This window comes from Primulina tabacum, chromosome 4, assembly GCF_025594145.1.
Source record: "Primulina tabacum isolate GXHZ01 chromosome 4, ASM2559414v2, whole genome shotgun sequence".
NCBI classification, from domain to species: domain Eukaryota; kingdom Viridiplantae; phylum Streptophyta; class Magnoliopsida; order Lamiales; family Gesneriaceae; genus Primulina; species Primulina tabacum.
This window is the reverse complement of record NC_134553.1, coordinates 45,111,420-45,255,598: the sequence shown is the minus strand read 5'-3', so window position 1 is coordinate 45,255,598 and position 144,179 is coordinate 45,111,420. Positions and strand designations below refer to the sequence as shown.

At 34.6% G+C, this 144,179-nt stretch overlaps 8 protein-coding genes and 1 pseudogene across 11 annotated transcripts; 7 read left to right on the top strand and 2 right to left on the bottom strand.

Annotated features, from left to right (window-relative positions):
• The first annotated feature begins 7,696 nt into the window (after positions 1 to 7,696).
• Positions 7,697 to 10,916, top strand: LOC142543417 (sugar transport protein 13-like). The gene is made up of 5 exons (XM_075650663.1): positions 7,697 to 7,926; positions 8,260 to 8,582; positions 9,258 to 9,382; positions 9,685 to 9,973; positions 10,081 to 10,916. The coding sequence occupies exons 1-5, from the start codon at positions 7,794 to 7,796 to the stop codon at positions 10,786 to 10,788; spliced, it is 1,578 nt and encodes a 525-aa protein (XP_075506778.1). The 5' UTR covers positions 7,697 to 7,793; the 3' UTR covers positions 10,789 to 10,916.
• Positions 10,917 to 11,251: 335 nt separating this feature from the next.
• On the top strand, positions 11,252 to 24,148 carry LOC142542045 (sugar transport protein 8-like; annotated as a pseudogene).
• Positions 24,149 to 39,229: 15,081 nt separating this feature from the next.
• On the top strand, positions 39,230 to 40,530 carry LOC142543416 (putative membrane-associated kinase regulator 1). The gene has a single exon (XM_075650661.1). The coding sequence runs from the start codon at positions 39,321 to 39,323 to the stop codon at positions 40,359 to 40,361; it is 1,041 nt and encodes a 346-aa protein (XP_075506776.1). The 5' UTR covers positions 39,230 to 39,320; the 3' UTR covers positions 40,362 to 40,530.
• Positions 40,531 to 53,211: 12,681 nt separating this feature from the next.
• LOC142543415 (uncharacterized) lies at positions 53,212 to 56,649 on the top strand. 3 transcript variants are annotated; one of them, XR_012819737.1, is made up of 3 exons: positions 53,287 to 53,426; positions 55,649 to 55,767; positions 55,966 to 56,649. XR_012819737.1 is itself a non-coding variant. In XM_075650660.1 (2 exons), exon 1 carries the CDS (start codon positions 53,651 to 53,653, stop codon positions 54,680 to 54,682), a length of 1,032 nt encoding a protein of 343 aa, XP_075506775.1. In that variant the 5' UTR covers positions 53,212 to 53,650; the 3' UTR covers positions 54,683 to 54,833; positions 55,649 to 55,685. The 3 variants fall into 3 exon arrangements, 1 of the variants encoding a protein (XP_075506775.1); XR_012819736.1 differs by having other exon boundaries at positions 53,322 to 53,462; XM_075650660.1 differs by lacking the exon at positions 55,966 to 56,649 and having other exon boundaries at positions 53,212 to 54,833; positions 55,649 to 55,685.
• Positions 56,650 to 60,678: 4,029 nt separating this feature from the next.
• Positions 60,679 to 63,128, top strand: LOC142543413 (heavy metal-associated isoprenylated plant protein 32-like). The gene is made up of 3 exons (XM_075650659.1): positions 60,679 to 61,003; positions 61,270 to 61,345; positions 61,485 to 63,128. Exons 1-3 carry the CDS (start codon positions 60,974 to 60,976, stop codon positions 62,789 to 62,791), a joined length of 1,413 nt encoding a protein of 470 aa, XP_075506774.1. The 5' UTR covers positions 60,679 to 60,973; the 3' UTR covers positions 62,792 to 63,128.
• Positions 63,129 to 91,747: 28,619 nt separating this feature from the next.
• Positions 91,748 to 93,280, bottom strand: LOC142541691 (coumaroyl-CoA:anthocyanidin 3-O-glucoside-6''-O-coumaroyltransferase 2-like). Its single transcript, XM_075648162.1, has one exon. The coding sequence runs from the start codon at positions 93,191 to 93,193 to the stop codon at positions 91,787 to 91,789; it is 1,407 nt and encodes a 468-aa protein (XP_075504277.1). The 5' UTR covers positions 93,194 to 93,280; the 3' UTR covers positions 91,748 to 91,786.
• A 3,344-nt stretch (positions 93,281 to 96,624) lies between these two features.
• On the top strand, positions 96,625 to 97,419 carry LOC142542044 (uncharacterized). The gene has a single exon (XM_075648493.1). It carries the CDS (start codon positions 96,625 to 96,627, stop codon positions 97,417 to 97,419), a length of 795 nt encoding a protein of 264 aa, XP_075504608.1.
• A 30,693-nt stretch (positions 97,420 to 128,112) lies between these two features.
• On the top strand, positions 128,113 to 131,626 carry LOC142543412 (stem-specific protein TSJT1). The gene is made up of 5 exons (XM_075650658.1): positions 128,113 to 128,416; positions 129,816 to 130,056; positions 130,143 to 130,263; positions 130,561 to 130,670; positions 131,324 to 131,626. The coding sequence occupies exons 1-5, from the start codon at positions 128,214 to 128,216 to the stop codon at positions 131,357 to 131,359; spliced, it is 711 nt and encodes a 236-aa protein (XP_075506773.1). The 5' UTR covers positions 128,113 to 128,213; the 3' UTR covers positions 131,360 to 131,626.
• Positions 131,627 to 131,732: 106 nt separating this feature from the next.
• LOC142543411 (ATP-dependent (S)-NAD(P)H-hydrate dehydratase) lies at positions 131,733 to 136,624 on the bottom strand. 2 transcript variants are annotated; one of them, XM_075650657.1, is made up of 10 exons: positions 136,185 to 136,624; positions 135,296 to 135,372; positions 135,025 to 135,134; positions 134,799 to 134,913; positions 134,420 to 134,482; positions 134,162 to 134,325; positions 133,786 to 133,847; positions 132,501 to 132,567; positions 132,073 to 132,252; positions 131,733 to 131,977 (listed from the first exon to the last, which is right to left on the bottom strand). In XM_075650657.1, exons 1-10 carry the CDS (start codon positions 136,201 to 136,203, stop codon positions 131,950 to 131,952), a joined length of 885 nt encoding a protein of 294 aa, XP_075506772.1. In that variant the 5' UTR covers positions 136,204 to 136,624; the 3' UTR covers positions 131,733 to 131,949. The 2 variants fall into 2 exon arrangements, with proteins under 2 accessions (XP_075506772.1, XP_075506771.1); XM_075650656.1 differs by having other exon boundaries at positions 136,207 to 136,623.
• Between the last annotated feature and the right edge of the window lie 7,555 nt (positions 136,625 to 144,179).

Sequence of the window (144,179 nt, the reverse complement as noted above, 5' to 3'; positions counted from 1 at the left end):
AAATAAGACCACAAAAGGAGATCGCACTTGCAAATTCCCATGAGACAAAATTTATTTTAGGATAATATAAAATAAAATGTCGACTTCTAAGTGGTTGGATTCCAATACCTTTTATACACGATAACTCTCTCAAATTACACTATTTAAATTTTTTTAAAATATTATTATTTTGTATGTGCCTCTTACCGCCACGTCGGATTGGTGCTGCTGGGTTTAACCCACCATTGTTTTTTTGTCGCTACTGAGCTTTTATGATTTGAATGTTCGTCCCACGTGTCCACCTGTTACCAAGACGCCAATTTTTCTTACGCGGCTTCTCTCCTAACCGTGTATGATTCCGTATATATGTATATATATAATTTTGATATATTTTTATATTTGTATTCATCGATTAAATGGTATTTATTTATTTATTTAATGTGATAAAATTTAAATGGTACATCTGACAATTGAATTTCAACCCATAAGTGAATATTGCTGATGAACAACATATCACACTCGTCGTATTTACCTCAGTGTCACGTATGAAGTGACATTCATTTATTAGATTCATAATTTGAGTATGCATAATCAAATACAATATATGCGTGACACCTCATTGATGGACACAAAATTAATACGATGTGTAGATATCATATAAGAATTATATATATATATATATGTATGTATGTATCAAGTGAAATAATGAATGTGTATATTATGTTTGATGAGGAAGAAGATTGTATTATTTATTTGTTTTTTAAAAAAATATACTTAAATCTAGATGCGGTGTACAATTTAATTTTAAAAATAAATAAGTTGATTTTTGGGACAAAATAATATTAAAATATGGTCATCATTAAAGTAACTAGTTAAAATTTACATATATATATATATATATGTAGACACACGAAAGTCCATGAAGTGCGACAAGCGTGTAATATGATACAGACTTTTATACCAAGCATTAGAATATGATTTGGGAAAAAACTAGTGTGAGACGGTCTCATCGATCGTTTTTTGTGAGACAGATATTTTATTTAGGTCATTCATGAAAAAATATTACTTTTTATGCGAAGAATATTACTTTTTATATTGAATATAGATAGGGTTTGACCTGTCTCACAGATAAAAATTCGTGTGACCGTTTCACAAGAGATCTACTATATGATTTATTGATTATTATTATTATTTGAATTATTTATATGTTAGTTTGTATAAATTAAAATTTCCATTTTTACTTTTTCTTGGTCTATACATCCATTTTTATGGCAAAATATAAATAGAGTAGGACCCATCCCAACTTTCATATTGGGAAAACCCATATTTAATAATCTATGATACAATAAAAAAATGAAACTTTCATTTAATTTCCAAACCCCTTTGACAAGACTTGTGCTATAGGGTTATATAATGTTTGATTGAATTTTGTGCACGCTGTATTATATTGTTATTTTTTATAATATTTTATTGGAATATATATTATATTGACCTTACTTTAATATAAAATTATACTAGATTTACTTTATTTTGGGTAGTGGACCAGACAATCCGGTTAAAATATAATAAATATTATAATAGGAGATGGGGAAATATACCAGATCTACGATTTGTGTGTGTGTGTATATATATATATATATATATATATATATATAATGTTTTAAAAAATGTTGATAAGGTAATATTTCATATATTATAAAAATATTATATTATGAGACTATATATATATTAAAAATTTAATCCCAAAAAATATATCATAAATGAGATCTGAAGCTTACGAGCCAGGTGGATACCAATTTTGTTGGTATATGGGCTGCGAACGTTTGGGCTTGTTATGATCATGTGAGTTTTATTATCGCAGTTATTCATGTATCTGGTTATTTAACTTTTCACAAAACTCATGTGAAACGATTACGTGATTCAATTTAATGACATGTATATTTCATTCGAGTCATCCATGAAAAAATATTACAGTTTATGTGGATTTGCTCGAGTTTGGAGGCATTAGAAATATTATCCGTAAACCCAAATTTATCGGTTCATCTTGTTAGCAGACAAGCAAACAAGATCACTCATATCTTATCTAAGTATTTTTCTTTTTTATGTTAATCTTTTTGTTTTATTGGAAACACAAATATGCATTGTTTGATTGGAAACACAAATATGCATTGGTGATCTTCTGTGTCAGTAATCTGCTGATTCTAATTCTGAATGAACAGATGTTTTAAGTTTCAAAAATGAGTAGAGTTTACTCATCTCATGAATATAGATCCATGAGATCATATCACAAAAGTCATACTCTTTATTTTTATATAAAATATATTATGTTAGAATAGTTGTGAGGCCCGGGGCCGAAGAGGGCGGGGGGTGATCGCCGGTGCCATGAGGTTGCATGGACAATGAGCGGCTCCTGACAGGCTTCTAGGTGGAGGGAACATGAATGAACCGATCCCACACCGGAATGAGAGGGATTCCGAGACTGTTCAATGTAATGGACTGTACAGTCGTCAAATATGGGGCGTTACAGTTGGTATCAGAGCCGACCTCTCTTAGTACGGTGTGGTTCGGGGACGAACCAAACGGAAGCTGGTGGGCATGTAAGGCCGGGGGCCGAAGAGGGCGGGGGTGATCGCCGGTGCCATGAGGTTGCACGGACAATGAGCGGCTCCTGGCAGGCTTCTAGGTGGAGGGAAACATGAATGAACCGATCTCACACCGGAATAAGAGGAATTCAGAGACTGTTCAATGTAATGGACTGTACAGTCATCAAATCTAGGGCGTTACAATAGTTTTTTTTTATCAAAATTTTTCTTATGTTATATTTTCTCATAATACAATATAAATATTATATGTTTTTAAAATCTTAAATATTAAAAACTAATATGATGTACTTTTGATTAGATGGAATAAGTGTTTTAGAGAAATAAAAAAATCAAAATATTTTTCTTTTCCATTTTTTTGGTTGATTCCCTAAATCCTCTTTTCTTTTGTGCTACTTCACTTTTTTAGGTTACACCTCTTCATTGTAGACTAAGAAAAAGGAGCCCAACCCTGTCCACTCCATAACCCTATGGTTTTACACTTTATTTACACCTTATAAAATGCTCTTTTTGTTTATTTTTATAAGATCCAAACTAAAATTGTCGTGTAGAATTTATATAATAAAGTTTGAAAGTTTTTTTTTTTTTTTTTTTTTTTTTTGTATCAGTTAATCAGAATATAAGGCTACGCACTTAGCCATATGTGTAGATAATAAGTGCTTAATCAGTAGGCATTTATTAATGATTTCCTATCATCTTTTGTCACTAGCATTGAAGGAGACATGTCATTATTAGTGATAATTTTATAAACGGGAAAATAAATTTTGTTTATTAACTTATTTAATTTAGAGTTTTGATTCGTTAAGTTTTCTTTCGTTAAGTTTGGTTAAGGTATAGTAATTTTTAATCTTCCGCTATTTTGGTCAAATTGATTATGATATTGAATAATGCTGACATGACATTTCAAAATGCTGGAGTGTCGTAAAAATTTGTCGACTAGTCAGATGTCACGTAAGTAGTTGTCGACCGAAATAGTTGAAAATCAAAAGCTAATGTACCAAAATCGAAATTTGAAAACTCGAGTAGGTCTCTTGTGAGACGGTCTCACTAATCTTTACCTGTGAGACAGGTCAACCCTAACGATATTCACAATAAAAAGTAATACTCTTAGTATAAAAAGTAATATTTTTTCATGGATGACCCAAATAAGAGATCTGTCTCTCAAAATACGACCCGTGAGACCGTCTCACACAAGTTTTTGCCTGAAAACTCAATGAACAAAAATCCAAAAATAGATAAATTGATAGACCATAAAAATCATTTCCCTTTTGGGAAACTTGTATAAGTCGAGTTTACAAAATAATACTTGCTGTTTTCGATATGTTTGGAAATCGCGACCAAGCAGAAAATCCTAGTATTATGAAACTTTGAACCTTATACAACATTTGGGCCATTGGATTAGGAATACGGGCCAAATTTGAACGGACTAATTGTTAAGTCTTCTTAGTTCTTGGATTGCCTTGGACTAAACACGGTCAAATTTGGTAACTCCGTTTAAATATACGGCTCCTTTTATTTTTTCAAATTCATTTACAATATTTAATAAAATAGAAATTAAAAAATTTATTTTAAATAAAAGAGTCCATGATTTCTAAGTGTCGAATGATTTATTATTTGTCTCGGTATCTTCTCAAAAATTAGGTGAAATTAGATAGGACGTCTTGGTATAAGATACATTTAGCGGGTCAATCTTCATAAATTTGACCGAGAACGTGAAATATTCGAGAAAAAACGATGAAGATAAAAAGATGTAGGGTTGTTTCTCCGTTTGGCTCGTCAAGCATGTGATCGCATCACTTTATCGTCTCACTTTAGTACACCAACAAATGGAGGTTTATTATAAATGAAAAATCATTTAATATAATGTGTATCTTCTTTTTTCTTTTTCTTTTTTTTTTAAATATTGTTTTGAGACCAAATATAATTATTCATCTATTTAAACACTATATATATATATATATATATAACTTCTCTCATAAAAAAAGATTAACAAATTCATCCAAGATAGATGGAATAGTTCTTCACATGATTTATATGATAATCAAAGTAAATTATCTTTAAAAAAAAGGAAAAAATTAAAATTCACGTTTGAATTTTATAAGTATGCGTGTGGACCAAAAAGCAAATATTACTTGAAAAGTATCAACAAATTTTTTTACTTTTTAATCGTCCTTCTTGGAAATGAAGTGTTTATAGATTCAAAATTTATATTATTAAACTTATAAAATTCAATTAACGTACGTTTCATACAACTTATATGTCCCTCCGTCGGGTCAGTAGGTTGAGTTAATAATTTATTGACTAATCATGATAGATCACTCCACCTCGTCTTCCAAATATAATTAAAAATTGACGAGTTGACCCATCTCATCCAGACAAATAGGCGAGTTTGGTTAATAATATTCCAACCCGTCCAAATGATTGGTTGTTATGGGTTCATGACCGGTCTATCTGCTGACCCGTTTTGACAATATTATATCTTTATCAATTTAGTAGGTCTCTTGTAAGACGGTATCACGAATCTTTATCTGTGAAATGTGTCAATCCTACCGATATTCACAATAAAAAGTAATACTCTTAGCATAAAAAGTAATATTTTTTTATGGATGACCCAAATAAAAGATCTGTCTCACAAAATACGATCCGTGAGACCGTCTCACACAAGTTTTGTCTTATCAGTTATATCTGATATTGGATTAACGTGCTTTTGGTGCCATGAGTGTGGAGTTAGTGGAGCTATTAATACGTCGGATTCAATCCAACGATTTAAACACTAAATTTCAAATATTTAATAATTCCATAGTATAATCAATATAAACCATCACAAACTAATCCATAGCTTATTCATGCAAAGTTTGATGAACTATTCAGTCTAATACTATGAGTCATACATATATATATATATATAGACACACACACATACTAGTGCACCAACGCACGTGTTGCGTGTTTGTATAATATTTTTTATAATTCATTTGGTTTATATTTAAATGAGAACCAAAATATAATTATAAGAACTAGTGATGAATTACACTAATTTTATTCAAATTACTGTTTATCCTTTTTAATTAAGTTAAATGATAAATTTTATAAAAAAAAGTTGTGATTTTGAAAGATTATAGAATCATAGATTAAAATTAATTACCAATAGTAATCAGAATAGAGCAATTAATTAGTTAATTACCACTCTAATGCATAATCCCTTCTGACTTTTTTGATAAAAAAATTTCATTTCTGTTGGAGGGGACATTATTAGGAGATCATACAACTTTATTGTGCACGTTTTTTCTTGCAAATTAATGCTTGCATTTTATTCCTTTGATTCAAAAGGTGTTGGGTGGTGAACCAATTATATTCAAGGGTTACTATCACGATAGATCAATTTATTCTTAAAAAAAAAAAATAGAATTAAGGAATATTTAGACAATAATAAAACATCTAAGTATATCTACACATGGGTGAATTATCTGTTTTCTCCGAATTATTGTGGCCGTGCAAAATTTGACGTGAAGAACAAAAAATAGAACTTCTAAACTTGGTGAGTATGGATCCTGATTCGAACGTTAGTTATATTTCATCGGTTTGATACGACCAAAATGATTGAATTAACTTGAAAATGAAAAGAAAATGCTTCAATTTATAAGAACGAATGGCCAAGTCATTAAGAATTATAACATTTTTTTTTTACTTATTCTTACTGGGTTTGCCCTAATGGATTATTTACTTAATTCTTACTGGGTTTTCCAAGCCAAAAATTTATTTATAGGGCCAACACAATTTCCGATCACAAATTTTTATTAATCTTCACTTGAAATTTGATTTTTTTTTTTAAATGGAACATAAAGCTATATTGTTACAATAATTGACGTTTGATGCATCGATAATTAATAATAATTAAATCACTGTAAAAATTGATATTTTGAAATATAAAAAAATGTTGGCTTAATAGTAATGAAATTGTTAGGGAAGAAAACTCAACCATTTCATAAATAAATAAAGAGGTAGGGATTCTTTTAGTTACGTTTGGAGTGATAAATTTTATTTGGGAGGACATACTTGATTCTGATAATGATTTGAGACATGTATTTCAAACAAGAGCAGGTATCTCTGTGAGACGGTTCTACGAATCTTTATCAATGAGACGGGTCAACCCTTACTGATATTCACAATAAAAAGTAATACTTCTAGCATAAAAAGTAATATTTTTTCATGGATGACCCAAATAAGATATCCGTCTCACAAAATACGACCCGTGAAACCGTCTAACACAAGTTTTTGCCTTCAAATAATATTCATTTTTAATATATTTGAATATAACATCATTATTATTGAATTTTCATAATTTGATAGGAAATTGATTTTGAAATTCACTTTAATTTTATTCATCAAAACAAATCAGATAATTTTAAATTAATGAATCAAATCTATAAATCCAAATACAACCTTAATTTCAATCGGAAGTATTCTTTAACTTATTTTGATATATAATCTAGAAAAAAAAATATATGAACAAAATTATATAATTCATATTTACATACATGGCTCACATATCTCTATTTAAGTGGATCAATTCTGAGGGGTCTTATCCAACTTGCACAAATTAGTGACTAGGTTAAATGAATGTCGTTTTACAGCATATGCAGCTGAATGTGTCATTGTATGTATTAATTTAAATTAATGTCTGAAGATATTTATTTCAAAATAAAAAGTTATATATATATATATATATTTATTTATATTTGAAAATTATTTTTGAATTTTCAACCACACTGGTCGTAAAGGTTATAGTAAGCAATATCAAATTTGTCAACATTTATTTCTTTACTAAAAAATAAAAACATGTGTGAGGTAAAAATTTAAGAGACGTGAGTTGACTATTCATGTTGCCGTCAACATGGAAGAAGAAACGAAACTGTATAAAATATTGTAAGTCAAAAAAAAATTTCTATATTAATATATTATTGTAAGAAATTTAATTTTTTTTATAATATTGTAACATGGACGTGTAAGAATTTTAATGGACTACATAGGTTCCGATGCCCCCACGAGTTAGAATTTCATGACTTTTACTTGTCTATATAATGCCTTTCAACTTTTGGCATATGCATTTAACTCATCTAAAGCTACTCCTTCCACTTTTCTCTCCTTCCAAATTCCTTGGTGGTTTGGAGAAAACAATAGTTTCTAGGTCGATACATCAAACATCGCATAGAGATGGCAGGAGGAGGGTTTGCGGCCTCGTCCGGAGGGACTGAATTCGAGGCGAAGATAACCCCTATTGTCATTATCTCTTGTATCTTGGCGGCAACTGGAGGCCTCATGTTCGGATATGATGTTGGTATTTCAGGTCAGTAACTATTGATTTTTTTAAACTTTTTTATTTTTAGAGATTTATATTAAAATTCGTGTCTGATAATTGATAATTAGTATTGTTATTGTTTTTTTTATTAAACAAAGTAATTTCACATAACCCCAAGGAAGGGAAATATCATTATATTATTGCATGAATTCACATGGATACGCTAAGAGAAAAGGATATGCCACTCACTCGTTTATTGGCGTGCGGCCCACATTTTTTTTTTGTGGTGACCCGACGCCAATCCTTGTCTATATGGCGTGGAATTCAAAAGCACCAACTTTTTGCCATACTACCTATGAATTTTATTCATCAAAATTACAGGTGGAGTGACGTCAATGCCCGATTTCTTAAAGAAATTCTTCCCAACAGTCTACGAGAGGACGACTGCTCCGAGACTAAAGAGTAATTACTGCAAATATGATAATCAAGGGTTACAATTATTCACATCGTCCCTATATTTGGCTGGCCTTACTGCGACTTTCTTTGCTTCATACACAACAAGAAGGCTCGGGCGTAGGCTAACCATGCTGATTGCCGGGTTCTTCTTTGTTGCTGGAGTTGTTCTCAACGCTGCCGCCCAAGACCTGGCCATGCTTATCATCGGCAGGATTTTACTCGGTTGCGGGGTTGGTTTCGCGAATCAGGTAATTCATATAATCCATGATAACACATTCATTTCAAATGCATTCACCCAAGTTCGACTCAAACTCGATCATTGTCTAGACACTTATTAAAGCATTTTAAATTTTCATTTTCGAACAAAGAAGTCTCACTATAATATAAATCTATACATCATAATTCACAATGGTTTAACATCATATCATGTAATATAATTTAATATCATTTTATTCAAACATAGCAATAATGTGTGGAAATATAACTGTATCATTAATATCTGACACGTATACTATGGATTGGTGTTCAAATTCAACTTTCTTTAAGTTCGAGCATTGACTTAAAAAAGAAATAAATCTGTTGTCTAAATATTTAATGTCAGTTTCCACCTTTTGCGTTTAGTAGTAATAGTAATATATTATTGTTCTTGCAATGAGTCATACTGAATAAGATTGAAGTTCAAATATAAGATATTTAATATTAGGTTTAATTTGACTATATGAACAAAATGTTAAAAAAAAATTCGATGGTTTGCATTGGCGTCGTTATATTCTTTAATCCTAGATTCTTTTTTCTTTGTTTTTTTGTGGGTATCTATACCTTTCTTGGTCGGTTCAAATTCATGCGCATTGAAATATTACATTGCTGATTAATTAATTTGAAGGAAAAAGACAAATTAATATACGTGAATATATAATTTTCAGGCAGTTCCATTGTTTCTATCAGAGATTGCGCCAACAAGAATACGTGGAGGACTCAACATTTTATTCCAACTCAATGTCACCATTGGAATACTCTTTGCCAACCTTGTTAATTACGGAACTTCCAAGTAAGATTTTCTTTTATTATTTACTTTGTACATGTTCTATAACATGCAACTCACCAATATTTGGTGCCAATTGTTGGTGTTCCAACAAGAAAACGATTAAAATTACAAAAAAAATCGAAGCTATTGTAATAAAACTGGAACGCGACTAAATAAATTACCAAAATCATAACGAGACCAACTTATAAGAGACCATCTTAGAACAAAAGCTCGTAAAAATTTAGTGATCAGCAAAATTTTCAAGATAAATTTAAGTTAGTTGCTGACTTTGCATTTTGTTTTTCCTCTAATGGTGAATCATACAGGATTGATGGATGGGGATGGAGGCTGTCTTTGGGGTTAGCAGGGATCCCTGCAGGGCTGCTGACTTTAGGTGCCTTGCTCGTCACCGACACCCCAAACAGTCTGATCGAACGTGGTCATTTAGACGAAGGAAAAGTCGTGCTCAAACGAATTCGAGGTACAGAAAATGTGGAGCCCGAGTTCTTGGAACTCGTGGAGGCGAGTAGGATCGCCAAGCAAGTGAAACACCCTTTCAAAAATCTGCTAACGAGAAGGAATAGGCCTCAATTGATCATTGCTGTCGCCCTACAGGTAATCTTGTTAACTTGCTGTAAAAGGATTTCTGCATTTTAAATACATTTAACGATATGGATTATATATAATTTGATCTGAAAATTTTGGATGTCACATTGCTGCAGATTTTTCAACAATTTACGGGGATCAACGCGATCATGTTCTATGCGCCTGTCCTCTTTGACACCTTGGGGTTCGGAGGCGACGCTTCTTTGTATTCGGCTGTGATCACCGGTGCAGTCAATGTCGTATCTACTGTGGTATCGATTTACTCGGTCGATAAGTTGGGAAGGAGAATGCTCCTGCTGGAAGCCGGGTTCCAAATGTTTCTGTCACAAGTGGTCATAGCCATAATACTAGGCATCAAGGTGAGTGACCACTCAGATGATCTTCACCATGGTTACGCGATCTTCGTCGTGATCATGGTGTGTACGTTTGTATCGGCCTTCGCGTGGTCATGGGGACCTCTCGGATGGCTTATCCCCAGCGAGACGTTCCCCCTCGAGACTCGTTCAGCAGGGCAGAGTGTTACGGTGTGTGTCAACCTGCTTTTCACATTTGTGATTGCACAAGCCTTCTTATCAATGCTTTGCCACTTCAAGTACGGAATATTTTTGTTCTTTTCGAGTTGGGTTCTCGTTATGTCGGTTTTCGTGTTCTTCTTGGTGCCGGAGACGAAGAACGTGCCGATCGAGGAGATGACGGAGAGGGTATGGAAGAAACATTGGTTGTGGAAGAGGTTCATGGATGATGATAACGTGGATGAGGAATTTGGGAAGGATGGCATGAAAAACGGGATTGCCAAAGGATATAATCCTAATTCTCAATTATGAAATAGTGTTAGATGTTTTATTTATAAATAAAAGAGAAATCTCGATAGACATATTATTACATAGATATATTATTATTGTTATTATGTAATACAACGAGGTTTCATTTCACAAGTCAAATTCAACTGATCTATCTCGAAGTCACGAATAATGTTACAACAATTTCATTTAAACATTTATGTACAACACGTAAAGCACGTCAATGAGAAGAATTAGAAAGTTATAACTCTGCACTATAATCGATCCATCTAATTGATATAGACTCGTAAGACCGTCTCACAATATACCTTTATTTGAGTCAATACATTTGGAGGTTTTTGTGATTTTGTGCATAATACAACCAAGACTATTGGATCTAAAATAAAACTTCACACGTATCGGAAATATATTTTTAGGTTATTGACTGACAATTTCGGTTGAAAATAAATCTAGCAAGCAAATTAGGTCAAGTAAAAGTAATTGAATGATGAGTCCAGATATCTTACCCACAGAGATCGATAGTTAAATACTAGAATATGAATTATTTTTCCTAATTTAGGCTAATAAAATTCAAGTGAGATGAAATAAATTAATTGAAATTAAATTAAGCAATTTAAATAAATTAACTAAAACAAAAATAATCCAGACTATTAATTTAGATAAAAATTCAAATTATTAAAAAACGAATAAAGCGTACAACGGTACCAAGACAAACTTATAATTCACTTGTCAAATTTAAATCCAATAAATTAATTACTTAATTCACGCGGAAATTTCCAAAATTATCTATTAAACGATTTCTCGAATTAATAATCTAACCGTCCAATTATTCATAACTGAATTTAATTTGATTCAACCGCATTAAGTTGCTAAGAAATTTCAGTTTTTAAACCTAAAGTCGCACGCTGAAATCGAATACATGTATAAAAATTCAATAATTGTTATCCGATTCAATAAATTGTATAATTATTTTCTGATCACATGATGTTAATTTGAATTATAATCAGGCGGAGTAACTGGGATGGATGATTTCTTGATAATTTTTTTCCCCATAATCTACGAGAGAAAGATCCATGCAGCTGAGAACAATTACTGCAAATATGACTACCAGATGCTGCAACTCTTCACATCCTCCCTCTATTTAGCTGCACTTGTGGCCAGTTTCTTCGCATCGAAGGCCTGCAGTGCGCTGGGCCGTCGTCCCACGATCTTGATGGCATCCACATTTTTCATTGCAGGTGCCATTTTCAGTGCAGCCTCGCAGGCCAAGTGGATGCTCATTCTTGGAAGAATTCTTTTTGGCATCAGAGTAGGCTTTGGAAATGAGGCGTGTTACTATTTTCTTGATTTTTGTGTTGATTAAAACGATCATCTCTGTCAAGTTAACGTTTGGTTCTCGAAAAAATCTTGCAGACGGTTCCGTTATTTCTTACAGAGGTTGCACCCGCACAGCACAGAGGAGCGGTGAACATCTTGTTCCAGCTCTTTAATTTGTAACAGTCGGAATCCTCGTGGCAAACCTTGTAAACTACTTAACATCAACATTGCATCCCAATGGCTGGAGGGTTTCGTTAGGCGCCGCAGCAGTACCGCAATCGTCCTATTCTTCGGCTCCACAGTCATCACAGATACCCCTTCTATTATATATAAGAGAAACAATTGGAGAGAAACGAAACTTCTTGTTTCTATTATTCCATGAATCAATAATATGGCAGAAAGTTCATCTTTACAGTATTTATATGAAAGAAGAAATAAGAATGACAAAAGATAGAATGGTAAGCGTGGTTCCCATGTAGAAACGTGTTTTCCTTTCGTATATTGTTTAATATGCCCCCTCAAGATGGAGCATGTATGTTGATGATTCCCATCTTGGACAGTAGCAGCTTGAATTGAGTTGGCAGCAACGGTTTAGTGAGCAAATCAGCAGTTTGCAATGCGGAAGCTACATGCAGGAGTTTAATGACTTTGGCATGAAGTTTTTCTCGAACCAAATGGCAATCGATCTCAATGTGCTTGGTTCTTTCGTGAAATACCGGATTGGAAGCAATGTGGATTGCGGATTGGCTGTCACAGAAGAGAGTAGCTGGTTCAACTTGTGCAACTCCCAAGTCCTTGAGGAGTGAAATAATCCACACTATCTCACATGTAACACTAGCCATAGCTCGATATTCTGCTTCTGAGGATGATCGAGAAACCGTATGTTGTTTCTTGGATTTCCAAGACACTAAAGAATCCCCAAGGAATACACAAAACCCGGTAACAGACCTACGAGTATCAGGGCATGCTGCCCAATCGGAATCAGAGAAGGAATTGATTCGAAGATCATTCGAGGAGGCATAGAATAACCCCTGACCAACAATTCCTTTGACGTATTTAAGGACATTGTACACAGCAGCAAGATGTGCTACTCTTGGTTTAGCAACATATTGGCTCAATCTGTTAACTACATAGGATAAATCTGGGCGAGTAATTGTGAGGTATATAAGTCTACCAACCATTCTCCGATACTGGGAAGGATCTTCTAGCAAGACACTATCCTCTTGACTCAACTTAGAACCAAAATCCATAGGAGTAGTCCGAGGCTTACACCCAAGCATACCTGAATCAGTGAGGAGTTGAAGAGCGTAATGACGCTGACAAATGGAGATGCCTCGAGAAGACCGCGCAACCTCAATCCCAAGAAAGTATTTAAGGTTGCCAAAATTTTTCAGTTTGAACTGACCATTTAACAAGACTTTCAAATTTGCAGCCTCTTCTTCATTGTTGGTGGCAATGACAATGTCATCAACGTATACAAGTAAGGCAAGAAATACACTACCCCGAGCTCGAATAAACAATGAACTATCAGCAAGTGACTGAGTAAAACCAATTTGGATAAGAGTGGATGAGAATTTCTCGAACCACTGACGCAAGGCTTGCTTAAGACCATACAATGACTTGTGCAACCTACACACTGGCTGTGATGGCAAAGGCTCCCCCTGTCATTGATAACCGGGAGGCAACGACATATACACTTCCTCATGTAAAGTACCATGCAGAAAAGCGTTGTTGACATCAAGTTGCATTAAAGTCCAACCACGAGCAGCTGCCACGGCTAGTAAAGTTTTAACTATCACAAGTTTAGCAACGGGAGAACATGTTTCAAAATAATCAATACCCTCCTGTTGTGTAAACCCTTTGGCAACAAGGCGAGCTTTATAACGTTCAAGCGAGCCATCAGCTTGAAACTTGGCCTTGTATACCCATTTACAGCCAACGACACTCTTGTGAGGTGGAAGAGAAACAATGGATCATGTGCCATTGCGTTCAAGTGCTCTTAATTCTTCATCCATAGCTTGTCTCCATTCCGGCTGAACAACAGCTTGAGCAAATGTTCGTGGTTCAATGATGGAGGAAATGTTATGAATAAAGGCCCGATATTGTGGTGACAACTTGGTGGGAGCAAGAACCGAAGATAATGGGTGAGCAGTGGAGGAAGAGGGAGCAGTAGAGATGGAGGAGTAACACTGGTAATCACGAAGATAAGATGGTGTATTGATAGTGCAGCGTGAACGGATGGACTCACGGTGAGGAGTAATGATTGGAAGGTTTCGTTGAGTTGGTAAAATATTGTCAGAGAATAACTCAATATCAACTGGAGTGGAGGAAATGTATTTGAAAAGAAATGAGTATTCATGGAACATAACATCCCGAGAAATGTAAATTTCATTGGTGGTGAGGTTAAGCAATTTGTAACCTTTATAACAAGGGGGATAGCCAATAAAGACTGACCGAATAGCACGAGCATCAAACTTGGTGCGGGTATGTGGGAGATTGGAACCAAAACAGAGGCATCCGAATACTTTTAAATGAGAATAGGCCGGGACCTTGTTGTGAAGGAGTTCAAAAGGAGTTTTATGAGATAGAAGAACAGAGGGGGTGCGGTTGATAAGATATACAGCAGTGAATATACAATCACTCCAATATACCAAAGGAAGGTTGGATTGAAACATTAACGACCGGGCCACATTGAGGATATGTTGATGCTTTCGCTCAACAACATAATTTTGTTGCGGTCAGTCAACACATGAATGATAAGCAACAATCCCTTTGGACTTAAAGAAATCAGTAAAACTTAATTCAGGTGCATTGTCTATACGAACAGACTTGATTTGTTTCCCAAATTGAGTGAGGATTAGAGTGCAAAAATTGGGAAATATATGTAAGACATCAGATTTGGCTTTAAGCATAAACACCCAAGTAAATCGAGAATGATCATCCACTATTGTAAGAAAAAACTTATACCCTTCAACACTAACTGGGTGAAATGGACCCCAAATGTCAATATGAACGAGATCAAATATAGATGCACACAAAGACTGATTAGATGGAAATGGTAATCTCTTTTGCTTGGAAAAATGACATATAGAGCATGGGTGTAAGCTGTCATTTACAGGAGTAAACTGTAGTTCATGTCCTATTGCAGATAATCGGGAAAATGAAGGATGGCCTAATCTACAATGCCACAATTCAGTCCTATTGAAAGAAACATTACAGATAGTGGATGAGTTGTATGGTTCAAGGATATAGAGATCTCCGACTCTTCTACCCATCCCAATCGTCTGCTTCGTGCTTAAAGCCTGAATGTAACACAAAGAAGAAGAGAATGAAACAGAGCACTTCAAACTGGTGGTGATGGAGCTAACGGAGAGTAGATTAAAATGAAATTGTGGAACATAAAGGACGTTGTGCAACACCAAATGCATTGATAAACAAACGGTTCCAATGTGTGAGACAGGTATTGTAAGGCCATTAGGCAGTGTGACTGTGGAGTGAAAGTTTGAATAAGATTGGAAAGAGGACAGTGAGCAACAAATATGATGGGTTGCTCCTGTGTCTAATACCCAGCTACTCTGTGATAGCAATTCAAAATTAAGGGATAAAGAATATATACCATTGAAGCACGAAACTGAAGGCTCATTGTGTTGTGGAGTCGTGGTGGATCCAGGAGTAGGATGAAGCTGAGAACTTAGAATTGCAATAAGTTGCTTGCATTGCTCTTGATTCAATGAAGCTTCCCAAGGACCGGAAGCAACACTAGTAAGTCCCTAGGTCTGATTTGCATATGCTTTGTTCGGATATTGCTTGCTCTTGTACTTAGGATGACTAGGTGGATAACCATGCAACTTATAACACTTATCCACAGTATGGCCAACCCCATCACAGTGAGTGCATACAAGCTTATCATATCGAGTTCCTCTGGCATTCGAAAAAGATTTAATAGCAGCAACATTATTTGATACTGGTGTATTCGAATCAAGCTTAATAGCAGCTACATTAGGTGAGCTAGGCACCTAGTGCATTCGAATCAAATTGGAAAGGAATACATTCTTGTTGAATGGAACATTGTCTCTCCTCCTGCACAACCAATGAGAATGTCTTTGAAATGATAGGGATAGGATCCATCATTAGGATTTGTGCACGAATTTGGGCGTAAGACTCATTCAAACCCATGAGAAATTGCATAACACATTCCTGATTCTGAAAGTTCACCCAATCTTTCATTGAGCCACAGTTGCACACTGAAACTGGTTGAAAGTCCTTCAACTCGTCCCAGAGTGTCCTTAGGCGAGTGTAATAGGTAGTGACATCCATCGATCCTTGATGCAATCCAATCAATAGTTTCTTAATCTGAAATATTCGCGGTGCATTGCTCTGGTGGAACCTATCTCGTAGATCGATCCATATTTCAGAGGCAGTGGGTATGTACATCAAGCTATCAGCTATTTCTTTAACAACGGAATTAAGAATCCACGAAATCACCATGGAATTACAGCGTAACCAAGCGCCGTACAAAAGATCGTCCAGAGGTGGACGTTGAATGGAATTATCCACGAAACTAAGCTTGTTTTTAGCTGTAAGCGCCATGGACATAGCTCGATTCCATGTATTATAGTTTCCCCCAGAAAGTGGATGTGATACAAGGATCAAGCCAGGATGATCGCCATTCTGTAAAAAAAATAGACTTCCGGAATCTTCAACAACAATGCGATTTCCCGATCCAATCGCTCCACGATTTGCAGCCTGATTTGCTTGATTTCCCTTCACCATGAGGATGCGTGCTTGTGCCCTTAATATTGCTCTGATACCATATTAGATATAAGAGAAATAATTGAAGAGAAACGAAACTTCTTGTTTCTATTATTCCATGAATCAATAATATGGCAGAGAGTTCATCTTTACAGTATTTATATGAAAGAAGAAATAAGAATGACAAAAGATAGAATGGTAAGCGTGGTTCCCATGTAGAAGCGTGTTTTCCTTTTGTATATTGTTTAATACCTTCAAGCCTCACCGAAGGAGGAAAAGGATCGCAGGGAAAAGCATTTCTGAAAAGGATCAAAGGTGCCGAAGATATCGAAGCAGAGTTTCAACATATTGTTGCGGCCTGTGAACAAGCAAGTCAAGTGAGACATCCATTCAAGAAGCTGTTTACAAGAACTGGAACGCCGCCTCTTGTTTTCAGTATTTTCATTCAAGTTTTCCAGCAGTGTACTGGGATCAATGCCATCATGTTTTATGCTCCTGTCTTGTTCCAGACATTGGGATTCAAGACCGATGCTTCCTTGACGTCGCCTGTGATTACAGGTTCCGTTAACGTTGGATCTACTTTTGTGGCGATTTCCGCTGTTGGCAGGATTGGAAGAAGGAAGTTGCTCCTTGAGGCTTGTGTTCAAACGTTGATCTCCCATGTATGGAAATTATTTCCTATAACATTATTCTAGCAATTACAAAACATTCAAAATTTGGTGTTTAAAAATTTCATATATATGACTCGGATAGGTTGCACATGAATAACATGTGAACAGAAACTTTTGAAATATAAAAGTAGTCCTCTCAACATACTTTTCATCAAAGGTACATACAACCAAAGACCGTTTCTCGTAATGTAATATCGAGTTCGTGAATGGACGGATCTAGCCACATACATCGATCCAGATAGTGACTGTTAGAGATTAATGCAAAGTTGGGAAATTGTTTCGAGCATGATTAATTTCCTGTACTTAAGGAAATGTTGTGTCACTGCTGGGTCTAATCACAGACTTCTTCTACGATACTAGAAAAAATAAATAGATTTTATAACCATCAAATTTATAAATTCACCCAAGATCAGGTTAGGGAACATACTTGGTTTCAATATTGAAAAGAGGAATTAAGACATCGAATATTAGTTGTCGGATTTCAGATAACAGAGTTATATTTATAATGCATAAACAAGTCTTGGAAAAGGTGTTTCTTGAACAGACACTTCATCCGAAAAATGCACTGTTTCATTCTAACTATAATGGCAAAATCAATTATTTAATTATTAAAATTAAAATAATAATTCTAAATTAATGTTAACCAGCCCTGTTTCAGTGCCACATTTCTCCTTATAAGCATGGTTCGCCGAATCGGGAACGGAACGGCCGGAACGGGCGTTCCGGAACCGGAACGTCAGCAACCTTGACGAGGTTCCGGGATGTGTAGGTTGATGACTTATATCGGCGTTTCATATACCGAAAACGGGGATATAACGGTGAAAAACGGTGGAAAACGGGGATATAACGGTGGAACGGAACCGGAACGCAATTCGCGACGGTTTTGTTTTGAACTGTCGCTACTAGCGACGGTTTTATGTATGTGACGACGGTTTTTATTCAGCCGTCGCCGATGTACGGGTTTAATAAAACCGTCGCTATATTAGCGACGGTTTGAATAATACCGTCGCCGAATTTAAAATCGGCGACGGTTGAATAAAAACCGTATCTAAATTTAGCGACGATTTTTCATAAAATCGTCGCAAATTCGAATCAGCGACGGATTTAATAATGCACGTATCTTTGCTTTCTAGTACAAATAATGTAATTGTAGGTCCTATTGCACGTCGTATCTTTGCTTTTAGTACAAATAATGCAATTTTGAGCACATGCATTGTTTGGATAAAACCGTCGCCAAATTAAATTTCTTATTTACATCAAATAATCTATTTAAATGATATTTATTTTAATTTTATATTTCTAAATATTTTTCAAAATTTTTAATTTTTATATATTTATAATATTTTTTTTAAATACCCGTTCCGCGACCAGTTCCACGAAATTTCATTGTAATTGGAACGGTAACATCCATTCCGATCTCCGCGACCGCGACAGCGAACCATGCTTATAAGCCTTACACTTCTTTCTTTTCTTCTCGTTGTGGGATGATACCCTTGTAAGGACCCGGGTCATCGATGACCCGGGATATTAAATGGATTCCCCAAATCAGGGTCAATCTGCTGGATGGATTCTTCTGAAGCCGGGCAGGCGCAAGCTTGGGCTCTACTCCCCGGGCAATCAGACGCCCGGGCTCTCATGTAAGCCCCCGGGAGGCATTCTACTCGGTCCGCCTCGATATGAGTGAAGTATTTAATGCATCCGATAAACAGTGTGTATAGCCGACATATCTCTGACACTAATGCAAGTGGTCAATAAATCAAGTGGTCTGGACGTGACTAGTGCAAGATTTTGACATGTCAGAATATATGGTGTGCTCAGCCGTCCTACTATAATTAGTAGGTAGCACGGAGAACGAGGTCATCATTATTTCTCCTACTATAAATACCAGGTTCTCTCTTTACATTCATTCATGAATTCATTCATTCACACCAATATCACAACCATTACTTGGTTAAAAACCGTTTTCTTGCTTGAGTTCTCTGCTGACTTAAGCATCGGAGTGGCCACGCCGGACACCCCTCCGGCGCCCATTCACGAGTTCATCTCCCTGTCTGCAGGTCACAGTGGAAGCAATAGCTCACAGATCCATCTACCTTGCTCATTTTCCTGAACAACATTATTGATTCGATCCGGTGGAGCACCCGACCCTGCTCATCCATTTCATCAAGATAGCATCATTGGCGCCGTCTGTGGGAACTTGAGCTCAAGACGTAGATATGGTTTCCATTCAAAAGTAAGTCCGACCTTGCTCGGCACCTCAGTAAGCCCAACTCTGCTTGGCAAACATAAAAGTCCGACCAGCTCGGCACTCAGATCTTATATGTGGATTTCATATGGGCTCAAAGCTCAGCAGCTATCCCGGATTGGCATGAAGAGCATTTACTATGCACTCAGTAGCATACATCTATATTAGTCACCTAATTTAGCTCAACCAGAGAAGTTTCACTCTACGAAAATGAATTCGGATTCAATATTTCCAAGTTAGTGATTTGATTTTTAATAAAACTAAAACAGCAGGTAAAAAAAAATCTCTTAAGCCCGGGAGGTACGAGGCCCCGACACATTATCTTAAGTCCGGGAGATACGAGGCCCCGGCACATTATCTTAGGTCCGGGAGTTATGAGGCCCCGGCACATTATCTCAAGTCGGGGAGATACGAGGCCCCGGCATCTTATGCAAAGCCTTGGAGGTATGAGACCCCGGCGTCTTATTCTTGAAAGTCCGGGAGAGACGAGGTCCCGGCATCTGATTTAAAGTCCGGGAGAGACGAGGCTCCGGCACGTTATCTTAAGTCCGGGAGACATGAGGCCCTGGTTATTATCTAAAGTCCAGGGCTCCGTACCCTGGCTCGGGGCTCTGCATCTCGACCACTCCAAGACCCGGGCTCCGTACCCTGGTTATTCTATAAGCCCAGGGCACTACACCCTTGCTCGGGGCTCCGCACCTCGACCATTCCCAAGTCCCGGGACATGCTCCCCGGCCCAAGGCTCCGCACCTTGGTTATCTATAAGCCCAGGGCATTACACCCTGGCTCGGGGCTCCGAACCTCGATCATTCCCAAGTCCCGGGACATGCTCCCCGGCCCAAGGCTCCGCACCTTGGTTATCTATAAGCCCAGGGCACTACACCCTGGCTCGGGGCTCCGTACCTCGACCATTCCCAAGTCCCGGGACATGCTCCCCGGCCCAAGGCTCCGCACCTTGGTTATTGATAAGCCCAGGGCACTATACCCTGGCTCGGGGCTTCGCACCTCGATCAACAAAAAGCCCAGGGCGCTACACCCTGGCTCGGGGCTCCGTACCTCGACCATTCCCAAGTCTCGGGACATGCTCCCCGGCCCAAGGCTCCGCACCTTGGTTATTGATAAACCCAGGGCACTACACCCTGGCTCGGGGCTCCGCACCTCGATCAACAAAAAGCCCAGGGCACTATACCCTGGCTCGGGGCTCCGTACCTCGACCATTCCCAAGTAGGGACCCGTACCCTGTCTCAGGGCTTTGTACCCTAGTTATTCAGTAAGCCTGAGAGGTATGAGGTCCCGGAACATTCTCTTAAGCCCGGGAGACACGAGGACCCGGCACATTATTCAAAGTCCGGGAGATATGAGGCTCCGGCATCTTATGCAAAAATCGGGAGGCACGAGGCCCCGGCATCTTATCTCAAGTCCATAAGACATGAGACTCCGATATTTCATCCCATTTCTGGGAGACATGAAACCCCCGATGCTTTTATAGAACAAGATTGATGATCTCTTTGGGAATCCAGGCATGACTAATCGGGACAGCGAGTATGACTCTAGCCCGACTATTTAAGGGATGGGTGATGATATCCCATAAGAGCCCGGGTCATGGATGACCCAGAATATCAAATGGATTCCCAAATCCGAGTGAGTCTGCAGATGGATTCTTCTGGAGCGGGGCAGGTGCAAGCCCATGCTCTATTCTCCGGGCAGTCTTAGTCCCAGGCTCTTGTATAAATCTCCCGGGAGGCATTCTACCCGGGCACCTCGATAACAGTGCCGTATTCTAGTGATTCAGAAGATAAGATCTTGTCTCGAGAAGCGCACCTGACAGAATCCTATTGATGCGACTTGATGGAAAAGTAGGTGGCGTGACAGGAAGTGACAAGTAGGCACTGAAAACAAGGTACCTACTACCTTTTCTCCAATAAATAGCAGGTATGTAATTCATTTGAAGGACTTTGGCTTCCTCTTCTTCTCTTGTGCTAGAGAATGATTCATTCACCAACACATGTTAACACACATATTTACACCGGTAGCCTTTACATTTATCTAAGTTACACTGGTTATCATCTTCATCTGCTGCTTAAGCATCGGAGTGGCCACGCCGGACACCCCTCCGGCGCCCATTCACGAGTTTCTTTAATTGTGTGCTCGGGGCTCCGTACCTCGATCATTTATGAAGGCCAGGGCTCCGCACCCTGGTTATCTATTAAGTCCAAGGATCCGTACCCTGGCTCGGGGCTCCGTACCTCGACCATTTATGAAGGCCAGGGCTCCGCACCCTGGTTATCTATTAAGTCCAGGGATCCGTACCCTGGCTCGGGGCTCCGTACCTCGACCATTTATGAAGGCCAGGGCTCCGCACCCTGGTTATCTATTAAGTCCAGGGATCCGTACCCTGGCTCGGGGCTCCGTACCTCGACCATTCATGAAGGCCAGGTCTTCGCACCCTGGTTATCTATTAAGCCCAGGGACTCGTACCCTGGCCCAGGGACCCGTACCCTGGCCCAGGGACCCGTACCCTGGCCCAGGGACCCGCACCCCAGTCATCTATTAAGCCTAGGGACCCGTACCCTGGCCCAGGGACCCGCACCCTGGTTATCTATTAAGCCCAGGGACCCGTACCCTGGCCCAAGGACCCGCACCCTGATTATCTATTAAGCCCAGGGATCCGTACCCTGGCCCGGGGACCCGTACCCTGGCCTAGGGACCCGCACCCTGATTATCTATTAAGCCCAGGGATCCGTACCCTGGCCCGGGGACCCGTACCCCGGTCATCTATTAAGTCTAGGGATCCGTACCCTGGTCCGAGGACCTGTACCCCGGTCATCTACTAAGTACATGGATTTTTACACGGCTCAGAGCTCGACATCCTGACTACTTATTGAAAGTTTCTGGCGTATTATCTCAAGTCCGGGAGACATAAGGCCCCGACACCATATATTTAAAGCCCGGGATACTGAAGCGCCCGGCACCACATCTCATCTCTGGGATATTTGAAGCCCCCGATGCTTTTATAAAACAATATTGATTATCTCTCTTTGGGAATCCATGCATGACTGATCGGGACAGCGAGTATGACTCTAGCCCGACTATTTAGGGGATGTGTGATGATACCCTTGTAAGGACCCAGGTCATCGATGACCCGGGATATTAAATGGATTCCCCAAATCAGGGTCAATCTGCTGGATGGATTCTTCTGAAGCCGGGCAGGCGCAAGCTTGGGCTCTAATCCCCGGGCAATCAGACGCCCGGGCTCTCATGTAAGCCCCCGGGAGGCATTCTACTCGGTCCGCCTCGATATGAGTGAAGTATTTAATGCCACCGATAAACAGTGTGTATAGCCGACATATCTCTGACACTAATGCAAGTGGTCAATAAATCAAGTGGGCTGGACGTGACTAGTGCAAGATTTGACATGTCAGATTATAGGGTTTGCTCAGCCGTTCTACTATAATTAGTAGGTAGCACGGAGAACGAGGTCATCATTATTTCTCCTACTATAAATATCAGGTTCTCTCTTTACATTCATTCATGAATTCATTCATTCACACCAATATCACAACCATTACTTGGTTACATTGGTTTTTTTGCTTGAGTTCTCTGCTGGCTTAAGCATCGAAGTGGCCACGCTGTACACCCCTCCGGCGCCCATTCACGAGTTCATCTCCCTGTCTGCAGGTCACAGTGGAAGCAATAGCTCACAGATCCATCTACCTTGCTCATTTTCGTGAACAACATTATTGATTCGATCCGGTGGAGCACCCGACCCTGCTCATCCATTTCATCAAGATAGCATCATGGGACAATTAATATATCATTAACTATATCTAACAGCGACCAAGTTTATAGTCGTTCTTGAAGTGTTGTACGGTTTCAAATTTTCAAAATGCAGCTCACTAACATGGTTTCACTCTTAAATGATATGGCTGCAGGTGGCGATCGGAACCATCCTACATGTCCAGTTAAAGGAAGCAGGCTCACTAGACAAGATCATAGCAGCCCTAGTATTGATCTAAGTATGTTCATTTGTGATGTCGTTTGCATGGTCATGGGGCCCAATGGGGTTGGCTCATCCAAGTGAAAAATCTTCCCTATGGAAACAAGAACGGCAGGATTCGCATTTGCAGTGAGCTCAAATATTATCCGTACTTTCTTAATAGCACAGGCTTTTCTCTCTTTGATATGCCATTTGAGGGCTTTCATCTTCTTTTTCTTCTCTTCATGCATTCTGATAATGGGGCTCTTTGTTTTGTTCCTCTTGCCGGAGACGAAAGGCGTGCCGATCGATTTGATCGAAGAAAGGGTGTTGAAGAAGCATCCGGTGTGGAAGAGGTTCTTCAAGGATGATGGAAAAGTTTATGAAAATTTCTGCAGGTTGAAGAATAATCCCACATTATGAAGTGAAATAGATCTTGAGGGTTTGATAGTTCTTGTGCTTATACAAGTTTTTTTGTGGTTTTGTTATAGTGGAATTTGAGCTTATATATTGCGCCAATGAAGTAATATGCCAGTCTTTGTTAATTTTATTTATCAAAATATTGAATATATATACCAGTAAACAGTAATCCATCCCAACACGGATTCGCAAACTGAATTAAACTTTTTTTGAAAATCAAAATTAGATAGAAATATTGTTCTCGTATGATTTTTCAACTGAATTAATTATTTTGTGGACTTTTTTTAATCACTAATTATAATCAAAATGAAATATATTATCTTTTTTTTAAAAAAAATTTATATATAAAAATGTATAAATATAGAAAAAGATATATAAATATTTTAGCAAATTTTAAATTATTGAAAATTGGAGATATGAAACATGATAGTTATATTTGATTAAAAAAGATTAAAAAAGATATATCTAGTTTTGTCTGTTGATTTAAGTGTATTATCTCCCACTCAGTTATGTAGGCACGGTTTTTTCACATTAATTAAGACACTGATGGGAAATATCAATTGTATATATAATTAAGAGGAAGAAGGTATTAAATAATGTAAGTTCCGTTTCCACAGGGTGAATGTGACGAGGGTGAGTGTTGTGTGTATCAGAATGTAGGTGTTGTGCGTAGGTGTTGTAACACCCACGACAACATGCAGCGAAAATTATAGTTTAACACATTAACACACAACTGGAATGACAATAATACGAGATACGAGAGATAAATTATGCACAAGTATAAAATACTTGTGCGGTGCCTCAGGGCAAAATAATTCACTAGAAAAACTTGTAAGTTTACAAAAACCAATACTAGTGAAAGAATAAAACAACTCATTTATTAAGGCGAGTAACAAATTTCATCCTAAACCTCTAACAAACCGTATAACCAAAATACATAGGATGCATCAACTGAGAAGTGAAAAAGTCTTCAAAAATCAGCGCACTAATCAAAACAGTGATTAGGTGTTGTCTTCAGATGTAGTCAGCACTTCACAATAACACTTTATCAACGACGCGAGATTGCTTCAATCAGAAAATATTTTCTTCGTACAAATGCATCTCTGTGTCTCCGAAAGTTTTATGCTCTATATCGTCCCTCTCTCTTTGTTTCTTCTCCTTTGAGTCCTATTTAACATAGAAAAACTAATTTCATTAGGAAACAAACTCTTTTTAAAACAAGAATAATATCTTAAAGATATTGTGATATCATATCTTAAAGATATTAAGAGTCATATCAAATATAGTCTTATATCACATATTGAATTTATACGAGATCATATCATCAATTTCGAGATTATCCTCATGTCTAGAAAGGCAAAATATTAAAGATAAAAAAGGAAAATATATCAAGGAATAAAATTCCTTTCAATCTCCCACTTTTTGCCTTTCTGGACAAAACAATCCAAAAATGGTTGTACATCTCAGCTCCCCCTGAGTTAGCAAATCAGTGACTCAGCCAACTTTAGTTGACTCCCCTTGAATTCTACCGTTAAGCCTTCCCCTGATGAAAAATACAGTTCACTCAGGTGTTGTATGTTAGATGTTGCAACATTCAGATCATAACACCGAAATAGTTCATTAATCAGGAGGGACAAAGATCAGAGAGAATAAAAGGACAACTAAAATACTAAAACCATCAAGAGAGAAAAAAACTCAAAATCTCATTATCCTTCATTACTGCCATCATCATCAACCATTTTTGCTCCACTGGTTCCAGCTATATCTGTATCTACTCTCCCTTTTTGTCCAGAATGGACACTTTCACCCAGCAGAAGCTCATAGTCAGCCACTTGATTTTCATAATGTTCAATGGTTTTCTTGGGATTTTCAATCTGTTGTCGACCATAGGCAATCTGAGCTTGAATGTAGGAGATAGACAGTGTGACATAACCAGTAGGAGGAACATCTGTAGGTGGCTGTTCAGCTGTCTCAGGCACATGTTCAGATGTTGTATCATCAGTGTTGCCAACATCCGGAGCAACATTTGAATGCAGCCAAGGCAGATCGATCTTTCTGTTGCCTTTGAAATAAGCAGGAGAAATCTTCAGAGGATCTTTGACAGGGCAATGATCTTCATCAATATCCTTAATGAAACCTTGAGATTCCAAGATTCCATAAATCAGTGAAGGGTAGGGCAGCTTTGTTTTCTTGAAGTCTCCTTCAGCATATTGCAATGCTGTCCTGAACACCAGATTTCCAAAGTTAAAAGCCCTTTCAGTACCAATAGCAAACAACACCAGGGCCTGAGATCTAGTCACATTAGTAGAATTGGTTGACGGTGTCCAATTCCAGATTGATGTCTTGTGCAGCACGGAGAAAAAAGAAGTGAGATTAGCAGCACTCAACTTCTTGGGATAATCAGGGAATACTTTGATCAGGCCTCCAGTGAGCACAGAGGTTACAACATTTATGTCCAGATCCTCTTCAACTTCCTCAATATCCTGAGTGTTGTAGAATGCATTGATCACAGAAGGTGAGAACTTGTAGATACGATCACGAACAAACACTCTCCCATACTTCACCGATTCCTCATCTCCAACACTGCCCAGGAGATTGCAGTAGAATTCTAACACTACACGGCGACAGTAGGGCATAACAGTAGTGACTGTGGATAGAAACCTTCAGTTCTTGAGAAACTCAATCAAATTGTATTTCCCATATGCATTAACATCAATATTTTTCTCCTCAATCAGCTCTCTCTGAACAAACAGCGGCCATAATGCCAAGGCATCCTCAGAATAAAATTTGGGAGAAAAAGACTTACTTAAATCATAGTCAGCCGAGTCAATGTGGCGCTCGGTGTTGTCAACATCCACCTCAACACCGGCAGCAGTAGCAGCAACATCACCAGAAGACTCACTAGCTTCAGAGCCAATATCCTCAGATTCAGCATCACCCTGTTCCTCAGATTCAAAGTCAGATACAGACGATGAAGAGGAAGAAGCTCCAGGTCGGTTTTGCTCAAACTCCTTCATCATTTCTGAATCAGGTTCATCATCCTTAGAAATTTGTTTCTTGGCAGCCTTTTCTTCCTTAAGGTGAGCGAGAAACTCGGCCAGAGATTGTTCATCTTCTAAAGGCTCATCAGGAACTCTTTCTTCTGCAACATTTTGAGTATCTGTGATGGGGTTTTGTTTTTGAATACCAGAAGTAGAACCAGGTTTCTTTGCAGCAACAGTTGGTTTGGGGCGAGCCACCAACTCAAAATCATCATCATTGGAGTCGTCCTCAGATGAGAAATCAGGGTCCAGAAGATTTGAGGAGGTAGATGCCCGTGGTTTCTTGGTTGGATCAAAGTCAGGATCGAACCTTGCTTGTCTCTTTGACCTTCGGCGCATAGGAGCAGTGGGAAAAGCTTTATTCAAGACTTCAAAGTCCGGTGGATTCTCGACATTGATCTCGTTCCCAGGTTCACCAGGAGCGATCATTTCCAGCGGAGTTGGTTCTTCTGACACGCCCACAATTTCCATCCCCTCAACATTGGTTTCGGCTGTGGGTGTTGTGTCAGGTGATTTTCCACCCATGCTCGCAGCCATTTCACTCCTAATGTCGTGAGGATCGAAGCCAGCCATCTGCAAAATCAAGAACAAAAGAAGTAGATCGGTTCGAAGGACACAGAAAATCGCGAAGAACAGAGATATTTTAAGCAAAAACAATGAATAGTGATGGCAGGAGAAATTTTAGAATGTGAGGGAAAATACTAAACAGTAAAGTTATTCTTCGTCCATTCCTAATTATTTAAGCACAACTCTCCAACGGTAACATTCTGTTGAGCCGCAACTTCAGCACCTTTTCAACTCAATTTTTACTCTCACCCAACGGTAACTTTCTGAAACAGTGCCATCATTATTTCAAGAAATCAGGCAGGATAAAACACCACGTCGAATTAACCCCACAAACAGTTAGAAATCAAGAAATTTCAAAATTAAGTCGGTTAGGGTTTTCTTCGTATTTCATGAATTAAAAACTGATAGCCCACTGGTCATGATGAATTCACATAACAGCAGTATGAATGACTTAAATTTATGCCTAAAGTATGATCAAAAATGAAATGTACACGCATGTGGTCAACCTGTGATCAATCTGTACTTAGGTGTTGGCAACACCTCTTGGCAACACTCACAAGTTGGACTCAAACTTTCTTGAACATTTTAAATTCAGACATGGTAGCTCCCACTCTAGAAGAACGGTCTTCATAGGACTCCTCTAGGTAGCTTTTTCCATCTGTATTTTGAATTAGAAGTGGTAGCTCTCACACTAGAAGAACGGTCTTCATTGGACTCCTCTAGGTAGCTTTTTCCATTTTCTTCTAAACAACAATTTTTTTTTTCTTTTCTATTTTTCACCTTATTGGTCAAGATTTTTCCAAGTCATTTTTCACATTGGACAAGATCATGTGATACACGAACATCCTCAACTACTTAATGACTTAGATTGAGCATAATCCACACTTTAGAAAATTTTGTGAGAATGTTTGATTCTCAACTGAGAGCACACCATTCAGTATCCTTCACTTGTACAGGCTTCACACAAAACAGGATGAATGCAATATGTCTAGCATCCTAAAAATAAAATGCACATGCATGCTAAGTGTTGTCCACATGTGTTGTAACACCCAGGACAACATCCGTGAGTGATCATTGTGCACACAAGCTAAGAGACTTCCTAAAATTAGAAAATCTCTCAAAATCCAATGGTTTTGTAAAAATATCAGCCAGTTGGTTCTCAGTTCCAACAAATTCCATTCGAATTGTACCCTTCTCAACCAAATCTCGAATAAAATGATGTCTAATGTCTATGTGTTTTGTTCGAGAGTGTTGTACTGGATTTTTTGAAATATCAATTGCACTTGAATTGTCACAGTATACAATTAAGGTGTCACTGTTGAATCCATAATCTTTAATCATTTGATTCATCCACAAAAGTTGTGAGCAGCAACTAGCAGCTGCAACATATTCAGATTCAGCAGTGGACAGAGATACACAATTTTGCTTTTTACTATACCATGACACCAAATTGTTACCTAGATAAAAACATCATCCAGTGGTACTCTTCCTATCATCTAGATTTCCAGCCCAGTCAGCATCACTAAACCCCACTAGATTTGTGTTTGTTTCTTTGGTGTATCACAAACCTAAGTTAACTGTCCCGGCTATATATCTCAAAATTCTTTTGACAGCTTTTAAATGAGTGACTTTAGGATCAGCCTGGTACCTGGCGCACAAACATACACTAAACATGATGTCGGGACGACTTGCACTTAAGTAAAGAAGACTGCCTATGATTCTGCGATACTGGGTGTTGTCAACACCTGCAGCAACATCGTCTTTGGACAATTTTTCAGTCGACCCCATTGGTGTTTTCATGTGTTTATTGTTCTCGGTAGAAAATTTCTTCACCAAATTCTTGGCATACTTGGATTGACACAGAAAGATACCATCATGCATTTGTTTAATTTGCAATCCAAGAAAGAAACTTAATTCTCCTACCATGCTCATTTCAAATGTGGTAGACATGCATTTAACAAATTCATCAACATGCTTTTGAGAAGAAGCACCAAAAATGATGTCATCCACATAAATTTGACACACAAGAATATCATGCTTCGATTTTTGAATAAAAAGGATTTTATCAACCTCACCTCGTTTGAAGCCTAAGTCAAGCAGATATTCAGTAAGCCTACCATACCATGCTCGTGGAGCTTGTTTAAGTCCATAAAGTGCCTTCTTCAACTTGTAGACATGGTTCGGGTGGTTTGGATCTTCGAACCCTTTAGGTTGGCTTACATAAGCTTCTTCATTCAAAATGCCGTTCAAAAAGGCACTTTTCACATCCATTTGATATAGTTTTATGTCCATGTGACAAGCGATAGCAAGTAAAAGTCGGACTGACTCAATCCGGGCAACAGGGGCAAATGTCTCATCAAAATCAATTCCTTCAATTTGAGTATACCCTTGAGCAACTAACCTAGCTTTATTTCTCACAACAATCCCAGATTCATCAGTTTTGTTTTTAAAAATCCATTTGGTTCCAATAACATTCACATTATCAGGTCTGGGAACCAAATCCCACACATCATTCCTAACAAATTGTTCAAGTTCCTCATGCATCGCATCAACCCAAAATTCATCTTTTAAGGCTTCATTTATATTTTTGGGTTCAATGAGCGAAACAAAACAAGAATGGCTTACTTGAGAGTATACGGAAGTCATGCATACTAGACCCATCATTTTCCGATAATCTACCTTCTCCTTTCTTCTAGTTTGCATTCCTCCAAATGCTTCTCCATTGATCTGAGATGATGGATGATTTTTCTGAATCTTACTGGGAATATCAATCCCTTCATTGGTTACAACATCATCATTTTCAGTATATTCTCCTGGTTCATCATTTGATTCTGCCAGTGCAGGTGTTGTCTCAGGTGTTACAACACCGGGTGCAACATCTGTGTTAGGCAGTGTCTCACTTATGTTCAGTAGCCCATCAATATCGTCCTCGATTGTTTTTCCCGTTAGATCTGCAAGATCGTCAAAAACAACGTTAATATATTCCATAGTCGTTCTTGTTCTGAGATTATACACGCGATATGCACGACTATTGGATGAATAACCAAGAAATAAACACTTGTCACTTTTAGAGTCAAACTTTGCAAGATGGTCTCGGTCATTCAAAACATAACATACACACCCAAAAACATGAAAGTACTTCAGGTTTGGCCTCTTTCCCATGATGATTTCATAGGATGTCATAGTAGAACCACTCCTTAAGTACACACGGTTTGAAATATGACATGCTGTGTTTAAGGCCTCGGCCCAAAATTGTTTTGAAATATTCTTTGAACTCAACATGAACCTAGCCATTTCTTGCTGTGTCCTATTCTTCCTTTCGGCTATTCCATTTTGTTGAGGAGTCTTAGGGGCCGAAAATTCATGAGTTATCCCTCTCTTTTCACAGAATGATATAAAGTGTGAGTTTTCAAATTCTTTACCATGATCGGTCCTTATCTTACCAACCCTTAAATCATGTAGATTAGTAATCTTAGCATGTAATTTCTTAAAAACAGCAAATGTGTCGGATTTTTCTCTAAGAAAACTTACCCATATAAAGCGAGAGAAATCATCCACACAAACACATGAATACTTCTTACCCTCCAAGGCTTTCCACTTCCATTGGATCCATAAGATCCATGTGCAAGAGTTCAAGACACCGTGTTGTTCCAAAGTGTTGCAACACTTGATGGGGAACACGTGTTTGCTTACCCTTTTGACATGCACCACAAACATAAGGAATTCCAGAGGATAAATTCGGCATACCTCTCACAGCATCGTACTTACCAAGGTTCTTTAATGTCTTGAAGTTTGCATGACCCAATTTTTGATGCCACAAGTTTAGTTCACTTACTTTTGAATGATTGCATACAGGGTCCTCTCCAAGTTGATAACAATTGTCAGACGACCTTGTACCTGTCAAAATACATGTATCAGTATTATCAAAAACTTCACAATTGTCTTTATCAAACTTAACATGTAAACCATCATCACAAAGTTGACTTATGCTTATTAAGTTTGAGTTAAGTCCTTCGACATAAAGCACATTGTGTAGACTAGGCAGTCCATCAACATTCAAGGTCCCTTTGCCAGCTATTCTTCCTTTAGCACCTCCACCATATGTCACATGACCATTCCTTAGTTCAACATAGTCAGTCAAATAGTCTTTAGAACCTGTCATGTGGCGTGAACAGCTACTCTCAAAGTACCATATTCCTGCAATGTTAGTTTTTAACGAAGTATAAATAACAGAACATTGAATATTAGCCTTTGGCACCCAAACCCTTTTTACCGATGGTTTCCTATTGGCAGTGTTACGCCGGATGTTGTACAACACCTGTGGCAACACCTGTTCAGATTCCCATCTTTTGTAGTCATCTCTCAGTTTAAAACAGTAGGGTTTGATATGACCAGGTCTAAAGCAATAGTGGCAGATAAAGTGGCGTTTTCTGGACTTGGACTTCTTTGTAGATATTTGCCTCTTTGATGAAACACCTTTTTCAGTGTATGTAGCATTCGAGATTTCAGCACTTCCTTTGACAAAGACAGTTGGTTTTCTTTCAGTGTTGGAAGACTCTCCTATTTCAAATTGGTGATTCGTATAACCAAGTCCAGCTTTGTCATTCTTTCCAATCATCAAGAGTGAATCAAGTTTGGATGAACTTGAATTAAGCTTCGCAAGAATTTGAGTTGCTTCTCCAAGCTCTTCCTTGACTTTGCATAATTCCAGATCTTTCTTAAGATTACTTCAAGTCGTGATACTTGTGACTTCAGCTCAGTGTTCTCTTTGGAGAGAATTGCATTCACTTTATTTTTTTTGATCCAGTCTTCATACAATTCTTCATACATTGTCTGCACACTTTCCAGAGTGACTTCATCATCATCTACTTCTTGGTTTTTAGACTGACTTGATTCACCAAGGGTTGTAGAATTAAGACACACTGAATTTGAAGAGATGTTGCGACCAGGTATTGCAACACCTGTGGCAACACCCAAAGGATTGATTTGCATTGAACGCTTCTCCTTGATCACAGCAGACAACGATGTGTGTTTTTCAGATTCATTTGATCCTTGATCATCATCAGACTCTTCATCACTCAAAGTGACAACCATGCCTTTGTTTCTCCGAAGTCGATTGGCACACTCATTGGCATAGTGTCCAAATCCAGAACACTCTCTGCATTGTACTGAGTCCAAATTTCTGATATTTGATTGGATTTGCAATTCAGTTTTTGGTCGAAATTGTCCTTTCATAGGAGTAAACTTTTGAGCTTTTGCAGAAGTGGTGATATTGGGCAACACAGATTTTTGTCCAATTTTCTTCTTCTATCTCATTTTCTTCAAGTAATCCCCGAATTTTTTAGTAATTAGAGAGATAGAATCTTTACCTAAATCAGATTCATTCACTTCTTTAGATATTTGAAGGATTTCATCATAAGAGTCAGTTGAAACTTCAAGGGCTATTGTCTTCCCTTTATCCTTCTTTTGTAAATCAAGATTCATCTCAAAAGTTCTGAGTGAACTCATTAATTCATCCAGGTTGATTGTTGAAGTGTCTTTAGATTCTTCAATTGCACAAACTTTGACATTAATTTAAAACATGGATAATATCTTAAAGATATTGTGATATCATATCTTAAAGATATTAAGAGTCATATCAAATATAGTCTTATATCACATATTGAATTTATACGAGATCATATCATCAATTTCGAGATTATCCTCATGTCTAGAAAGGCAAAATATTAAAGATAAAAAAGAAAAATATATCAAGGAAATAAAATTCCTTTTCAAATAATTATCAAAATTTATGCATGATAATTAACGCAAGGACAATGGTTACCATCCCTTTTGGGTCATGCTTGGGCAAGTTTCTTTTATCTAGGTGCTTATCGTGAAGGTCTTGGATTCGAGATTTGGAAGGCACAAGCTCCACTGACGGGGGTGAAGTTCTGTGAGTAAGCCATCAGGTGTTACCATGAGGGTTGCGATGACTTGGCCCAAACATAAATGCTAAAACAGAAATAAAAGTGAATTAATGTTATATTTAATAATGTTCCAATTTTCAATATTATTAATTAATTAATTTTTTAAAAATAATAATATTTCTTATATATTTATTTGTATGTATTGATTTTGAAATAGTATTAAACAAAATATATTAATATAATTAGAATAATAATTTACAATAAAATATAATAGCACAAATATTTATCATTTCATTAAAGATAAATTTATTCGAGAAACTTAAATTTACAATAACATACATGATTACTACGAACTACGCAAACATTTACAATTCTTTTTTTAATTAATTAAATTAAATAAATATTATAATTAAAATTAAAAATAATTATTTGGAAAAAAATAAACTATTTAAAAATTCGCTACAAAGTATTTTTGAAGGAAAAATTACTAACAACAATATTATTTTATAATAATGTATTACAATATCTAAAAAATATTAGAAATCAATATTCTAATTAAATTGTTTGTCAACATATTTACAAAATAGTATTCAAGGTTAAAATTTTTTTTTTACCTAAATTAGTTTGACTAAGTCTATTTTGAGACAATCTCACAGATCTATATTTATGAGACGAGTCGACTTTGTCTTTATCTTGAGTGAAAAATAATTATTTTGACAAAAAATATATTTTTCATTAGTCATATTGCGTAGAAGATCTGTATCACAAATTTGTATGTTTATATCAATATTTTAAAAAATCATTTGAGAAAATATTATGTATTTTATAATATAGAAAGAAATATGAAATATATTGTAAAAAAAGTAGAGTGAAATAACACTCCCTTAAATGTTTTCATTAATCTTATCATTTCATTTAATTTCGATTACAGTTTTAGATTTATTTTACTTTTATATATTCAGTTCTCCATATTCTATAAAATATTAAATAAACTATACAAATTTTATATAATAATTAAATATATTCATTATATAAATAATTTTAATTAATTAATTAAACGCTCATATATACTAATCTTAATATCATGTGCATCAAACGAGTTGGATACTAGTTAATCATGTGCATCAATAATTTTAATTAATTAATTAAACGCTCATATATACCAATTTTATTAGTGGGCTGGTCTCGGCTCACGGGGATTGGTGTTCAGACAAGAGGGGCATGTCTGAGATTGTTGAACATTATTTCACAAATCTTTTTAGTTTTAACAATCCTACTGAGAATGAAAAGAATACTATTCTGAGTTGCGTACCCGAAACAATTGATGAGCAAGTTAACGATGTTCTCTGTGCCCCTTTCTCAGCTGCTGAAGTAAGGAAGGCTGTGTTTGACATGCATCCAGACAAAACCTCAGGTCCAGATGGTACGTCAGTTTTTTTCTATCAGAAACTCTGGGATGTGATAGGAGATGAGGTAACAGTAGCCATATTGAAAATACTTAATCAAGGAGAGACTGTTGATGACTGGAACGACACAATTGTTACACTAGTGCCGAAAATCCAGCAGCCTATGACTATGAAGGATTTCCGTCCGATCAGTCTCTGCAACGTCTGCTACAAAATAGTCGCTCCCAGTTTGACTTACAGGTTGAGTCCTATCTTAAATAGAACAGTGAATGAGTTCCAAAGTGCTTTCATCCCGGGTCGACTTATTTATGATAATATTATCTTGGGGTTCGAAGCTTTACATTGGATCCGAAGCCGAAAGCAAGGCCAGAAGGGATATGGAGCATTACAACTCGATATGAGTAAAGCCTATGATAGAGTGGAGCTTTCTTGAAGGTATGATGATCAGACTGGGCTTTTCACCAATCTGGGTGGAAAAGATCATGAGGTGCGTTCGTACTGTCAGATACTCCTTCTCTATAAACGGTGATATAATTGGTAATGTCATTCCAAGCAGATGCTTAAGACATGGAGATCTTCTTTCTCCCTATTTATTTGTTTTATGTGCACATGGACTCTCTTGTGCCCTTTTATCTCTGGAAGAGCATCGCTTATTAACTGGAGTTTGTATTGCATCGTCTTGCCTCGCTATTACTCACCTCTTCTTTGCAGATGATATCCTACTTTTCTTCAGAGAAACAATGGCAGATTGAGAGGCTATAAGAAATTGTCTATTATCCTATGAAAGGGCCTCGGGCAGCTTATTAACTTTGAGAGAAGTCCTCACTGTCTTTTAGCCCGAACACAGACGCTCAACTAGCAGAGAACATTAAAGCACGCCTGGCTATTTCAATGGTGCAAGGTCATGATATCTATCTGGGACTCCCGGTGTTCTCCACTAAAAACAAGAAGCTACAATTTAGATATTTAGTGGAAAGAGCTGTACAGAGGATACAAGGTTGGGGCAACAAAGTATTCTCAGCAGGTGGGAAAGAGACTCTGATAAAATCGGTGGTACAGGCTATCCCTACATATGCTATGTCTTGCTTTCGTATCCCTAAATCGGTTTGTGCAGAGATTGAGCGTGAATGCTCAAATTTCTGGTGGGGTGTTGATGCGGGGAAGAATCGGATGCATTGGAAATCTTGGAAAGCTCTTTGTCTGCCTAAATGCATGGGAGGTTTGGGTTTCCGCCATCTGGAAACCTTTAATAAGGCTCTTTTGGCTAAGCAGATATGGCGTATCATTGTGGATCCAGACTCCCTGGTAGCTCGTGTTCTTAAAGCACACTATTTCAAGCACCAAGACATCATGGCTGCTGGCCTTGGTAATAACCCTTCGTACCTCTGGCGCTCCATACTGTGGAGCAGACCCTTACTAGAGAAGGGACTTTGTTGGCATGTGGGAGATGGAGCCAGGATTGCATTGAATAGAGATAGATGGATACTGAGCTCTTGGGGTTGTGCTATTCCTACAGAGATGCAGAATAATAATATGTTGGTACAAGATCTTATTGAAAATCGAAAATGGAATGAATCGACGGTTCGCCAGCATTTCTCGAACTACCTGGTTGCAAAGATCCTAGTCATTCCTATCTCTTCGACACATCATGAGGACTACAGGTATTGGATCTTTGATCCGAAGGGAAAATACTCGGTTCAAGATGGGTACAAGGTAGCTATGGGCTTTTATGACTCTCCGGTATCTACCTCAAGTTCTTGAAAAGTTGGTGGCAATATCTTTTGGCTCTCTCAATCCCTCCGAAAGTCAGGATATTTTGTTGGAGAGCTGTGCTTGACATAATACATACAGAACAAAACTTATTAACCCACCATGTCCCAGTCTCTGATATGTGCCCGTTGTGCCAATCCGTGTGTGATTCGACAAGCCATGCCTTAATCGCGTGTCCTGTAATCAAATCCTGCATGGAAAAGGACTTACTTTTGGTCGTTCCTGAAACAAGTTAGGCATTTGAATTTGTTTGATGTTTTTCTGTGGATGAAAGAGAAGATTAGTAAAATAGAATTTGAATTGTTTGCAATGCGAGCTTGGGCAACCTGGTCGGAACGACTGAGATTGATTCACAAGAAAAAAGAATGTTCTTGCGGTATTAGTACTGACTGGAGTGAGACTCTATTACATGATTTCCAACATTCGAGACTAGCTCTCTCTCCTCTGTTGGGAACTCGCTAGTGTACTTCACCTGGGAAATGGGTTGCTCTACCAAAAGACAAACTCAAATTGGATGTTGATGCAGCTTATAATGAAGAATCAAATTGTTATGCAATTGGAGGGGTGGTCAGAAACCATGAGGGGCAACCAGTTCTTGCGTTTGGAAAGAAAATTAACAAACCTCAATCTATCACATATGCTGAACTTATGGCTATTGAAAGCGGTTTAAAGATCTCGCAAATGAACAACCTATCGCTTCATCAAGTCACCTCAGATTTTCTACTAGCCGTGCAAGCAGTCACAAGGTTGGAAGAGAATCTCAGTTACGTAAGGTCAATTGCTACAGATATCAGAATTCTCCTGGACTCCTTAAGTAACACTTCGCTGAGCCATATTCGACGATCGGCGAATGCAGTTGCACACTCGATCGCTTCTTTTGCAGTTTCTTTCTCCTTTCATTCTGTGTGGGAGACTGGAGATTTTCCTATTTGGTTGATTTGTCTTGTAACAAATGAAATTTTAGATATTCAATAAAGTACAAGCATTGACCTTCAAAAAAACAAAGAAAATCATAAAACATTGTCCTCAGATCTGAGGACGAATAATTTGCATTATGTTTATTTAGAGAAAATACAATTTTGGTCATTTTATTTTGCAATTTGGTCATTTCTTATTGCATATCTTTCAATTTTTTTTACAATTTCAGTGATTAAGAATATTAATATGACATTACACACGTCAGAGCTACGTCAACACTCCAATTAAAATAATAAAACTGCAAAAAAAAAAAAACATACTAAGACTGAAATTTAAACCAAAATCGTAAAAGACAAAAAAAATTCCTATTTATTTACTCATAAATTATTTAACTGTGATCAATGGTCCAACATTTGTTTTATATATGTTGAGTATTGTGTAATAAGAAAACGTAACCAAAATTACTAAAGTAATTTAGAAATGAGTTGGATTGTTAGCTGTATAAGTTGGTAACTGTGCAATGTGCATTACTATTTATATTTAACAGTGTTTTGGAACATGAGCAGCATTAATATAATGCTCCATGAATAGCAAACTATAATTGAGTATAAGACAAATTATACATATAAAAACTTGAATTTTCGTCAATTGACTTGTATTTTTTCTTATTTTTATTCATTTTCATCTGACATCCAACTATCTACGTCAATATTTTTTAGTGTCAAAACATCATTTTCCGATGCTACATGAGCATTATATCGAAGAAAGGTTAAAAATGATTTTTTAAAAAAGCAATTTCGTATACTAGATGGTGAATGGAACGATAGCATAAAAAAAATAAAATTATACAAGTTATATTAGAAAAATGTTATTGTCCCTCATACTTAATGTTTAGTAATTGTAAACTATTTTCATAAACGTAATTTGTGTGTAAAAAAAAACATATTATTATGAGTAGGTCTCTTGTAAGACGTTCTCACGAATCTTTATCTGTGAGACGGGTCAATCCTACCGATATTCACAATAAAATATAGTACTTTTAGCATAAAAAATAATATTTTTTCATGAATGACACAAATAAGATATCTGTTCCACGAAATACGACCTATAAGATCGTTTCACACGAATTTTTATATATTATAAGTCACACCTCCAGATTTCACGTGACAGCTAACCGGAGCTAATCTCCATCACGTGACCATAGGTCCATATGACTATCAAGCAGGGGCAGCGCCTTGCATAGCTCCTTTCCAATTAATTACCAACTGCTCCAAATGTTTAATGTCAAAAATTCAATTGAAAACAATTTAAAATAAATAAATTATATTAACGGTAAATTTGAAATTTAATCCTAAATTAAATTAAATAAAAATCAAATCAAGGTTTTGGTTATTTATTTATATATTTAATTGTTCAACTAGTTTTGCAAGCTAATAATTGTACTTTTTTTGCTACCACATTTATATCTCATTCACTATGCAAACTCGTTCCAAGCTATATATATTCTTTCATCTTTTTCCCTAAACAAAAGATAACGTGACCGGCCACCACCACCACCACCACCATGGGGCGGCGCTCGCAAAACCACCGGCATTCCGCCACCAGATCTCACACCCTCCCCTCTTCCCCTACCCACTCCTTTTCTTCTTCCTCCTCCTCCTCGTTCGAGTTCACTATCTCTCTCTCCCCGCATAAGTCCACCGCGGCCCTCTGTCCCGCCGACGAGCTCTTCTGCAAAGGACAGCTCCTCCCGTTACAACTCTCCCCCCGCCTCTCCATGGTCCGGACCCTACTTCTCTCCTCCCCCTCCACCTCCTCCTCTTCCGACACCACAACCACCGCCTCCCGTGACTCCACAGCCTCCCATTCCTCCGACTCCTCCTCCACCGACCTCCTCCACAACCACGATTGCGAATCCTCCCGGCCTAGCTCCGTCGCTGACGACGAATTCAAACGACTCTCCCCCATCACCGCGAATCATAATCCATTCAACTTCCACTCAAGAAAACCATCAAAATACTTCTCCCTTCCGAAATTCTCCTCCGTTTTCCGTAAGGAACACAAGAACCCGGCTCCACCGTTATCCGGCGCCACCGCCGTGAAGAGAGTGAGTTCAAGCGCCAAAGATGTCATACGCAAGTACTTTAAAAAGGTGAAGCCTTTATACGAAAAGCTTTCCCAAAAACAACAGCAGCAGCAACAGAAAATGTCTCCTCCGCCGCCATGCCGTCCACCAGCTCGTCCCCCTCCTCCTCCGTCATCAAAAATCCCGAATCCCACTAGTGCAACCCTGTGCATGATGAAAGATAAAGATCAAGAATCAACAACGCGTCTAAATTATCCGCCGCAGAACACTTCTTTTTCAGGAAATTTGATCTATCCCAGAAGAAGAAGTTCCATTTCCAGCTGCCCATCATCGATTGGATCATCACCTAACCACGCTAGAAACGGGATCGGGTTCTCAAAAATGGTTCGTGCAGGATCCGGCATGTGTCATTCAGATGCTTCATCAATGGAGGAACTGCAGAGTGCAATTCAGAGCGCAATTGCACATTGCAAAAACTCCATGCTTCAGAATAAGAACACCATCAGTAATGAGATTTGAGACCGATAGAATGAATAATTTGATATGCAGATCAAATTAACTGAGACTATTAGTTAATTAATTAACATTTTTGTTCATTATTTAACTAAATTTACAGATCAGTCATGAATTATTTGTTATGCATGTGATCTATATTTATATATATGTTCAATATTTCGGATTTTACTCATTGGATTTTACCTTTGTTTGATTTTCGATCAGGAATTTTTTGCAAATTTTTTCAATGGAGTTTTGATCACCATGACTCCATAAATTTACTATAATAATTAATATAATATTCAAGTTTGTTTTTATCATTTCTGCAGTTTATTTTTTTGTTGTGTTTTGTTTTGTTTTACCAGCTCAAACATACAAGAATATGGCATGTGCATTCAAACTGTATTAATGAACTCTCAGCTTTTTCTGGTTGGATAACATTTATTAGGTCAAGAAAAAGAAGCTTCTCGCTCTCTCAAGAAAATAAAAATTAAAAAAATCCATGCTTCTTGCCAATTTAAAATTAATATTAATATAGTATAGTTTAATTGATATTTGTGAATATGTGTAAATTAAATTAATTTTCAAATAATTTTTGAAGAAGTATAAGTTCAACTATCTTGAAGGCAGTATATATAAATTATGTGTGTATAATATAGCATAATATATGAAAGTATCAAGATATATAATGGCAAAAAAATATCGAAATAAGCAATTAAAAAAATTAAAAGAATAAATAAAAGATTCCGGCATGATTTTTTTGAAGTCAATAAGCATTATAAGCATAAAGAATATTAGAAAATCAAAACATATAGCACTTGAAATACTTATTTCCTCATACATAAATTCATGAACTTACAACTTATAGCCATAACCGGCAATTGAGCGAAATCTTCCTTGCACAATGGTATTTCTTGAATTCTCCAACAATATTGTATAGAATGATGAGTTTTTAATGGTAATAAGAATACTACTAAATTCAGACGATTTGTGATCAAAATCTGAATCATACCAACTTGAAGAAAGGGCGATTGGGAGGAAAATCATCTCGAGAAAAAAATGAAATAAGAATTTCGGATGAAAATCGAAGAAAAAATGGAGTACTAAGATTGTTTCTAAAACTTGTTTTGATTAACATATTTTGTTATGAATATGAATAAGAAGAGTCGTATTTTGTGATACATATATTTTATTTGGGTCATCCATGAAAAAATATTATTTTTTATGCTAAGAGTATTATTTTTTATTGTGAATATCGGTAAAGATGACCCGTCTTACAGATAAAGATTCGTGAGACGGTCTCACAAGAGACATACTCTATATATATATATATATATATATATATATATATATATATATATATATCAAATGAAACATTTTAAAATATTTTAAAGTTGTGATAATTACACGCAACAATTATTTCAAAGAAAATAATGAGAGTGACTATTAATGGGGCTTAAATTCCGTGGTAGATATGTAATTGATAGATCTTGCCATAGCTAGTACTTTGCTCAGAAAAAAGTTTTTTCAGGGTGATTGGCTGGTCTTCCACCAAGACTTGAACCAGATAATAAAAGCCCTACGTTTCCAATTTAAAAGAATTTGTGTATGATATCTCAATGAAGCAAAAGGGGGGTCAAGTTAGTATTATATTGGGATGAAATAAGTTAATAAGTTATTGTTCTTGAAAAAATGAAAATAAATAAAAGATATGTGATCGTAATTTTTTTAAGTTATTGAACTAGTAGAATTTGTATAAAAACTTTTGTATGACGGTCTCATGAGTTAGTTTTATGGAACGAATCTCTTCTTATTCTGACTAAGCTTGGATTTGATTGTATTTAAAGTGGTTGCGTTTCGTCGAGACTAGGTAAGATTGTGGGATGGTTTAGGGTTTTAGTCATTGTTTGGTTGATTTTTCTATCAAACTCATTTATCAACCAAACCCATGACCATATGGTATTAAAAAGGGGAAATAAATCCAACTACCCCATATGGTCTTTGTTCCTGATGAGACTTGAGATGTACAAGAAGGGCTGGTTTAAAGAAACGCCTAAACTAAGTGCAAATTCAAGAAAGAATAGCAAGTATTTTGTGGGTCGTGAGAAGTTATTTTGGATCAAAGTCGTAAATTGACCGATAAGATGATAGAATTTTAAAAATATAAGTTACAAAAAAAAATTAATTTTTTCGGTATATATACATGATACGTATGGCATGGGATCAGTTCACTTGTGAATGTAAGAACATCTCTAAACCTGCATTAAAATAGAGCGCAAAAATAGCGCAGCCCCTCCTCATATGCGCCAAATTTGGCGCAAAGCCATATATATTTTTTTCAAAATATTATAAAAATTTGTTAAAGTTATGTTTTAAAAAATGTAGTTTAAATAATAGTATAATATTTATTTTATTATTTTAATAATTTGATATTTAAATATAAGATTTAAAAATATTAAATAAATTTATATATAGATTTTAAAATCAATAAATATTTATATATATTAACTAAAAATATTTCATTAATGGTTTGATTTAATGATTTATAAATCACATAATAGCCAAATCTATACTATTTTATAATAGTTGAGAGACTGATAAAAACTATTTTGACGAGGACACTAGCTTTTCTTCCTAATCTATCTTTTTATTTATGATTTATATTAACCATCCCCTTCCATTTGTGTGCTTGGAATATCTGTTCGGTTATTTCTTCCCAATCTACTCTCTTGTTTACGATTAATATTAATCATCTCCTTCCATTTGTGTGCTTGAAATATTTTTGCGTTTGATTCGTTGCCTTTCATGATTCAAGTACACAAAATTTTGATGTTATGATGTGATGTTTTAATATCATGAATGTTTAATATATTAACCTCGTATATTTATTGTAACGACCATCGGCTATCCTGATTTTCGGCTCCCTCGGGGGCCTTTTTCCCGTCTTGGGTTCCCACTAGGGCCTTTTCCCTCACGCGCTTTTCCACATGCACATTATTCATAGGACTCTTCACACCAGGATGGTGGAGTGGTACCTCTCCAAATCTCGAACTCATGACCTCCTGACATTAGTACGTAGTTCAAAGAGACTTGATACCAGTTGAGCTACACACATAACAAGTAGAATCAATGGACGGAGAGGACGGTTTACTACTCCACATGTGTAGGGAAGGGGACAGATCACATGGCACCCGTCAATTGATGATGATCACTGATTCACTATGGCCGTTGTGAAAAAAAAAGTACGCAAACAAATCTCCAATATACATACAGATATATATATACATACATATCACATCAATTTCTTAGTGATCTGGAATGACATATTGGTAAGTAAAGTTCTGGAAAAAAAACTCGTTTAAGTTGATCTTTAAAAAAATTAATTTTAGAATTTTTGAAAAATTTATACATCTAATTTTCTACAATCTAATTTTTTTTTACGCCTAAACTCTAACTAGTCACGCCTAACCTTGTTTGGAAACACATTACTACACATGAGAAATAGAAAATTTTAGAGAAAGAATGTAACCTAAAACAACACCACGCATGATTCAGAAAGATTGATGTAACTTATGTTGTTAATAATTAGGTTGCATAATTTCAAACTCAAGTCACATAAATAATAATTACAATTAATTAGTACAAAAGTGTGACGCCAACTCCCAACTATTTTTAGAGTAGGTTTTTTGTGAGACGGTTTCACGAATTTTTATCAGTGAGACGGATCAATCCTACCGATATTCACAATAAAAAGTAACAGTCTTAGAATAAAAAAATAATATTTTTAATGGATGACCCAAATAAAATATCTGTCTCACAAAATACGATCCGTGAGACCGTCTTACACAAGTTTTTGTCCTGTCTTTTAGACAATAGGCCACCACAAAAACCCTTTAAATTAATGATCCTATAATTTCTATAATTTATTTATCCCCATCAATTACACTGATGATTACATAATTTTATCTCAGATTAGGTCCGGTGAGGGACTTTTCAAATCTTCCAAGTTTTTAGTGGCACCATACATCATACTTACGATTTTATTAATCCAAACTTCTAGCTCCTTGCTGAAGTTGTTTGATTCAGAGGGTGTTATTTACCATCCATAATTTTTTAACTGGATTCTATTTTTATTTTTTGCGGTAAAAATGGACAGTTCAACAGTAAGTTAATTAGTAAGACTGATTTATTATAATACTAAATTAGGCATAATTATTTTTTAATTTTAAAATTATAATAACTATAATTAATTAAAATCCCGGATAAAATATAAGAAATTATATCAAAATATTGTTCAAATTTCCTCTCATGTATTATTTTGAGTGTTGTTGCATCGAGCAATCAACAATAGGATATAACGAATCCCAAATTTAAAGCCATGAATTAACTCAAGCCCAAAAGACGAGAATTGGCCAAACCAATTCCCATCCAACTTCAAGTTGGTTTAGTTAATAATTCACAGGAATTGGAGTTCTGGCTTAACAGATCAATGTCATAAACTATTTAGAAGATAAAGTTGCTACTTGTTTTAGATCTTGGTCAATTAATGACTTTTTTTCAATTTGTCGAATTCTTGACAAAATAGAATTGGCATGTATGTCTAATTTCTTTTCAGATTGTGATTTTCTTTACAAATATAGAAGGCCGTGTTTTTTAAATGTTATTTTTCCTCATTCCTTTTGCAATCACCTCATCATGAACTTTTATCTTGATTTTCTTTAAGTCCAGATTTAGCAATAATTTTGTTTGTCACAAATACGACGTTATATGTAAAAGCAAGCTGTGTTTCGTGACTACTAGTTTCAAATAAATAATCTTTCACCGAGACAGCTAACCACTTTCCTATTCAACAATTTAGATGCCAATGGATCAAAGAAAATGTGCTAGAAATGGTTAATTTGTTCCGCTCCTTCTCACACTCTAAGAAAATATTTCGGATGCATTTCCCCACCTTAATTCACACATCGGTACAACTCAAAACATATCATCTCGAACAGTAACAACATCAGTACGTCAATACTAGATTCTCTACATGAAGGACTGGACTGGAAGATTGATAAGCCCAAATCTTATAAAGATTTGAAGGATTTAATTTTATAATATTTGTGCTTATTTTATTACTAATTATCTACTTATCTGAATTAATTTTATAATGATTGTATATTTGAATAAAAGAGAAAAAAACCTAATTTGGGAGATAAGATGATTTTACAATATTTCAAAGGAAATAAAATACCAAAAGAAAGGGAATAAAATATTCTTATATTTTATTCCTTGAGAATATTGAAATTTTGGAAGGAAAATCTGTGCAGATATTGATAAAGATGAAGGCTCACATTTGAAAAACAAAATCTCTACAATCTCATCTATAATTTTTGAACTTGACATGGGCTGCAAAGAATTGGAGGATTAGGCTCATTAAGAAAGATAAAAAAGAGGCATAAAGAATGATAAAAGGAGAACATGAGAAGTGAATAGAAGGCTACAATGAATACATCAAAAGACTACGCAAAAAACATCTACACGGAGGAAGATAGAGGCAGAAGCATGAGGAAGATCTCAACACGCCAAATAACTGAGAATTCTTTTCATTCCTTCTTGATTATGTTTTCTTCTGTGAATTTAAACATGAGTTTTAACTTTTGTTTTGAATTTATGGAGTATATTTTTATAGACTAAGGTAACGATAGGGCCGAGACAAATCATTTTTGATGTTTTGAGTTTGATTCATTTTTATTATTTATTTTTATTCATTGATTGATGTTGTTTATCATGTGTTCTTTTAATCTTGTCAATTAAATTGAATATTCGTTGGTTAATCTAAAATCAGAAGGTGATAGATTAATATTTGCTTCACTACCTCACTCAACACATGGTTAAACTGACTAGAAATAGTATTCGGTTCAGTGCGACTTTAGGTTGAAAAACCGAAATTTTACAGTGATTTAATGTGGTTGAATCTAATTAAATTCATTTAGGAATAATTTGTAGTATTATATTGGGATGAAATAAGTTAATAAGTTATTGTTCTTGAAAAAATGAAAATAAATAAAAGATATGTGATTGTAATTTTTTTTAAGTTATTGAACTAGTAGAATTTGTATAAAAACTTTTGTATGATGGTCTCATGAGTCAATTTTATGGAACGAATATCTTCTTATTTTGACTAAGCTTGGATTTGATTGTATTTAAAGTGGTTGCGTTTCGTCGAGACTAGGTAAGATTGTGGGATGGTTTAGGGTTTTAGTCATTGTTTGGATGATTTTTCTATCAAACTCATTTATCAACCAAGCCCATGACCATATGGTATTAAAAAGGGGAATTAAATCCAACTACCCCCATGGTTTTAGCTATCCCAAAAAAAAAAAAATAGTCCCACCAATCTTTCTTCTCCATCGTAATTTTAAAACATTACAAGAGTTATTTAGGTATAAAATGGAATAATATATTAAATTTATCTATCATTGTTTTGATAAACTCATTTGTAAATTATTCAATATTCTCATCTAAATTAAATGTTTTAATTTATTTTAGGACTATGCATATGCCTTGGGCAAATTGTACGTATTGTGTATTATTTAATTCATCTATAATAATGGATAATAAGTTGATTGATATATGTAATAGAAAAGTGACAACTCACTCTTATTTGAAAAATTATTTGTTCCTGATGAGACTTGAGATGTACAAGAAGGGTTGGTTTAAAGAAACGCCTAAACTAAGTGCAAATTCAAGAAATAATAGCAAGTATTTTGTGGGTTGTGAGAAGTTATTTTGGATGAAAATAGCAACTTCATCGATAATATGATAAAAATTTGAAAAATACAAGTTACAAAATAAAAAAATATAATTTTTTCTATATATATACATGTATATGTATGACATGAGAGGTTTGTTTCAACCTACCCGTGCAGGCATGCAGGCACTGCCTGCACGGGCAATGAACGGCCCGGATCACTCCACATGAGTGATCCGGGCCCACCTCCCTGTAAAAAAAAAAAAAAAAAACTGGCTCGAAAAAATCCGAGCCGTTGGATCGACCCCTGCAGGCAGTGCCCGCAGGGGTAGGGTCGACCGAACCGACATGAGATTAGTTCACTTGTGAATGTAAGAGCTTCTCTAACCGTGCATCAAAATAAAACGCGGAAATAGCGCAGCCCCTCCTCATATGCGCCAAATTTGGTGCGCAGCCATATATATTTTAATATTATAAAAATTTGTTAAAGTTATGTTTTTATAACTGTTGTTTAAATAATAGTATACGATTTATTTTATTATTTTAATAATTTGATATTTAAATATAAGCTTTAAAAATATTAAATAAATTTATATATAGATTTTTAAATCAATAAATATTTATTTATATAAACTAAAAATATTTTATTAATGGTTTTATTTAAGGAGTTATAAATAATATAATAGCCAAATCTATACTATTTTATAATAGTTGAGAGACTGATAAAAACTATTTTGAGGAGGACACCAGCTTTTCTTCCTAATCTATCATTTTATTTATGATTTATATTAACCATCCCCTTCCATTTGTGTGCTTGAAATATTTGTGCGGTTATTTCTTCCCAATCTACTCTCTTGTTTACGATTAATATTAATCATCTCCTTCCATTTGTGTGCTTGAAATATTTTTGCGTTTGATTCGTTGCCTTTCATGATTCAAGTACACAAAATTTTGATGTTATGATGTTTTAATATCATGAATGTTTAATATATTAACCTCGTATATTTATTGTAATGACCATGGGCTATCTCGATCTTGGGTTCCCTCGAGGGGCTTTTTCCGTCTTGGGTTATCACTGGGCATTTTCCCTCACGGGCTTTCCACATGCGTCATTACTCATAGGATTTTCCACACCAGGATGGTGGAGTGATATCTCCCCAGGTTTCGAATCTATGATCTCATGGTATTAGTACATAGTTAAAAAAACTTGGTATAAGTTTGAGCTACACACGTAACAAATAGAATTAATGGACGGAGAGGACGGTTTACTGCTCCACATGTGTAGGGAAGGGGACAGATCACATGGCACCCGTCAATTGATGATGATCATTATGGCCGTTGTGAAACAAAAGTACGCAAAACAAATCTCCAATATGCACACAGATATATATATATATATATATACATACATACATACATACATACATACATACATATCACATCAATTTCTTCGTGATCTGGAATGACATATTGGTAAGAAAAGTTCAGGAAAAAAAACTCGTTTAAGTTGATCTTTAAAAAAAATTAATTTTAGAATTTTTGAAAAATTTATACATTTAATTTTCTAGAAATTTTTTTTTTTCGTCTAAACTCTAACTAGTCACGCTTAACCTTGTTTGGAAACACATGACTACACATGAGAAGTTGAAAATTTTCGATAAAGAATCTAACCTAAAACAACACCACACATGATTCAGAAATATTGATGTAACTTCTGTTGTTTGATGATACCTCAGGAAGAGTCCGGATCATCCATGACCCGGGACATTAAATGAGTAGCTCGAATCATGGTGAGTTTGCAGCAGGAGCTTATAAGTAGCCGAGCAGGTGAATGCTCGAGACATCTTCACACCGGGCTTTCAGACAAGCTCTCGGGTGATTTCTACCCGAGTCATCTCGAAAGTATCACCTCACTCGAGTGCACCAGTATGAGATACCTTATGCTTGTCAATCATTACTGTTAGAATCACAGTGATTTGGCGTGTCAAAAAAGTTGTCAGAAGTAAGGTACGAGCCTTACCTTAATTAGTAAGTGAGAACTGAAAACAAAGTAATCATTGATTTCCTTCCTATAAATAACAGGTTTGATATCTATTCAAAGGATCTTTCGCATAGTCACAGATTCATGTATACTCATACACCAACACGCACAGCCGTTTTCATCATCTTCACCTGGTGACTTAAGCATCAGAGTGGTCACGTCAGATACCTCTCCGGCGCCCATTCACGAGTTCATCTTCTTGTTTGCAGGACACGATACAACCATAATATATAGATATATCTTCGTCTCAATATATATTTCCTTGCTCATTTTTCATTAACAACAATCTTATCGGATCCGGTTCACTCAATTCACTCGAATCACATCATTGTTAATAATTAGGTTGCGAAATTTCAAACTAAGTCGCATATATAATAACTACAATTAATTAGTACAAAAGTGTGACGCCAACTCCCAACTATCTTTAAGGCACTAGGCCACCACAAAAACCCTTTAAATTAACGATCCTATAATTTCTATTATTTATTTATCCCCATCAATTAGGGCATCCACAATTGTGGATATTTGGGTAGCTATGTCATCAAAATATTTTGGCTATCTAAATATCCACCATTGTGGATGCTGTATATTTGTGCTATTCAAATACCCGGTTACAAAATTTGTAACCGGGTATTACATTTTTTTTAATTTAATCAAGCCAGCGTGAGTTTCACGCTGCAGGTTTCTCCTTTACTTTTTTTTTTGTTTTTTAATAGTTTTTAATTATATTTAATTATGATATAAATAATTAAAAATATATAGGATATGAATTGTGCACAACTTTCACTATTTTCAAACCTTTGAATATTTTGAACGTTGGGTTTTGAACGTTACCCAACGTTCAAATTTTATTCTATAAATACATAGTATAAACTTTTTAATTTTAATAAATACCCAACGTTCACTATTTTTGTTATAAACTTTTTAATTTTAACAATTTTTATTTTTTTACAAATTTGTCATTTAAAAATAAGCATTATAAACTTCTTAATTTTATATTTGAATAAAAATATAATACCAAATAGTAGATGAAATTAATTAAAGTGATGGAATGATTTTATTTAAATGAAAATAAAATATAAATTAAAGTAACAGTGAGACCCATAAATATTTGGTTGGTGTGATATTTGATTGTGAAATATGGGATATTTGAGTAATGAAATATTTGATTGATGATATGGAGTACGGGACCCACAAATATTTGATGGATATTTGAGTCCCATCTAAAATCCAAACAATTTGTTCCGCTCCTTCTCACACTCTAAGAAAATATTTCGGATGCATTTCCCCACCTTAATTCACACATCGGTACAACTCAAAACATATCATCTCGAACAGTAACAACATCAGTACGTCAATACTAGATTCTCTACATGAAGGACTGGACTGAAAGACTGATAAGTCCCAAATCTTATAAAAATTTTAAGGATTTAATTTTATAATATTTGTGCTTATCTAGTATTTTTATCACTAATTATCTACTTATCTGAATTAATTTTATAATGATTGTAGATTTGAATAAAAGAGAAAAAAAAAACCTAATTTGGGAGATAAGATGATTTTACAATATTTCAAAGGAAATAAAATACCAAAAGAAAGGGAATTATATTTTATTCCTTGAGAATATTGAAATTTTGGAAGAAAATCCGTGCAGATATTGATAAAGATGAAGGCTCACATTTGAAAAACAAAATCTCTACAATCTCATCTATAATTTTTGAACTTGACATGGGCCGCAAAGAATTGGAGGATTAGGCTCATTAAGAAAGATAAAAAAGAGGCATAAAGAAAGATAAAAGGAGAACATGAGAAGTGAATAGAAGGCTACAATGAATACAGCAAAAGACTACGCAAAAAACATCTACACGGAGGAAGATAGAGGCAGAAGCAGGAGGAAGATCTCAACACGCCAAATAACTGAGAATTCTTTTCATTACTTCTTGATTATGTTTTCTTCTGTGAATTTAAACATGAGTTTTAACTTTTGTTTTGAATTTATGGAGTATATTTTTATATACTAAGGTAACGATAGGGCCGAGACAAATCATTTTTGATGTTTTGAGTTTGATTCATTTTTATTATTTATTTTTATTCATTGATTGATGTCGTTTATTATGTGTTCTTTTAATCTTGTCAATTAAATTGAATATTCGTTGGTTAATCTAAAACCAGAAGGTGATAGATTAATATTTGCTTCACTATATCACTCAACACATGGTTAAACTGATTAGAAATAGTATTCGGTTCAGTGCGACTTTAGGTTGAAAAACTGAAATTTCACAGTGATTTAATGCGGTTGAATCTAATTAAATTCATTTAGGAATAATTTGACTGTTAGATTTAATTAGGTTTATCAATTCGAGAAATCGTTATAAATAATTTTGGGAATTTCATCGTGAATTACGTACTTAATTTATTGAATTTGACTTTGACACGTAGATTATGAATTTGTCTCGGTACCGTTGTGCGCCTTAGTCGTTTTTAAATAATTTGAATTTTCGTTTAAATTAATAGTTTAGATTTTTTTGTTTTAGTTAATTTATTTGAATTGTTTAGTTTAGTTTTAATTCATTTATCTCATCTCATTTGAATTTGATTAGCTTAAATTAGGAAAAATAATTCATTTTCTAGTGTTTAAACATCGATTTCTGTGAGTACGATACTTGGACTCATCATCCAATTACTATAACTTGACCTAGTCCGCTTGCTAGATTTATTCTCAACTGAAATCGTCTGTCAAAGACCCTTTGTTGCTTGTTTTCTTGATTGCTAGCAAGCGCACGACGTCAAATTATAGTAAAATGTATTTTTGAGTACAAGTGTCGATCCCACGAGGAGTGTATATAAACGTATATCAATGCTTGTAATTAAAATAGTCTCGACTTTATCTAGAAAAATCAAGAGAGGTCTGGTTTGTTTAAAAACAACTTGATTGCAAATAAATAATTAAACTAAACACCGAATGGAGAAATATCACCGAAAGAAAATATCTAGAGGAATGATTTCACTAAGTTTCCACGATAATTATTCCCGATTGAATTTATATTCATGAATTCCAATTATTTAATGGCCAAGAACGCTTAATTATTTTATTCCCCATTTCCTAAGTGACGAATAAATTGTATCAATCAAACTTCGATTCAAACATTCCTAATAAAAATCTAAGTTTCATTGATAAATGCAAACACTGTTCTCATTAAGCCTCGCTAAAGTTATACGCCTTCCGAACGATATAAACATTCAACGATGTGTCTCTAATGATCTATAATCCTAATCCCTCTCCCGAGTTGTAGAATTAATCAAACAACACACACAATTTATGGCCAGTAAATTGCAGTGAATAAAAACAAGAGACACAATTAAATCAAACGGAATTCAATTATATAAACAGCCGTGTCAAATCATCGTATCGACAAAGCTACGTCATTCTATAGACTAGAAAATTAGTTCATAACGAATTCTAAATAAAAACAACAAATGTTTAAAGTTTTAGACATCGCAACCCAGTAAAATATAGAAGTGAGAGAATAGATGACAAATCCGAAGTGTCGTCTCTGTCCTCAGATCCGTCGTTCTTCGTATTCGTGATCAATCTTCGCACTCCGGATCTTCGTCTCGTGTTCGCTCCTGCTCGTCTGTGAATTTTTCTCTCCAAAAAACGGCGTCCCTATATTCTGAACCCTATTTTTCTTTATATTTCCGTGCCCGGGCCTTAAATGAAAGCCCATTAGTTATTTTATCGCCGCCATTAGCGCTGCGGCGCTGCTCTAGGCGCCCGATCCTCGAGGGTGTGACGCCGCAACGCCTAGGCGCATGGCGTTAGCATTATCTGGCGCCTAGGCACTTGTTTCTCGGCAGTTCAGCGTTGCGGCTCTTGACAGTTGGCGCCTAGGCGCTTGATCCTTGGTGCTTCTGCTCCAGTTCATCAATGGTTCGACATCGGAAATTGCTCCTAATTGCCATCATTCGTCCAATAGTTGTTTATCTCCTGCACAGCACAAAAACAACAAATAAAAAACGTAATTCTGTTCGAAACCAACATAGATCAAATGGATTAACATATAAATTAAATGCAATTCTTGTACTTATCACCCTTACAGAAAGATTCAAGTCAGTTGAATTCACCAACCACTTAGTTCAAACTATACTGTTGCAGCTGAAAGTACCTACAAATTCAAGAAAAGCCCTGAATTTATTTCATTGACCGGCGAAAGAGATGCGTGTCCAGCATGGGACTTCCACTTTTTGCATGACAATCCATATTTTAGTCAAAGGCAGGCTCATAAAGGATGCCTAGGCATTACTTGAAATGGTTTTATCTAAACCTTCCTCTCATGATAAAGCTCAAGTACTTACTGTTCTTGATTCTTTGCTAAATACTTATGAGGCTGTTGACTCAATCTCTTTTGAATTTGACTTGTTCATTCGAAACTGTGCAAAGTTGAGAATGGTTGAAGTTCTTCTTGATGCTTGCAAATTGCTGTTTAATCATGTTTTTTGTTTGAACTTGATAGTTTTAAAATTCTGCTTCATGTGATGCAAAAATCTGGTAAGACCGATTTGCTTTGGGGTGTATATCGCCACGTGATTGAAACAAGGGTTCGCCCAGATAAAGTAACAACGCAAATTATGGTTAATGCTTTATGTAAAGAAGGAAAGTTGGAAGATTTTCTTGATATTGTAAATAGGATGTGTGGGAAGAAGTGTTCGGATTCTGCGCTGATCGTGAATACTTGTTTGGTCTACGAAGTTATAGAGGGAGATCGGATAGAAGATGGATTACTGTCATTGATGCAAATGTTGCAGAAAGACATAATCGTGGACACCGTTTCATATTCGTCGGTCGTGTTTGCCAAAGTCAAGATGGGAAATCTGAATACTGCTATGGAGATATATGGGGAAATGCTTAAGAGAGGTTTTCAAGAGAATGCTTTTGTCTGCAGTTTGTTCATTGGAGCATATTGTGAGGAGAGAAGGATCGATGAAGCAATTCCACTGTTAGAAGAGATGGAAAGTTTGGGATATAAGCCACCGGCAGAGACCTTTAATCTGATGATTAAAGGTTGTTCTATAAACGGACTATTGGATGATAGCTTGGTATTTTGTAAGAAAATGGTGTTGGTAGGGTATGTGCCTAGTTGTTCAGCTGCTAATGAGATGATTGGGAAGCTTTGTGAAAATGGGAAGACCAAGCAGGATGATGAGATGCTGACCATCTTGTTGGATAATGGGCTTACTTGTGATGAAAATGCATTTTCTCATCTGATTGATGGTTATTGTAAAGATGGTAGTATTGAAAGGGCTACAACGATTTTATTTGAGATGGAGTTCAGATCATTATCTCATAATATGTTGGGTTTTACTTCTTTGATTGTTGGGTTCTGCAAGTGTGAGAGATTAATAGAAGCGGACGAGTATCTGGAAATGATGAAATCCAGGTCACTGCTTCCAAGTCCAAATGTTTATAAGGAATTAATTTCTAGTCACTTGAGGAAGGGTGGCAAAACAAGGGCTCTTCAACTTAACTGTGAGATGGTTGGAACATGGCCGAAGACTGATGATTCCTGATACATGGAATTTCTTGTTGATTTGCCACTTATGCAAAAATGATGGCATGGTTAAAGGCTTGAAGGAAGCAATTTTATCAGCAGTACAGTCACAACTGTAAAGTTCGTCTGGACAGCAGAGTTTTCATGTCCGTGGTTGTAAAGAAAATGAAGTTAAGCACAGAGAACTATCTTGTTGACACTTGGACACTTTGTTACTGATCTGAGGAAACTGTCTTCTTAGTTTCATTTTTGCGCTAATGTGAACCTAAAATCAAATTCTGCTTTGATGCTGCTCTCAGTTCTTTATACACCGTATGATGTTATATACTCAAGTTGCTGTAAATTTTTCATAAAGATCACGCATAACTGCAAAATTAATTAATTTAGAAGAACCTTAACATTTCGTTTGAGGGATATGAAACTGTTTAGAAATCCGAAAGCACTCGATTGAGAGGTGATATGTTCAGCAGTCATAATTTGGAGCTACTAAATTATTTACTTCACTAGTAATAATTGCATTCAAGTATTAGTGGTGGTGTATATATACATATATATATCGGAACTTTTTTTATTGTCTTCTTTTAATTAGCTGATGTACTTTTATATGCCTTGAACCAAGGGATATTAAGTTGCAACTAAGCCTGTATGATGGGGCTGTACTTCTTTGGGAGGGAAGTCAAGTGTTGTGAACATGGCATTGGAATTTCAGTCCATGCAATCCCAAGGCTTTTTCGATATCGATTTTGTTTTTATTGCGCATCGTGATGAACATGAGGTGGTAGCAGTAGAGTTTGATCATTTCATGTATGATTGCTTAACAAATCCAGTGTCTGTTTGGTCGAGCAATATGTGGAGTAGCTTCAGACCGCTTCTCTTGCATGTTGTGCTGCATGAAAAAAAATGTTGCTGTTTTCCAATTGGAACTTTTCCATTCAGGGTTTCTATATCACGCTGTCTTCGAATTGAAAACCTGTTGCTTTTGCAGTATTTCGAATGAAATACCCACAAGAATTAGAGAGTTCAAGTTCGAGTTCGAGTTCGCTGTCATTCAAAACAGATAAAGCTTTCCACTTTTGAACGAGAGTTTCACTCAACAACCAAGAGGTATGTATCTCACAAAAAATTTCATTTCTGTAGAAATATATGTCATTGTGTTCTCACCTTCTCTGTTTTGTATTAGATGTATACTGAGGGGAACATAAAGTTTTTGGTTCTGTTTCTTTTTATCAAGGATAGTAAAATATATTTTTATTTAATTTTCCAAGTTTAGTATTAAAAAAATATACCAATTTTTTTATACAGAGGAGGACTTCTCATGTATTTATTTGGGTTTAAATCATGGATGAATTAGATGGCCACAGATTGAAGAGTATGTTAAATAGTTGTCTTTGCAGGATGATCAAATATTTGGCTTGAAAGGTTCTAAAAGGACTGCTCCGCGATCTTATAGATGGGAGAGTTGCTTCAAAGTTTAGGGAAAATAAGGCCTTTTCAATCACTATTCATTGAATACCTGGTATTCTTGGGTTCTCGAGTTTGCCTCTTATCTTAAGTTTAGAGGAGCAAAAACTTAGAAGCAGAGAACACAGGGGTGATTTCTGGATTAGATATCTTGAATATTTGACGCGTTAAATAATAATTATGGTGTGCAAACTTCATTTAATGACTCCGAAAAAGAAGAGAAACGATATGATATAGCAGGTCATATTGGGGTGATATACAACATGAAATAATCTCATTAGGGTCTTTCAACTTGTTTAGAATCCTACATTCTGTGCGTGTCAAAGATCGAGAGAGGTAAGAATTCTGGCTTTAGTTTTGCCAATCTGTAATATTTCCATTATTCGGTTCTGCAAACTAACAACCAAAAAGGGATTGCTGGAAAAGGTTTAGCATAAAAGTTTGCAGTATGATACAAATTTCTCTGCAGTAACACTTATAGGGGACCATCATTTATTCTGTTACACCTGTGCACTTGCATCTAGACTATTCTAAGAAAACAATTTCACTATATTTTCTTGAATGTCGTAAGTTGAATACTTGAGCTTTCTGAATTTCTACTCCCTAAATCTCCATCACCCCTTTAGCGTAAACGATCTCTAGCACGCCTGTGCAAGAAGGGTTTTTTAAAATTCAAGAAAACATATACAATCTATACTTCTATTAAGTCTGAGACACTTAGAGTAACTAACTTTGGTGTCATTGTCTGTTTTAATAATTATATATAATAATAAAATGTTAAAATTTTAATACAAGTTATATGTAGTTCAGCGAATAGAGTAATTGTTTCTTGAGGTTTAGGTCATAGGGTCAATTCTCAATGAGATCATTTTTTTTTATTCTTTTATTTTTTCAATTTATTTTTAATTTATATATCAAAACTACAGTGTAGTCCTCGCTATTGCGTAAATGCACTGGTGTATATATATATATGTATATATATGGAGCGGTTTAAAGGATATATATGTATATATATGGAGCGATCTCTGTCCTTGAAATTGCCATGAACTTATCCTCAATATATATATATGTATGTATATATATATATATGGAGAGATCTCTATCGTTGAAATTTCCATGAATTTATATGGAGCGATCTCTCTCCTTGAAATTGTATATATATATACATATGGAGAGATCTCTATCTTTGAAATTTCCATGAATTTATATGGAGTGATCTCTCTTCTTGAAATTGCCATGAATTTATCCTATATATATATATATATATATGGAGAGATCTTTGTCGTTGAAATTTCCATGAATTTATATATATATATATATATATATATATATATGTGTGTGTGTGTGTGTGTGTGGAGCAATCTCAATCGTTGAAATTGCCATGAATATATCCTCATATGGAACAAACGTGCATGTGCAATTTTACATCTTTTTTACCATTTTATTTTATTCTATAGGTATACAGTTTTTTGACTGTGACTTCATATCTTGTTCCAGGCATTTCTTGTTGATGATTAAAATTCTGAATCTACCCTTTATGCCGATGATTATTATTTTATTAATTTCCATTCTTTTCCAAAAAAGAAACAATACATGAATAAGAATAATCCACCAATATGAAAAAACATGTGAATGCAATCATATGTTGAGTAAACATTAAGCAAATACAAAAATATATATATATATATATATATATATATATATAGAGACTGAACCCGACGAACTAGAAATAAACAAAGTAAAACTATATAATATCTGACCGGCGTCTGTTTTATATTCATCTTCGTTTTACGAAAATTATATAGTCAAGATTAATTTATCATGTAGTAATCTTATAATCAATTATATAATTCAAAGTGGGATATTTATTAAATTTTACATGAATGAAATTTTCTAAAATGAATTATTTTAGGTGAAATGACAAGTTGTTTTGAATTTATTTCACGTTTCCTTTATAGCAAAAGGAGTCCCTCGAAGTCCAAAAGAGCACACAAATATTCAAACTAATGTGGGGAAAGTGGAAGGACGAAGGCACAAGGGTTTCATCATGGTTTAGGCTTTTAAGAACGACAACACTTATTATTATCTTATAAAGGAAGAATGCCAACTTGTTGAAATATAGAAAACTATTTGTGCTAATATCATTCCGCTCCCTCCTATCCTTGTTGGTTTCGGATTTCGCCCTCGATTTTTAGTTGTTGGTTGTTAATTTGACCCCTCGAGTTATTTCATACTCTTGAATTAGAAGGGTTCGAGAATAAGTTTATATTTTTTTCAAATCGTAACAGTAATTGAGATATATTGTTCGAGCTTATGTGTAGTTTATAAGATTAAAGTGTATGTGGTACGATCTCCATTTTCAACCACGGTCAATTTTAATTGTGAATTTCATACTTTTCATCAATGACATTTTAAATACAAGAATGGTACGAGAGATTTAATTGATCATTAATGGAATACATAATAGAGGGGAAAATATAAAAAAATAACTTGAATTGATAAAGTGAATTTATTCAAAAAAAAAAATTTAATGTAGCCGGTCATAATGTTTATTGAATTCGAACACAAGTACCATTTTCTTTTTCCAATTAATCATGGTATTTTTTTATATTTAGGATAAGAAAGGACAAAAACTTGTGAGACGGTCTCATGGATCATATTTTGTGAGACATATATCTTATTTGGGTTATCCATGAAAAAATATTACTTTTTATGCTAAGAGTATTATTTTTTATTGTGAATATCGGTATGGTTGACCCGTTTCACAAATAAACATTCGTGAGATTGTCTTACAAAAGACCTACTCAAGAAAGAATAGCATATGATGCAACATTAAAACCGACGAATTTCCTTAAAAATGCCTGTTGTTTGACAAAATCGTTTTATAAAAGTATCCAACATTATTTTTTAAAAATTTTTATTTTTGGATAATCTTCTTATATGCATGTGTCTGTCTAATGTCTATGACTTCTCAAATACAGTAAAGTTATTGTTATTATTTATTTTTTATTTTAAAAAAGCAATCTACAAAGTTCAAATGAAAGTAACGACAGCAAGATGACTTTTGTCACGAGCATTGAAGAATGAAGGATGCAAACTTAATATTTAATCCTTTTTCTCATTATTGATTGTTTTAAGGAAAAAAATGTCCATAAAATTTTCAAATCATACTTATAAGTTGTAAATTATATATACTTTACCATGTTTTTACATGGATATTTTTAACTTAGCATTACAATTTTTATACAAAATTCAATAATTTTTTATTTCACATGTAAAAATTTGAGATGGTCAAACAATGCCGTGTTCATGATGTAATCGATTATCACATTGTTTATACATGTTTTGTTCGATATATCATCCATGTGTTTCTCATAGATATTATTTCTTCTCGATGTTTTATTTGTATTATTTTGTCTTTGTCAAACATCTATTTTAGCTTATGTTTTATCTCTATGAATATATGTTTGGAAGCCATATTCTATATCTGAGTTGTGATACATTTGTTTCACGTCTTAAAAATTTAAAATGAGTTTATGATGTGCTTACAATAGAATTTTATAGCAACTTGGTTTAATCATTTTCGTAAAGCGAGGACGAATACGAAGTAGTTGCTATATGGGCTCATTGTGCAGTCACGCAGCCGCGGGCCCGGGCTGGGGGCGTGACAGAATGATATCAGAGCCGGTCACCAGCAAGGAACATCGGAAAATAAGTGCAATGCGGGGCAAAGTGCTACGTGCATGAGAGTCACTTTTTGAACCTGCGGGACAAAGTGCTACATGACGGGAGACACCTCTTGAACCTGTAAGAACCACCTCTAGATTCTCGGCGCTGGTGGATCGAGTGGTCAGGCCGCGACGAGTATGTCGCGTTCTGAATGAGGGGTGATTGTGATACCCTTGTCCTACATCTTAAAAATTAAATATTTAAAATGAGTTTATAATGAGGTTACAATGAACTTCTATAGTAACTTGGGTAATCATTTTCGTAAAGCGATGACGAATACGAAGTTGTTGCTATAAAGGACCATTGTGCAGTCACGCAGGAACGGACGCGGGCGCGGGCTCGGGACGTGACATGAGTGCAATAACTATTTTTATTATAAGAGCTATCGATACATGATATTTACAGTTTAAAATACGTTTAATTATAATTTTTGTTGAAACGAAACAATCGAGTAAACTTAATGTAACAAGCAATCCATTAGATATGAAAAATCTGAATAGAAAAAAAAAAAAGAAAGAAAGAAAGAAAGAAGAAGACCTCATTATATGCACTCAACGAGAACAATGATTATAAGTATACACATTTCATCATGTTTTTGTTTCACCTAGCCATGGTTAATAGTCCAGGCCAAGCCAAGCCAAGCCAAGCCAAGAAAACTCAAACTCCACAAAGCCTGAAAACCCATTTTAGGACACCTCTTAAAAACCAATACAAAACTTGGATTATGGTGTAGTAATTATCTTTATATTTGAGGAAAACTACATTTAGTAAAATATAATATAAAAATGTAAATTTTAAAGAAATGTAGGCATAAATAAAGGCCCAAAACCAAAGATGTGAGTGTGAGTATTTCAGTAATAGGATGGTTTCTCTCTCACACACCTTTCTCTTCTTCTCCAACTCTGAAATAGATGAAAAAAGAGCTTGACAGTAGAGTTTTAATGGGTGTCCATATCTGCCTCTGAATTTCTCTTCTCCTTCTCTCTCCCTCCAAGTTTTCTTAGTTTTCTCAAGATTGAACTTTCTTTGCTTTCTTGGATCTGTCACCAGTAATATCCATTTTAGCTTCAAGAAATTTCTTTGTTTTTAGCCTTGTTTCTTTGTGTTTGAGAGCGTGAAAATGAACAAGGAGGAGTTCTTGAAGATCCAGGTAACTTCCTCTCTTCCCCATTTGCCTGTGAAGTTGGGTGCTAGTTTGTACATTTCGGATTTGTGGGCTCTGCTCTGTTACATTTTGAATTATCTTCTCTCTTTTTCTTGTTGTAATTCGAAGTTTTCAATCAATTCTATATAGTAGATTATTTCATTTCCTCGTTTTTTTTTACTTTTACTCCCATGTTTATGATTTGTGCTTCTGAGTGATAAAGATGTGAACTTTACCCCGTTTGTGTTCTCTGGCTTTGATTGTACTTGCAGACTTGTGTTCTTAAAGTCAATATACACTGTGATGGCTGTAAGCAAAAAGTGAAGAAAATCTTGCAGAAGATTGATGGTATAACTTTATTTCTTGACCTCAAATTACTTTTACAACATATTCGATCCAAATTAGTGAAACTGGTGTAGATATACGTCTACGTACTCTTGAGATTTTTTTAAATCAGGATTTGGCCTGATTTTAAGTTTAATGGCAGGGGTTTACACAATAAAAATAGATTCAGAGCAGGGGAAGGTCACTGTTTCAGGCAATATTGACGCAGCCACACTTGTCAAGAAACTTACAAAGAATGGAAAACATGCTGAGATTTGGGGCGCGAGCAAGGCAAATAACAATCATCAAAACCATCTGAATAATCAGTTAAAGAATCTGCATATTGATCATGGAAAAGGTGGAAATAACAAAGGCCAAGGTCAAAAGAATGGTGGAAACAACCCGCCGAAAGGTGGGCCACAGGGCCAAAATCCTCAGATTCAGCAGCAGCTTCAACAATTGCAACAGTTGAAAGGGTTTCAAGATATGAGAATGCCCATAAACAACAAGGACCAGAACCAGAAGTCTGTTAAGTTCAATCTGCCTGAGGAGGAAGATATGACCGATGACGATGACTATGATGACTATGACGACGATGACTATGACGACGATGACGACGACTATGATGATGATGAAATGGATGATATGCCTATGCATAATAAGAAGCTTGTTATGGGCAATGGCCATGGAGGTGCTCAGATGCCTAACATCATGATGAAAAATAACATGATGAAGGGTGTTGGAAATGCTGGTAATAATGGAGGAAATGGAGCTGGAAATTTGAGTAAAGGCGGCGGCGGTGGTGGGAATATACCTGTGCAGATGAATCTTGGTGGCGCTAACGGTGGAAAGAAAGGTGGTAATGGGAATAACAATGGTGGCAACCAAAACCAAGGTGGCGGAAAGGGCGGTAAGAACGGTGGTGGGCAGCCGCAAGACGGCAAAAACGGTGGCGGCCATAATAAAAATGGCAATGGTGGCGGTGGAGGAGTTGGTGGGGCTGGTAATGGCATCAATTTTAATGCTAATGGAGCCAAGAATGGGGGTGGCATGATGCCTACCACGATGATGAATATGGGACAAATGGGAAAGAACATGCCGATGCCAATGGGTCAAATGGGTAATCTTCCAATGGGCCAAATGGGCAATCTTTCCGCCGTACAAGGCCTTCCGGCCTCAGCTGCTAACGGTGGTGGAGGTGGTGGTGCAGGGTACTTCCCGGGCGTTGCCGCCCCCGAGCAGATGGCTGGGAACCCCTATTATCAGCAACAACTCGCAACAATGATGATGAATCAGCAACGTGCCAACGGGAACGAGAGGTTTCACCCGATGATGTATGCTCGGCCTCCCCCTGCCGTTAACTACATGCCTCCCTACCCCCCATATCCCTACCCTCCGCCTCCGGGTGACCGAGTCGATCAGTATTCCATGTTTAGCGACGAAAACACATCCAGCTGTACGGTTATGTGAGATGGAACGATCGATCAATCAAATACCTATCCGATTCAACATGAATTCACTGACGATTTAACTTTTGCTAGTCTTGATGGCATAATATACAATGGAAATGTTTAGCTCCTTCTGTTTTTCCCTACTACCCCCTTTGAATTTTAAGCTTAGGTTAGTGTTTAATGAAAATATTGAACATCTAAGAGATCCATATCACATATGTTGACAGGTTTCAACAGATGTAATATAGGGGGAATGGTGCTGGTTTTCTTATGTTTATATATGTTGAAAAACAGAAATAAAGTTGTAAGAAAGCGTCATTTATATAAGAAATCTCCCTCATCTGTTTTCTCACTGATTTTACCATTCCAAATTCATATATGATTAATCATCCCTTCCATGTATCCATCAATTCTCGAGAGATGAACACTACAAAACTCATGTTGGATCAAATGAAATCATCTCCAACTACAAGGATTGATTGAAATATCAAATTATGAGTCCAAGCTGGTGGGACAAGTCTGATCACAATGGTTTTGTATTTCTCTCCAAAAGGAATAATAATTTTCAACTTTGAGTCCTTCCAAGAGATTAATTGGTGAATGAAAGCATACATCCATACATTGGATGACAAAACATTGGATCCCATTTATCGATGTGCTGTGGACCCTTCTGTGTATAAATACATTTACTACCATATATATGTATATGTGTATATATATATATATGTGTATGTGTATGTGTATGTGTATGTGTATGTGTATGTGTTAAGAGGCAGGTGAGTGGTGAGTATTATTGGGTTTGGTGTTATCCCATATCTATGCATGTGTTGATACAGAATATTTCCCAACGTACAAAGTCAAATCAATTGCATAACTGGGCAGATTCAACCAGAAGCAATTATTCAAATAATTATTATTTTATATTTTATCATAAAAAATAATTAATTATTATTTTATAAAGGGCAACCACTTCAAAAAGCCTTGGTTTAAAAATATCAGCACGATGGATTCAGTATTTGTCACGATTGCATGTTGCTTTACTAAACTTGTCTGAGCAATTTACGCCAATTAACATGTTTAAATTTTGATTAGATCTTCTGTGAGACGATATCACGAATCTTTATCTGTGAGACGGGTCAATCCTACCGATATTCACAATAAAAAATAATATTCTTAGCATGATAAGTAATATTTTTTCATGGATGACCCCCAAATAAGATATCTGTATCACAAAATACGACCCGTGAGACCGTCTCACACAAGTTTTTGTCTTAAATTTTTTAACAAATAATACTTTTAAACTTTTTTAATGTTTTATTTTTTAGAATTTTCAGAGGGATGTGACGCGATTAGCTGGTGTTTATTGTATCCTCAAGATATTTTTGATGAAATTATTCTTCTTCGTCGAATATAGCATGGCAACTCAATCGAACTCAACCCAACTCGTTGTAGTATGACCCTAAACCCATTGTCATCTCCAATATGCAATATTTTTAAGGTTTCCATTTCATATTCCTTTATCGTAATATAAATGTGAGAAAAATATAAAAATACGTTTAATTAAATATATATATATTATAATGAGCAATAAATATATAAATTTTGTCCCCGGGAACCATGGAAATATAATTAAACATCAATTTCCACTTTAATTAAATTTAATTAATCAATGTATCTGTTTTTCTTCCATGTACTTAATTTTAGGTTGTAAGTACTCGGTGAAAGAAACAAGTGACAAAGACAGGTTAACAACTTTTAAATGAGCTTCATAATAATTAATTAATAAACTTTGTGAAATCTACGGCGTTGACAGTTTGACACGACGTTCTTGTGAAGCAATTTAGTCTTGTCAATTAATTGAATGGAATGGAATCTAGTCTAGAAAAATATTGTTCCATTATGGGAAAATCAAGTCCAAAAACAAAAAATATTTAATTAAAAATATAAACTACTATCATATATAAATATATAATGTGTGAGGGTATATTCCGAGCCCTTGCTTTTCTTCGATAAATTTTGTGACGTCTCGAAAATTTGAAAGTACGTGTAAATTATATGTATGTAAGTTATTAGTTTTTTTGTATTTTATTAAATTTTTTTAATGCATTAAATGCATGTTTATTACATAAATATGTATTTTAATTCATGTGTTATTAAAGTTTCATGCATAAAGGCTTTTAATAGTTTTCGCGCTCGAACGAGTAACGAATACCGGAGATTTTCAAGAAAAATATTTTTATTGGATAATTATTTTTAATTATTATTATCAGGTGTTTTTAACTATGATTTTTGAAAATGAGCATTGGTTGGGTATTTTTACCCGTCATTTTTTAGTCGGTACACAAATTTTATCGATTCATGGGACTTTTGGAGGGATCGAACAATATTTTCAAAAACGTACGTAAATTAAATAGTTATTGGGCTTGATAGGTTTATTTTAGTGGCTAATAGGCTCAAAACCTTTTAACCCTTTAAATTTTAATTAAGGGCCATTAGGGTATTATGTTTTGACTTAAAATCTACCTAATCAAACACTAAACCTATCTAACACCCTTGGCCGCCCCTTCACTTTTACAGCAGCCATTATCTCAAAAATACAGCAGCCATCTCAAAATCTCCCAAAGCTTTCAAGTAAAATTCTTCTCCGCCTCTCCGGTGCGCGTTCTTCGCAAGAGTCTTCAAGTTTTCAAGCTTATAACGATAAAGCACGTCTTGTATCATTATTTTCTCATCATTTACACCATTAATATGCTGTTATATATGTTTTTGCATGAAATTTCGTTGGTATATCACATAGCATCGTTTTTGCAAAGGTTTAGACATGAACATGCATTTATCTTGTGTACAACTCACGTTTTTCATGTCCTTGTGCAAGGGGCTGCCGAATTTGAGTTATAGGGTGCTGATAATGTCGAGAAAGAAGATGGTTAAGGGCTGGATTCGAAACTTGGTTGGTTTAGGTGAGGGCCGATCGATACTTGGTGTAGGTTGGCTTGGTTTTGGCCAGATCGAAGGCTTTGGTGTGTGCCGCCTTGCATGGCTCGATTTCCAGCCAAGATGATGACCCTCTTGGGTTCGTGACGGAGCTGGGAGAGGGCCATGCACAGCTGGTCGTGGTCTAGGAGTTAGTCGAAGGGCTAGGTTAATGTGTGGCTCAGTTGTCTTGTGCAGTGCGGGTTTGTGGGTATCGTAAGGGGCTGGTGTTTAGGGCAGTAGAGTCAGCTAGGGTTGGTCAAGGATAGCCTCTTGGGTTCGAACTTGGTCCCATAATAGATGGTTAGCTGCTGGTCCGCCTGGTCTTGAGCTAGGTTCGAAATATGGAAGGATGGTGCACTAGGGTTCGAGTTTGCATGTGCAGAATTTCCAACAACTTGTGGTTACTGGTTGAGGGTTATAAGGGGTCTAAAACAAGTGGTTTTAGGCTGGTCTCGTAGGTTTTAGTCGCGGTTCAAGTTGGGAGAAATTTGGTTAAGTTTCGGGTCGATTCAGGTTAAAATAGAGACTCTGGTCCAAGTTTTAAAACGAATCGTTTAGTTTTGAATCGGACTCGAGTTTACGTCTAAAAAAGACTTATAAATATGTTTTGGGATGTTTTAAAGAGTTTGGTAAGCTTCGGGTCGAAATTTAGATGTCTAGGGGTAAAATGGTCATTTTGGGTTTATAGGGGCAAAATGATCATTTTGCACGCGAGTCGAGATTTTTAGTCCTAGCAGCGTCCTGAGCACAAATTTATCATGTTTTTAAATGTTATGTGTGGGGACCCGGACGCTAATTTCAATTTTAATCATTCTTAGGAATGAATCAATCAATTATTATAAACAGGGTCTAAATTTTATTTTTTTTTAAATACAAGCGGAAACGTAATGTAATTTACTTCTAATTACATATTAAACATAAACATGCAAATCTTGTATTATCTACAAGAACTCAACTAGGTTCAACGATATATTAGTGCTGAATTCTAAGTTGCTTTGGAGCCCGGATCTCCACGCTATCTAGTCCAGCCTCGTTCTCTTCATGACCCTGATCATATCCCACCTGTTGTCATGCACGCATACAAACAAGACAACAGCCGGATAACTCCGGTGAGAATTACATTCTCAGTATAAATCATGTATACATGCAATAATATAATCAATATAAACGCATATAACCGACATTCATAACATGTATCCAAATCAGATTATAAATCCATATCAAGAATAAATCATATTCTAAACATGTACCATCATCAGGAACATAAATCGACATGTACCATACTCAGGAACATAACCAACATAAATCAATATAAACTGTCAATCGTACTCGTGACTCCACGACTCAGACTAGACTCAATCCTCGTCTAGGGATCCCGATTTCCAGATGTGGGTATTCCTATATCGACCAACAGTAATAGAAAAGACTCCAGTTCTATCCACGTCGATATAACCAAACATCCAGTGTCCTGACCTAACCGTCATGGACTGTGGCCCTATCGCCAATATCCTATCTTGTGACATCGTGCAATGTGCCCGTGGCGATCCCACCACTATCAGGCACATCTGTCCCCAGATTCCTATACTATCTTGTGACATCGTGCAATGTGCCCGTGGCGATCCTGCCACTATCAGGCACTTCTGTCACAAGATTACTCGTCGAGACTCGTCTAACACATGCTCTCTATAAATCCATAGAACAAGCATATCAAATCAAGTCAATGCAAATAATAACAAATAGTATGTGATTTAGGAAAACTCAAGTCCAAACCTCACTCGAGTTGTGCAATCCCAACTCAACATTAATTTATACCTTTATCTTCTCGGTCTGACGAAGACGAAGTCCCGAATTCAACTCTGTCCATATCCAATCTGATAATGACAATCGAATAGATACAATATCAGTATATAACTCAGTTCAAAACCTGTTCTGATCAATACTCAAATCAAAACATAATCTGATCAATGCCAATCGACATATGGAACCACAATACAATCTCAACCAATACCGAATCTGATCAATATCAATTTACGGATGTTTCGACGGCATAATAATACAATCTCGATAACCCCGTCAGTCCCAACATCACAGATATAGTACCGGAACTCATAATCAATATCGGTACAAATCATAATCTCAACGATAATACAAATCTGATATCGATTCTTAATCAAATCGACTCCAAAAATCATAACAATTTCATACGGTATCTGTTCTTCGATCCGGTTTCGATTATACAATGTCTGATGTCGCAAGAACACTATATATGAATCCTATTCAATTCTAACAATGCCATAATTTCAAAGCATGTCAAAACGTAACAAAACTTACGTCCAATTATAGCTTGTGTCGATAGGAACACAGTACTGTATTCGGATTGGAATTCTGACGGGCGGATCTTTCACAAAAGGCGTAAGGATTTTCAACGCATTTATAGAAACTTTTCTCGACTCCTATTTCTTTTTCCTTCTTCTGAAATGCAAACTTATTTCTTTTATATATATATATATATATATATATATATATATATATATATATATATATATACGTACACGTTGCCAGGTTATGGCAAGTGGCTTGTTCTTGTTTTGCATGCCGCGCGCATATGCGCGCCCAAGCCCCGCGCATATGCGCCGGAAGTTCTATCCGGAAATTAGCTGCTGGACTGCTCGCGCATATGCTCGCCTTCTGCCACCCGCGCATATGCTCGCCTTCTATCACCCGCGCATATGCGCGCCTTCTGCCGCGCATGTGCGCCGAACTCTCTGGAGTTCTTACTTGTGCTACCTATCACCTCGCGCATATGCGCGATCTTACTCCGTGCATATGCGCCGGGTCTTCTGGCCAAATTGCGCATAGCTCGTGCATTATCTCCCTCGCACATATTTTGCGGCTTTCCCGGTCTAATCCATACCGTCCATATTTACCTTAATTAACCCAGAAATCATCTCAGATTAATATCAGATTACAGTAATTAAAATCTCGGGCATTACATTATGCATCACGTATATGATTTTTATGAAATTATGAAAATATGTTGCATGCTTGATTTTAAAGAAAATTTATATATATGCATGATTTTATAAGTAATGAATATGATGACATGTTTTTGAAGGAATGAAGTTGGTTGTGACTAATACGAATATGTTAATACGATGATATATAAGGCCAAGGCTCAATGGATGGGTAATACTATAGCTGATGACCCCGTCGCCGGGTACCGCAGTTACACGTAGATAGATCCATCGCCTAATACGATGATACGAAAGTCACAGCTAATGAACGAAATTCAAATTAAGAAAACGAACACGTATATGTTGATATGTTGAGATATGTTATGAAAATTTTTATGCTTTAACAGGTCATAATTATGCATACGATTTTGTAAATTCATGAAACTTATTTTTATTACAGTATTTTTAACTGTTGTTTGTTATGTATATGTATTTGTTATAACGTTACAGGAGTGTTGAGTCTTTAGACTCAGTAGGTGTGAATGATGCAAGTGATCATGATGTTATGGAGATTGGAGGCCTGGAAGACTGAGTAGGCGGAGGTGGGTGGTGCACTGGATAACCCGAGGACCTTGCAATTCTTCCGCATAATATGTTTATGAGACATGTGTTTAAAATATATGTATATGGGTCATGGATTATCATTGGTTGTTTTACATATTTTCGCCTTTTACTACGTTGTTGTTTTAGCAGGATTTGTAAGGGTACGCTTAAATTCTTTTAAACCACATTATTGGGTTTTGAGGATGTTAAATTGTTTTTAACTGCAGTTAATTTTATTCATAGGTTGGATGGATTTTTTCTAAAACATCTGTTTAACTTATTTAAATATTTTTAAACGTATGTATTTCCCGCTTTAGCTTTAAAAAAAATTTGTTTTAGTAGAATTTTAAAATGAACAGACGTTTCAAATTTAATTTTGGACGCATTAGTGTGTGTGATCAAAACAAAATTCTACGACCGAGTATTTGACGTTTTATCCCATGTATAATTGGTGATAACAGTTCACTCTAATCTTTTAAATTGCATTATTGCATTTAAACAAAAATAATTTTGTTAACAATAGATAGAAATGAAATGAAGTAAATTTAGCACTCTAAGTGACCAAATTATTAAACATTGGGTTCAAGAACTCGAACTCAATTTCCTCTATAAGAACAAAAATATCAATATCATGGAAGAATTAAAAAGAAAATATTTTTAAAAGTATAACAATAAATAAAGACTCTTTAAACACAATTTTCATTTACAAAAACTATCCTCTTATGGATAAAATTCGTGAGACATATCTCCTACTCAATCTGACACATGAAAAATATTATTTTTTATGTACAAATATTAATTTTAACTTAAAAATATTATTTTTTGTTAGTTATAATATAAATAAATATTTTATAATATATATTGATTTGAGTTAAAATATTAATTATTATGTCAAAAATACTAATTATATTAGAGATATGGATCGAGTCAATCCGTGTCAAGTGAAAAAACCCACTATTTTCCATGACCTAAATCTTATATATAAAATGGGATAGGATAACGTGTAGGGCCCTTAGTCTTTGCATCCAAAAGTAAATGTAACTCAGTTTTCTGCAGCTTCTTAAGCCCATCGCTTTTTTAATGTGTTGTACGTTAGCTGTTGCTGAAAGAAGAAGCAAACCTGGTGGGGAGCTATCGCATTCCCATCTTTCTTCCCTTCTTCAAATTTCTTTTTTGTCCCTCTGTCATATTTAATTTTTCATTATGAATAATTTATCATGATCACAGATTAATATACGAGAGACGTAATTTATAAAAAATTTCATAACCCGCCCGAGACAAAAGTTTAGACAAGTTAGCCGAGCCCACGACGACCGATGTTTATGTATCGATCACTCGTGCATGGTTCGATAGATAAGTCCGCGACGAGCCATGACTACTAAAGATCAGATGATATAAGAAGGATAAGGATTTTGTCAGAAATTTTTCTCAAAATCATGTTTTACGTATACATGAAAACTATATGCTGAAATAAATCGAGTTTTACCTCCGGCCATTGAAAACTTTGAAATTCTCTGATTTCCTTTCGGTTGAAGCCTTCTAAACACTTCAGCACTCCTTTAGATGGTCTATTTTCTGTATGAGATTGTGTGTTTAGGGACCTCAATGTCTTCGGTATTTATAGGCACACTCATACCATCACCGAGTGTTTTGGGAGCTCGAGATTCAAATCAAATTTGTATACGCATCTCAATTTTCAAAATTTGAGGCTGCCGTGTACAAATTTTCAACACGTTTATTTTACGGTTCACAATTTTCTTACAGATTTCACTTAGAAATTTCCACATTTTCTCATGTATTTGTTCGTGTATTTCAGATCATCTTGTCACACATGGATTAAAAATCAAATGTTATGTGTCATTTACAAAAATATAATTTTAATCTCTTGAAACGTATGATAAAGAATAAAATAAACAAGTAAATCAATTGTGTCCAAATTATTTAATTTATAATTATTAACAAAAAATATTTAAATGGGGAATTTTCCCCTTAATTATTGTGCTGATTGACTACGATTATACCTTTTTTCTTGTGGGAGTTCTGAGTTGTCAAAAATAAGATGTATAATGATTTGATGAACTGGGCAGAAATCAGAAGCCAAAGTCCTTGTCACTTTTCCAGTTTCCTCTACTAATATTACCACCACAGATTCTCTTAAAATGTGAGGAAATCTCTAATAAAAAAACTTAGGAAATGCATGTTATGCATAAATGAATTAATTTTATTGTGTATAATATTTAATCTTATGTTAATTAATTTTATATTATAAAATTATCGATTGTTTTAAAACTAAAAAAAATTAAAGATTATTTTTAGAAATTTTCTATAGTTAATTTAAATTAATTGATAAAGTATAATAAATTAAGTTGTATTTGAGTGTTGATTAATGGGATGAGAAATCTTTATTATTATATATAATAGTCAAAGATAAACACTTGGACATTTTAAGTATATTATTTTGAGTGTTAGTATTATTTAATAACTAAATAATAAATTTTGTCATAATAGATTGTAACGAACCAGTTCAATTTTTCTAGTTGAATTAGCGTCTAAGCAAAAACTTGTGTGTGAAGATCTCACGGGTCGTATTTTGTGAGACGAATCTCTTATTTGAGTTATCCATGAAAAAGTATTACTTTTTATACTAAGAGTATTACTTTTTATTGTGAATATCAGTAGGGTTGACCCGTCTCACAGATAAAGATTCACGAGATCGTCTCCCAAGAGACCTACTCTAGCGTCTATTCATAATAATTCAAATAAAGAAATACTTATTCATAAAATATATGCCAAAAACTTGCGTGTGATGGTCTCACGGGTCGTATTTTGTGAGACAGATATCTTATTTGGGTTATTCATGAAAAAATATTACTTTGTATGCTAAGAGTATTACTTTTTATTGTGAATATCGATAGGGCTGATCCGTCTCACAGATAAAAATTCGTAATACCGTCTTACAAGAGATCTACTCAAAATATATTTGTTAATTCAAGAACTAACGTCATCTCACAAAAGATGAAGATGTTTTTATGTTATGAATATAATTCAATTTCGGAATGGTCGAAATTGTCATTATCTCAACAACAACATAGCGTTTGACAATATTTTTTCATGAAAAGTGACATCGTGACAGAAAGTAAATCATAATTTGAGAACTTATTTTTTCTAAAACTCGTTAGTATTTCTACAATTCGTACAATATACTTTGGTAAGCTGATTTTGCGGGATTGGATGCATCTTTATATTTGTTGCGTGAATCGAGATTACGTTTAAGCTGCGACAACAAATTGCATGCGTTCAGACATATCAATCTGAATGCGGATCTTTCATAACACAATTTTAATTTAAAATTTAATAGATAAGAACTAATATATATATATATATGTATATGTATATGTAGATATGTATATGTATATGTAGATATATATATGTATATGTATATGTATATATATATATGTATATGTATATGTATATGAACTAAGTTTCGTGCATTATGAAAGGAATTTTATTCCTTGATATATTTTCCTTTTTAATATCTTTAATGTTTTGCCTTTCAAGACATGATAATAATCTCGAATTGATGATATGATCTCGTGTAGACTTAATATTTGATATGAAACTATATATGATATGACTCATAATATCTTTAAGATATGATATCATAATATCTTTAAGATATGATATCTTTGTTTTAAAAGAGTTTGTTTCCTAATAAAATTGTTTTTTCGATGTTTAATAGGACTCAAAGGAGAAGAAAAAGGTGGAGACCGAGAGCATAAAAATCCTGTAGAGACGAATTCATACGGAGAGTTTTTGAGATCGAAGTAATCTCGTGCCATTGTTAAAGTGTGGCTGTGAAGTGCTGACAACATCTGAAGACAACGCCTAATCACTGGTTTGATTAGTGTGTTGATTTTTGAAGACTTTTTCACTTCTCAGTTGATGCATCATCTGTATATTGATTATACGGTTTGTTAGAGGTTTAGGATGCAATTGATTTTTACTCGCCTTAATTAGGGAGTTGGTTTATTCTTTCACTATTATTGGTTTTTGTAAACTTACAAGTTTTTCTAGTGAATTATTTTGCCCTGAGGCACCGCGCAAGTATTTTATACTTGTGCATAATTTATATCTCGTCTCTCGTATTATTATCGTTCCAGTTGCATGTTAATGTGTTAAACTATAATTTCCGCTGCATATTGTCGTGGGTGTTACAACACCTACGCACAACACCTACATTCTGATATACACAACACTCACCCTCATCACATTTACCCTGTGGAAACGGAACTCTCACATTAGATAAGTAGCGTCTCAACGATAGACATAAATATAGACATTTCATAAGTTCCGTGCATTAGATAAATAGCGTCTTTGCGATGTACATAAAGATGGACATTTCATAAGTTTTATACATTAGATAAATAACGTCTCAACGATGGACATAAATATAAACATAATTGATGTACAATATACACATATATATATATATATATCAAGTGGGGATAATATTTATCAAGTGTCATTTTCACATGAAAGGAGTATTACTTAATTCGTAAACCACCAATAATTTCTGCCTAGTAATTCAATATTAGATTGAATCGTGTCACCCAATTATTTGGATATTTATGTTCATTTAATATATTAGTTAATAAGTGGAGAATTAATAATTGAATATATAATAAAATGCCACTTTCACTAGACTTATTTAGAGTAAATAAATTGTGTGGACAAAAAGTTGTTACTTTTAATGCCGACAAATAATTTTTTTTTATATATAGTCCTCATGTCAAGTTTTGATTTTTATATTATGAAGTTCAAAATTCTATGCACGTAGGAAAATAATAATTTATTTATTTATGCTGCTAGAATGTGAATAATTTTTGGCTTCTATCCCAAGAAAAATTGACGCGTATATGGTCAAAATTCCATTGACAGTTCATGTAATTACAAATATAAAAGGCAAAAAAAAAAAAATGATCACTAAAATGTGAAATATATAAAAACATCATTGGAAAAACAAATTTTGCAATTAAATTTCATATTATATCTTTATTTAATACATTCCAGAAATGATTGAAAATATTTCCAAAATCTAATAAATAGAGATAAAATACTACTAATTAAATATGAAAACATACTAAAAAAGAAAATGCAGATTACAAATTATATAAAAACCCATTAAATATTAATGATGTGAGGTGCGGTGTCAAAGAGGATGATAGTTGTTAGTTAGTATCATAAGGTTACACGGATAATGAGCGGCTCTTGACAGACTTCTAAGCGAAGAGAACACGAATGAACCGTTCTCACACAGGAAGGAGAGAGATTACAAAAACTGTTCAGGTATGACACTGTGCCAGTCGAGAATTGCATAAAAGATTTGATATGTACTACTCATATCAAGAAGATGTAGTATTTAAGAACTCTAAAGTTAAGCGTACTTGACTTAAAAAAATTTTGGGATGAGTGATTTTTTAAGAAGTTTGTTAATGTGCATGTGAGTGAGAATATAAACATGTTAAAAAGGCTCTTCCAGATATGATGAAAATAATGATTTAATATATATCACACGAATCCAGAAGAGCAGAGATTTTAATTATCTTGAACATTGAAATGTCATTATCATTTACAGAAAAAATTGCATAATAAAAATCCCTAGTTTTTAATGTTTTATAGCCACTGCACATGTGAAGTATCCTGTCTACTAAAATCCCATCTTGGGAAAAGCGTACGCCTATTTTATTTATTGCCCTCTCTACCCTACAAAAGTGTGCTACCAATTAAATAACCAAGAAAGCTAAACAAATAGTACATTTACTTTAAAATTAACAAGTGTTTGTCCCCAAGAAAAAAAGGACCAATTTCAATAATTTAATCCAATATTAAAAGGGATTAATTAATTCTGAACCATACAAGTCAAAAAGATGAGGTTAGGATGGGATAATTCCGAGGGAATTCTCCGTTCAAAGTTCAAATTCCAACGTATTATCTAGCAGAATATCACGAGGTATTTGCCGGGATCCGGCTGCGCCACCGTGCCCCACCACCTCCTCAGCCTCACGAAGGACCCACCCGGCCACCTCCGCCGCTGCCTTTATTTCAGCCAGCCCTTGTTATTTCATTTATTCTATTGATTGAAATTTGTCTTGTATATTTAGTGGGGGAATTGTGTGCATGAAATTCACAAAATTCCTCAAATTAATAGCTAGGACTAGGTTTTGATTCACACAAAAAAAAACTATTTTTTCTTCCTACCTATTTGTACATATATACATGCAATATATGTTATATCAAAATGTAAAAGACTAATTGTTACTCGATATGTAACATAGACTGTCTATGAATTACTCGATAACTAGCTCACAACATGTCGATACTAGCTAACCCTGACTATTTGGTTATTTTTTAAATTATGTTCGTTAATAAAAAAAATTCAAAACTACTATTATATTTTGAGATTTTAATTGAATTTAATACTAAAAAAACAAATGATATAGAGTTTAAAAGCGTATTCTCGAAGAAATGATGCAGAGTGGGTGATAACAAGGTAGCCACTACTCGAACAATTCGAATATTAAATGGGAATTAAAATATTAAATAACTTAGATATTTAATTAGGTCAACCAAAAAATTTCAGGATTGCCCCTCGTGGATTTGTCATGTTCAAGTTTTCAAAATCTTGATCGATAATATATAAATTTATATTATAAGTTTCATGTTGATCTCTGTTATGCATGTGTTTTAAATTATTTGACCAAAATATCTTCTACATGATGGAGAGATCAATATACATATATATTAGGAATCTATCGGGTGCAATAACTGCTCTTTCTAGGTAGATCAATCGAAACGTAGTGTTTGAGCTGCTACACAGTTTAAAAGATTTGAGTTGCACCGTTGCTACCACTTATAATTTTGGGTAAAGTGGCAAGGTATTGATCCAACAACTGGTATCAGAGTCAATATATATATTCAATTTTTATTGATTGCAAAGAGTGCAATTATTGAAAAAGATATCGTTGGGTACCATAATTATTCTTACTAGGTAGAACAATTTAAAGATGCTTGAGTTGCTATACAATTTAAAGATGATGCTTGAGTTACACTCATCAGTTATAATTTTTGGTAAAACGACAAAAACTCGTTTTGTAACAAATATAGATATCTATTATCACAAACTTCTTGACCTAATATCACTACGTGTCTAAAAAATTAAACATATTTCAAGTTCGATACTTTATAAACCCCTACCACGATATCAACTATATATATATGTATATATATATATATTATGTATCTATTATGGTGCTAACTCTCGGACATGACATCCCTTGAATCAAACACTTCATTTTCCAATCATATTCCATGCACCACACCATTTTGGTTAATACCTAATATAAAAAATCAGGTTTTGATAGGACATTAAACCGTTCCCTATTTTAATAATTTGCTATGTGATAGGTTCGTTAGATATATATAACTAGATAATATCTATGATAAAGTTTTATATATTTAAATATCTAAAATAATATTAATTTAGTGAATCATTAATACGTATCAATATGATATTTTAAAGTAACACAGCCACTGGAAACAAGAAAAGATAGAACAAAGAAGCACTTGAATTTTTTAGTGATCGTATAATCAGTGCTGTATATTAATTGGGTCTTTAGAAGTGTAATATGTCTGTTGTGAAACGGTTTCACGAATTTTTATTTGTGATACGGGTCAACCCTACTCATATTTACAATAATAAGTAATAATTTTGATATAAAAATATTATTTTTTCATGGGTGATTCAAATAGGATATCCGTCTCACAAAATTGACTTACGAGACCGTCAAAAAAAGTGTTTATGTTAGAAGTGATGCATATAATATTTATTATATATACACGCTTCTGAAAGGTCACTTTGAGAAGCAATTTTTTACTAAGATATCTTTTTTTTTTTGGACAAATTGTTTAATATTTCAATTATTTTATCTGAAAATAAAGTTTTTTACATTATATTTTTATTAAGAATTATTTTGAATTAGTTATTATTATTAATTTTTTAAAATAACTACAACATGCTGCTACTACAGAAATTCAATGTAATGGAATTCGGAACTTTCGAAGCCCAGTTTAAAACCCTGTTGGAGCAATGTAAATATTATCCCATGGTATTAGCCCATTTGCGCATCGGGTAATTATTAACTCTAAAAACATACTAATTTCTAATATTTCAGCACGAATTAACTCTCAGATATTAGGTGATAAACTATAAGCACGTGTTTTATATGAATTATTATTTTTATTTTTATTTTTTAAAATTTAAGTGTTTTATCCTATCTTGTTTGTGTAGTGTAAACATAGCCGTTGATTTGTTTTTTTTTTAAAATGGGATAGGTAGCAAAATTGTAACGCACGGAAAATTTAAACGACTACCTAGATTGCATGATTTTATTTAAATGTTAAATATTAATTATTTAATTAAGTTAACTTTTAAAGTAGGAGCTTTTTGCTGTATTTTCGATATATTGATGGTTTTTCAGGTTATTTTTAGAATTTTATGAGAACATCGACCTTTATATTTTTATGCGGCTGTGTGATATGCGCAAGCTGCGCTGGTTGTAGACCACGAGAACTGGATGCGCAAGTTCGGGTGTGGAAGAGTGGCTATCCTGATGGACGAAGAGGGGACTGTACACGGCTTAAGAACAGATGGGCGAGAGGCCTTGCCGCCTTGAGCACGAACTGCTTATGCGTGCGAGTGCAGGTGATGCACTCGCATTGTGCTTGTCATGGTTCGTGTTCGGCCCCTCCTCACGCCTCTTCGCGTCACCGAGTCGGGCACCTCGACCTTCTTGATTAGTTGGGCTGGACAATTGAAGATACGAGAGGTCATCAACTTTTTTTAAAGGAGGGTTTTACTAATGAATTACAATTTAAGGACCTACTGGTTTGTGGACAAAGAAATATTTGGAAATGTGTTGGTTTTTTTTTTTTGTAGGAATAAAATGAATGACGAATTGAATTTCCGGTCAGCATGCATTCGTGATTCTTATGCTTTGTTTATTTAGAGTTTTGTAATGATTTGTGGTAAAGTTATGAGTGGTTACAGGTTTTGAGAATTCGTCTCATGTTGGTGTTGCTTTGCTAAATTACGGGATTTGGGCGTTCACCTTTGGGCCGGTGTTGCTCTGTCAAATCTGAAACTTTGTATGTTCGATCAAACGACTATGACGGTCACAGTTCATAAAATTAAATGTGTCTTTGATGAAAAGAATTTTAAGGAAAAATATGATTGTGTATGTTGACGGTTAAGGATTTATGTCTAAGTTTAAAGTTTAGGTATTTCACCATTTTTAAAATTTAGCATTTTGAAAATAAATGTGTGTTTGTTTAATGCATGTTTCTTTTTATTGTATGATATTTTCTATCTCCGTAACAACTTGATAGGCCACTAGGTTCACTATATTTCATTGATTTAGGGAGGACGGGAGTGGTGCCGGCCAGCGAGAATGAGCAATTTGTGGTGGAGAGTACTTATCTGGGCTGTTGTATTTTTCCGCAAGATTGATTCTTCTAATTGTTTGGTTAGTCGTGATAAATATTTTTATGCTAAAACTTTAATGATTTTTGGTAGATCCAACTTTGAGAACGAGTTTAGGAGTATTATTTGTTCTTGAATGATGATGAGATCCTATTTTTACGAGTTAGTCTATACTACAACGAGAGTGTTTTTCCCTTTATTCTAATATCATTAGATCACGTTATTTCCTCATAATTTATAGAAGACGACGTGTATATTGATGAATAAAAAATTAATATTTGATCACATCAGAAAAACTCCAAATATTGCAAAGAACAATCGCCAGAGAAACTCAATCAACTTGCAATTTTAAGCCTTAAATGTGATAGGTGCATTAAATTTTTTGCAGTAATCTTCAAATATTAAATAATAGCAAGGGACAAGAAAAAGCGTGATCGCATTTAATTAGGATTTTATGGACTTCATTGAGCATAACGATTTCACATTTTTATGTCACTTATTATACCATTTCATACATAAATACAACCAGTTATATTTCAGTTTTACTCTAATAACTTTGTTTCATTTGCAAATTTCGTTATGACACGAGTTATTCTATTAAATCTGAAATTTGATAAGAGTATCAATCGAGGAAAACTCGTGCTTGATTGGACCACTGGACTGGATTAATTGACATATCCTTTTCTTATGACATTAACAGATAACAATTATGTTCATTTTCACTATTATTTTCACGAGGAATAGGTATGTTGTGAGATGGTTTCACGAATCTTTATCTGTGAGACGGATCAACTCTACCGATATTCGCAATAAAAAGTAGTACTCTTAGCATAAAAAGTAATATTTTTTCATGAATGACCCAAATAAGAGATCTGTCTCACAAAAATACGACCCGTGAGACCGTCTCACACAAATTTTTGTTTTTTACGAATTAACGCTTGGAATATTTTGTATAAGCTTTGTTGTTAACTCAAGCGTTACAATCAATTGTTAATATTATGTATCAACACACGCATTTGTTCCACTAAAAAATGTTCACATATTAAATAATATTTGAGTTAAAAGAAGAATATAGTACGACTAAAGTAATATGATTGAATCATATATTGTCAAATTATATTTTGGTCTATTAAAATTTTTTTTTGTGAACTTGATTAAAATATTATACATTATTAATGTGACAAAATTTACATTGAGTTAAGTATGGTGAGCGAAAAGTTCAGCAACCAGGGTCTCGGAAATATTTGAGCCTCGGATCGGCAAAAGGGAGCTTGGAAAGATCTGCACAAACAGATAAGAGTTAAGGGGGCACAAGAGATGTTTCCGACTTGATATTTGCGATGTTTAAGTCAGTACTTGGACGAGACTTAACAAACATTGCAAGAGAAATGATGATGAATATTAGCAATGTGTGAGTACATCAAATCGAAAAACATATATGAGTATTTATAAAATGAGAATGCATGGCCGATTACCTTATGAGAAAATGATACTAATTATGGGGATCTTGTGAATTTATTTACATGGACAGTGAGATTTGCCACTTGACCGGCTCGGGTCAGTACCATGAACTTCAGACACAATATTCAGGACAAAATTAGATGTCTGATTCGGTGCATGGAGTGCTGTCTTATGACTTTGTTCTTTATGAAGGGCGGTGAGGGCTGGACCTCACAGCTATGTGCTCGTGGATTAAGGTAGGGGAACAAGATACCAATAAGCTTGGTCCCAAGCTCGGCTCGCGTCGATCCAACCCCGTATTTTGGGGGTGGGGCATAAAAAATACCTCTCCTTTTTTTGTCTAATAAAGTATTAAGTTTAGATCAAGCACTCTGGCCGGGTTGGAGCCGTGTCGAGTGATTTGTTCTCGTTTGACCCTAATCTCGGTCGTAAAAACTGAACCGTTAAGATCTTGATCCATATGATTTTTATCCAGCACCATTGATAAAAGAATCGAGAGCTACGATCCAATGTCGGTTCATTTCCCGATACGTCTGTTCGAAATCCCGCATTGATCTGGGCCGCAGAAGCAATAAGCAATCTCGATCTGACATCCATTATTGTCGGATGTTGCCTATATATGGGCAAGTTCTCCGGGATCATTTTCACTTTTCTTTCATATACCTCATGGATGGGTCCATTACCTCTGGCCCTTCCCTAGCTCAAATGGAAAGCAGACCCATGACGTACCCGGGTATTTCTCTATAAATACTAGATTTGAGTTATTTTCAGCATTACCCTTAGCTGTTCCCCACTTATATCCTCAGTCTCTGACTTGAGCGTCGGAGGGACTACGCCGTGATACCCTCCTGGTCCCCTTCCAATGGTCTTATTCGTGATTTCAGGCTCAGGGTAATTTCAAAACCTGCGTCTGGACTAGTGACACTTGCATAAATCGGACCTTAAATTTTCCGTGAGTATTATTTTCCGTGTAATTACTCTGCATGACTGTCGCGCATTTTTCCTTGCCCAACTTTGTGCTCAATTTTTAGTTGTTCCTCCCCTACTTAGTAAGTCTTACTTTACATTATAACCTAGTCATTATAAAATAAAATTTCAATAATTTTTGTATGACTAAATCTTGCTTTCATCAAAAATAAAAGTCTAGTTTGGTCTAACACAAAGTAGTTCATTGAATGTATTTTTTTTTTGAATCATTTTTAGTATCGTAAAAAAAGGTCAAAATTTATTGTGTTATACTTTTCTCGATATCTACCAATATCTCATAATTTACTTTATTTGTATAAGGTCATAGCCTACTTATTACCCAAAATAATATAAATTTCTTAACATAAAGATATTGTTTTTCACATTTATTTTAGATAACATATTCAAAATCCTAGGTATTTAAAGTTAAAGTTCAAAATTCTTAATAACTCAAATTTAATATTCACATAGTTGACCACTGACACAAAAATCAACTTTTATATTGTAACACACAAAACTTATTATATAATTATTATCTAAGATATTTCTCGTATTAGTTTTTCATAAATAATTTATTGTTCGCCAGTCAAATCTTTTGTCTTAATCCGGATGCTTAATTCAACTTATCTCTGCTAGGTATAATACAATAATATAAGTCAATACTAATTTTTTTTTATGTAATACAATTCCATAAAAATTCAATAAGTAATACAATAAACATGTTGGACCGGATATTTCGAAATTTTTTTCAATAAATATATGGATTTAAATCATGTGTAGAGAGGAGTCCAAAAAAAAAAAAAAAAAAACTGACGGAATCGAATTTGAAATTTCATACTAAAATTTATAGGCCCTACAAAATTTTCTAAAAAGGTAAAAACGCGATTTAGAGACCTAAATGAAGGAATTTCGCTTTTTCGGAGGAGACTGCATTGTTGGGCCGTGTCAAGAGACTGCATCGGCCATTTGCCAAAATCAGACCGAAAATTTTTGAACTTTTTTTCGCTAACATGAACCTAGGGGGCTCTGATACCACTTAGATGTCACGTCCTAAGACCCGAGTTAGTTGACACCAGTATTATTCAACAAGCACAAAATCGTCAAACAACAAGTCTCATAGCTCAATATGAACCCAAACTAGTTTATTTTATAAAACCATACAAAAACATCGTCTTCACAACGTAAACTCTGAAAACAGTAAAAATCTGCCAAAGCGTTCACAACTCGAATTAAAATTAAACATAAAAGCACATAACTAAATTAGCTTCGTGATTCTTCCATCACAACACTAAAACTGGTCATGTTCCTCTTCCTCTATTTGTTCTTCTGGCTTATCTGGGAATAAGAGTGTCAATTCGGATGGGTTGAATGCGTTGGGTCGAGTTGAGTAATAGTACTATTCAAAAATTGATCAACCTGAACTCAACACAAACCCAAGCCAACCCGAAAGCTCTCAACTCAAATCCGAATCAACGCGATCAACCCGATTTTGTATTTTTTTAAAAGAAAATTAAATAAAATATTTAATTTAAATACATAATAAAAATTTTCCTCATATATATGATTTAAATTTGAAAGTCTAATTGTAGAAAAATAAAATATATTTACTAAATCAAATAAAAAATTGTTTAAAAAATAAAAAATGTTCAAAATATATATTAAATTATGAAAATTTATGATATAAATATACAATAAATATTTTTTCAGTAATACAATTTATAAAAATATAGGCAATATTTATTAATTATATTTTTTAAAAAAATTAAAATTTTCGGGTGAACCGAACCCAACTCAACCCGATCATTTTTTTCGGTTTAGCTATCGGGTCCAACCCGATCTGACCCGAACTCGAAAACCCCAAACCCAAACCTGATTTTTTTCGGGTTGAACCGCGTCGGGTTGGTGGATCGTGTCTGATTTTGACATATCTGGGAATGGTAGATTAAGAGGTGAGTGATATGGTCGCTACTCGTTAAGCAGGTCCGTTCGAACATGTACATAACAATATTCATAATTTACTAAAATCCACTTAATTATGTACAACATATAACATAGCATAAACATTCACTACAAAAAAATAGTTGTTTTAGAACCGGTTATTTTGAAGCGGTAAGTTAATCGCATCGAATGAGTAAGGTTTTAGAAGCGGTTATTCATTATCCGAGTCGATAGAGCTTCTGTAGGAGCAGTTGTATTCGACCGCTTCCATTTAGTGAATTCAGAAGCGGTTAATTGGATGCGGTTTACGAACAGCCACAAAAGAGGTAGGGTTTAGAAGCGGTTACATGTTATCCGCTTTAACAATATTCATAATTTACTAAAATCCACTTAATTTACTAAAACATTGAAATTCATCTACTTTCTATGGTTTATTGATATCAGTCCTTAATTTTTAATCATCTAAGGAGACAATGTTATAACAATGATTACGGTCCCACCATATAAGTACCATAAAGTTATCGTATTTAGGGTTCTCACCTATATCTAGTTAAATCCTAACAGTGCTCAAAACATAGAGTTTTTTTCTGCACAACACGAAACGAATAACTCATGCTTTAACGAAATTTCTAAAACTGAAACAATTCATATACGAATTACTTAAAAAGTAAGCCCACTTACTTGAAGAAATGTGCCAAATTATATACGAAAGCCACTTACCTTAATTCTTGGATGAAGAAAACGTGAGGGGGAGATTCTCTAGGCTAGGAAATCTCGAAATTTCCCTTGGATCTAGACTGCTTTTGGACAGCACTTCGAGGATAGGCAGCACCTTGCTCGATTCTTTATAGCACCGTAGAGATCAAAAACTTGAAAATATAGGAGAGCAACTCGAGAATTCAGTAGCATTTGGAGATCAAATTTTCGAAATTTAGGTGGAATTTTAGTTGTGATTTTCGAATTTGCTCTATTTATAGAGGTGTAGTGTAAGAACCCGAAATTCCAGCAGCAGCTAGCATTTTTGCAGCAGCTAGCACGATTCAGCAGCACTGCAAAAATTTTAGCAGTTAACTAACAAATCCAGCAGTAGAAGAGTTCAGTAGCCTGAGATTTCAGCAGACAGCTACGGATTCTGCTTATGACTGGTAACTGAAGCATTTACAGCTACTGATTCTGCTTATGATTTGGAACTGAAGCATTTAACATGTAATAAAAGTAGATTATGGCCATTAATTGGGAGGCTAACAGTCAGAATTTTGCCTATAAATAACACCCTCAAATTTCTGAATTAATGTTACACAAATCTTGAGTTATCACTTGAAATTCGAGCTAAGATAGTGGCTTTTTCGAGCAGAAAAATCCAGTAGCGAGAACAAGCAGATTCCAGACTCCAACCGAAACTTTCTAGAAAATTACGGTAAGTGGGCTTATGTATAAATATCTTGAAACCAGTTTGGTAATTTCTGTCTTGAAGCAAATTATATGTACTTTGATTTCTAATCTTTGATTTTTGAAGCATTGAAACCTTGTGAACTAATGGTATGAATATATATTCTGAAACATTCCTGTTTACTGAATTCTGATTACTGATTATCGGCCTCCCCCTTAGAGGAGAGAACATATATGGGACTGATATCAATTTAGCCATGAAATTCACAAACGTGCTCAGTGCTTGCTTGCTATATTTTAAGTTCTGATTTCTGTTCTGAAACTTTTTATTCCTGCATACTGATTCCTGTTATGAAATTAAGAGTTTCTGTATATTATTTTTATTACTGTTTCTGTTGAAATTTTTTTTGAAAACTGGGAGTTATTCCCGCCCCCGCTTATTGAGTGATGACCAAATCACTCACCCACCAAACCCATCTCAGATAAGAACAAGGAAGAGACGTTAGAAGAGGAAGAGCAGAATCAGTTCTGGGGCTGGTTGTTTCTCAGTTCTAATTATGTTTTCCGCTGCATCTGTTTAGACATTGTTATATCTGGTTTTACATTTCCGCTATAAAGTATTAGTTATTTGAGTTTGTATCAGACAATAAAAATATTCAGTATTATGAATAAAAAGATTGGTTTCTGAATTTTGTACCTCTGTGGCTTGTTGTTTTCGAATGTAAATTTGAGAGCAACGCCAGTGTTGACCAACCTCGTCCTTGGGGCGTGACATGCAGATGTTATCTAAATCGTGTATTATCTTCACGTTTAAATGTTATATTCAACTATTGAATTTGGGATAAATATCAATCCAAAATAGATAATCTATTTATTTATCTATTGGACAGGTCATTTTTTGAAAATCTTCTTCTTAGTGCACATGGAATTCGAAATCTTTATGCTCAAGCTTTCATATCTGATAGATATTTTATTTTGATGTACATATTTAATCCATTTACACTCAAAATTCTAATTATTTTTTTTGAAGTTTTCAAAATTTTTCGATGATTTGCACTCAAAATAGGATTTTTGATCTTATTGATCTTCTTAGGTCGTAGTTCTTGATTCTTTGATAAGTAAGAAGTTCAAAATTTCCATGCATAAATCTTCTTATTCGAAAATATGAGATTATCTTATCAACTTATCTAATATATCTTTATCTTAAATCATATCTTGTATTTTAATTTACTATTTTCAAAATACCTATATACATTGTATGTTGGGTGCAATAATTGTCTCTGTTTGGTAGAATGATCGAACCATGATGCTTGAGCTGATGTGCGGTTTAAAAGATTTGAGTTGCACCATTACCACTAGCTATAGCTTTTGGTAAAGCGGTAAGCACTCGATTCTATAATTAGTATCAGAACCAAGGTCATGGGTTCGATTTCCATTGATTGCAAGGAGTGCAATTATTGGGAGGGTGATTGTTGGGTGCAATAAGTGCCCCTGTTTGGTAGAATGATCGAACCATGGTACTTGAGCTGCTGTGCGGTTTAAAATATTTGAGTTGCACCATTACCACTAGCTATAGCTTTTGGTAAAGCGATAAACACTCGGTCCTACAATGTATGTATATATCCAATATCTTTCTTTCTTAATTTTTGAATCTTGAAAAATCTTGACACGTATATATCCATATACCAAAATAAATAATTAGGTATAGTTATCACTTGAAATTTGAATTCATCGGATAGTTTTTACACAAATATTTAATTATCACTCACTACTTTAGATAATCTTAAAAAAAAAATCTTTGATAACTTAGTACAAATTTCGAGTATAAAAATAATACAGTAAATTTGAAATTCGCGGGTTTTATATAACTGCTATTTGTTAGGATCGCGAAAGAGTTTAGAGGGGGTGAATGAACTCTTTCAAGTTTTTTCTTTTCAAATTGGTTTTCAACCGTTTTGAGGCGATTGAAAATTCTTCTCAAACGTGGTAGAAATGTGAACCACTGTAAAGTGTGGAAAATAGTTCAAGATTTCTAATGATAGCTTAAGATCGTTGGCGAACTTATCAACAAAATGTAGTGTGAAAAGTAAGTGTTTGCAAGAAGTAAAGACACATGTTTTTTATGGATGTTCGGAGATGAAAACTCCTACGTTACCCCTTCTTCCTCTTCAGGAAGGATTCCACTAAAAGACTTTGGCTTTACAAAAAAACTTTGCAACAACCCTCTCCAATCAGGACATATCACATTGTTTGTTTTGGAACTCTTAGTGATCACTTTACAATTCTGGATTTTAAGAATACTTAGTTCACCATAGGGGTGTCAAAATGCGACACGATCCGTCAATCCGACACGACCCAACACGAAAAAAATCAGGTTCGGGTTGGGTGGATTCAGGTTAGTGCCATGTTAGGCGGGTTTCGGGTTAGGTCGGGTTGGGTCGCAGGTTAACCTGCGAACTTTTTTTTTGAAAATATTACATATATTTTTATATATTGTATGTTTGAACAAAATTTATTGTATATTTATATGATAAAAAATTTCATCATTTAATATTTATTTTGCATATTTTTATTTTTTTAACAATTTTTTATTTAATTTAGTAAATATAGTTTTAATTTTCTCCGATTAAACTTTCAAATTTAAATCGAAAATTTTGTTATTATGTGTTTAAATTAAAATATTATTATTATTTTTTTGAATTTTTTTCATTAATTTTTTTAAAAAAATTTAAAAAAAATAAATAAAATTCGGGTTAGGCGGGTTGAGTCGGGTTATACGGGTTCGTGTTCGGGTTGGGGGTTTTCGTGTTGCTTTGGGTTCGGGTTGAAAAAAAAAATAAAAAAAATTTCGCGGGTTGACCCGAAGCTCGACCCAACCTACCCGATTGACACTCCTAGTTCACCAGACACCAAAACTTAATAACCAAAAGGTTACTGATGTAAATGAACAATTTGATTTTGGTAGCACGAAGATGATCCTTGGATGATTAGGTATCTTTCTGTTCAGTGCTTGCTGATGAGCAATGAAGTATGTAATCTTTTGAGTGCGCTCTGAATCTTTAAGGTATGCAAGCTTGTGATGATTTCACTGCTGTGAATTTGATAATGTATCACGTGTCTCTCTGTATAGCTTGCATACTACCTTTTCTGTTAATATAGGCGATCATTCCAACGGTCGGAAGAAATGAGTAACGTTAACTTGTAACAGAGGGATTCAGTGTCATTATCAGCTACAACCACATTAAATGTTCTCTTTGCTAACATGGCCTTGAGTCAAGTTCTTTGAAGAGTTGCTTCAGAGTTACCGTTTGTGGCAACTGCTTTTATCCTCAGACCCTTTTAAGATATAAATGATATCTCTTTTCTGGGATAGTGATATAAATGCAGACATTTTCGGGACTGATGTAGGAACTTGTTGACTTTGAAGCGGTGCAAACCATTGAATGTCCTGAACTGGTCAGATAATGTCATTTATTAAGTAAGCAATAAATAGCCCTTTTTAATGACATCTTCGAATCAGCCGGTTTGGGAAGTTCATCAAAGTTTGAGCTTCTTTTACTTCAAACGGTAGAATTATCAGCGGTATGTAATTCAAGCGGTCATGCTTCTTTAGTATTACCCCGTTGATCCTTTGATTAGGCGGTTAAACTCTTTTTGCTTTAGCCGGTTGAGAAGCAGTCCGGTTGCTAAGTTGGACGATTGAGCTGATACCTATCACACAGAAAATATGCAGATGTTTACTGAAACAGTGAAGTGTTGTCTTGATTTTGTCTATCACCAAAATTTTTAGGTAATAATAATTTCTTAACACTATTCGTTGTCAAAGTCAATAATACCCTTATCTTGCTTTTATCATATCTTGTGTATGTTGTGTAAATAGAACAATTGGACTTTTTTAACCATTAACGTGTTTTCTGAACAGTTGGATGTTAGATTAAAGGTCTGGGTTAAAATAATTAACCCTACAAAAGGTTGAAGGCATCTAACATAATTATGTCCTGTTTTTCTTATAGAAAACTCTAGATAAAGTATCAAATGACATTTTTTCAATTAAACATACTGGAAATTTCAAACAAACAAAAAAAAAACGAAAATTGAGGAAAATGTAACATTAATTTTGATTTAAATGTGATTAAAATGTTTGAACAATATTCATGTATAATTTGTTTAAGCTCCGGCGACGTCGCAAAACTAACTCCCACTCGAACTCGAATCAAGCAGCTCGAGCCGAACTTTGACCGAGAAATCTACAAGTTAATTTTGGAAGTGTCTCGACTCCTGGATGAAAGATGGAAAATGAGAGGTAGGTGTAGGTATGCAATAAGTGAGGTGAGGCACAATGACGTTGTAATTATTTAATTTAAATATTAAGTGCGTGGCATGCTGTGTTTGATAAGTTGGGTTTTTTTTTTTTTATAATATTAATTTAAAAATAAAAAAATATTTCAAAATAATTTAAAATAAAATAATTTTGTAAAATTACTTAAAGCACGGATGCTCCACCTATATAAGCATATTATTATTATTATTATTTTTATTATTATTTATTATAATTTTTAATAATTAATTTAATTCGAATGAAAAATATAAATATTTATAATATATGTTAATTATTAAAAAATTTGTATTATTTGGTTGGGTGATTGAAAAATTAGATATATGAAAGGATTGAAGGGGAGAAAATTAAAGAGAATAAAAATAGTTGTCTTTCATCAATACACCAATAAGAGGTTTAACTATACATGTCAAAACGGGCTGACGGGGCGGGCCAGCCCGCAACCCGCCATTAGGCGGGGCGGGGCGGGCCTATAAATGGCCAACCCAGCCCAACCCATCTTAGGCCGCGGGCTAGGCGAGCCAACCCGCTTATTATTTTTTTTTTAAAAAAATACTAAACAGTATTAAAATAAACATAGAAGAAAAATATATTTCAGTCAAATATTTTCATAAAACACTTAAAAACATTGAAATAAGACATTGAAAGCATACAACAATCAACATAATACATAAAAAAAATAAAGTGTTTATTCTAATTCACACAAGATTTCATCGTACACATGTACTAAAAATTAACTCATGTAATATTATGTTTTCAATAATACAGATAATTACTTTATTTACTATATTATTTTGATAATTCTGGATTAGTTCGAGTTAAACATTAAAAAAAGGGAGGGGACTGAAGAGTATAACATCTTAAAAAAAAAATAGAAGCATATAGATTTTATCAGAGTGATTGAAGTTAGGCACATGAGAAAAAATAAGGAAGAAATAGGAATTTTTATATAAAACTTAAAAATATAAAATTCTATCCTAATTTGGCGGGCCAGCCCGCAACCCAAACGTACTCAACCCATTTGGCCCGCAACCCAAACGGGCTCAACCCGTTTGGCCCACCTCCAAACGGGCTGCTATTTTATCAACCCAACCCGCTCAATTTTATGGCGGGGCGGGCCGACCCGACGGGCCTGACCCAATTTGACAAGCCTAGGTTTAACTTTATAAACATATAGTATCGATAAAATTTACACAGAATTATAATATTTTCATTTTTTTCCTAAATTTACATTGTCTATTTTCTATTTAAGCTATTATTATTAATTGAATTTCAATCACAACATAAAAATACAATATTAATATATTATACAATTAATTATTAATGCTTGCTTGCTTTCTTCATGGTCGGCCTTCTTCCTTCTTCATTTTTATAGATTAACTTATTTAATAAATCTGTTATATATAATTATATGTTTTACAATTAATTTTTTTATGAAATATGTGTTTATATAATTTTGAGAGAATTCGAAATGAGTCTTCTTGAAATATCCTTTTGACCAATTGATTTTATGTACGTTTCCTTGAATGCAAACTTTCAATATTTTGTTATAAATTATATTTATTTTTTGGTTGTATTTAGATTAGTATTTTTGAAATGGAACAATAATATAAAAATAAAATATCCAAAAATCCAATGAAGGGAATAAAAATCTAAAATTAAAATAGCAGGAAATTCATGAATTTGAAATGATACGCGGCATGTAATCACTTGAAATTGCTTCAAAATATATATAAAACTGTAAGAAAGAGACAGTGAAATTTAAAACATATAACTAAAGTATGAGTTATTTTATGCTAAATCGAGAGTATTTTGCTTTGCCTCATATTTCAAAATCATTAAATCATGTGAGTCTTTTATATTTTTATGGAAGTTACATATATGTTAACGATATAAGGACTTAATTTTCTCCCTTCAATCCTCTCACGTCTCTAATTTTTCAGTCACCTAACCAAATAATACAAAATATTTAATAATTACCATATATTATAAATATTTATATTTTTCATTCGAATAATAATAATAATAATAATAATAATAATAATAATAATAATAATAATAATAATAATAATAATATAGGTGGAGCATCCGTGCTTACAAAGCACGGATAATGCTCCAACTCACTCTAATCCGTGCTTACGAAACACAGATTAAAGTGATTTTACAAAATTATTTTTTTTTGAAAATTTTTTTTTATTTTAAAATTAATTATAAAAAAACCCTTGATAAGTTATTTGAGGATGACTATACATAATATGTCAAAATAATTTCAATGAAAATTCTATTGGACTAGATTTTGAGTAGGTCTCACGAATCTTTATCTGTGAGACGGGTCAATCCTACTGATATTCATAATAAAAATTAATACTCTTAGCATAAAAATAATATTTTTTCATGGATGACCCAAATAAGATATCTGTCTCACAAAATACTACCCGTGAGACCGTCACACACAAGCTTTTTCCCAAGATTTAACCACATAAAAGAGAAAGCGATATTAAGTTTGTGACACTTATAAAAATATCCAACCATATTTAAATATTATATATGTATATAAATGTATCTTGAGTTTGGTAAAAAAATAAATTTGGAATAGTGGTGTGTGACAGCTGTTTTATAGAGACTTCAACTCAATGTTATCTTTCATGAATTCGACCTAAAAATAATATTTTTTAATAAATTCGATTAGGTTAAAGATTTTTATCACAAAATCGACTATTTCATGTGGAATTTTGTGTATTCTTAGCTATATATTATTCTTGATATCTTCTTGGTTATTTGTCAATGTGCATGGCTGGTGCTAATAATAAAAACGATAATATTATATACGTATTGCCTCAACTTTATATTTAGTCATTCATTCCTTATTTTATATACTTGATTGAACAAGGTCCAAAACAATTCCAGCTTGGGTTTTGGAAGGCAAACCCCAATCTCTACTCCACCAGACACCTCTCTGCTCTCACATAGAGAAATCGAACGTGTTTCATCAATCGAGACCTCTTCGATTTTTATGGGTCTTCCCCAACCGAAATCCAACCCGTAAAGGTCCATCTTGGGTGACCCGGTCACCATGACATGGAGCTCCGAGTCACGCATCTCCTCCCATTCGGATATCCAATTCTCTGCCCCACCCAGAAAATCAGAATTCAGACTTTTGATGGTGTTCCCTATTGCTTTGGCAGCATGGAGAACGCCATTTTCCCCCATTAGGTTATCCCTTCTGGCCTCGGATCGACCGAATCCGACACAGTTGCCCGAATAAGTGCTTGGAACGGAGTAATTAAGACGTGTGATGCCACCTGCGATGAAGCCGAAATAATGTGTGCTGTCTTTTGGATGGTTTTCAGTACTGTTTGACCAATGTGTTTTCATCCAACAAACCCAAACAAATGAGCACGTGATGACATAAGGAGATAGGAGCAACTGGGTCGACTCGAATAGATGCTCCGACCGGGTCAATATCCATTTCTTGATCTTTTCCATTTCATTGGGACCAACCACAAAGGTGGCTCTTGTCATGTCCGGATGAAATTTTGACAGGCTGGCCTTCTGTGGAATCTGTATGCTCCTCCACTCTTTCAACAAGATTTCTTCAAGCCCGTTTGGATCTTTAATCAATGACCTATCATGGGATGCCATGAGAAGCTGATTAAGACCTAAACTTTCACCATTTTTCGTAAGTGGTGAAGATGAAGCCGCCGCCCATGTCTTCAAGAAATTATTGAATGTTCTCCCATCAGCAACGACATGGCGCAGAGTGAATCCAATGCAGATCCCATGGTGCGGGAAAACAATGATTTGGATAGCTAAAAGAGATTCATGCTTCGAACCAAATTTACTTGAAGACTGCAGTAACGGCATAAGTTTATGAAAGTCTTGAGCCATTCTGGGGTGGTAGCCCCCCAGATTCTTGAAGTCACCGGATACAGCTTCAGCAATGGTCAAGAAAATAGAGTCGTCCGCCCCGTACTCGAGACGTGGAACGGCGGGATGCGGCGGCGTCGCCAATCTCCCGGAGAGAGGGAAGAAGTGGTGGAGGGTGAGGGAGAGAGAGTGCTTGAGATTTGGGAGAATGGCTTGCATGAAGTGGGAAGTGGAGGTGGGGATGTTGAAGAAGAATAGGGTTTGCCCGGGGGAAAAAGGAAGCCAGGGAATGTCGAGAAATGTGAGAGGGAGAGAGGTTGCGGCTACCGTCCGCGGCAGCGGATAGACGGCGGAGCGTTCCACCACTCTGATTTCGGTGGCGGAACCGGCCATGTTGTGGGTGTCGGCTGAGGAATCCTCCCTGGTACTGCCATGGCTTGCGTTTTATAGTACATACATTTGAATATCTGTAAATTATTTTTTGTCTTGGAGAGTTGGAGTTGGTAACGGAATATTCTTTTTTTATTATTATTATGTTCAATTTATACAAAAAATAAATAATATGATCAGCTTTTTGGAAAAATAAATATGACGATAATTGACTTGATTGGCACGAACAACTTTACAAGAATATTATATTATACAGTAAAGTAGATCTCTTGACTGTCTCACGGATCTTTATTTGTGAAACGGATCAAATTCTACCGATACTCACAAAGATTCGTGAGACCATCTAACAAAAGACTTATTCTAAAAAATATTAAATTGGTGTCAAAGTTTTGTAGAGCTCTTTTCCATGATTTTGGATTTATAGGATTTGTGAGTTTGTACTTTTATAATTAAGATGGTCTCAAACCAATAAATTCATCTAAAATTATTTATTGAATATGGATATTCTTATTCATAATTCATATCACAAAAATAAAATTTATATTACACGTATTAAATATACATAAACAAAAATAAAAGAAAATAACTAACTTTTTCCTCTCATTTGAATTATTGATGTCGTTTTGCTTTACTTATCTTTTTGTTTTTTTATTGGGTGAATTTAAATTTGAGAAATATGTTTTTAATTCTCGTAACATGTGTTACGCATAAATTACTTCATATAAAATAAATCATATTTGATAGATTTAGTGGTTCAGACAAAAAGAGGACCAACAAAAAAAATCAAGTTATTTAATAAAAACCAAATTTCGACAAATTACAATACTGAAACCTAAAATTGAACAATTACAAGAGTAAAAGTACAATATTCCCTACTAGGATACATTATAATATATGAAAAATTAATTTATGTTCTTACGGATTTATATTTTTGTAATTTTAGTCTATGTTATAAAATTTCAAACTTAGTTAACTATTTTTTTTTTCAAATTTAGTTATTTATATTAAAATGTTGTGGTTAAATAAAAATTTCTAGTCAACAAATGTTTTTTTTTCCAAATTTAGTTCTTTATATTAAAATGTTGTGGTTTAAATAAAAAAAGTCGCTCTGCAAATATCATAGATCTCAATTTAAATTTTACAAAACAAGAAACTTAAGTAAAATATCATAAATCCCATATAAATTCATAAAATAAAAATCGAAAGTCATGAATATCGCTTAGGACATCCACAATGGTGGATATAATCCAAGTCATGTCATCCAATCCTCTTCATCTAAATATTCACCATTGTACACCATTGATTTGTGTGTCACAACAATACCCGGTTACAAATTTGTAATCGGGTATTGCAATTTTTTTTAATTTCTTCAAGCCAGTGTGAACTTGAGATGCGCACGTGCAAGACACCTGCAGTGATTCAGCGAGAATCACTGCAGGTGTGTTTCATTTTTTTATTTTTTTATTTATTTAATTATTATGTGAAATATAAATGGACAATTGAATGAAATCTGTACAAGCTGCAGGTGTGTTTCTTTTTATTTTTATTATTTTTTTGATTATATTTAATTATTATGTAAAATATAAATGGACAATTGAATGAAATCTTCAAAACGTTCTTTTCTCTGATCAATTAAGAACGTTGGGTTGAATGTCGGGTAACGTTCAAATTTTAGTCTATAAATACATAAGTTTTTAAGAAATTAAAATTCATATTTTCAACATTCTACATATATATTTCTCTCACAATACAAAATTTTTTTGGAATGGATAATAGTTCCAATAATTTTTTTAGGGGTCTTTTGAACTCTCCAAATATCGAGGAAAATTCAAGTGGAGAAAATTCTCGAGTTCGTCCGAGTGTCCAACATCCTCCATTTCCATTTCTTACACAACAACCAAAGAATTTGCAACATTTTCCATATCCACCGCCATATTTTTTTAATGTCCCTCTAGCTCCGTGGAATACATGTCCCCCAGAATATCAGTAGAGTAGCCAATATTTTGTGCAAACTCTATCCCATGGAATTAATCATGTTCAATCACCGGGGCTTCAATCAACTAAATCGAGAAGGGCTAGTGTTGATGCAAGTGACAATGATAAAGGGGTAGAAGCAACTTACGAATTCCGAAATTCACAATTTCCTCCTTTCTCGTCTCAAATAGGACTTGAAAATATTTCTCTCAATCAGGCAAGCGAGACAGGCCAAGATTCAGATGGAGATCATGAGCAAATAATAAGCTCCTTGCAGCAGCATACACAATGATGAGCGAAGACCCAACCATTGTTAATGACCAGAAGAGTGAGTCTTTTTGGAAACGGGTTGTAGAATACTACAATACCAATCGAGACAAGAAAGCTAAAAAAAGGACTGCAGAGAAAGCCAAAACACACTAGGCTGCGGTGAAAAGTATCGTGAATAAATATAATGGAGTTTACAATAAATGGTACACGGATCGACCAAGTGGATGGAGTGACGAGGATTTGATGATGCGGGCTCATGAAGAATACAAGAGTACCTTCCAATCTACTTTTCAATATGAACACATGTGAGGATTGTTAAAGATAGTCCTATGTATGCTCCTCAATCCTCAAAACACCAATCTGCAAAGAAGGCAAGGACATCTGAATCATCAGGTGCACATACTGACTCGTCTAATGCTACACCAAGTTTTGATACAGAGTACAATGAAGCCCGATCTCGTCCTATGGGACATAAGGCCGCAAAAAAGAAAGAGTGACCCATGTTGATCAAATTACCGAGGCTATGCAACAATCAGTAACACAGATGGAGGAATATAATAACAAGAAGAAAGTGGATCAACTCATTCAAGCTCATAAACTACTCGTAATGGACACATGAGGTATGACAGATGAACAACTTCATAACCATCTAGCGATATGTGAGCAGCTCAAAAAAAGATTGAACATGTATTAATGTGGTTTGTAATTTCTATTTGATGTCATGTATTTTATTATGTGTGTAGTTTGCAATTTATATTTTTAAATCATGTATTTTAGTGTGTTTTTATTATGTGTGTGGTTTGAAATTTATGTTTTTAAATCATGTATTTTAGTGTGTTTTTATTATGTGTGTGGTTTACAATTTATGTTTTTAAAAAGATTGAACATGCAATGTGGTTTGAAATTTCTATTTTTAAATCATGTATTAATTTGTGAATGATCTATAATATATATTATACATATACATACAAACATATACATACAAACATATATATATATATAATATGTATGTGGATAAAAGTATGAACTAGCCGTTACAAAATAGCCGTTACCAACTAGCCATTACCAACAAGCCGTTACGAAATAGCCGTTACGTAAATGTATATAAGTAGGAAATGAATCATTCATTATTCTTCACAATACACCCAGTTTGCATTCTCTCTTATACTCAACTATTCATTTGTTCCAAAATGTCTCAAGATCCTGCTCAAAATAACAGAGAAAACATTCCAGAAGATACATCGGATCTTGGTGAAGAATTATTCATGACGATGGTGCATAATCAACATAGAGCAACTGAATTCATTCAAACTTCTTATGGAAATGCACAAAGAAGACGATCAATTAACATAGAGCGTATAGCTGGGCACATTCAACTTGTTAATGATTATTTCTCTAGTGAGCCGGTTTATACCGATGACATGTACCGACGGAGATTCCGAATGAGAAAGGAGTTGTTTTTGCGCATAGTCACTGATTTGAAAAATCATCTAGATGGATATTTTAAATGGAGAGAAGATGCTGCTAGAAGAAAAGGCTTATCCCCACTTCAGAAATGCACGGCAGCTATCCGCCAACTAGCTTATGGAGGCCCAGCCGACCAATTGGACGGGTATCTAAGGATGGGTGAAACAACTGCACTTGAATGCTTGTCCAACTTTTGTCAATGTGTTATGCAAATATATGGGCGTGTGTACTTAAGAAAACCTAATGCAATCGACGTCGCTCGTTTTCTTGAAATTCATGAGCAAAGACATGGTTTTCCTGGCATGTTAGGAAACCTTGATTGCATGCATTGGGCTTGGAAAAATTGTCCGGTCGCGTGGAGAGCCCAATACACTCGAGGCGATCATGGCTACCCAACAATTTTGCTTGAGGCAGTTGCATCAGCCGACTTGTGGATATGGCACGCCTTTTTTGGAGTGGCTGGGTCTCGTAATGACATCAATGTCCTTAACGAGTCGCCTCTTTTAATGACGTCTTGAAAGGAAATGCACCAGATGTTAATTTTCTTGTGAATGATACACAATATACTAAAGGATACTTACTACTTAACAGATAGTATATACCCGGAATGGGCCACTTTCGTGAAGAGTTTTCATGCCCACAGGATCCCAAAAGAATGAAATTCAAAGAAAGACAAGAGACCGCAAGAAAAGATTTTGAACGGGCATTTGGGGTGGTTCTCCAAGCTCGTAGGGCAATTATAAGAGGCCCAGGAAGACATTGGTTTATGGATAAATGCAAAGAATCATCTATACATGCATTATATTACACAACATGATTGTTGAGGACGAGGGTCATGCAATATCAATATGGGATTTTGAAGAACGAGATAATTTCATAGCCAATTAGGGTTTGTAAGAACTTGTATTGTTCAACAGATACCACAAATAATAAAAATATCGGAATAGGATGTAAAATAGAAAATTTGTGTTTAATCAGAATTAAGTGTTGTGTCAGATGTTACAACATCTCGCACAACATGCAGCGGAATATTATATTTTGAAACACAAATTGATTTTAAATAAATAGATGGACGAGATTAAATATGCACAAGTATAAATACTTGTGCGGTGCCTTATGGCAAAAATCAATCACTAGAAAACCAAACCGTTTACAAAAACCTATCACTAGTGATTTTCACAAAACTCAATTTCCACAACAAGTTGAGAAAACAAATGATTTCTAAAAACAAATAACCAGAATAAAAACTAAAACAAGAAAGAAAAACGTGATGCCAAAAGGAGATCCACGATAAACAGTCTTCAGCCAACTTCTTTACAGATGTTGTCTGTAGATGTTCTCAACATTCACGGCAATACCCTATCACAACTCTTCAAAACACAGCACGTCTCTTGAATAAGGTTTTCTCTGAAATTCGCGACGTGCAAAAGTGCACACGATATGCAACCACGAAAACTTTCAAGCAAAGAGTGAAAAACACGATAGAAATAAATTGAAGAAGCCGCCCACGAAAAATACTTCACGAAAAATTCCACCACTAAAACTCCTCCACTAAAACTCTCTGAATTTCTCTTCGTCTCTCTCTATCCCTTAAGCTTTTGAATCTCCATCTCTTATTTATAAATGTCTCCTCTTCTATGATTTATCTTCAAGAAAATCTATAAGATATGATATACAAGAATTATATTAAAAACAAAATCAATAATATCATATCATGTAAATCATTATCATAAATATTATATCTATAAAATCTTTATCATAAACATAATATCTAGAAAAGTAAAACACAATATTTCACATAATCTTATCAAGATGAAATTAAAATTAAGGAAGATATTATATCACAATAAAATCTTAACATAATTATCTAGAAAGACAAGACCATAATTAAATATTATACTCAATCAAATCAACAAGGAAAAGATAATATTAGGGAAATTAATTTAATATGGAAATTATATTTCCCTTCAATCTCCCCCTTTTTGCCTTTTCTGACAAAATCAAATCAAACTCAATTTCTCAGTTGAACTCTAGTTAACTCCCCCTTAATGTGAGAATTTTTCTCCCCCTGAATAAAATCAAGTTAGTACGGGTGTTGTTCGTTGTATTGGCAACACCTGAGACAAAACCTGCAAAAATCATTAACAGTTCATTAAAACAGAAACACATCAGGGAAGTAAAACCTTAACAAAGCAGAACATTAAAAAAAATCAAGCAGTGACACATCAAATAGATGGTATCATTTGATCATTTCAATTCACAGTCCCTTGAGCTCGAATCGCATCTTCTCCCCCTTTTCGTCCAGAATGGACATCTACTTCCATAGCCAGACGATAGTCAGAAACTAAGTTCTCGTAGAAGGCAAGATCAGCTTTAGCTCGTAATTACTATCCAAAATTACTGAGATAATTGTGTCAAAAGTCATTTCAAAAAAAAAAATTCCAGAATTGAAACCCACATCGATTTTAACACCACTGAACCATCAAAAATCACAAATATTGGATTTCTAGCGAAATCCGGATTTTCATCAAATTTTCTCTGTTGAAATACGCATACCCTCTTGACCAACAATATTCACAATGTTATGTTTATGCATGAACTATTTATGCCTAATAACAGAATGTAATAGAAATAGAAACATGAAAACAAGTATGAGATATGTTCACAAATGAAATGTTTTCACAAATGTTGGCAACATCTTCTGACAACACGCACAATTCCAGAAAAATAATTTTGATTTTTCTTCAAACTTGGTGACTTAACAGCTTTCTGATCATAGAAGTGGTAGCTCCCACACTAGAAGAACGGTCTTCTTTAGGACTCTTCTAGGTAGCTTTTTCCAATTTCTTCTATTTTACCTTCTGTATGAAATTCAGAAGAGGTAGCTCTCACACTAAAAGCACAGTCTTCATTGGACTCTTTTAGTTAGCTTTTTCCAATCTTTTCTTATGATACAGAGCATATGCATAATTGATTTTTTTGTCTTTTTACTTAATCTTTTCAAGTCATCTTTCGTATGGGTCAATGTCACGGAGTACATGATTATCCTTCAACTACTTTGTGATTTAAACAGATCATTAATCATGTCCAAGTGTGTTAAGATTAAATAGAACAAGAAATTGTAAGTACACCAGAAGATTGTAGATCATTGTGATAACACATCATATAACAGTATGAATGTAATGCAGAATGCCGAAATCCTAAAAATGCACATGCATGTTAGGTGTTGTCCAAGATGTTGTAACATCTGATACAACATCTATGAATGATCAGGCAGAACACATGCTGAGAGATTTCCTAAGGTTGGAGAATCTCTCAAAGTCTAATGCTTTTGTGAATATGTCAGCCAGTTGGTTATTTGTATCAACAAATTCCATCCGAATCAATCCTTTTTCTAGTAAATCTCGAATGAAGTGATGTCTAATGTCAATGTGTTTAGTTCTAGAGTGTTGTACTAGAATTTTTGAAATCTCAATTGCACTAGAATTATCACAGTACACAATTAAGGTCTCCCTAATAAAATCTATCCAAGAAAATCGTGAAAAGTCATCTACACACACAAAAGAATTTTTTTTTTATCTCCGAGAATTTCAACTTCCATAGGACCCATAAGGTCCATGTGAAGTAATTCCAGACAGCGTGTTGTCCCAGATGTTGGCAACACTGGGTGTGACACGCGAGTCTAATTTCTTTTTTAACAATATCCAAACACATATGATATACCAGATGAGAGATTAGGCATACCTCGTACTGCATCGTACTTACACAAGTTCTTCAAGGTTTTGAAGTTTACATGATCGAGTTTTTGAAGCCAAAGGTCGAGTTCACTGATTTGTGCATGATTGCATGAAAGTTCCTCACCTATTTGGTAGCAATTGTCTGAAGACCTTGTACCTGTCATAATGCACAAATAAGTTTCATCAAAAATTCACAGGTGTGCTTATTAAACTTGACATGCCAATTATCATCACACAATTTGCTTATGCTAATCAAAATCGAATTTAGTCCTTCAACATGGAGCACATTGTGGAGCTTTGGTAGTCCTTTGACATTCAAAGTTCCCTTTCCAACAATTTTTCCTTTAGCTCCCCCTCCATAGGTTACTCTACCACATTTTTGTTCAACATAATCGATGAGATATTCTCGTGACCCTGTCATATGGCGCGAGCTTCCACTATCAAAGTACCAGTAACCTGCAGTGTTGGTTTTTAATGAAGTATAAACAACATTACATTGAATTCTTACCTTTGGTAACCACACCTGCCTTACTGTAGGTCGATTCTTGGAGGTGTTGCGGAAAGTGTTGTGCAACATGTGAGGCAACATCCGGCTTGACTTTTGATTCATGCGGTCATCCCTGAGTTTAAAACAGTAGGGCCTGATATGTCCAGGCTTAAAATAGTAATGACATACATACCTGCGTTTTCTTTTCTTAGGGACAGGTGCAGTCGATTGTCTTTTTGGTGGAGAGCTTTTGATTGGAGATGTAGGTCGTGTGGATGTAACATCTTTTTCTTTCACAAAGAGAGTCGACTTGGATGATTCACCAATCTCAAACACACTGTCTTTGAAGCCTAAGTCCTTTTTATCATATCTTCCCATCAAAAATATGGAATCAAGCTTGAATGTGCTCGAATTGAACTTGGATAATGTTTCAGTTGTCTTTTGAAGCTCTTCTTTGGTCTTACCCAGTTCTAAGTCCTTTTTGCTCAGAATTACTTCAAGTTTGGCAACCACGGCTTTTAGATTGGTGTTTTCCTTCATAAGAGTTGAGTTAAGCTTGTTTCTTTTGGTCCAATCCTCAAACAACTCTTCATAAGGCTTTTGAACACTCTTAAGAGTCATCTCTTCATCATCAGCTTCCAATTCATCATCTACACTCGAATTTCCAGAAGCTGTAGATTTTAAACAAACTGATTTTTCTTCATTCCTTGGTCGAAACTGTTGTTGGACATGAGGTTTAGGAGCTGGTGGTCGAAGTGCTGTGTTTGCGAGTGATGGATCCATTTAATATTTATGTCAAACAAAACAAAAACCAGAATCAACACTTAGTATATCAAGAGTGGGCTCTAATACCACTTGTAAGAACTTATATTGTTCGACAGATACCACAAATAATAAAAATATCTGAATAGGATGTAAAATAGAAAATTTGTGTTTAATCAGAATTAAGTGTTGTGTCAGATGTTACAACATCTCGCACAACATGCAGCGGAATATTATATTTTGAAACACAAATTGACTTTAAATAAATAGATGGACGAGATTAAATATGCACAAATATAAATACTTGTGCGGTGCCTTATGGCAAAAATCAATCACTAGAAAACCAAACCGTTGAAAAAACCTATCACTAGTGATTTTCACAAAACTCAATTTCCTCAACAAGTTGAGAAAACAAATGCTTTCTAAAAACAAATAACCAGAATAAAAACTAAAACAAGAAAGCAAAACGTGATGCCAAAAGGAGATCCACGAAAAACAGTCTTCAGCCAACTTCTTCACAGATGTTGTCTGTAGATGTTTTCAACATTCACGGCAACACCCTATCACAACTCTTCAAAACACAGCACGTCTCTTGAATAAGGTTTTCTCTGAAATTCGCGACGTGCAAAAGTGCACACGATATGCAATCACGAAAACTTTCAAGCAAAGAGTGAAAAACATGATAGAAATAAATTGAAGAAGCCGTCCACGAAAAATACTCCACGAAAAATTCCACCACTAAAACTCCTCCACTAAAACTCTCTGAATTTCTCTTCGTCTCTCTCTATCCCTTAAGCTTTTGAATCTCTATCTCTTATTTATAAATGTCTCCTCTTCTATGATTTATCTTCAAGGAAATCTATTAAGATATGATATACAAGAATTATATTAGAAACAAAATCAATAATATCATATCATGTAAATCATTATCATAAATATTATATCTATAAAATCTTTATCATAAACATAATATCTAGAAAAGTAAAACACAATATTCCACATAATCTTATCAATATGAAATTAAAATTAAGGAAGATATTATCTCACAATAAAATCTTAACATAATTATCTAGAAAGACAAAATCATAATTAAATATTATACTCAATCAAATCAACAAGGAAAAATAATATTAGGGAAATCAATTTAATATGGAAATTATATTTCCCTTCAGGGTTCAACCACAGAATTTGGCAAATACCTTCGAAAAAATACAGAGTTACGTGATAGTCATATTCATCATCAGCTTCGTCTCGATTTGGTTGAACACATTTGGGATACATGTCATCGTGATGAGTGAACGACTGATGTATTTGACAATATGTGTGGTTTGTAATTTTTGTTTTCATGTCTTATTGTTTAGTATTTTCGTGAATTACTAATTTTAAATTATTATTATAAATGTTGTTTTATGGTTTGTAATTTTTTATTATTAATGTTATAAATATTGTTTTGTGGTAAATTAGTTTTATATAGTTCGTTATAAATTTTTTAATTTTATAAATTTTTATTTTTTACAAATTAGTTATTCAAAAATAATCGTTATAAACTTTCTAATTTTATATTTCAATAAAAATATAATACTAAATAATAGATGAAAGTAATTAAAGTGGTGAAATGTTTTATTTAAATGAAAATAAAATATTAATTAAATTGACAGTGAGACCCATAAATATTTGATTGGCGTGATATTTGATTGTGAAATACGAGATATTTGAGTAGAGAAATATCTTATTGATGATGTGGATTAGAGGGTCCACAAATATTCGAAGGAAATATCCTTCTTATTGTATATGGCCTTATCAGTTATCATATCGATTATACATATTTTCAAATCAAAGTCCGACAATCCCACAAGTGGTGGATATCATTGAAATTGAAACTCTACTATCAATACAAAAAATAAAAAATAATAAGAAAAAAAAATAAAATCACGTGAAAAAATTGAAATTTTTGATTAGAGGTTTGGGAATTTAAAAATGGAAAATTTGGTTGAAGAAGTGGGATCAAGTGAAAATTTATAAAGGAGTATTATTTTTACAATTTATTATATTCTATTATTACGTAAATTTTATAATAAAAAAAACTTTTAAAAGGTGAAATTTTTTATTTTATCTCAACATTCCCTTGCCTAGAAAAATGATCTCCACCTCCCCTGGGCTGTGCTTGGCCAACCTCATAATTGGTTTATTACAATATTTGTGTTATATTCTACGTTTGACTTAAATTCTATAAAATATAAGAATTATATATTATTATTATGTCATTCATATATATTTTGTATCATGAACTATCTCATTCCACGAGTCAAACGATTATCATACCAAGTTTTATTTATTTATTTTAAGTTTCTCTAACTTATTTGATTAAAAAGTCAGTGAATGCATTTCCTTTTAATCATTTTAAGTTTTTGAATAAATCTGAGTTGAATACGATTTGGGTAAATATGTTTCTCAACTACAAAAGATTTTGATACTTGGATATTTGCTCGAGTATATTAAATCCGAAAATGGTTGTATCACTCTATTTTTAAAAATAAATATCGTAACTTGTTTCCAAGAATTTATATTTAAATTAATCAAACGCATATTAGAAGAAGGGAAAACACAATTTCAATAATGTAAAATTAGCTTAAATTGATTTTGTATCTCTGATTAATCAAAATTAAATAGCTCTTATATATTGCAATAACTTGACATCTTTTACACTTTCAGTCGTTTGTTTTGTCTGAATATTGATATGACATTACATATATTAATAATGCATGTCCGACGTTATATCAACAATGATCAACATCATTCCATTAATAACTGAATTTGTGTCGGTACTCTCATAATAAAAGGGCTTAAGCACAAAAGAAGACAAGTTATTGTAATAAAACCTAATTTTTACCAAGCAGTATCAAAACTTTAGGACCAATCTTATTTTTTACAAGTCAAGTTTTTATCAGTAGGTCATTATTTACTGTTTTTTAAGTCATAATTTCCTCAATTTACCCAATAACAAACTTAAAAATGGATTTTATAATAAATTTGAAATGTTGACAATAATTTTCCTTTTCAAATAGAAAATGTACTTTAGAGTTGAATGGGAAATTGGTGCCTCTAGAAAGGAACGGTTGAACTTGGAAGCCGCAAATCAAGGTCCATTTAACCAATCATTATTGGAGTGTAAAACGTGATACTTGAATCATTGTATGATTTAAAAGATTTGAGTTGCACTATTACCACCAGCTATAACTTTTTTGTAAAACAGCAAATGCTTGGTTCTACAATAAGGTCTCGGAATTTCAAAGCACAAAACATCTTAAAGTGCGCAAGATTCAATATAGTTGAGCTCAAGACATCGCAAAACCACAAGAACTAAAGTCAGGCAGTTCATGTAAGGTCCAAAATTCGATAACGTAACCTAATTGCATGCGAATTTAGGAAAAATGAAAAATGACTAATTAAAGGATTCTGTAAATATAGGGTGCATGCTTACATGTTTAAAATGCACTTTCCTACATGAATGCATAAAACTGCGTTTTAAAAACTTATTCGAGACGCGATCGAGGAACGGAGACCGGGAGCATATGAGGGAAAATATTTTTAATAAATAATTATTTTTAATTATTTAATATATTGTATATGTTGTGTGGTATTTTTCGAAAATGAGGTGTTTTGAGGTGATTTTATACGCCGAAACGTATTTTTAAATGGTATTCGATTTTCGACGAAAATATGAGCTTTTGGAGAAGTCTGCTAATATTTTCACAATATTTTCTAAATAAAATATTTTAAATATTAACTAATGGACCTAATAGACCTAGTATACCATGTTAATGGGCTTAATCTTGCACACATGATTTAATTAACAAAATAAAAGCCCTAAACCCTACCACAAAACCCCATAAACACACGCCCCACCCCTCACAAACACATTAGGACTCCTAGGGCAGCAGCATCACGTCACACACACCACGTTCTAAGAGGATTTTCACGCTAGTTTGAGGAGAAATTAGCCTAGTATTTTCTATGTCGACGTTCTTAGCATCACAATTTGTTTTTCTTGCGTAAAATACGCAAAGACACGTCTTAATATTCATTTTACTCATATATCACACCATATTACAAGTTTAAATTATGTTTGCATGAAAAGATATGTTGGTCTTGTATTTAATTCGTTTTTATATCATAACATGTCAATAACTCAAGTTTTTGTGATCCAAAACTTATGATATATTTGCACAAAGTAGTTGCCATGGTAGGGGCATCATAGGGGACGTTTTTCAAATGGATTTAGAGTCCTTAAGAGCACGGGCAAGGGCTGGACAGAACAGGTAGCGTGAGGCACAAAAATTAGAGTCCTTAAGAGCTAGGGTTCTTCGGCTAGGAGTCCTAGATGATCATAGTTTCTAGCTACTATTAGAGCATGACTATGAGACTCACAAGTGCTGCATGAGGGTCCTAAGATGGCTGCACAAGAGCTAGCTCGAAGCGCTAGGGTGATCGCATGATGATGAGGTTGTGCAAGCTTGGAAGGGAGCGGCTATTGGGGTTGCGGCTTCCAGGCTGGGTAAGTTCACTCCAGTATGTTGCCCATGGTTCGGTTAGGGTCCTGAGAGGGTGGCCTAGGGTCTGGTCGTGGTGTATAAGGGCTAGGGTCGGAAGTTGGATGATAACATGGGTTAGGGTTCGATCCATGCATGAAGAAAGCTCAGTAGCCGATAAGGGTGTATTCGAGGGTTGTAATTGGCTTATTTTTGGTTGAAAAAGGTTTAGTTATGTGTTAGAAAGCTTTGGTTCAATTTTGGTTAAGTTTCGAGTCAATACGAGTCAAAACCGGGATGTACGTTTAAGCTTTAAAAAACGATTTGGGAAATTAGTCGAGGGGCATAAGTTTACATCTAAGAAATAATTATGGGTGTATTTTAAGGTGATATGTTAAGTTTGGAATGATTTGGGTCTTCGTTTAGATGTCTAAGGACAAATATGGAAAGTTAGGGTTTTAGGGGCAAAACGGTCATTTTACACTGAAAATGTTAGACGTCCTGACAGTGCCCTGAATGTTGTAAATAATGTTAATATGTTTATTTTAAATATTTATGAAATAATATGATGAAATGTTAATGCTAAAAGATATGTTGCATGCTTGGTTTTAAAAAAATGATTTATATATGCTTGAATTTTTATAAGTGATGGATATGTGCAAAGTTGAAGGAGGTGAAGTGATTGTGACTAATACGACGCTACGATGATTATGATGATATAATTATATGTAAGGCCAAGGCTCAGTTGACCGGATGAGAGTGTCGCCGATGTCCCCGCCGTCGAGTACTGTGGTTACACGTAGATGGATCCATCGACCCTCAGCTGATACGAAAGGCACAATTAACGATCCGAATTCAATAAAAAGAAAACGTATACGTATATGATGAAAGAAAATATGATATGATATGATGAAAGGAAACATGATATTGTAAGATGAAAGGAAAAATGTTAAGTTTATGCATGTTCATGAAAAGCTATTTTAAGTAAAAGTATTTTCATTGTTGCATGTGAATGTATATGTATTACTTATTATCATGGTTAAGGTTTTTTTGAATTAATAAACTCACTACGTGTGATCGATGTAGGTGAGCATAATGTTGATGTTAATGGAGGACTTGATGGTTGAACTAGCTGGACTGAAGGTGCACACAACCCGAGGATTGTCGCTAGTTTTCTGCACTTATGTTCATGACTTATGCTAATGATTTAAGTTACTTTTAAGATTTTATGATTTATGATGCTTTTGAGAGATTTTTGAGAGGATGTTAAAGTTAAATTTATTTTTGAAATAATTTTAAATTTAGGGTTGGTTGACGATTTACGATTTAATGCTTTGAATTACTTTCTTTTGGATTTTCAAATAATAGTTGGTTGATTTATTTTAAAATGGTGTCAAATATTCATATTTTAAATGCTTAATGTTTTGACCGAATGAATTAAAAAAAAAATTTCTAGTACATTTTAAAGAAAAACGAGTAGTGGACGTTTCAGTTGGTATCAGAGCAACGTTCTTGCAAAGAGTTGTGCCACCGTCAGTCCGAAAGCTCAGTCGTCAAGCCTCAAATTTGTAAGTTTAAATGTTTTATATGATTTTATTTTTAGCACCTGCATGATAGCATAATTCATATGTTTAAATTGCATGTTTATTGAAACATAATGATATTCATGTTCAAGTTGAACAATAAATGAAATATACATGTTGCATGATTAGAAATCTTAAATTTAAATTCATGTTGGTTAGAATTTGGAAAACATTCAGATATAATGCCTTCTAGACCCGCACCTAGTACCGATAGGCAAGCTGAGAATACTGAGGATCGTCAAGGGAATGCACCCCCATCTCCTAATGGGGATGCTACTATTCGTGCAGTGGAAGGCATGTCACACTTCTTTGAGCAGCAGTTTCAGCTGGATCCGAGGCCACAGCTTGATGTTTATGATCAGTTCTGGAGGCTAGATTCGAAGGAATTTTTTGGCACCATCGACCCATTTGCTGCTGAGGGTTGGATTCGATCACTCGAGGTGCACTTTCGTTATCTGAATATGGGAGACGCTGACCGAGTTAGGTGTGCTACTTATATGCTTAGATATGATGCTTCCCTTTCACGTGAAGGGGTGGAATATGGGTTGATTTGGCTACAATTACCTGGGTACGATTCAAGAAAATATTCTATGAGAAATACTTCACTGCCGACGTCCAAGGGCGCTTGAAGAGGGAGCTCACGAGACTCCGCCATGGGGATACGAATGTGGCTGAGTTTGTGAGGAAGTTTGATAGAGCCTGTCACTTTCTGCCCTTCATCGCTAGAGACGCTGATGAAAAATTAAGGCATTTTATGGATGGTCTTCCACTTACCATACGTCGTGATGTGATGATGATGCGACCGGCAGACTATGTAGCGGCCACTGCTTGCGCTTTCTAAGCTGAGCAAGCCCTGAAGGATATTGATTTTGAGATGTAGCGCAAGAGACAGCAGCACCAGCCAAACTCCCAGCTGAATAAGAAGCAATTCACGGGATCTCCTAGAGCTCAAGGGCAGCAAAATCCCTAAGGGCAAGTGAAGAAGCCGAGGCAACCAAAGCCACCACAACCTGGAGCACCAAAGCCTGTAGAGAGGCCACTATGCAAAGAGTGCAATCGCTTACATTTTGGCAAGTGCATGTAGAGGACATACAAGTGCTTCATATGCAAAGAAGAAGGATATAAAGTTTCTGATTTCCCGAAGAAAAAAGGACCTACTATGGGTAAAGCATATGTGATGCACGCTGCGGAAGCTGAGGAGGAGCCTTACACGACCCTAATCACGGGTAACCTAGTTATTTAATGCTTTTATATTGCTTTTATTGCATGAAATGTTAAATTGGTTATGAGAATGGATTTGGGATCAAGAAGAACCTATAATAAAATAGGTTGCATGCTCTACCCTAGTTGGAATTAAGAGATGACAATAGAAATAATAGAAATTGAACATGAATTATAAGTCTTAATTATGCACGTGTCAGGAGGAAAGGTGGGGCGGGGCGAGTGGGCGAGAGGCGGGAGGCGAGGTGGCTAGGGCTGGCGAGGCAGGTAGGGGTGAGAGTGAGGACTAGGAGGAGAGACGGGCCTAGGAGAGATTGAAAGGTAGGAGGCGAGACGGCTGTGATTGGCGAGGGCGAGACGAGTGCAGGCCGCTTACGAGGTGATGGGAGAAGGCAGGGCGTGTGCGGGTGTAGACGAGAATCGAGGGAAAGAGGTGGCGAGGCGACAACGCACGTGGACGAAGCGCGAGCAGATGTTGTAGGCGAGGCAGTTGGGGCTGGTGCAGCTAGATGGGCGAGTGTGAGTGAGGTGCTAAGTATGGGAGAAACTAGAATGAAGTGAGAAGGGGACTTCTATTTATATGGGAGGCTCGGACCATATTTGACTGTAATGATCATGGGTCATTAGGCTGAACCAACATGGGTCTCGGCCCATACCATGCACCACTACTGGTGATAGTCGTTAGGATGGTCCAGCATGAGCCCTAGCCCATATCCATGCACTGTAACTCATAGAATATCACACTCCTGGAAAGTGGTTTCTTTCGTCTCCCCCAACACTTGAAACCAATACCTCTAGGCTTAAGTACCTAGATTCTTAACTACTAGTGATACCCCAAGAATGGGTCCATCAAGATCAGACCCAAACCCCGGCCCATCCCTAGCCCAGGTGGAATGCCCATGATAGGCCCAGTTACTCTCCTATAAATACCAGGTTTGAGCGTTTAATTGATTCATTCACTATATTGGTTATTAGCAGCGTTCCTAACTACTCTCTCATTTTATTATAAATACCTGACTTGTGCCTTTGAGGGGCTACGCCGGGACACCCTCCCGGCCCCTTTTCAACAGTCTCCTTCGTGATTTCAGGCATAGAGTGAATTCGAGTTCTGCATTCGGGCTAGCATCACCTGCTGGAACCGAACCCTAAATTTTCAGTGAGTATCAAGTTGGTTAAAATTTGGGTGTCAAGGCAATGAATTGATCTTTCTCATAATTAATTTAATTTTTCTCAAATGCTCGACGTATCAACAATTTGCAAGATAGAGTCGACAATGTTCGACAACTTGTTATAACTTCGAAAAAAACGGATTAAATGTCGAAATTACCTATTTATTGATTAGACTAATTAATATATATGAAAAAACAAATTATTATAGTAAGACCTAATTTTTGCTAATGATAAGATTGAAACCTTAATCTAAACCAGTATGGTGCCAAACTATATCTGGAATTCTCCATACCTAGAAGTACATATGAACAAAAGGGTTAAAATTATCAACCACGCAACAAAATTTAGGAAAAGGTAAATTAGGTCCATTGTCATTTAAAAAGAAACTTTTATTGCTCTGGTCAAAAGCAAAATTTATAAAATTTTTAAACATCTTTATATATACCAAGAAGATCTTGGATAAGATCAAATCATATGTTTGTGATTTTCTTTCCTTAGACACAGGAGAATTGGATGTCTGATTGTAGGCATGCTATATAAAGAAATACCGTCCAATTTCATAATCTTTTACTAGTTATTATTAAAGATGAGCAGTGTATGCTAACTTTAGTGTCATTATCATTAAATTTCTTGATTATAAAATATATCATATTGACAACTGTTTTTTGCCTAAGGATAATCCACAAAATTATTACAACAGATATAAACAAAATTCAATTTTTAAAATACCCGAAAATCTTTATAACTCATGGAAAGTTATTATTGTTATTATTATATATATTATATTATTATAAATAAGCGGTGTATACTAACTTGGGTATCATTATCGGTTAATTTATCGAATATAAAAATTATCTCATTTAAAACAGTTTAATTACAACAATTATAAACAAAATACCTGACAATTTTTCGAACTCACGGAAATTTATTAAATAATTACACAATAAATTAACCAAAATAATTATTTAGAAAATCGTTATAATTAAGGGAGATGATATTTACACTCAATTTCTTGTTATTTCCACTTTTTTTGTGAATAAATTTGACACATATTTTACCCATAAAATAAATGGCAGATAATACAAATAGATTGTATGTATCGACTCTATGTAATTAATTATGAACAATCTTATAGAAATCATCCCTAAAAATTCTTACAGTTATTGGTAAGGTTACCTTGTCTCTATCCAATGCAAACGTGAAATTTGTACGGCGGATGATAAGGTGTCCTCGGTTAGGGAGTCGTTATTTGCCCAATTACCAGTATGATCTGCCATAATAAATGAGCTGAATCTATCACCTAAATTATGTTAAATTTATATACTTTGTGTGTTTCAAGTTCTTCTTGTAATGATTAAAAAAAAATCACCATACCCTGTGAGTTGCCAGCTCATTTTTCGACTGGGATGTTGCACATCCCTAACATAGGTAGAAGGCCCGTGACAGACCCATCTATATTCCTATAAATATCAAGTTCGGGTGTCTAACTCAATTCATTCAATATATTGTTTTTCAGCATCACCCTTAACTGCTCTCTACTTATATTGTGGGACCCGGACGCTAATTCAAGTCTTAATCATTATTAATGTTAAATATAACAATTAAGAAAAGTGGGACTAAATTTTTTTTTCTTTTTAAATTATAAATACGGAAACGTAATGTAATCTATTTAATATACATGTCAGTATAAAAGTACAAATCAAGTACTACCAGTTTCTATCTCAACTAGGTTCAACATCTATACATCAAGTGCTAAATCTTATTCTGCTTCTGGGCCCGGATCTCCACGCTAACTAAATCTCTCATTCTCTTCCTGATCCTGATCATGTCCCACCTGTTGTCATGCACACATACAAACAAGACAACAGCCGGATAACTCCGATGAGAATTACATTCCCAGTATAAATCATGTATACATGCATTTCATATAAACAGATATAAAAGCATGAAATAGATAATCATAACATGTATCAAAATCAGAAACATGAATCAATACAAACTCTGAATCACATAAATCAATACAAACTCTGAATCACACTCCGTGATTCTTAGACTCTGACTCGACTCATCCTAATCTAGGGATCCCAATCTGAATAAGAACATACACCCACCTACACTCCCGATCGGGGTGGTGGTACATTCTTATTCGCGGATTTTGGCTCTTTCCATATCAAACATAGTAATAGAAGAAACTCCAATTCTATCCACTTCGATATAACCAAACGTCCGGTGTCTTGACCTATCCGTCACAGACTGTGGCACTTCCGCCAAATCAGTATCTTGTGACAATGTGCAATGTGCCCGTGACGATTCCATCACTATCAGGCACCCCTGTCACCAGATCAATCGTCTCTGCCAAGGCGTATCCACCTATGACTCAATACATAAATCAATAGATCAAATATATCAATTTCATTCAATTGCAAATATCAATGCGATAAGGTAAAGTATGTGATTTTGGGAAACTCAAGTCAAGTCAACTCGAGTTGTGCAATCCCGCATCAACATCAATTTATACCTTTCTCTTCTCGGTCTGACGAAGTCGAAGTATCGAACTCAAATCTGTCCATATCAAATCCGAAATGAAAATATCGAATACACTGTATCAATGTATAACTCAATTCAAAACCTGTTCTGATCAATACTCAAATCAAACATAATCTGATCCATATCAACGATATCATGATACAATCTCAATCAATACTGAATCTGATCACAATCAATCTACTGATGTTTCGACGGCATAACAATACAGTCTTGATAGCCCCGTCAATCTCAACATCATAGATATAATACCACAACTCATAATCGATATCAATACGAATCATAATCTTCAATAATAACAAGTCATAACATCAAATCTACGCAATCTCAATCATTTCACTTCCGAAAATCATAACAATTACATAAACAATCCGTTCTTCGATCTGACTTCAATTATATACTGATCAGTATACCCAGAACACAATATATCGGTCAAATCACAATTCCCCCAATATCATAATTTCAAATGATACCAGAATTCAATAAAGCTTACGTCATGTTGTAGCTGTCGTCGCTAGGAACTCGGTACTGTACTCGGATTCAAATTCAGACGGACGGATTTTGCAGAAACCACAAATCTACGATTTAAAACTTGAGAATTCCCTCGGCTCTCGTTTCTTTCTTTTCAATTCTCCAAAGACTGATATGTATATATATATATATATATATATATACACACGTTGCATGTAAGGGGCAAGTGGCACTTTTTCATTCTGCATGACTCGCGCATATCCGCCCAAGCCCCGCGCATATGCGCGAGACCTATTGTCTCGGTGCATTACAACTCGCGCATATGCGCGCCTCCATCCGGCGCATATGCGCCAACTTCTCTGCCATGCTCGCGCATATGCGCACATCCATGTCGCGCATATGCGCCAACTATTCTGGACTTCACCCTTGGCTTCTCGCATGGCTCGCGCATATGCGCGCACACTTCTCGCGCATATGCGCGCACACTTCTCACGCATATGCGCAAGGTCTTCTGCCACTCACGCGCATATGCGGATCCTCGTCGCACATATGCGCCAGGTGTTCTGCCCTTGCACATAATTCGTGTTTTCTTCCGTCTTTTTCGGTCTAATCATTTCCGTCTATAATCACATCAATCATCGCCAAATCATTTCATATTACGGTAATCAAATTCTCGGGCCTTACATATATCATCAGTCTCTGATTTGAGCGTCGGAGGGGCTACGACGGGACACCCTCCTGGCTCCCTTCTAATGGTTTTATTATAGCAAGTGTCACTAGTATAGACGGAGGTTTCGAGATTACCCTGAGCCTGAAATCACGAATAAGATTGTTAGAAGAGGGCCAAGAGGGTGTCCCAGCGTAGCCCCTCCGACGCTCAAGTCAGAGACTGAGGATATAAGTGGAGAGCAGTTAAGGGTGCTGCTGAAAAACAATATATTAAATGAGTTGAGTTAGACATCCGAACCTGGTATTTATAAGAGAATACATGGGCCTGTCATGGGCCCTCTACCTGTGTTAGGAATGGGCCAGGAGTTTGGGCCTCATCTTGATGGGTCCATTCCTGGGGTATCACCGTGATCATAGTCCGACTCCGTCATCGTTTGAAAGCATACATTAGATGTTTTATTTCACTTCTCGATAGAGTTCATTTCATCTTTCTCTCACGGTACTACTTTGCTATAGGTCAAGCAGGAGTAACACAAATATTGATGCACACATCTTGCCATTTTTACATATTAGCTCCTCTGATTAAATTGTTGAATAAATTTTCAATACTCGTATCATGCAAGAAATATTTATTTGGCTCCTGGAGTTCGTGGTTTTCAACTAAATTAAGCAGCCAGACGCCAACTGGTGTATGCAACTCTAGCCAAACAGCAATGGGCTTGTCATAATGGATTAACGAACCTTTAAATTTAAATTAACATCTTAGAGAAGACGAGAATTTGGTTGTATATATTGTGAAATCAAATTCCCTAATTTAGTTTGATCAAGTCTTAATCTTTAATTTTCCAGTTCGATAGTCGTGTAATTTGCATTTTTTCTACTTTTGGTCGTGTTAATTGTGTTTTTAAATTTTTAGCTCTGTAACTTATACTTTTTTTGTCATGTTAATTGTATAGTTGTATTTTTAATCATGTTACTTGCATGTTATATTTGTCAGCTTGATGATGAATTTATATTTTTTGTCTTATAACTTGCATGTTTCTTTCATTTTTGTTCCCTTTTTTTCTTTTTTTGTACAAATATGGATAATGATATGGATTTTTGGAATGAAACTTGTATGTGTTGTGCTTTTTTTTACAATATTATTTGGAAGAAGACACGACGAACTTCGGTTAAAAAATGATCAGAAATAAAAAATAATATGCAAGTTATATGACTACAGTTGCAATTTCACAATTAACATAACCAAAAAATTTGAAAAGAAAATCTGTGAGTTACTTGAATAAAAAAAATCATCTTTTAACTTGACTAAAATTTGAAAAAAATGTAATTGCATAATTAAAAATATAAATTCATTGTTAACAAGAAAAAAATTTGGAAAAAGTACATATTACAATATCAAAAACGTAATTTTCCCATTTTTTAGTTTAACATTTTAGTTTAACTATTTGAATTAGCTTAATTTCCGCTTTTAATTAACTTATAAAAGGTTTTAGCAAAGTTCCAATGTTCCCCAAGAGCTGAGACATTGCACAAAGTACTCTATTCAATATTTTTATATTTCAGAAATAAAATTTTTGCATCTTTTTTGAAACCTAATTAAAAATCATATGTCTTGATCCTCCTAAAAGAACAAATATTTAAATATATTTTAGATATTTGTTTGAGTTATTATGATTTTAAATGGCACTTATACTTAAGATTTCTTATTTTTTACATTCATTCCATATATTTATATTATATTTTGTGCCATACGATAAGTATTAAGTAGTGTATATTTAAATTTATAAGGTAGAGAAGTGAACGTTGAATTTCATCTTTTAGTCAATTTTTGTATCTAAATAATTATAGTATTAAGTATTAACTAATCAAATTAAAAATATGGAACTATGAAAAAGGAAGTCATTTTTCAATTATTGTTGTTAAAATATTAATCTTATTTTGAGAAATTAAAAATATTATTATTTATAATTGCCAGAGTATAAAATTTAAATTTATCAGTAATTATAACCTAAATCACAATTACTATCAAAATTAAATTAAACGTAATATTATTTATGTAGCAATTTCTTATATTTTATCTAATCATAAATAGTATTATATGTTTGAGAATAAATAAATAGCAAATGATCAATAAATTCTTGTATCAATAGTTAAACGTGCATTTAATTCATGTCAGATCGATTTTTTTTTTCTTTCCAGTTTCGACTAACACAAAAAATGTTTATACACTCACTAAATACACATGTGTTTTTCGGATGAAATTCAGTACAAAACATTGAAAATTTAGAACAAATACATGATATTTCAAAGCTAAATATTTTAGATCTGATACTAATATATGGTTTTTGAGTACTCAAACATGTATAACAAATTTGATATTAATTACGCATCTTTTCGGAAGAAAATTTGTTACAAAACCTTGAAAACTACTATTAATACATGATATAAGAGTACTTGTTTGAGATATAATACTAATATATGATTTTTGAGTGCTTAAACATGTATAACAGATTTTGATATTAATGACACATCTTTTTTCGGATGAAAATTCAGCACAAAATACCGAAAATATGTATTGATATATGATATCTGAGTATTAAATGTTTCAGATATGATACTAATAAATGATATTTAGGTACCCAAACATGTGTAACAAATTTTGATATTAATGACACATGTTTTTTCGGATGAAAATTGGTAAAAAAAAAACAATAAAAATATAGTATTAATATATGATATTTTAGTATAAACTCTTTCCGATCGAATACTAATATATGAATTTGAACATACAAAAAGTATAAAAAGTACTGATATTAATATAGTTGTTTCAGTTTTATACTCAAAATTTTATTTTTAGTATCAGAACTAAAACAATTTGTTCTATAATATCATATATATGTTTCAGATTTTTAATATTTTATAACTAATTTCATTTAAAAAATAATTTTGATCCCGAGTAGTGCATAAATTTTTTGTATGAATCAAATACTGCATAAAAAGTTTTGATCGGATAAAAAATATTATGATGTTGAAGATTTAAAAGCAAATTTATAATATTAAAACTATATATATATATATATATATATATATATATATAGGCCCACCCTTAGGGACGGCAATGGGCCGGGGCCGGGGCGGGTTTGACATCCCCATCCCCATCTCCGAATTACATCCCCACCCCCATCCCCGTCCAATACCCGCTTTTTCGGATTCGGGGAATCTCCAAACCCGAAACTTCGGGGATTAACTTCCGATCCCCGTTTCAAAAGTAATAATAATATGACAAGACGATGACGAATTCGAATATTTTCTCAAACCAAAACTTATTATTATCTATTATTATTAGAGATAATATTAATATTAATCTCATACCCGTCCCGAACCCAAACCCGAAAAAATCGAGAATCCCCATCCCCGTTTCGAGCTTTCCCTGCGGGCCCCAAACCCGTGGAGAAAATTGTCATCCCTACCCACCCTCATACTTGACGTGACCAATTGAATTTGAAAACGAATTAATTTTGTCTGGTATTTATTTATTTTGAGACGACAAGACCTTGCAGATCCATCAGTGTATGTTTAATGCTTTAAACATTATATTATAAAAAAATTATTAAACTTATTAAAATACCCAACTTATACAATTTTTATATTATAAGTATATTTTATGTGATGTAGCAACAACTTATCATCCAAAGTTTTTAACATATTAGACTTTGTAAGCTATTTATTGGTTGTTGCTAAAAAAAATTGTATCCATTATGGAATTGATAATTTAACACATAATTAAATAAACACACAAAAAATTGTTGTGAGACCGTTTAATTGGTCAATTTTGTTATACGGATCTCCGACACGATCCGAATCATGAAAAATATTACTTTTGTGTTCAAAATATTATTTTTCACTGTAATAATATTTTTTTTATTAGTTATGTTATGAAGAAATATTGTGTAATATATGTTGACATGTATTTTTCGCCTACTTTTTATGTCTAATGTATTATTTTTATTACAAAAGTATATTTTTTGTTATTTATGTTATAAATAAAGATTGTTAATATATATTGATTTGAATTAAAAATATTAGACCCATTAAAATAATATTTTTTATGTCCAAAATATATTTTTCACCGCAAAAAGATTTTTTTGTTAATTATTATATGAACAAATATTATGTAATATATGTTGATTTGAGTGAAAAATATTAGATTTTCAAGTTAAAAGTATATTGTATAATATATGTTTATTTAAGTGTAAAAAAGTAATTTTAATATAAAAGATATCACTTTTAATTACAAATGAACATGATTGACATGTCTCATGTGAATATAAATTAATGAGATCGTTGCACATAATGTCGTACTCTAAAATAAATAAAACTCCATAAATTATGCAGAAGATAAAATAGATTACAAATTATTCAAAATAATTCATAAAAGAATGAATTTTTTTTATGGACGACTCACGTAAGGCAAGTAAAAACGCACATAGCGTCGCGAAGCGACGGTCTCCTATGGGACACATTTAAAATGAAGATGACAAGATGAGAAATTAATAATGAATGGGGGTTTAAAGGGCGATACGACCATAGCCATGACGGCATAAAGCATGGTGCCCTTGGCAGTATTATTCAACTTGCCATTTTATAAAATAAATAAAAGGTTGCAGAAGAAATAATGTTATTTTGAAATTTTGAAATACTATAATTTATCGATTAAAATAGTTTACGATAATAGTTGTATACTATTAATTTTTTTATCAGAGAGATTTTACGTACTAACATGTATTTTGATTCGTTTATCAACTCTATTGAGAGTAATCAAGTGTTGATATTGAATGTAGTTTCAAAATACGTTGGAGCAAATGCATTATAGTCGGGGATTCACTATTTGCCTATGGGTGAAGATATTATATGTGACCTAATGAGTTATTGGTGCAAGAAATTTCTGACCAGATCGTAAGACATGTCATTTTGAAAAGGTGTTTCTTCGATTGCACATATCATGTCACTATTATTATTCAAAGATATGTACATCATTATTGAATTCATTTGCAAATCTCGATATACCAATGGTTGCATATTCGATCATGATATATGAGTGGAAGTGATTGTACTGTACGTTAACCATAACTTAATGTTCTTGCAGCCACTATGGATTACGGGGTGATGCTACTAGACACTCTTACCATGATCCGATTAGTGCAATCAGACATTCTTGATCAATGGCTTGATAAAAAAATGATGCTAATTAGGATAATATCGAATAAGAATAAATATTGTTATAGATCACAAGAAGTTGTGAACCCACAGTTAATTATATCTCTGAACCATTGACGATCACACAAGTATCAGATTTCGTGTTCTCATTGAGATAGTCAAATTAAAGGAGTTGAATTTGACGACTGTAGTTTAGTGGAGATCAAACTGAAATTTATACGGTAATTTCATGAGATGGAAGATGTGGACGTTGGCTTAACTGTTAGTTAAGTGAGTAGAGTATAATTGGTTGTTTTGGTGAAGAAGTTCACAAAACTACTAGCTGTCAAAAATGGATCAGTGAAAATTTTGATATTCGAAATTTTAATTTTCATCATATAAACAAGATTTGTACCATTGGTATATCGACGTTGTCTGATTGTCGATCAGGGTTCTAATGATTTCATATTATTTATTTATTAAATGTATAATATAGTACTTAAATAATAATATTAGCAGTGATTACTACTATATGCAAATGAATCTCATGAAATATTTTAGATGAGTCTATAATTGATTAAAAATTAATTAAGAAATTAAATAGTTGTTATTTAATTTTACATATATGTCTATACATTTACATATATGTCTATACATTTACATATATGTGTGTGTATAGATGTGTGTGTGTGTGTGTGTATGTATATATATATATATATATATATATATATATATAATGCATTATCAATAGTTGACTTTGCATGATATATAATTATGAGAATTTTAATTAATTAATGAAAATAGGAATCCTAATATGAGTGGGATTCCCGATGTGATTAGAAATAAAATCTTATAAATATTTCATTGAGGATCATATGAAATACCACAAGTTTATATAGATTTTGACAGATAAAATTTTGTCTACCAAAATTTTTCTCCCCTCTCAACTCAAAGAAATTTCGTCCACCCATTTTTCACAAGGAAAATTCACGACCACTTCCACTAGGGATGTAAATGAACCAAACCGTTTGCGAGCTATTTGAAGCTCGGCTCGATAAAAAGCTCGTTTGAGTTTGTTTGTTAATCATATCAAATCAAGCCCAAGCTCGATTTTGAGCTCGAAAATTTAATCAAACCAAGCTCAAGCCTAAGGATATTCGGCTCGTGAGCTCGCAAACATGTTTGATAATAGGCTCGCGAGCTCGAGCTCGGCTCGTTTAGATGGCTCGTATTCGAGCTCGAGCTCGAGCTCGGCTCGTTTATGTAGGGACCCGGACGCTAATTTAATTCTTAATCATCATTAGGATCAATTTATTAATTCAAGTAATTTGGGTCATAAAAAAAAATTTCTTTAATTGCGGAACGTAATGGAATCTAACTAATATACATATTCGTATAAATAAAGTACAAGTCCTGTACAATCTACATTCAATAAAAACTAAGGTTTAACAACTAATTATCAAGTGTTCAACCCTATCTTTAATCCAAGTCCGTAGTCTCCACTCTAATCATGATCTCTCTCTCTTCTTGTCTTGACCCTGATCCTGTCTCACCTGTTGTCATGCACACATACAAACAAGACAACAGCCGGATAACTCCGGTGAGAATTGTATTCCCAGTATAAATCATGTATACATGCCTTTCATATAAACAATATAAAAGCATGAATTAAATATTCATAACATGTATCAAAATCAGAACATGAATCAAATATTCATCACATGTATTATAATCCTAAACATGAATCAATATCAAGAATAAATTATATTCTAAACATATATCATCATCAGGAACATAATTTCATATCAAGCAATGAATCACTTTCCGTGATTCTCAGACTCAACTCAGTCCTAATCTAGGGATCCCGATCGAAATAAGAATATACACCCACCTACACTCCCGATCGGGGTGGTGGCATGTTCTTATTCACGGACTTTGGCTCTTTCCATATCGAACACCAGTAATAGAAGAAACTCCAATTCTATCCACTCCGATATAGCCAAATGTCCGGTGTCTTGACCTAACCGTCACAGACTTTGGCATTTTCACCAATATCCTATCCTGTGACACTGTGCAATGTGCCAGTGACGATTCCATCACTATCTGGCACTACTGTCACAAGATTACTCATTCACAATTAGGCGTATCCGCTTAATGACTCAATACATAAATCAATAAATCAAAGGTATCAACCTCATACAATTGCAAATATCGATGCAATAAAGTAAAGTATGTGATTTTGGGAAACTCAAGTCAATCGGACTCGAGTTGTGCAATCCCACATCAACAAATTTATACCTTTGTCTTCGCGGTCTGACGAAGTCGAAGTCTCGAAGTCAAATCTGTCCATATCAATCTGAAATACAATATCGCATAGGCACAATCTCAATATGCAACTCAATTCAAAATCTATTCTGATCAATACTCAAATCAAACATAATCTGATCAATATCGAATCAAGATACAATCTAATCCATATCGACGATATCACGATATAATCGAAGTCACTACTGAATCTGATCAATATCAACCCACTGATATTTCGACGGTATAACAATACAGTCTCGATAACCCCGTCAATCTCAACATCACAGATATAATACCCGAATTCATAATCAATATCGGTACAACTTATAATCCATAACAATACAATCATGATATCGAATCTCAATCAAATCAACTCCGAAAATCATAACAAATACATACACAGTTTGTTCTTCAATCTGACTTCAATTATACGATGTCTACGATATCAGAAACACCATATATGATTCATATTCAATTCTGACAATATCATAATTTCAAATCGTATCTAAACGTAACAAAACTTACGTCCTGTTGTAGCTGTCGTCGCTAGGAACTCAGTGCCATACTCAGATTCAAAATCAGACAGGCGGATTCTTCAAAATCAAAATTAAAAGCTTCGAAGGAAAAGTGAAATATCCTAAGCTCTATCCTCGTTTCTTTCCTTCTAAATCTTCAAGAATGAAGTTTGTATATATATATATCATGTTACACGATAACACCAAATGTCACTCTTTCCTTCTGCATGCCGCGCGCATATGCGCGCCCAAGCCCCGCGCATATGCGCCAAAAGCTCTATCCGGAAATCAGCTGCTGGACTGCTCGCGCATATGCGCGCACATAAGTCGCGCATATGCGCGAGACCTACTGTCTCGGCATTTCAATACTCGCGCATATGCGCGCCTTCAGCCGCGCATATGCGCCAACTTCTCTGCCATTCTCGCGCATATGCGCCCATTCATGTCGCGCATATGCGCCAACTCTTCTGGACTTCCCCCTTGGCTTCTCGTATGGCTCGCGCATATGCGCGCACACTTCTCGCACATATGCGCGAGGTCTTCTGCCACTCACGCGCATATGCACGGCTCCTTGTCGCGCATATGCGCGAGATGTTCTGTCCTCGCACATATTCCGTGTTTTCTTCCGTCTTTTCGGTCTAATTCATTCCGTCTACAATCATATCAATTATCCCCAAATCATTTCGGATTAACAGGATAAATTTCTCGGGCCTTACAGTTTAGGTGGCTCGCAAACATGATTTTGGAATGTTAATAATATACTGATTTATGTTTTTTTAGCTCTTATTTGTGTCGTTTTGGTTATTTATGAATGAATTTACATTTTTATGTCTGATTTAAAATTAGTTTATAGAGATATTTAATTTTTAACAAGCTCGATTCAAACTCAAACTCGAGCTCAATTATATGCTTATCGAGCTCGAAAACGAGACGAGCTCAAGCCAGGCTTGTTAAACATGCTAAACGAGCTATTAATGAATCAAGCTCGAGCCTGGCTTGATTAACATGCTAAACGAGCTTTTAACGAGCCGAGCTCGAGCTTTTCTCGAGCTCAGTAATTTCAATACAAACCGAGCTCGAGCCTGATAATAGAAGCTCGAATCGAGCTCGAGCTCGAGCTCGAGCCTCAAACAATTTTAAACAAACCAAGCTCAAGCCTGATACTGTTTGGTTTGGTTTGGATCGTTTACATCCCTAACTTCCACGGCCATATCGCCGTAGGATTTCTGAAATTTCGACGATTCATTATCGACGCAAAATTGTTTAAGATTTCTAGTACGATCTAAACAAATATTTCAGTCTTCGACCGTTGACCTGATTAGACAATCATATCAAATGGGGGATCCGTTCTTAGGGAATTACCAAAAGTGGTATATCCGTTTAAAAATCGGAACAATTGGAACCAACGTTAAATACACAAAATTAAATAGATCTAAACACCATATGAATATTTTAAATCATACAACGTCCAATGAATGTTTTGAATGTCAAAACTAAAAATTTTAAATTTTTGCTACGGCTTAAGTGCAAGAAAATGATACTCCAACAGCCGAGCTGTCTGTAGAATTCCTTGAAATTTGTTGTACTTAGCAACATGAAGAATTAATATTAATTGATCACACACACGTACATTTGTCTTATCAAACGCTTGATTCGAATTGTGTCAATGATTATAATTATAAATAATTATTTTATCTATATAAATTGATTTATCATTCATATATCATTCATCATTCTATCACACGAGTCAAACATTGACACAATCAATAATTTGCTCTCGGTTCCCTGTGTGCACAAATTATATAATGATTATGTTTTAAGCCAAACTAAATATTACTTATTTGTGTTTTCCCTACATTTTAGGCATTTATCCTAATTAATATGATATATTACATGAAATAATTGTCTTTTAATCAAATGTGACTGCCGAATCGACTCCCCATAACAACTATTTCATATTCATCTTCATGATACGAACATAGTTAAATTCATTAAAAATTTCAACAACACTCGTAGCGACTAATCCATATATATCTGCACTCTACAAAAATAGTTAAGTTTGCATATTGATTTCAAATCCACATCTCACATACATTGTATTCATTTGAGTCAAAATCTATACGAATTATTTGGAATCTCTTGTGTTGTTCATGTATATTTTTATGCTCAAATTTCAAATCAACACCTATCCAATCTTTTTCATTTAAAATCTATGGACTCAATCATTTAATTTGATTTAAAATCTTTACACAAATCAAAATCATTTCGTCCAAACACAACCAAAATATAGTATTAATATATGTTACGCATGAGCTTTTAACCCATGCGAGGCATTTGGTTAGATAATTGAATACTTCAGTGATCATATTTGGTAATTTTCAACTCCATTATAGCTCCCAATCATGATATTTTTTAATGAATGTTTTACTTCCTTCATGTAAGGAAATGTGTGTCTTTCACCATCACCACAATATGCAATTGATTGGTATTCTTTTGACAAATGAGCATAGTTTGGCAATGACATAAATTAATTCTTTAAATTTGACGTGACATCAATTGACATAAGATCAATTGGAATATATTTTTATATTCATCTCTTTTTATAATTTTCTTCAAATTTGACGTGACATCAATTAAGATAAGATTAATTTGAAAATATTTTTATATCCATCTCTTTTTATAATTTAATAAATCACATTTCGAAAAAATCTCAAGGATATTTATCATTAAAATAAATTAATTTTATTTATATTTATAATAATAAATAATATTTTTAAGATTGTCTCATAAAAATTTTTGTATTATTAAAATATGTCCAAATTCTTCCCTTTTCTTTTTTTCTTTGTTCGAGGTACTTATTATTGAATCGGCTATACTTTTTCCATTTTAAGGAAGACAAAAAATTGTGTGAGACGGTCTTACGGGTCGTATTTTGTGAGACAGATCTCTTATTTGGATCATCCATGAAAAATTATTACTTTTTATGCTAAGAATATTACTTTTTATAGTGAATATCGGTAGGATTGACCCGTCTCACAGATAAAGATTCGTGAGACCGTCTCACAAGAGACCTATTCCTTAAGAAATTATTATGTTAACCAATTTGCATAATTGACTTACTTTAAGAACATATCCACCAAGTAGCTTATTTTAAAAATAAAAATTCCACCAAGTAGCAAGGAATAGATATAGTTGTTTAACTTTTATTCAAAATTAAAATTTACGTTTATTTTTTTAATCAGAAAATTTAATTTTAATTGATTTGTAATTTTTTTTTATTTTTAAATATGCATATAAATTAAATTGTCGTGTGGATCGAGGATATAATTGCTTAGTTCTCGTGTGCTCAAACTTCGGACCATCCATAGTTTCACGTTGGACCCGAATAATATTTTTTTCCTTAGGCAATCATTTACATCTTATAATAGTTTAAATATTTTTTTATACCCAAATGAGTCAATTTTATTTTAGTTAGTTTTCGCATGCTTCACCCCCTATCATCCACACAAATATCGAATTATTTAATGACAATAAAAAACAAGACATATTTAAGAAAATATATTGTTGGAAACTTAATTTCGAAAGTTTGACAAACCAAGCGTATAAAGATTGAACTGACTGATCAAGAAGCTTGAAAAAGGCCTAATTGAAGTTTAGTGCGCAACTAAGGTAAGTAGGTAACTGAACTAAGCTAACTGAACTATGTAGTGGACTGGATGATCAGTTGGAAACTGATCAGATTTACTACAATCAGTTAAGAGCTATCAGTCAGTTCTATCGGCTATGTCAATCAGTTAAAGAATGTAACTATCAACCGACAACTGTACAAAAGCAGACTGTAACATGTAGTGGGAACGCCGCATATCAGCAAAGCTACAGTGTACGACTGTCAGAAGGATATTGACGTGGCAAACAACGGATATAAAGATTCAAACGCACTTACTTTTACCAGTTGGAAGCAAATCCTATAGATAGCCGAGAATAGCAGCTGAGAAAACATGTGATGTATAAAACCAAGTTGTTATTCTGCTCAAATCCTCACAAAGCTTTCTGTTCATATTCAAAAGATTTCAAAAGCTCACACTTAGCATATACATTCACAGTATTCAAGGTTATACATCGAGCTTACAAGCACAAACACTTACTGTTGTAATATTCGATTTTATAGAGATCAGTTGTGCTGAATAGTTTCAGATCAGTTGTGAACTGATAAACTGTATTGAAACTAAGAGTTTCAGTTTGACATTGTTAAGTCCAAAATTGAAGGGGGTCTGTACAATTCTTGTATTGATCAAAGTCTTTTAGTGAATATAATATCTTATAGATAGAAGGGGTGACGTAGGAGTGATTGAAATTTCCGAACATCCATATATCTTGTGTCTCTTAATTTCAGTTATATTGTATCAGTCAGTCAGTTTATTTCCGCACTTTCATTAGTTAACTGATTGACATTGACATAATAAGATTCCCGAGTTCAGTTTATCACTAAACTGACTCATTATTTGAAAAGATGATATAATTACCTAGTGTTTATTCAACCTCACTTCTAAACACACGTTCACCTACCAACCGATCCTTTCATATATATAATTTTTCTCTGAGTGTTTTGGACACGGCCTGAATGTAGCAGATTTGTTAGAATTTAATTTGAAAGTGAAATCGGTGAAAATTCCTAAAATTAGTCACACCCTCTACATTTTGTAGGATTAAGTTTTTCTAGGTTTACTAAAAATTATATTTTGATGATTACAGTGCAGCTCAAATAATTTAAATCATATAAAAATTAAAACACTACATTTCGATTGTCTTTTTAGCAAAGACGATTATTGGTTCTCAATCATTTATATTAGATGAAAATTATACACATGACATTGATAATAACATCAATTATAAAACCAAATTATTAACTGCTGGTAAATGTACGTCGTAAATATTTCAAACCATATTGCAAAAAATATATTCGTCACTCGTCAATTGCTTACCTAGTATAGGTAATTATTGCTCTCCAGCCAAATATTTTTCGATTTTCCCTCTAATAAAATTTATTAATTTTTGTTAAGTTTCTCCGTCGATGCTTTTTATTTTGTTCTTGTCGGAATTTGTGGATTTTTGTAACTTTAGATTAGATGAGAAAATATATGCCATTCAATTCAACTATATTAAATATATTAATGATTTTTTTTATAACGTCAGCAATTTGCATCGTCTTATGAAAAATCTAAAAGACATAAAAAACCCTTTAAAAAATATTAACACTAATACATTTTGGCCAAAACTTGTATGAGTCGATCTCACAGGTCGTATTTTGTGAGACAGATATCTTATTTGGATCATCATGAAAAACTATTACTTTTATGCTAAGAGTATTAATTTTTATTGTGAATATCAGTAGGGTTGATCCGTCTCAGATAAAGATTCGTGAGACCGTCTCACAGATAAAGATTTGTGAGACTGCCTCAAAAGAGACCTACTCATACATTTTTCATTTAAAAAAACCAACACTTCACCCATATAATAAAAACACACACATTTCTCACATTTAATAAGAGTTTTAAACATAATTTTTAAAAATATAAGATTTAAAATACTATTCATTGAACATAAATTATTATTATTTTTTGATTTTTTTTTTATAAAAGATGATGATGATGCAATTAATCCTCGAGCGAACATGATCCCAAACAGGTCCTTAACTCCTACCTTGTTTTTATCGCCAGTGACAAGAATACACAAATATCGCTAAAATTTGACACGAGAATCCTGGCCCATTATTCCCTGGCACCCACTTTAACTTTTATTACAATTTAGACCCTATATTAGTACAATATTTGAGTTTCACTATCCACAGTTCTCTCAACTCCACCCTAATCCAAACGAAATCAATCCCGAGAGTGAACAAATGAATTGTAGGGGTCAGAAAGTAATTTTGTCCAATTTCCAAAAAGAATAATCCCTGTTAAAATGACGAATTAGCCCTCACTTTCCTTCTATAAATCCAAAACGACGGTCCTCCATGGCACCTCCATTGTTCCCATTTATTTACCGGAGTTAGGGAGAGAGAAATACATGCACTGTTTGTGATTTGTTTGCATGTATCTATATATATAGAGAAGAGAAGATGCTAGGTGTGTTCAGCAGTTCGATCGTGTCGCCTCCGGAAGAGCTGGTGGCGGCGGGGAGCAGGACGCCGTCGCCGAAAGTCACGGCGGATAAGCTGGTGGCGCGGTTCGTGGAGGCCAATTCTTCGGCGGTTTCTATGCATATCGGGGACGACGTGCAGCTGGCCTACACTCACTACAACCAGTCTGCTATGCAGCCTAGGTACGTCTCGTACTGAAAATTTCCGGAAGTTAGCTAGCTAAATGTAATCAGGAAATTCTTCTGGACACGGAATTATGAGATCGAGATGATGATCTTAACGATCTTTGTGTAGCGTTTGAGCCGTGGTGGATTGTTTTTTTCTGTATTTTTACTTTTTTTTATTATTCGATTAATATCACACCTGGTGTTTGATGCAGAGGAGTTTTTGTCTAAATTATGCTCCTGGCATTTGAAAAAAGTATTCGGATTAGTTAGACTGAAATCAGATGTAAAAAGCATATGCGTTTGCAGATGTGGTAGTTGATCTAATAGCCACCCGTGAGTCGTGCCAGTATTCAGCTGTAATCTCGATCCAAGAGAGAAGCTTTTGACTGTTTACACTCTTGCAGTTCAGCAGATGCCGATCTAACTATTGATCTTACCTTCCAGAGTGATATAGGCCAGAATCCAGAAGCGAAACTGATAATATAATGAAAAATTAAAACAAAAACTTGTGTTTTTCAATAAGATTATCCTGGTTTGGTGTGATGTTATTGATTGGATGTTTAGCTGAAATTTTAATTTCATATTACTTTATCAGCTCCGATGAGTTGAGTTCTCTGAAATCATGACAATATATTGATTGCTACATAAATATGGAAAATTTGTTTAGCTGACTTTAAATTTCAACAAATATGTAGAGTTGGTGATTATTATATCAGAGATAGGATAGATGTAAAAGAAAAGTCGTGGTCCAACTTTAGAATATCGTGTCCCGGTTTTATTGAATGATGATTACACGTGTATTTGAATCCGGCCAAGGATTCTTATCGAGTTCTTGGATTCTTCATTTAAATCTAATTAAATCCCAAGGCTTCCTGCTTACACCCATGCCCATTTTCTTTTATGTAAAAGGCCGTTTACTTCAATTGCTTTTCCCCTGTACGAGCAAGGTTTTGAAAATTACATGATAGCCTGGTGCAGATAAGGTAGTTGTAATTTTTGACGTGCATAGGAGAATGAAAGTACTCTACCGACTACGGTCATAATTTATAGCACAAGGCAGAATTACAATTGAATAGAGCGAAAGTCAGATCCCGTGACTTGGTAAATTACAGCGATATAAAAATTTGATTATCCTGTCTCCATTTATCTAGGACTAGGATTTCTAGGCTCCAGGGTAGTAATATCAAGGATTAGACGATTTTACCATACTTGAAGGAGGAAAATTAGTTTTTGTAAAAATTCTAAATAAATCATTTTTTTTTTCAATTGAGAAGAAAGATTGATCCATCTCATCCCCTACTAGATCGGCTCTAGCAAGGCTGTAGATTTTCTTAACTATTGCTTTGTTTGGTGCTAAATGTTTTCATCTTTTATCTTATGAATCTTGAATATGGTCTGGTTGATCGTATGGCAGATCATTTGCTGTTAAGGATGAAATATTCTGCTTGTTTGAAGGAGTACTCGACAACTTGGGCAGTCTGAAGCAACAGTATGGGCTCGCAAAATCCGCAAACGAGGTTCTACTAATGATAGAGGCGTATAAGGCGCTTCGTGACCGGGCACCTTATCCTCCAAACCATGTTGTTGGCCACCTTGAAGGGAATTTTGCCTTCATTGTTTTCGACAAATCCACTTCCACTTTGTTTGTTGCTACTGTAACACTCCATCTAATTTCTTTGTCGAAGCTTATTTAATTTAAGTTGCATTCACCTTCAAATTTAAGTTGGTGGTGTGTTGACAGGACCAATTGGCCAAGGTTCCTCTTTATTGGGGAATCACTGCTGATGGGTATTTAGCATTTGCCAATGATGCCGAGTTGCTCAAGGGCGCTTGTGGAAAGTCACTTGCCTCTTTCCCACAAGGTGAGTGGGCAAACATATAAAATTGCAAAACCTATGAAATTTGGCAATACTTTTATGCTTCAAAAGTGATGTTACACTTTGTATCGCAATTTTCGCTTCATTAATTCGATGTTTGACACGTTTTGTGCATTGATTCGATGTTCACCATACATTCCATTACAGATCATGCATCGATCTTTGCAACCGATATGCCACCTCTTGTAGCAGATTATCAGGACATGAGACATTGTCTTAGGTCATACGCACAAAACAAGTGATAATCCTATTTAACCATGAACCCGTTTCTTGATTTTTTAGGATGCTTCTTTTCCACGGCAGTTGGGGAACTTAAAAGCTACGAGAATCCCAAAAACAAAATCACAGCCGTTCCTGCTCAAGAAGAAGAAATTTGGGGAGCAAAATTCATGGTAAAACCAATTTGTCATCTCTATTGGTTATACTTGTCTTCTTGGTATATTCTTGGGAGATACTGTTTGATAAGATCCAAGATAACATCATCTGGGGCCCTCTAATATATTTAAATGAAGGTGCAGCCTGCAAGGCAATTTAAAATGGTTAGGTCGAATACGCCTTCATTTATGGCCAAATTTCCATTTCAGTTGAAAATAAATCCTACGCTCCACTGTAGAAACGCAAGCAAGGTGAAGTGATAATTTAATACCCCGTCAATTTACAAACAAATTATGCACTTCGCACCTTCTGATTTATTGTTCATAAAAATTGTGAACCGATAAAACCCGGACAAACTGGAAAAAATGTTCAAATTCTATGAACAATTGTTCGAAATGTATATTTTACATCTATATGCACACAGTAATCTGGATGACCCTATCTACATATTCTTACACGTAGAAATAACAAAATTGACAAATTAATATGAAACTGTATTATGAGAAGAATAATGACAAAATTGGAACCAAATTTAGGGTCTATCAGAGTACTATTTCTGATGTGCATCACATATATTAGCTGAAAAATTGGCAGATATCCAACTTCTTTGAATCATGTCCCTTATAGCCACATATTTTCTCCAATGTCTAGCTGATGTTGAGTGTTGCAGGTGGAGGGGTCGAGTCTTCTTGCAACCACGGAATAAAAGATGGTCGAAAGTTTGTATTATCTGATACATTGATAATGGTGGGGAACTCAAGGCATAAGGAAGAGCCATGTAAAATAGTGGATTAGAGTCACTTGTTTGCCGTAGTTGACTTGATGCTACTTTCTATTAGGCTGGTTGGACGTTGTTTTCAACAGTGTGTTTCGACAGACTTCATTTATGTATAGGTCATCTTTGTAAGTTCTGTAATAATTTGTGCGACACGTTTTCAAACTCTGGGAAATCAAGAATATAGCTTTTTACTTTCGTTTTTTTCTTTTTCTATTGGAGCTTTATTTCCTCGTCAAATTTTGAAATGAATAAAGAAACAAAGTAGTCCCATCACATTATGATGTAGAGCAGAGAAGGGAAATGAATGACAAAGCTCCAAACAAGCTGAACCCATTATTTCGACAGCTGATTATTACAATTTGTCCGTTGAATTATTACCCCACGTTGTTTTGTATCCCAAGTGTTAAAATACGAATTTATTACAAGAACTTTCTACAGTAACTATGTCCAAACCTCTCGGTTCCAATCCAACATCGAAAAAGGAGGATAAGGAACGTAGCAGAAACTCCACGGTATGCTCAAGCCACCGGACAGATTTCCTCCAAACTGCAGAACAGAAGGTTCATGAAGATAATCAGCTCGTACGTTCATTACACACAATGGTTTCGAAAAGTTTTACGTTCATTTCGTCGAAAGCTTACCTTGACCCCAAGTGTTCAATTATATCAGTAGTTAGAGTAGATCTTCTTTTACTCTCAAATGCGAGTGAAGCAGCTTTTCTTAACAGAACAGAACCTGCAATACACCCCAGTACCATCGGACTGGCGCCCAGCTTATCTACAGCGTCAGACTGCCGTGCCCATGAAAGAAATACTGCAACACTGGAAAGAAAATCAAACACGAATGTGAACTCTTATGGTAACTCGGGGTAAAATTTTGAACTTGTAAGAAGGGAGAATGAGCTAGAATCCTTTTTATCAATCAAACAAAAAGAAAGACCAAAAAATGAATGATAAGGTAAATATAGCCAATTTACACCACAAGATTTTTTGAATGAAAATTAGGAAATGTAAAACCTCGGAAATTATAATGCATTAACATGAGAATGCTAAAGATGACTGACGCTTACCTGCCAGAAAGTATATCACCTTGGCCACCACAGCGTCGGGGAGAACCATACAAGTCGACGGCACTAACTGTACAGATGATAACAGATATTAAAATACCTCATACTAGAGAATTTTGAGTTCCACCATAACACAGACAGTCTCACAGCAATGGATCTAACAAGATAAAAAGATTAGGCCATACAAAATTTGACCAAACCCAATACTCTTGACATGATAGACTGGCGGCTAAACTGAAGCAGACATGTTCATATAATGGAATTAATGAAGAATGTTAACACCATGAGTCATGAAAAAATAAACAAACTGATAGGACCTGAAATTGTAACAATTGACACTACTTCGAGTGAGTGTTAAAACTCCCATAAATTGTAGAGGAGGAGACCAAAAAGAACAAGGTGGGGGAACCGCATAAGAGGGAAGAAAGCTTGGAGAAAGGGCAACTCGCAAATATTCGGTGCCCTCAAAATGTAACGATTTAACACTGACATAGTTGTATTTTCTAACATCCTAACCAAAAACTCTTTCTACTAATTTTACCTAATTAGAATAATCTGGCCAACACAAAACTACTAGTTGTTGGTTATAATTCTCAATCAAAATACGTATCACAGACACACAATTTTATAGCTCAAGAACCATCATCGTGCATTTAGGAAATATCAGAGGCACTACAGTAATAGTCAAATAGGATCCCAATGCTTTGTGCCATAAATTTGGGGGTTAACCCGAGATGAAAGTAGAAAAGACAGCCATGCAGCCAACCAATACAAGTTTGAGACTAAGGCATGGATGATGATGATTACACAACCCATTCTTACAAAACAATGAGGACATGTAGCAAAAGCTATATATAGAAGAACCTTAAGCACAAATGAGCACACAATAAGCTATTAGAGAGTAAAAAAAACGAGAATTTAAACACCAATAGAAGAGAAAGGACCACAACATACGCAAGTAGGTATCACACAGAGATGATGAAATAGAGAAAAATGAGAAAAAAGTGACTGAATGTAGGGGATTTAATCAAATTTAGTGTTTGATTATCAGTAGAAAGGGCAACAATGAAGTATCATGAAGCCGATTGGAGCTTAACTAGCCCGTTTCACCACCACAACTCTGGATTATAATGATATAGCTACTGCAGCCAATTAAGGCCCCATAATTTGCCTATTTACACTTACCGAGTGATTCCTATAGTTTCAATTAATATACAGCATTGAAATATTAGGGATAGCAGCATCATTTTTTTCTTTGTTCAGGATATAAATATTTTGTTGAAAGTACCTGTTTGTCCATTGCTGATGTAGTCTGATCCTCCTTTCCTCAAAATCGTCACGCCACCTATTCTGATCAAGAAGAGTTTCTATTTTTTGTTAGTGATAATATGCCACTTCTCATCTCCTAAAATTACCCACTAAAACCATATCCTTTATTTGTTCAATTATAAACGACGCTCATCTCCTAAAATTACCCACTAAAACCATATCCTTTATATTTGTTCAATTATAAACGACGCAGATGCATAATAAATCTTGAAGGAGGGACAAATAAAAGGCTTGTAAATAGGCATGAAAAATTATCACTTACCATGTTCTATCCTAATAGGAACAATACTACAGAACAACCAAAAACAAGGAATAGTGGGGGCAAGATTACTGACCCTTCTGCAAGAGAACTTAATTGTTTAGTTCCATTATCATCATTTACTTCACATTGTAAAACTTTCTGAACAAGGCGCTTGTACTCATTAACATTTGGGGTCAGGACAGCCAAGGGATAATCACTGACCAGATCAGGAGAATTAGTTACAAGAGAAAGTCCATCCTGAGGAAACCAAAGGAAACAAGGGCAGGTTAAAATCGTCAAGATTTGACAATGGATATTTTGAAGAAATGAATTTGTCTTTTTTAACACGTACTCCATCTATAACCATTGGGATATTGGATTCCTTAGCATGCTTCATTATATCACTCACACAACCCTGCAAACAGACCCGATATCTTTTTATCGGAAACATGAAGCAGGAAATGATCAAAAAGAAAGGAAAGGGAAGGAAGGGAAATCTTTTATTTCACAAAACACCAAGACTGTATAATGGGTCTGATTCAAAGACATTGAAGTAGAGAACTGGGTTGATTGTAAAATTTCATCATATTCTCTGCCACATTGAAACTCAAGAAGTTGAACTGAAGCAATCACTAGATTACGTGTTAAGGATTAAAATATATCATCAGACTAATAAATTAACATCCTGGAGTTATATTATGTGTAAAGTATTTTTCTCTATAGTGACGCACCAGGAGAAACGGGTCCCTCCCAAGGCCTGGACCAATTACAAGACAATCAAATCTTTCGATCCACTTATCAACCTCTGCAACAACTTTGGCAGATGTTGATTTCCTATCCTCGTCCCTGAGTAAAGCATTTCATAACCTTGAGGCCACTAAGAAAAAGTTGCATGTCGACAACAAAAAAAGAAGATCGATACACTAAAATAAAAATTATTGCTGGTATAACGTTCACCTAACGTTGTATGATTCCTCAAGTATCGGGTGTACAATTAACTCAGGACTGTAACTTTTAATAACTGCAGCAGCATCCTGTGTGCAGAATACATGGGACAAATCTGCACCCTGCAAAACATAAATAGACTCGGTTCGAAATTATGGAATATAATTGTTTTATACAAAAAAGAAACTATTAAATTCCCTAAACTACAGAAGTAACTGAACTTTTAGAGGTTAGAAAAATGAAGAAAAGAAGAGAAGACAAAGCTAAGTGAGAATGGACTAACAATTTTTAGAGCTGAAATAGCTGCAAAATATGGGGCACCAGTGTATTCGCGACAACCACCGACAACTGCTATCTTCCCTGGTAAGTAGTCAATGCATTCGTGTTATGAATCAGTATACATTTACCCAGATAATGAGATCCAACCATAGAGTGGAATGTGAGTAGTCATACATACTCTGTTCAATTTTCCAAAGTAAATAGAAAAGAATAAGCTCTGAGAACAAAATAAACTCACAGGAAGAACATTTTCACCAAGTCTTAGAGATCATACTACACTTCAAATCAGTAAAAACTGTCCCACACCCCAAGAAATAAACCAAGTGCAAAAAGTGCCAGATCATGGCAGAGCACTGAATTATAGTCTTAACATTACAATCGATCTGGCTTAATGACGATAGATGAAATTTGTTGGATTAGTAACCATCTACATAAGTTCATTGGGACTCCAACAACTTCATGTTAATGTTTCTAATGTTCCATCACTGCTTAAGAATTTAAAGCCCACAAACATTGGATAGTTCCTCTCCTCTCCAAAACAACCAAAGAGCTTAAACCGTGATGAAATTGTTTCAAGTTGAAAAACAGGGAAAATTGAAGAATAAGGCCACTGTCAACATTAAAGCAAATTGTTTATATAGAAACTTTTCCGCTGCAGTTTCCTGTTCTTGCCCTCATACAATTCAATAAATTCTATACACCTTATGTTGATAATAAGACACGCCTAACACCCAAAACATGACTGGGGATTTATACAAAACCTTGCACAAAATAAAAAGAAAAATCGAAGGAACAATACTAAAACCTGAGCTCTACCCAAAAAATCACACTGAAACTAAAACAATTGAAGGGCACAAAAAACGAAACCCCAAATAAGTCTACAGAATAAATACTGCGAAAATTTGGTAGCATCACCAGCTTGGCCTTTATGCCTAAAAGATTCAAGAGACGGAGTAACTGATCTCAAAATGTGAATAGCATCAGACTCCGACACAGGGACGCCGCCACTCAATAAAGATTGCATTTTTACGGTGGTATCGCAAATATCCTTCTTGTTGCTTGTGTTGCTATATTGTCCTAAACACCTTATCAATAACTGTTGCCTCCTTAATACAGCATCCAACAAACCCACCATAAATTTCCCTCAGAACTACAAGTGCAAGCACCAAGTAGAAAACAAATAGCTGAAATTACGTTTCCGAAAAACAGGAATACAGTTGGGTTTCTCGGTTTCGTGTAATATGTTTTATATTTTATTATTCACGAATAAAAAAATGAAGTTTCTCACGAAGTGTCTTGTGTCAAATCAGACGGGAAGAATCAAGAAAGTGATAATAACAGATGCGCAGTGTATGTTGCGCGGTGGAACTTCGAAGTCGTGTATTAAATTTCTTCCGGAGACGTCGTATACGTTTTCAGGTCTTCTTTACATAAAGAAGCGTGTCTTGTAATTTCATATAATAAATAAATAAATAAAATAATAATTTATAAATAGTTAATATATCAAAAATTCACGATAATATTTTTATAAAAAAATCAAAAAATGTAATATTATATAAATTCGTATGTTTTATTTAATATATTACATAGTGATCATTAAATATATAAAAATAACACAAAATTATAATCAAAATAAAATAATATGACAAAACCAATAAAAATATTTAAAATGAACTATGTCCTGTTATAAGTCATGGAGTAGATCAATCTCCAACGAGTAGTTTTTTTTTTTATGTTGAAAAGACTTCCTAACTCATGAGTCACTTTGATCCTGTAGAGTCGGTGCTCGATCATAGTATCGTCCATCCATTAAGAACCCAACGCTAGGAGGTAGCTCATTTTGGTTCGTTTCCCCTCACCTACTAGTATACTGTGAAATACTTGTTATTAGTTTTTTATTAGACGAGATTTTACGAATGTTTCGACTTTCGAGAAGAAAACAAATAATTCTGAAAAGCGGGAAGGGCGATTGAAGGTCTTAGAACTAGGAACCTCTTTTTATCAAGTAGAAAGGAAACCAGGTCGAATAGATCAACTATTTCTTCTTCCTATGAGGTTTTTCACCGTGTTGCATGTTAACAAAATTTTTATTGTGAACATGAGCATCATTATTGATACTAAAACCGATTTAGCTTCTTGTCATGTCATTAATTTCGCTGTGGCGGTTTTCCGACGAAAGCATTTAACAATTTAGACTTAATCATCACTATTAGTATACGGTTCGGTTCACCGTTTGTTGGATTATATATATAATATATATTGGATTGTGTGTGTTAATGGATTTCCATGTAAGTGAATGGAAATTTGAGAAGGTGGGTTTTGTCCCATATCAGAAAAATAAAGTGATATAAATGAACTTATATTGTGTTACAATTTATGGAAGTGTAAAAAAGATTGGTCAACAGGCTCTCTCTAATGCACGTTGACGCACGGGGTGCAAATCATGGGTCGGATTTGAACTGGAAAAGGCTTGACTTGTGTGCAAGCATACGAACGCGACCTGGGTGCGTCGAATGTCGGACCAATCAAGGCAAAAATCGCCTAGCTAGTCTATGCCACATTTTACAAAAAAATTTCCTCAAAAGACACTTTCACATGCCCTTGAGACCTTTCATATGGTCTGACCTTCGGTGCTCTTGATGGCAACCGTTCGTCTTTCGTATTGCTGCTGTCAGCGTGTATAAATAGAGGATGTGCCAAAGGCCAGAAGACACACCAGCAAACATCCACTCTCCCCCGCTTTTGCTTTCTGTAGCTACGGCTATCTTCCCGCTCCTACTCGTTCTGCTGATACAATTCAGGTACTACTTCGTTCACCAGTGTAGTGATTTGTGCAACATCACTGCGGGTCTGCCCGTTGTATCCTGAGAAACAGACGTCCTGTTAAACCCTCGAAACACGTACCGGAGGGGACAAATCTGTTATAAGGAAACTGTACTTGCTACAGACCTCGGTTTGGTTTTGTTTTTCCTTACAGTATACTTATTCCAGTTACTGTTTTGTCTTCACGAGTTTACTTCTGTGATTTTGTTATTAGCATTTTCGCTAAAACTGTTCACCCACGAAACTTTCTCGAAATTTTACCATAGATTTGTCAATTCTAAGCCACCGTGATGAGTTCAGCGGATGGGACCTGAGAAAAACATTAATGGTTTAACTGTTCAGACTTAAGCATCAATAATATCGTACTTCCAAGAATTTTTCCGATTGCATTAGCTGCTTCCACGACCATTAATGCTTCTATCATGATTATAATAATCGAAATGCACTTTAATGGATTGAATATCCATCTCGCAACGTGCTGGGGTTGTGGACGATTTTCGGAAATTAAAGCAGTTAGAAGTGCGAAGTAATAGACTAGCTGGCAAATTTTGTGGTATTTTTATTGTCTGTTCTTAGAATTAAGGTCAGTGAAATATTCCATACACGTCCTGGACAGCTCTAAAAACTACATCAAAGTCAGATATATCGCATTTACATGGATCAAGAACTCGAACTGGATGGCATTTGAGTCGTCATATCTTTCCCATTTTATAGAAACGATCGATGGATTGCTTCTGTTGCGCCTCAGCAAATATCGGCCCATCCATTATGCAATGTGTCATCGGATCCGTTCGACATTTAAACTCTAGTAACTTGATAACACTAGGGATGGCAATGGGCCGGGGCGGAAGCGGGTTTACCATCCCCATCCCCATCTCCGAATTCCATCCCCACCCTCATACCCGCCCCAATCCCCGCTTTTTCGGGTTCAGGGAATCCCCAAACGTGAAACTTCGGGGATCAACTTCCCATCCCCCCCCCTTCCCCATTTCAAAAATATTAATATGGCAAGACGATGACGAATTCGGAGATTTTCTCAAACCAAAACTTATTATTTTCTATTATTATTAGAGATAATATTAATATTAATATCAATATCAATATTATTAATAATAATAAGATTATTAATATTTTAAAAAATAATATTATTATTATATTATTAATATTAATAAAACTATTATTGATATTATTTTCGGGGCGGGTTCGGGGATTTCGGGGATGGGGATAGTAATCTCATACCCGCCCCGAATTACATCGGGGATTTAAAAAAATCCCCGAACCCGAACCCAAACCCGAAAAAATCGGAGATCCCCATCTCCGTTTCGGGTTTTCCCCGCGAGGCTCCAAACCCGTGGGAAAAGTTGTCATCCCTAGATAACACGAGCATTTGTGAATGCATGAGAGTGGTTGATCAACTTCTAGCGAGCAGCCTGCGCTAGTTCGAGTCTGATACTTGCATGGTGTAGTGGGAAGTACTAACGTTTTCTTTGAAGTAAGCTAATGACATTATAATATTAACTTTAGACGTTATATTTTGAAAGTTTGGGCAAAAATAATATGCTACAAAAAGATATTAGACATTCATCTTGTAAGGCCCGAGATTTTATCATTTTAATTCCGAGATTATTTAATTTATGATTTTGGAATGTGGAGGATTGAAATTGAATTAAAAAAAATTTGTGAGGGCCGATTTGCAAATAGTGAAAAGTTGAGGGACTAAAGTGCAAATATGAAAATTTGAGGGGACACTTGTCACGCATGCATTTGAGATATATATATTAGGTAAAATTTCAATTGAATTCAGAATTTCAGCAACGAAGATCGAGAATTCCTCCAGAGAATCTTTAAGATTTCTTTTCTTTAGAAATTTTATTATACGAGAATCGGTTATCAGAATTTAAATCCGGACACGGTGTAGCGATCCTCGTATCGACAGCTACTACTGGACGTAAGTTTTATTGAGTTCTGTTATCATTTGAAAATATGATGTTGTAGGAATTCGATACAATTCATATATGATGTTCTTGATATGTTAGACATCGTAGAATCGAAGTCAGACCGAAGAACGGATTTATTATGGAATTGTTATGATTTTCTGATTATATCGATTGAAAATCAGACAGATTTGGATTATTGATTGATTATGGATTGTATCATATATGGGTTATGATTTGTAATTGATATATGGTGATATTGTGTTGACGGGGATATTGAGATTGTGCCGTTATGTCGTTGATTTGAATTAAATTCAGACTGATCAGATTCTGTATTGACTTGGGAATGGAATATTAATATTATGATTCTCGATATGTCATTCCAGATTTACAGGGACAGTCTTGAATTCAGAACTTCCAGTTATTCAGACCGAGACTACGAATGAAAGGTATAAGTCAATGTGGTATTGGGAGATCGACTCAAGTAGGATATACTTTAGTTTCCCTAAATCACATACTTATTGTTGTTATATGCATTGATTTGATTTTATATGCTGTTCTATTGATTTATAAGAAGCATGTATTAGACGAGTATTAGGCGAGTGATCTTGTGACAGAAGTGCCTGATAGTGGTGGGATCGCCACGGGCACATTGCACGATGTCACAAGATAGTGTATTGGCGATAGTGCCACAGTCTGTGACGGATAGGTCAAGACACTGGATGTTTGGTTATATCGACGTGGATAGAATCGGAGTTTATTCTATTACTGTTGGTCGATATAGGAATACCAACATCTGGAAACCGGGATCCCTAGACTAGGATTGAGTCTAGTCTGAATCGTGGAGTCACGAGTATGATTGATAGTTTGACATTAATTATGTTTCAGATTTTGATATATATCTGATATCTGCTTCATGCTTTATATTGATTATATGATTGTATATCCGTTGATTTATACTGGGATTATATTCTCACCGGAATTATCCGGCTGTTGTCGTGTTTGTATGTGTGCATGACAACAGGTGGGACAGGATCAGGGTCGAGGAGATGACGAGAGATCATGATTAGAGTGGAGACCACGGACTTTGATGTTGCTGTAAATAGGTTTTGAACACTTGATAGTTAGTTCTTGAACCTTAGTTGAATGATTGTATATATAGTACACAATTTGTACTTTAATACTGATATGTATATTAGATTGAATCTCATTACGTTCCGCATTTTAAAAAAAAATTTAGACCCTGTTTATTTTAATTGATTAAATTATCCGAATGACGATTATGAACTTGATTAGCGTCCGGGTCCCCACACATCTGTTGCATTAAATATTTGAAAATAAATAAATAATAAATACATAATTAAATGTTAAGTCTTTTCAATTTGTTTTTTAATAATTTGATTTCATTTGAAAATAAACTACGTTTAAGTGTTTACGTTGATTATATCATTTTATTTATTTTTTGTTATGCTTTAAGTTTTGTGTTATTTTTATATATATTTAATTGTCAATAATCTCCATCATATTAAATAAAATATAGTTTTTTTTATGTAATATTATATTTTTTAGTTTTTTAAAAGAAGGTAATCGTGAATTTTGATATATTTATTTTTCCGCAACTTATTATTATTATTATTATGTTTATGTATCTTGATTAATACTTTAATATAAATATTTTTTAACATGTTTTTAATAATAATTAAAAAATTTAATCAAAATTAATTCATCTAATAAATGATCAAAATGTTGATTTTTTTAAAAAATATTTATCTATTGTTTAAAATTTTGATGAAAAATATAATATATAATTTTTAGATATCTTTTTTTATTAGCAACAATTTTATTAAATCAATTAACGACAAAATATTGTTATTTTTATTTAACCATTATATCAAATGATATAGACATTTTTATATAATAATTTTTTATAATAATATTTAAAAATTAAATATATTTATTATATAATATCAATAATTTTAATAATTAAGCAAATTCTAATAATTTTAATCATTAATTACATAAAATAACATTCTGTAAATATCGTACAAGTAAAATATTAGTAAAAATTAATAATGTAGATTGTATGATGAAACACACTGATCAAATTCTCCCATTAAAGGTCATAAAAAATACCGAAAAATTGCCACAAAAATTGTTTGCAACCCAAAAGAAAAAGAAAAAAAAAAGCGTAATAAATAAATAGTGTAGGCAGCGTAAGTTTGAAGCCACCCTCAGCTTTAAAGCTTCATGTTTAGTGTTTCCATCTCAAGGCCATCGAGAAGTATCAGTACGACAAATTACATTTACAATAAAGAAATTTGTAAAAGATTTTTTAAAAAAATGGAATATTTTTTTGAAACAAATATTACAGTTTCTGAATTTTAGTTTTTCCTTAAAGAAAATAATATCATAATACTTGAAACTCAGAGTTTTTGTTATTTTTTTCCACCGAGAACGTTTTTCTCCGAACTGATTTTAGATATTTTTTTCGTTTCAGATTAAAAATTATTCGCATAAAGTTATTATTGTTGTTATTATTTTTATTATAAAATTGAATGGGAGGGTCAACAATTGAACAAACATTGTTTTTAAAAAAATGACATCTAATTTGTATTTGAAGTTTGACCAAAGTTATATTTCAAATATCCATTCATTTATATCAATATATATAATTGTTAAAAGTTAAAATGTACGGTAAAAAATAAAAATTTCAAACTAACAAAATATATTAAACTACACACTTTTATAAAATTTTCTCCATTCAATTGTGTTTTTTTTCCACAAATTGAGAGACTTATTTATAGAATTTCTTTGAAAATAATTCAAGAATAAATATACAATTACATATATCATCACATGCTAATTTTCAATATTTACAACTCTTATTTTCAACACTTAATCTCTTATTTTCAACACTCTTTCTTGTGATGATGATCATGATACAATAATTGTCTTCATTACTTGTTTTTATATTGCCCCAATAAAAACCTTACTAGAAAAAACTCATTGGGATAAAAACCGTAGTAAAGGAAAAAAGAGTGCATTCACGTAAACTCCCCCTCATGTTAACTCGAAAGATTCTTCACAAATTTCGTAGATTGTGCATCCCAAATTATATATATGCTTTCCGAATATTGTCGTAGGAAGTGGCTTTGTGAAAAGATCTTATGAGTTTTCACTTGACTGAATGTGACGAATATCAATATCTTTATTCTTCTCAAGCTCTTGGGTGAATCCGAAGAATTTAAGGAGAATATGTTTAATTTTGTCGCCTTTTATGTTTCATTCTTTTATTTGAGCAACACATGCAGCATTATCTTCATAGAGTCTCACATGTTTCTTGTCGAATGATAATCCGCTTGAGATTTGGATATGTTCGGTCATTGATTTTAGTCACACACATTCACGACTTGCTTCATGTAGTGCAATAATCTCGGGGTGATTTGATGAAGTTGTTACGAGTGTTTATTTCTGTGAACGCCAATAAATTGCAGTGCCTCCACGAGTAAATACATATCCGATTTGGGGCATACCTTGTGTGAATCAGATAAATACCCAACATCAGCATAACCAATTTGTAAGGCCCGAGATTTAATTACTGAAATCAGAAGTGATTAATTGACATGATTGAGGTTATACGAACTTGAATGAAGAAGCCGGGCGTCGTTGCATTGTGAGCCAAGATTTTGGGCAGAACGTCTGGCGCCCGAGCGGTAGAAAATGACCGCCCGAGCGCCAGTGTTCAGTAAGAACACCACCCGGACAGAACCTGTTGCGCCCGAGCGGTAAAGAGTTACCGCCCGAGCGCCAATGAGTGAGCAAGAAAGTCGAACACTTCGCGCCCGGGCGGAAGTCCTTGTCCGCCCGAGCGCGACTGAAGTACGCAGGAGGGCCGAGAGTTGCGCGCCCGAGCGGAACTTTATGTCCGCCCGAGCGCGAGACGTGGTTTATGAAAAATCATGCCACGTATCTTATGGTTGCATGCAATATATATATATATACATATGAGTCTTCATCCGTTCAGAAAAGGTAAGAATCGAGAAAAGGGTTCGGGAAAAAGAATGAAAATCCTTACGCCTTTTGTGAGAAATCCGTCCGTCCGATTTTGAATCCGACTTCAGTACTGTGTTC

Bases quoted from the DNA above. Each gene is read 5' to 3' on its own strand.
- LOC142543417 (XM_075650663.1), top strand. From the start codon at position 7,794: ATGGCAGGAGGAGGGTTTGCGGCCTCGTCCGGAGGGACTGAATTCGAG. The intron at 7,927-8,259 runs GTCAGTAACTAT...TCAAAATTACAG, and splicing joins ATATGATGTTGGTATTTCAG to GTGGAGTGACGTCAATGCCC. The intron at 9,974-10,080 runs GTAATCTTGTTA...ACATTGCTGCAG, and splicing joins TCATTGCTGTCGCCCTACAG to ATTTTTCAACAATTTACGGG.
- LOC142543416 (XM_075650661.1), top strand. From the start codon at position 39,321: ATGGGGCGGCGCTCGCAAAACCACCGGCATTCCGCCACCAGATCTCAC.
- LOC142543415 (XM_075650660.1), top strand. From the start codon at position 53,651: ATGCAAAAATCTGGTAAGACCGATTTGCTTTGGGGTGTATATCGCCAC.
- LOC142543413 (XM_075650659.1), top strand. From the start codon at position 60,974: ATGAACAAGGAGGAGTTCTTGAAGATCCAG. The intron at 61,004-61,269 runs GTAACTTCCTCT...TTGTACTTGCAG, and splicing joins AGGAGTTCTTGAAGATCCAG to ACTTGTGTTCTTAAAGTCAA. The intron at 61,346-61,484 runs GTATAACTTTAT...GTTTAATGGCAG, and splicing joins AATCTTGCAGAAGATTGATG to GGGTTTACACAATAAAAATA.
- LOC142541691 (XM_075648162.1), bottom strand. From the start codon at position 93,193: ATGGCCGGTTCCGCCACCGAAATCAGAGTGGTGGAACGCTCCGCCGTC.
- LOC142542044 (XM_075648493.1), top strand. From the start codon at position 96,625: ATGTCTCAAGATCCTGCTCAAAATAACAGAGAAAACATTCCAGAAGAT.
- LOC142543412 (XM_075650658.1), top strand. From the start codon at position 128,214: ATGCTAGGTGTGTTCAGCAGTTCGATCGTGTCGCCTCCGGAAGAGCTG. The intron at 128,417-129,815 runs GTACGTCTCGTA...ATCGTATGGCAG, and splicing joins CAGTCTGCTATGCAGCCTAG to ATCATTTGCTGTTAAGGATG. The intron at 130,671-131,323 runs GTAAAACCAATT...TGAGTGTTGCAG, and splicing joins TTTGGGGAGCAAAATTCATG to GTGGAGGGGTCGAGTCTTCT.
- LOC142543411 (XM_075650656.1), bottom strand. From the start codon at position 136,426: ATGGTGGGTTTGTTGGATGCTGTATTAAGGAGGCAACAGTTATTGATA. The intron at 135,373-136,206 runs GTGATGCTACCA...ACTACTTACCAG, and splicing joins TAGGCATAAAGGCCAAGCTG to GGAAGATAGCAGTTGTCGGT. The intron at 133,848-134,161 runs GTCAGTAATCTT...CTTCTTGATCAG, and splicing joins TTAAGTTCTCTTGCAGAAGG to AATAGGTGGCGTGACGATTT.